The following is a 143,720-nucleotide window of genomic DNA, read 5'->3' on the forward strand; positions in this document are numbered from 1 at the left end:
ATCACTGGGGATGTACAATGGGTGACCCTCGTGGCTGCCTTGTAGGCAACTGCCCAAAGTTGGAAATAGGATGGACTTTCCATGGTGTGGTAGAAGTGATTTTTTCTCTCTCTTTCTCAGTAGGTAACCCACTGAAATTGATGGTCAATAGATTCTAGACAACTGAAATGCTTTATTTCTCTCCACACATTAAATACGTGCTCAACATCGACTTGGCTGGTAGGAAAACCATTGATGGCCCCTGGCATACCTGTCATGGACTGGGGCTCAGAGAAAACCATGGAGGAGGAGAGGCCCAGCAACCCACACCCCCATTTCACACAGTATCTACTTTTCAAGAAAGTTCAGAGACAATAAATATATTTTATTTCTTTATTTTTGTTTATGCAATATTTTGAAGCACAAGGTGGTCCCATAGTGGAGGAAGAAGGAAGAAAAGGAAGGCCCTCCTCTGGGTGCTTACTCCAAGGGAAGCTCGGAGGGTGGCAACAAGGGAGAGGGCCTTCTCAGTGGTGGCCCCCAAATGATGGAATGATCTCCCTGACGAGGTACGCCTGGCCCCAATACTGTTATATTTTCGGCGCCAGGTCAAGACTTTCCTCTTCTCCCAGGCATTTTAGCATGTGTTTTAAATAGTTTTACATTGTTTTAAATTTTTAAATTGTGTTTTAAATTGTTTTTAAAATATGTGTTTTAAATTGTATATTTGTTTTAATGTTTTTGATTGCTGTAAACCGCCCAGAGAGCTTCAGCTATGGGGTGGTATACAAGTGCAATAAATAAACAAATAAATAAATAAATAAATAAAGCCTACCCATCTAATTCTACACAATCATCATGTCTCCTTTGCTTCCTAAAACTTCTTAAAAAAAAAACTTCTTTCAAAGAGATTAAAAGGAAGAAAAGAATCAGAACATTATCATAAGAGACAGGCACAAAGCTTTAAGGTTTTCAGCTTAGCGAAGTGGAGAACAGAGGGTGAGCCGACAGGTCTTCAAAGGGATGTTGATGGTGTTGATGTTGTTCCAGATGTTGGACAGGCCATGTTGCTGTTTCTGGCTGAGTTGAATGCCCAAAGTGTCAGCAGCAACCACAGCAGGATCTCTTCCGTTGTGAAGACCTGATGCAATAGCAGCAAGGGGTACAGCAGCAGCAAGCGGAGCAGCACGAGTTGCAACCGCTGCCACAGGGGATGTAGATGATGGTTGGTCAACGGTTTGAACAGCCACAACAGTCACACCCCATCTTTGCAAATGGAAGGTAGGCTGAAACAGATGAAAGATGCATTGCCTTTGTGAAGGTGTATGTTATACAGGAGGAATGGCATTCAGAACATGGTGGTGCCATGCTAGCCTGATCACAGCTGTCCACACATTGGGAACCTCAGCCTTGTATCTGGTCCAAAATTTGCAGCTCATGCCGAATGCACCAGACAGATTGTTCACAGAAGCAACATGTTTTTCCTCTGCTGAGAGAGCTGCACTTGTTGACAATTAGTTACTGGGGTAGGTTCAAGGTTCTTGTATTCATTCACATAGCACTAAACAATGTAGGCTCAATGTACCTTAAGGATGTTTTAGTTCCTTACTGAGATATTCTGATGTGGAACACTTTGCCAATAGAGGTTTAGTAGGAATGATTCCTGCCTTCTTTTGACATCTCCTAAAAACTGTATTACTCAGACAAGTCTTTGCAATGTGAATAACTTTAAAAAATCCACAGTATTTATTGATGTTTTTACTAGGGTTTTTATTTATGCTTTCATTCATCTTATTATAATTTTGCATGCCATAAACCAACTTGCTGTATTTTTGATGGCTTTAAGATTAGACAAATTCATGGAGGCGGTCAATGGCTACTAGCCTTATGACTATGTTTTGTAACTACGGCACTGAATCTGCTCCAGGCTTCAGTCCATACTTTCAAGGAAATCTCCAAGGTTCTGAACCCTATTCCCAAAACAGGCTGAACAGTTTGTATCGAATGGTGGCAGTGGCGGATTGGAGGAAAGTGTATCCAGTCCCACAGAGAAATTCAGGGCTGTATGCTTCAGAGTCAAGGGGCTGCAGGGGGGGTTACAAATTACCTATACCCATTGACACAAGGTATTGGAATAGCCAGGCAGAGACTAGGCACAGTCTATTGGCTAAAAGGGTTACAGAGTGTCGGGTGGTGCTGTGATGTTCCTATATATTAGTGTATATATGGTAAGTGCTGGTTGTTTAGAGTATACATGGTAAGTAGTGAAAGAGGCGGGGGAGTGAATGGGCAATAGAATGCTTGATGATTGGCTGAACGTTTAAAATGGCTGACAGTATAAATGAAAGGATGACAGGTAAATCTGGGGGAATGAGAGGTGGTGAATTGTGGAATCTGGGGGGAGAAGAGAAAGAGTGGGTTGCTTGGTGGGGTTTAGAGAGTTGTTTACCAGGAGGGAGGTGGAGTTCGGATTAGTATTGAGTAAAACCATATGCTTATGTGCCTTAAGAAGAAATCTTGTTAATCTTGTTAGCTTTGTTATCTGTAATAAATACTTAATTTGGTTTACCAAAGGCCTGATCCTTGGCTGGGGTTTCACAGACCAGAAGGGAGGGTAAGGTAATGACCAAGGCTGAAGGGGAACTGTAACAAATGGTGGCAGCAGTGAAGAGAATAACAATACCAGTATTCAGAGTCTCTGGGAATACTAGTATTGGGACGTTACTGGTGGTTGCCTAGCAGGGGGATCTGTTGAGATCTGTGCTAGAGCGGATAGGTAAACCATAAGAGAGTGTGGTCCGGACTGGTGGAGTCCCTGGTGGTGCCTAGAGACAGGCAGTAACCACGAGCAGGTAGGAACCTGACAGGGAGAGCCAGGGAAGGACGAATCACATGTGGTGTCAGTAGCGGTGGGATACGAACAACAGAGAATCCAGATACGAACCAAAGAGAGTCCCAAAGACACGTGGTGACAAAGGAGACTACGTCACAGGTGACGTAGCTGTAGCAGTGAGATACGAATACTAGACAATCCCTAATAGTTGTGTGGCAAACAGAAATAACAAAACAAGATTTCTTGTGAGAGTGACTGGCAAAGAGTGTGTGGCAAAGAGTGAGTGAACTCAAACACCATGGCTGAATACATAAAAATGAAAAGAGAGGAGCTGGTGGAGAAGTGCATAACATTCAATTTACCTCATGAGGGTAAAGGGGTAGATGAATTGAGGGTAGCACTTATAGGATTTGCAACTGCCCAGCAAAAACAACCTGTCAGAGAAGAGACCCCAGAAGGATATTTAAGCAATCCCGCTTATATAGAGTACTTGAGAGAGAAGTTGAGGATGGAAGGTGCAGAGAAGGAAAAACAGAGGGAGTTGGATATTGAGATAATGAGATTGGGGTTTGAGGAGAGGGAGAAGCAATGAGCATTGGATGCTGAATTACAAGTAGAAAAGTTAAAATTTGATAGAGAGAAATTTCACTCTGAGGAGACAAGGAAAGAGAGAGACGGAGCAAAAATAAAAATTACTCCAAAGGACTATGCTGTCTATGAGTCTGGTCAAGATCCTCAAATTTACCTCAGCACCTTTGAAAAAGCAGCTCAGTTGTGGGGGCTACCTGAAGATAAATACATGCAGTATTTATCAAACCTGATTAAAGGGGAATTGGCTGAGGTATACCAATATTTCCCCTCAGACAGGCCCGTCACCTATGCTGAATTCAAAGAAGCAGTGTTTAAAAGATTCAAACTGGGGCCTGATTATTTTAGAAAGCTTTTCAGAAACTGCCAGATACAGACAGGGAGGTCTTTCGTGGAGCTGGGGGCAAAACTGATGGACATATTTGGGAAATGGCTGACAAGTGCAAAAGCTCAGTCAGTGGAAGAGGTGAAAAGCCTCATGATACTGGATCAATTATACCATCAGTTACCACCAGAAAGAAGGCTCCTGGTCAAAGACCGTTCCCCTACATCTGTGCAGGAGGCCGCAGAGATGGTGGATCACTTCGCCTCTAATAGAACTGGCTGGGTGGGGAAAACATCAAGAGAGTTTAAACCCAGACCATATAGTGCTGGCAGAAGGGATGTGGTACCACAGCGAGTGAGTCCTCCAGTAAAATCTGAAGGGCACAGGACACCCCAGAGTGGATCTGTGTACCCTAAAAGTGAGGAGGAATTATGCTACAAATGTGGTAGACCAGGGCACCTACGTTTTCAATGTGAGGTTGCCAACCCCATTAGTAATCCTGCTCAGACAAGGGCAGTGAAAACAGAGCCCAAGGCTTTAGAAACAGCGAAAAAGGTTCAGTTTTGCCAGATAGTAACAGACCTTGATTCAAGTCTGAGAGAGGAAGTGAGAGTACAGGGGGCAAATTATTGGGCATTGCTTGATACTGGTGCCGCTCAGACGTTACTGAGGCCAGATTTAATAAAATCTGAAGAAATATTACCTCAGGAAACAGTGACTATCCAAGGAGTGAGGGGTCAACCAGAAAGTTTGCCTGTGGCCCTGGTGGAAATGACTTGGAGAGGCCGAGAGGGCCGATATAAAGTAGGCATTAATGCCCAGCAACAAGAACCAGTAATACTGGGAAAGGATGTAATGGGCGCCCAAGGAAAGATCTATGTAGTGACCAGACAGCAAATTGGCAGAGAAAAAGAAGCCATATTAAGGGGGGCTGAAACAAACAGGGTGGAATCTGTTAACCAGCCTCAGGTCACCATAGCAACCACTAGCAGGCCTGGTGAAGGAGACAAACTGTATCAAGTGGTCTCTGGGGAAGAAGCAGATCAATTCAGGGAAGAGCTGCATAAAGATATAAGTCTGAAGCAGATAAAGGAACAAGCGCTGACCCAACAGATTCCTTTCAATGACAAACTGAGGAGTCAAGTTGTGTGTGAGAATGGGATTTTATGTGGACTGTGGATGCCTGCTGAGAGAGGGGGTGAATGTGAACCAGTGAAACAAATGATGGAAGTGGTGAAAGAGAATTTGAGTCAAGCTCAGCAGAAGCAAAGTTACTGGTATGACAGAACAGCCAGAGAACGTGTGTATAATGTGGGAGATATGGTTATGGCGTTCATACCCAGGAAACATGACAAATTACAGGCTAATTGGAAGGACCATATACCATCAGAGAAAGGCTTGACACAGTGACATATGTAATCACCACAGACCAATTAAACAAAAGCAAAGTGGTTCATGTAAATATGTTAAAGCCTTACCATACCAGGGATGCAAAGGTGTTGCAAGTTACCTTATTCCCTGAGGGAAGTGGGCCTGAACTTCCAGATTTGGTACAGGAAAGCAAGGACAAAGGAGGGGTAGATCAAGTGGAATGGTCAGAGGAGGTAGAGGAGGAAGTAAAAGAAGAGATTCTGAGAGTTTTGAAAACCTATAGGAATCTCTTTAGCAACAAACCTGGCCGAACCAGTATAGTTATACATTCCATTGATACTGGAGATCATGCCCCAATCAGATCTGTTCCGTACCGTGTGAATGGGAAAGTTTTGAATGAGATCAAAAAGGAGGTGGAAGATATGCTGGAATTAGGAGTGATCAGGGAATCCATCAGTCCCTGGGCCTCAGGTATTGTCCTGGTTCCGAAAAAAGATGGAACGACAAGGTTTTGCATTGATTATCGGCTAATCAATAAAATTACTGTCCCAGATGCGTATCCTATGCCTAGGGTAGACGCTATGTTAGAGTTATTGGGGGCAGCAACCATTATCTCTACACTAGATCTCTGTAAAGGATTTTGGCAAATGGAACTAGACGAGCAATCCAGAGCCAAAACTGCCTTCAGTGCACCAGATGGGTTATATGAGTTTGTGACCTTACCCATGGGACTAAGGAACTCACCAAGTTCATTTCAGAGGCTAATCAATACTGTGTTGCGAGGCATGTCAGATTTTGCAGTGGCCTATATCGATGACGTGGCCATTTTTAGCAAGTCGGTGCCTGAGCATGTCCAACACCTGACAACAGTATTGGAGGCCTTAAGAAAAGCAGGCCTCACAATAAAAGCTAAGAAATGCCAGTTTGGACTAAAGGAAGTAATCTATTTAGGACATAAGGTGGGGAGTGGGAAAATCACCCCCTTACGGAGCAAGGTGGAGGCAATACAAGCGTGGCCGATCCCCTTAACCAAAAAACAAGTAAGGGCATTTCTGGGTGTGGCTGGTTTTTATAGGAAGTTTGTGAGAAATTTTGGGGAAATAGCAACCCCCTTGCATGAATTGACCAAGAAGAAGTGTTCTGAGCGTGTGGTATGGACGGATGAATGTCAGAAGGCTTTTGATCTGCTGAAGCAAGCCTTGTGCCAAGGACCCATATTAATAGCACCAGACTATGAGCAACCATTCATCGTGGCTACAGATGCGTCAGACCTCGCGCTGGGAGTCATCTTGCTGCAGGAGAGAGAAGGCACCAGACATCCAGTGGCGTATCTGAGTCACAAGCTGACGCCGAGGGAGAAAAATTATTCATCGTTCCAGAAGGAGTGCCTAGCGGTCGTGTGGGGACTGAACAAGTTGCGCCCATACGTGTGGGGACGAAGATTCACAGTGACTACGGATCATCGGGCCTTGTTATGGTTGCAGACTATGAAAAACCATAACACTATGCTGCAGAGGTGGTCCTGGGCCCTACAGGACTATCAAGTGGACTTCCAGTTCATCAAAGGCAAGGACAATGTACTGGCCGATGGACTTTCCAGGCAAGTGGCTGGGACTGCAGTGACGTGACCAGACAGAGGAACAAAGAAAGACATTTTCCCCATAGAGACTTTTATTTGTTAACGCGACGTATAAATCCTGGAACAGGAATAATACTCTGCCGTTGTTTAAGGGGGGGGAAATGTGATGTTCCTATATATTAGTGTATATATGGTAAGTGCTGGTTGTTTAGAGTATACATGGTAAGTAGTGAAAGAGGCGGGGGAGTGAATGGGCAATAGAATGCTTGATGATTGGCTGAATGTTTAAAATGGCTGACAGTATAAATGAAAGGATGACAGGTAAATCTGGGTGAATGTGAGGTGGTGAATTGTGGAATCTGGGGGGAGAAGAGAAAGAGTGGATTGCTTGGTGGGGTTTAGAGAGTTGTTTGCCAGGAGAGCGTGGAGAAGGAGGGAGGTGGAGTTCGGATTAGTATTGAGTAAAACCATATGCTTATGTGCCTTAAGAAGAAATCTTGTTAATCTTGTTAGCTTTGTTATCTGTAATAAATACTTAATTTGGTTTACCAAAGGCCTGATCCTTGGCTGGGGTTTCACAGACCAGAAGGGAGGGTAAGGTAATGAGCAAGGCTGAAGGGGAACTGTAACAAATGGTGGCAGCGGAGAAGAGAATAACAATACCAGTATTCAGAGTCTCTGGGAATACTAGTATTGGGACGTTACTTGTGGTTGCCTAGCAGGGGGATCTGTTGAGATCTGTGCTAGAGCGGGGAGAGAAATCATAAGAGAGAGCGGTCCGGACTGGTGGAGTCCCTGGTGGTGCCTAGAGACAGGCAGTAACCACGAGCAGGTAGGAACCTGACAGGGAGAGCCAGGGAAGGACGCCTCACAGGTGCTGCCTAGCAGTGGGATCTTTTGAGATCGGTGCTAGTGCTGTAAAGGGTAAGAAGAAAACCTGACATTCCTGTCTGCTGGCAGCCACAAGTGAGAGCTTCACAGGTGGTGCCAGGGAAGGACGTCACACACGCCCCCCAGAAAAACACCTGTATTCTGTTGTTTCTGTACTTTTCCATGGCTTATAGTTATACCTACTTCCTATATGTTTCTCTGCATCTATAGATAGGTAGATAGAATTTATTGCGGTCATAGACCAAAAGCATATCATATTCCAGCATACAAATATTAATTTTGATAAAAATTTAAAAACATTTTAAACCATCTTAAAAAGTTAAAATTTTGTTGTAATTATCGTATTCACATAGACAAAGTTTTCCTACGTTGAATGGCTATTGCACAAATTTAGCAGTTTTCTCCGTTACAGCAGTAAATTGATCGGCCAATAGGAATTCCACATAAAATATATCACTTCTACCGGGTAGTGAATCTAAAATAGGAGTAATTAGCTGGTATCTAAAATCAGAATAAAAGGGACAATGTAATAAAACATGTGTAACTGTTTCCACCTCGTCATTACCACATGGGCATTTTTCTATCATTGTATGGCACTTTTTTAAATCTTCCCTCTAATATCGCCGATGGAAGGGCATCAAATCTTGCCAGAGTGAATGCTGTGCGCCATTTGGGTAAAGTAAGATCCGATAGGTATGTCATAGGGGCCAAGGGTTTAGTGTTATACCTATGCTTCCTAACTAACATCAGTTGTTGTTGGTAATCAATATCTCTAACTCTCTGTAGGATATTTACCTTGGCCTTTGTATAGCCCATGTCTAAAACTGTTGGAATAGAGAAGCCTATGGATGCATCTATGGACTTTGCAAGAAGCGAGAGTGACTTAAATGTGGCCTTCAGAGCATGGAATAACTATTGATTTTTATTTGTTTGTTTGTTAAAGCACAATAGAGAAGGATTGTCTTTTAAAAAATCTGTTACAACATTTTATTTTTTAAAAAAATCCTGCATTGCCCTGCTTCAACAAAACAACAACAACAGAGCACTTCACAATTCCACAGACAGTGTTCTAGACAGCCTCACATTGTCACATTGTTAGGCCTTCAGGAATCTTGTAAGGTTTATGACAGGGCACTACCATGCAAAGGGAATACCAGTGTGCAACTGTGATGTTTTAAAACTATATGCAAGCAACCTCTTAATTATATTAAGTCACGAAAAAGAAAGAGACAAACCTCCACCCCTCCCCATGAGGGATGATGGAGGAAAAAGAATCCCTTTTCCTTTCCCCCCCACACACACAAAGGAAATACCTATTTGTCTGTAATTTGGCGGGCTGAATCCACCTGTGCTTTGTAAAATTTGTCCACTCTGGCCAAAGGGGGGAAAGGGCATAGGCACTTTTCAGCTTTCCCATTACAGTGAAAGGAGAATGCAGAGTTTTGTTGTATACAAAGCAACTTGGAATGCAAGAGAGAGATTTATGTGGAAAAAGCACAGAGTGATTCAGAAACACACACCGGAAGCATCCCAATCACTGGAGACATACCAAGGGGGGACACTTGTTGCCTTCATGCCTTACTTGTGTCTTTCATGGAGGCAACTGTCTAGCCACAGATGGAAACAGGATGGGCCTTGCATGGTGTGGATGAAGTGTATTCTTCCCCCTCCATCTTTCTCACTCGTGAAACCTATGCGTAGCCCAGTGAAATTGGTGGTCAATAGACTTCAGACAGACAAAAGGAAGCACTTCACATGCAAACCACCATGTAATCAAATTAGAGTTGACTGGTATGGACACCAAAGATTGCCCCAGGTTAAGCTGGTATGGAGAGGAGAGAAACCCATGGAGAAGGAAGAAGAGGACAAGGAGGAGAAGGAAGAGAAGGAAGAGGAAGAGAAGGCTAAAAACCCAAATCACTATTTCATGCAGTGAACAATTCTCAAGACACTTCAGAGACAATACATATATTGTAATATATATTTATTTTTTATAAATAGTTTAAAGACCATTCTGTGGTCCAGGACGAAAGTGAGGTGGGGAGGGAAGACTACCTATCTAATTATGCACATGATGACACAATCATCATGCCTCCTTTGCTTATTATGACATCTATGGGAAAAATGATTAAAGGGAAGAAGAGGTTTGGTGCCTTATTATAAGTGGCAGGTGCAAAGCTTAAGGGTTTATGACATAGCAAAGAGGAGAACAGGAGATCAACCAACAGGTCTTCAAAGGGACGTTGATGGTGCTGAGGTTATTCCAGACATTGCACAGGTCATGTTGTTACTGTGGGCTGAGTTGAATGTCCAAAGTGTTAGCAACTGCCACAGCAGGAGGACCTTCTTCCATTAGAGACCATGTAGATAGAGCAGCCGCCATTGCAGCCGCCACCATTGCAGCCGCCACTGCAGCAGCCGCCACCACTGTAGCCGCCACAGCCGCCACAGCTATAGCACTGGCAAGCACCATAGCTCATGGGGGAAGAGTAGCAAGGAGAACAGCACGAGTTGCCGCCACCGCCGCCACCGCAGGGGATACACATGACATTTGGTCCACGGTCTGCATAGCTACAACAGCCAGAACCCATCTTTGTGAGTGGAAGGTAGGCTGAAACAGATGAAAGATGCATTATGTTTGCGGGTGTGTTTGGCTTTCTGAAGGAATGGCATTCACAATGTGGTGGTTGACTGATGGGAATGACTCTGTAGGACTTATTCCAGGTCTAAGTAAGCCCTAAGGAGGTCACGTTCTGTGGGCCACTTCTGCCATTTGTGGGGCCTGGCACGCTTACCTGGAAATGGGCATCAGTGCTCCATGTTGCACCAAGATTCTAGCTCTAGTCACCATCTTAAATTCCCACAATGCATCCAATGTAATATTGTTTCCGGGCATTGTGGGAAATCAAAATGGCCACCAGATACCAGAGTTGGTAGAAGTAGTAGGCCTATTTGGACCTCAGAACTCTGATCCAGGTTGCCAGATTATCTTGCATATCCTTATTAGAGTAGGCATTTTTGGATGTTAAATATTTTTATAATGCTTTTCAATCCAACTAGTACTTAAATATAGCAAAATAACAGAAACAACACTAAAAGCAACAGATGAAAAGAGCTACATCTCAAGATGTAGAAAGAATAAAGAAGTCTTTGTAAATACTTGAAAGTCAGCAGGATCAGGGACATGCAAGCTTCTCTGTGGGGGGAATATCACAAGCACAACACCCATCCCAAAGGCCGTGTCTCCAGTAAGTGTCCATCTTGCTCCAGATGGTGGAGAGACCTGGAGTAGGGCCTTACATGGTGAATTTAAAATGGGTTGAGTCTGGATTAGCCTTGGAGATCAGATTTGTAACTAAGGTAAGCCTTACTATAAGACAAATAAGATCAGAATTTAGAGGTAAATAACATAATATGCAGAACATTTCAGTTAAAGGGATGTATCCAGTTTGGTTACTGTATATTCACAGTGAAACCCATTGAAATTAAGGCCCAAGGTTGGTCCATACTATTCATTTCAATGAGCCTACTCTGAGTAGAACCAACATGGGCTACAACCCACCAAATTTCATTTATAATTCAGCTTACCTTGTTCAGTGGTGAATGGAGAGTTGTATGGTTGAGGATCCCAGTGTTTGAATGGAGAGGTCTGGGGTGGTGGGCCTTTTATACAGCTCCCTGTTGTGTTTTCAGAGGAAGTGAGGCATCACGGCAAAAATGATAAACTCTTCATTAGCCATCAACGTATCCACCCCTATCTGGACGATGCACCATCTTCTGCTGCATGGTCCTTCACGTGGCTCATATTCATCATTAGCGCTCTATATCTTTAAAAGCATGATTACATCTAATAACAGTGTGACTGTCAGTGTGGCCAGAGGCCACTAAGAGAATTATGCACAAGAGTGTTTATATTTATGAACATTTTTAACAGAATCCATGAAGTCAAGGTTATACTTCTTACACCAAAAAAAAAAAAATCTGATTCATCGTTGTTTGTTCAGTTAATTATTTTTCTTAATTATTTTTCTATTGTATTTTAAGTTCTCGTCGTTCTTCCCAGATGGTAGATGTTTGTTCTGATGAACTTCTGGTCTGAAATTTGAGATGGGGGAAGGCAACAGAAGAAGTAAATGGAAATGGCAGTAGTGCTAAATGTAGGTCTATGTGATGGTTTATTTACATCATAACAGATACTCTGGTGTGCACCAGCCACAAAATTTGGTTAGGAGCTGAATTTGGCACTTTACATAACTGCCTGATGTGGCTCAGCCTGATTTGGAACTTGCCTGATACATCTTGGGGTTTGGAGTAAGAGAGCAATGAATTCTCTCTCTCTCTCCTCTCCCCTTAACTATTAAGAAGTCACAGTTGGCTATAACTCGGCACTTTTGACAAAGGTTGATGCTGTTTGCAGACATAATGGCCCCACAGAGTCTGCCAAAAGACATATGGGGAGGTGCTGTTGTCCCACCATGCGCCCCACCAACCAAAGTAATGCTCTCCTAAATTGCTTTTAATTTCTCCTAAATTGCTTTTAATTTCAGGAAGATAGGGATGAAATTTGGCGGCAAGGTTGCCTCTTCTGAGGGCATAAATTCTGCCAAAAGTCAGATAGTTTTCTTCTTCAAGGACAAACATTAGAGTCTGAAGATCTGTTCCATTCCCCCTTCCCTTTATCTATTCAGAAATGAAAAATGGCTATAACTTTTTATTTCTTTTTTATTGAAATGGATGAAATAGCAGAGTACACATACACACAACATTGAAAAAATGGTAAATTTCTTCATTACTCATTCAAGTCACCATCCCCATATGGATGATGTGCCATTGTCACCTGCATGGGCCTTGACCTGGATCATATTTGTCTTTACCACTTTTAAAATGCATTATTAAGCTAATAACAGTGTGATCCTCAATCTGGTTGTAGGGCACTGATGGGATTATGAAGAAGGCTTATATCCATGAACCTGCTGAACAAAATCCATAAACCCAATATTATGTGATTCATCCTTGCTGGCTCAGTTAACATAAGTTAACTGTGTGTGTGTTATGTGCCTTCAAGTCAATTACGACTGATGGCATCCCTATGAATCAGTGACCTCCAAGAGTATCTGTATTAAACCACCCTGTTCAGATCTTGTAAATTCAGGTCTGTGGTTTCCTTTATGGAATCAATCCATCTCTTCTTTGGTCTTCCTCTTTTTCTAGTCCCTTCTGTTTTTCCCAGCATTATCATCTTTTCTACTGAATCATGTCTTCTCATTATGTGTTCAAAGTATGATAACCTCAGTTTCATTATTTTAGCTTCTAATGATAGTTCTGGGTTAGTCTGTTGTAACACCCATTTATTTGTCTTTTTCGCAGTTCATGATATCCACAAAACTTCCCTCCAACACCACATTTCAAATGAGTTTATTTTCTTATCCACTTTTTTCACTGTCCAACTTTCCACATCCATACAAAGAGATCGGGAATACCATGACCTGAATGATCCTTACCTTGGTGTTTAGTGATATATCTTTGTATTTGAGGACATTTTCTAGTTCTCTCATTTTCTAGACTATCCCAAGTCCCAGCCTTCTTTTAATTTCTTGACTATTGTCTCCATTTTGGTTAATGACTGTGCCAAGGTACTGATAATCCTTGACAAGTCCAATGTCCTCATTGTCAACTTTAAAGTTACTTAAATATTCTGTTGTTATTACTTCAGTATTTTTTAACATTCAGCTGCAGTTCTGCTTTTGTGCTTTCCTCTTAACTTTCATCAGCATTTGTTTCAAATCTTTACTGGTTTCTGCTAGTAAAAGGTAAAGGTGTCCCCGCACTTATAGTGTGACTCGTTTCCGACTCTTAGGGTGACGTCTTGCGACGTTTACTAGGCAGACCATATATATGGGGTGGGCTTGCCAGTTCCTTCCCCGGCCTTTCTTTCCCCCCAGCATACGTCGGGTACTCATTTTACTGACCACGGATGGATGGAAGGCTGAGTGGACCTCGACCCCTTTTACCGGATATTCGACTTCCTCCTTCCGTTGGAATCGAACTCTGGCTGTGAGCAGAGCTTCGGCTGTGTTACCGCCGCTTACCACTCTGCACCACAGATGGTCCTTTCTGCTACTAGGATGGTATTGTTACAATGAGTTAAAATTAAAATGTTATACTGAAATGAAATCAAATAATGCAAAATGAAACATATGCTTGTTTTCCTTGCTTTGTGAAAAGTATGGGAGTTTTCCACTTATCTGCTTCGTTAGCAATTAAAGATGTTATTCCCAGCTTGTAGCATCAAAGGTCAAGGATAAAGGAAGTCTGAAGATGAGAACAGAGAAGTGGACCAGAATAGACAGATGCTGAGAAATTAAACAATGATGTATTCTTAATGAGCTATGCATTTCTGATACTATGTATGTGACGCATCTATAGCCTATAAATATGATGACTGTCAGCTATTCGGGAGAGCCACTTGATTGGGGCCCTCCCTTTGCAAAGGTTTTAATAAAGGCAAGACTTTTTACTGATCTGGTCTCGTCTCCATTCCTTATTGGCATCTCAAGGAATTGAGAGCCTCTATCAGTCGGGCTTTCATCCAGGCCTGGCTCCTTTTGTAACAGTATCATCTGCATATGTTAAATTATTGATATTTCTCCCTCCAATTTTCATACCTCCTTCATCTTGGTCCAATCCAATTTTGCGTATGATATGTTCTGCATAGAGATTAAACAAATAGGGTGATAAAATACACCCCGTCTCACACCCTTTCCGATGGGGAACCAATTGGTTTCTCCATATTCTCTCCATTCAGTAGCGTCTTGTCCAGAGTATAGATTGCACATCAGAGCAATCAGATGCTGTGGCACCCCCATTTCTTTTATAAATCATTCCATAGTTTTTCATGATCTACACAATCAAAGGCTTTGATGTAATCTATAAAGCACAGGGTGATTTTCTTCTGAACATCCTTAGTCCATTCCATTATCCAACCTATGTTTGCCATATGATCTATGGTACCTCTTCCCTTTCTAAATTCACCTTGGACATCTGGCATTTCTTTCTCTTTATATGGTAAGAGCCTTTGTTGTAGAATCTTGAGCATTACTTTACTTGCATGGGATATTAAGGCAATAGTTTGATAATTACCGCATTCCCTGGGATCCACTTTCTTTGGAATTGGGATGTATATTGAATGCTTCCAGTCTGTGAGCCATTGTTCCCTTTTCCATATTTGTTGACAATTTTTTGTCAAAATTTGGATAGATTCTGTCACAGTAACTTGTATCAACTCTATTGGTATGCCATCTATTACTGGTGATTTGTTTCTTCCACATATTTTGCGAGCAGCTTCTACCTCACATTCTAAAACTTCTGGTTCTTCATCATATAATTCCTATGTGAATGAGTCTGTCATCCTTGCATCTCTTTTATTTATTTATTTATATTTATTTATTTATTTATTACATTTATATACCGCCCCATAGCCGAAGCTCTCTGGGTGGTTTACAGCAATTAAATATAATTAATTAATTAATAATAATTAAATATAATTTTTCAGTGTATTGCTTCCATCTTCCTTTTATTTTATATTGGTCAGTCAGTGTGTCCCCCTGTTGATTATTCCACATCTCTACTCTTAGTTTAAATTTCCCTTTAATTTCTCTAATCTTTTTGGGATAAGGCTCTTGTTCTATGTTTTTTATTATCCTATTTCTATAGAATAACTGTTGTAGTTCTCTTTGTCCCTACATACTAGTTGCTGTATTGTTGCATTTAGGGTTTTAACCATGTTTCTATCTCCTTTTGCTTTTGCTTTCCTTCTCTCTTTAACCATTTTAACAGTTTTGTCAGTCATCCATTGAGGTTTTTCTCTCTTTTTAGCTAGAGGTATTGTCTTCTTACATTCTACCCTGATAATGTCTCTGACTTCAATCCATAGTTCTTCTGGTTTCTCTCAACTAAGTTTAAAGCCTTAAATCAGTTCCTTGTTTGATCTTTATATTCTTCTGGGATGTTATTTAAATTGTATTTTAGCATTATGATTGTTCTTCTTCTTTAGCTTTACTCTAAAATACTCATATCTATGTATGATAAAAATGGAACTGGATACCACAGATGTACAAATGGTCACCAGCCTGATAATAGGAGCAAGGTTATATATTGCACAAATTTGGAGAGAAAGCAGAACTCTGATATTAACAAGTGGTTACAGAAAATAAGGGAAATTATCCTCTTAACAAAACGGATGTATCAAAAATAATATTAACTAATCAACAACACAACAGGTTTGCAGAGAGATGTTCACTTTTTATTAATTTTTGGAATAATAAGATCAATGACAATGTGATTCCATATAATCTCTTTACTGTACACCTTCCCCTGCCCTTTTTCTTTTTCCTCCATCTCTGGTCTCATTGGTCTAAAGGTAATGGGCAGAAAAATGGAACACAAAGGACCCTGGTGGGGTGTGTGTGGAGGACGACCGGGCAGGAAGTTCCATTTGGTGTTGGGGAGCCGCTGGGCCAGCTGAACCCCAGTTCCATTGAGAGCTGTGCATGAGGATGGGAAGATAAAAGGTGACTCCAACGAATATCCCTCCCAGAGAGTAAGCACTCCTCATGGAGCACCATATCTAATTATTTTACAATGCTGACCGTTTGCCAGCAGAACTTTTGCCTGGAAAGGGACCTGTGACAGCCCTCTGAAGGGGAGCTGGATATCACAGAAGTCCCCCCTCATCTCCTCTTCTGCCATGCCCCCCAAACACCCCATTTTGGGGTCTTCTGCTGGCTTCCACTGCCTCTCTGTTCACCATGCTAGGTGTCCCCAGTGGCCCCAAGCTGCATCAGCAATGTCCTGGCAGCACCGCAACTGAGTCTGGATGAAGGGCTTCAGCTGGTGGAGTCACCGTGGCATTGAGACCTTGCCAACACAGCCAGAGGGGCTGCTATATCCAACTCAACCCATCCCAGTGTAAACTCGAGTTGGATTGCTCCCAAAATAAGGAATAAGAGATTATGATGGAATACATTTTTCTTTTCTTTTTTAAAAATCTTTATCTTTATCTGTTTCACATTGTCTGTCTGTTTATATTAACATAACATTAACAATATTTGGAAGTCTGAATTTATAGTAACTATGTCCATGTAGTTTCATTAAATTAGTTTTTGTGGGTTTTTCTTTTTCTCTCCCTCTCTCCTTTTCTTCTTTTAAAAATGGAACATGTTATAATATATGAATTGATATGAAGTGTTACATGTTCTCTTCTTGATTCCATTTCCTTTTGAATTCATGATATTGGTCTATCTAAAAAACAAGGCAGTGATGAGACAATAAATTATTTTGAAGCCCATGATGATACAATAGCATCTTCTGAGCTTTATTTTTTTTAAAAAAAAAAAACCCTATCTTTCTACCCCTTCTCAAGGTGTTCAGTGCCTTCCTTTTATTTGCCTCTTCTTTCTCACTTGATGTATTAATTTAGTGTATTTTCACCAAAATACAAGATCTACACTTCTCCAAATTTTGCAGTCCATTTCTCCAGGTACTTAATGTGTACAATATATATATAATGTTTATATTGTTGAAAATAATATTCAAGTACATCTTATGTTAGGGGACATGGCTTTGCAAAAATATGAATATAAGGTGAAATTGCACACAAGTATATGTACAGCAGGAGACATTTGCACTAAAAGGCTGAGGAACTTTCACGAGGCTTTTTCTTAAAAAAACACAACACCTTCAAACTGATGGGGGAAAGTGGCAAACTGAACTTAAGCGTCTTCTTCTTTTTGCCTTAATTTCATCAAGAGGTTCTCTGAGTGTGCGTACATGTGTGTGAGAGAGTGAGTGTGTATTAAAATCTTTGCAGTTCACACTGGTATTTGCAGCACTTTCTTGTATCGTCTGAAAGGCATTATAGGATTTCTACAGGCCTTAAAATCTAAGGCTGTCTAAAATGCTGCCTGTGGAGGTTCAAAGGGCTCTGTTGTGGTTGTGGTTGTTTGTAAAAGCAGGGTAATGAAGGTTTTTTTTTTAAAAAAAGTAATATATAAATGTAACACAACTGTGGTTGGCCACAGTTGGAAGCAGGATGGACTTTGCTTGGTGTGGTGTAAATAATCTCTCTCTCATGTATGGGGAGCCCAATGAAATAGATGATAAGCAGATTCCAGACAGAGCAGAGGGGATCATTTCACACACACACATACACACAACATCATCATCATCAACTGATAATTGGTAGGAATCTTGGAAAGGCCCCTGACTTAGCTGGCAGAGGGAGGAGATGAGAGAAACCCTTGGAGGAACAGAGCAACACAAACCTCTATTTTGTGCAGTGCACAATTTTCAAGAAGCCTCAGAGACAATAAAAACATTATAATCATTTTATTATTATTATTATTTGTGCAACAGTGTGAAGGACAAGACAATTCCATAGCCTAGAAAGAAGGGGAAGAAGGGAAAGCCTAATCATCCAAGTCTATGCAATAGTCATGCCTCCTTTGCTTTATTAGGACATGGTGGCAGAAAAAAAAGCTCTTTCAAAGAGAAGATAATAAGAGCATTATTATAAGTGGCAGGGGCAAAGCTTAAGGGTTTATGACATAGCAAAGAGGAGAACAGGAGATCAACCAACAGGTCTTCAAAGGGACGTTGATGGTGCTGAGGTTATTCCAGACATCGCACAGGTCATGTTGTTACTGTGGGCTGAGTTGAATGTCCAAAGTGTCAGCAACCACCACAGCAGGAGGACCTTCTTCCATTAGAGACCATGTAGATAGAGCAGCCGCCATTGCAGCCGCCACCATTGCAGCCGCCACTGTAGCAGCCACAGCCGCCAGAGCTATAGCACTGGCAAGCACCATAGCTCATGGGGGAAGAGTAGCTCATGGGAGAACAGCACGAGTTGCAGCCACCGCCACCGCCGCCGCCGCAGGGGACACAAATGACGTTTGGTCCACGGTCTGCAGAGCTACAACAGCCAGCACCCATCTTTGCGACTGGAAGGTAACCTGAAACAGATGAAATATGCATTATGTTTGCGAGTGTGTTTGGCTTACTGAAGGAATGGCATTCACAGTGTGGTGGTTGACTGCTAGGGACTGCCTCTGTAGGACTTATTCCAGGTTTAAGGAAGTCCTAAGGATGTTATTCTCTGTGGACCACTTCTGCCATTTGTGGGGCCTGGCAAGCTTACCTGGGAATGGGCATCAGTGTTCCAAGCTGCACCAAGATTCTGGGTTTAGTCACCATCTTAAATTCCCACAATGCATCCAATGTAACAATGTTTCAGGGCATTGTGGGAAATCAAAATGGCCACCAGATCCAGCCACTCGGTACTGATCAGAGCTCTAGGTTTTAACAGGGGGGGGCAGAGTTGGTATAAGTGGTAGGCCTATTTGGACCTCAGAACTCTGATCCAGCTTGCCAGAATGTCTTGCATATCCTTATTAGGGTAGGTATTTTTGGATGTTAAACATTTTTTATAATGCTTTTCAATCCGTCTGGTAGTTAAATATAGCAAAATAACAGAAAGAAATAATACTAAACACAAGAGATGAAAAGGGCTAGAACTCAAGACGTAGAAAGAATAAAGAAGTCTTTGTAAGTACTTGGAAGTAAGCAGGATCAGGGACATGCAAACTTCTCTGGTGGGAATATCACAAGTAGAACACCCACCCCAAAAGCCCTCTCTCCAGTCAGTGTCCATCTCACTTCAGATGGTGGAGCCACCTGGAGTAGGACCTTATGTGGTGATTTTAATACAGGTTGAGTTGGGATTATCCTTGGAGATTAGATTTGTAACTAAGGTATACAAGGTCAGAACTTAGAGGTAAATAACATAATATACAAAACATTTCAGTTAAAGAGATGTATCCAATTAGGTTACTGTATATTCAAAGTGAAACCCACTGAAATTAAGGCCCTAGGTTGGTCCATACTATTCATTTCAATGAGTCTACTCTGAGTAGAAACAACATGGGGTACGACCCACCAAATTTCATTTAGTAATTCAGCTTACCTTGTTCAGTGGTGAATGGAGAGTTGTGGATCCCAGTGTTTGAATGCAGAGGTCTGGGGTGGTGGGCCTTTTATACAGCTCCCTGTTGTGTTTCCACAGGAAGTGAGGCATCACTGCAAAAAAGGTAAACTCTTCATTAGCCATCAACGTATCCATCCCCGTCCGGATGATGTGCCATCTTTTGCAGTATGGTCCTTCACGTGGCTCATATTCATCGTTAACACTCTGTATCTTTAAAAGCATGATTAAACTTAATCACTGTTTAATCCTAAATCTGGCCAGAGGACACTGAAGGAATTATGGACAAGAATGTTTATATTTAGGAACCTGTTTAATAGAATCCATGAAGTCAAGGTATACTTCTTACACACACATAAACGGAATTCATCATTGTTTGTCCAGTTAATTATTTGTCTTAATTATTATTCTATTGCATCTTCAGTTTGCATGGTTCTTCCCAAAGGATGGGATGAACATTTGGTCTGAAATCTGAGGGGGGGAAAGGAAATGGAAGAAGTGGATGGCAATGGTGGCACAAAATGTAGTGATATCTGCAGGTTTATTTTATATGACAACAGATACTCTGTTGTGTACCAACCAGAAGATTTGGTTAGCACCCCAATTTGGCACTTTCCAAAACGGCCTGATGTGGCTCAGCCTGATTTGGAAGCTGTCTGATTCATTTTGAAGATTTGAGTATGGCTCCACTTAATTCTCTCTTTCCCCAGCCCCCTGAACTATAAAGAAGTCACAAGTGTCTATAACTCAGCCCTTTTGGGAAACGTTGATGCCGTTTGCAGACATAATGGCCCCATAGAGTCTGCCAAAGGACAAATAGGTGCAGATGCCGTTGTCCCACCATCCGCCGCACCAACCAAAGTAATGATCTCCTACATTGCTTTTAATTTCAGGCAGATAGGGATGAAATCTGGAGTCCAGGCTGCATCTTCTGAGGACATAATTCCTGCCAAATGTCAGATAGTTTTCTTCTTCACTTACAAACAGAGTTTGGGGATTTATTTCATCCTCCCTTCCTTTCACTATTCAGAAATGAACAATGGCTACAACCCTTTTTTCACATAAGTGAATTAAATTTGCAGACAGAGTACACACACACACATGCAGATATCATTGAAAAAATGGTAAATTCTTCATTACTCATTCAAGTCACCATCCCCATCTGAATGATGCACCATCATCAGTTGCACGGGCCTTGACCTGGTTCATATTTGTCATTACCACTCTGTCTTAGAAAGAATTATTAACCCTAATAACAGTGTGATCCTCAATGTGGCTGTAGGGCACTGATGGGATTATGGAAATTTATATCCATGGACCTGCTTAACAGAATCCATGAACGCATAACTATCTGATTCATCATTGCTGGCTCAGTTAACATGAGTGAACTGTGTGTGTGTTATGAGCCTCCAGGTTGATTACGACTTATGGCAACCCTATGAATCAGCAACCTCCAATAGCATCTGTCCTGAACCACCCTGTTCAGATCTTGTAAGTTCAGGTCTGTGGCTTCCTTGATGGAATCAATCCATCACTTGTTCGGCCTTCCTCTTTTTCTACTCTCTTCTGTTTTTCATAGAATTATTGTCTTTTCTAGCGAATCATGTCTTATGTGTCCAAAGTATGATAACCTCAATTTCATCATTTTACCTTCTAGTGATAGTTCTGCTTTAATTTCTTTTAACACCCATTTTTTTGTCTTTTTCAAAGTGCATGGTATTCACAAAGTTCTCCTCCACCACACTTCAAATGTTGATTTTTCTCTTATCCACTTTTTTCACTGTCAGCTTTCACATCCATACATAGAGATCAGGTATACCATGGTCTGAATGATCTTGATTTTAGTGGTCAGTGATACATGTTTGCATTTGAGGACCTTTTCTAGTTCTCTCATAGCTTCCTTCCCCAGTCCTAGCCTTCTTCTGATTTCTTGAGTATTATCTCCATTTTGGTTAATGACTGTGCCATGATACTGATAATCCTTGACAAGTTCAATGTCCTCGTTGTCCACTTTAAAGTTACATAAAACTTCTGTTGTCATTATTTTAGTCTTCTTGATGTTCAGCTGTAGTCCTGCTTTTGTGCTTTCCTCTTAAATTTCATTAGCATTCATTTTAAATCATTACTGGTTTCTGCTTGTAGTATGGTATCGTCTGCATATCTTAAATTATTGATATTTCTCCCTCCAATGTTCACATCTCCTTCATTTTGGTCCAATCCCACTTTCCGTATGATATGTTCTGTGTATAGATTAAACAAATAGAATGATAAAATACACCCCTGTCTCACACCCTTTCCGATGGGGAACCAATCGGTTTCTCCATATTTTGTCCTAACAGTAGCCTCTTGTGCAGAGTATAGGTTGCGCATCAGGGCAATCAGATGCTGTGGCACCCCCATTTCTTTTAATGCATTCCATAGGTTTTTTGTGATCTACACAATCAAAGGCTTTGATGTAATCTATAAAGCACAGAATGATTTCTTTCTGAAATTCCTTAGTCTGTTCCATTATCCAACGTGTGTTTGTGATAGGATCTCTGGTACCTCTTCAATTTCAAATCCAGCTTGGACATCTGGCATTTCTCACTCTATATATGGTAAGAGCCTTTGTTGTAGAATCTTGAGCATTACTTTACTTGCTTGGGATAGTAAAGCAATAGTTTGATAATTAGTACATTCCCTGGGATCCACTGTCTTTTGAATTGGGATGTATATTGAATGTGTCCAGTCTGTGAGCCACTCTTTTATTTTCCATATTTGTTGACAATTTTTTGTCAAAATTTAGATAGATTCTGCTGCAGTAACTTGTGGCTACTCTATTGGCATGCCATCTATTCCTGGTGTCTTGTTTCTTCCAAGTATTTTAAGAGAAGCTTCCACCTCACATTCTAAAATTTATAGTTCCTCATTATACATTTTCTCCATGAATAAATGTGTCATCCTTGCATGTCCTTGATATAGTTCTTCAATGTATTGCTTCCATCTTCCTTTTATTTTGTATCTGCCAGTCAGTGTGTTCCTCTGTTGATTATTCAACATCCCTACTCTTTAAAGTCTCAAATCTGTTCCTTATTTGATGTTTATATTCTTCTGGGATATTTAAATTGTATTTTGGCATTATGATTGCCTTGCTGTTCTTTAGCTTTACTCTGATTTTCAATAGTACCAGTTCATGATCTGTACTGCAGTCTGCTCCTGGCCTTGTCTTCATAGCAAGTATGGAACTTCTCCATCTCTTGCTACCAATTACATAATCAATTTGATTCCTATATTGGCCATTTGGTGATGTCCACATGAACAGTCGGTTTTTTGGTTGCTCATAAAATGCATTTGCAAGAAGCAGATTATTGGCTTTGCAGAATTCAATAAGTCTTTCAACAGCTTAATTTCTATCTCCTAAGCCAAATTATCTCCACAGTTCCTAGTTCTTATCTGTTCCCTACTTTTTTAATTCAGTTCCCCATGATTATCAGAACATCTTGTTTTGGTGTTTGATCAATTTCTTCCTGTGAAAATGGAAATGGACTGCCTTCATGTCAATTCCGACTTATGGTGACCCTACGAATAGGGTTTTCTTGGTAAGTGGTATTCAGAGGTGGTTTTCCATTGCCTTCGTCTGAGGCTGAGAGGCAGTGACTGGCCCAAGGGCACCCAGTGAGCTTCATTTCTGTGTGGGGAATTGAACCCTGATCTCCAGTACCTTAACCACTACCCCACGCTGGCTCTTCTTCCTCTACTTCTGTGTAAAATCTCTCAAATTCCTCTTCTGTGTCTACCATTGGAGCATAGATCTGGATAATGGTTATGTTAGTAGGTTTTCCATTAAATCTCATAGATATCACTTAATCAGACCTTGCATTATAGTTCCTAATTGCTTTTGCTACATTACTTCTCACTATTAAAGCAATGCCATTTCCTCTTAATTTATCATTTCCTGCATAAAAATATGTTATAGTTGTCTGATTAAAAATGTCCCATTCCCTTTCATTTTAATTCACTCACACCAAGTATTGTAATGTTGATACGTTCCATTTCTTATTTGACAATTTCTAACTTTCCCTGGTTCATGCTTCTCACAGTCCATGTTCCTATTGTGTATGTCATACAACTCTGGACTCTTTTTTCATATCTGCACATCAGCCTCTGGGCTTCCTTTCGGCTTTGACCCAGCTGCGTCATTGGTCACAGTGCTACTCATACTTGTCTGTTTTTCTTCCCCGGTAGCTCGCTGAGTGCCATCTGACCTGGAGGTCTCATCTTCTAGCACTATCTCATGATGCATTTAGGATATTATATTCATAGGGTTTTCATGGTAAGAAGGATTCAGAGGTGGTTTACCTTTGCCTTCCTCTGAGTATGGATGCATCTTAGTCTGGTGTCTCAGCTTGGACCATTCCACCCTGTGTGACCCTGCTAGGAGTCTAGCCTCTTGGTCTAGACTCCTGATGGCAATAGAGTTAACTATTGTATGGTGTTTTGCATCTGGTTTTTGCATCCTGAAGAATCACATTTACACTGTAGAGGCCTTGTGCCAATTACAGTGTTACTAAGAATGACAAGCTACCCTTGGCAAGGAAGTTGTAGTCTAAAAAACAAACATGGGCACACTGGTTGATATATAGTAACAATCATGATGTTCAGGCTGTAACGTCAAACACTGATTTTTCTAATATAGGAATCCTTCAGAAATTATCTTTGTCCCAGATTTTACAGCTCATAAAATAGTCTTCTTTCTAAAGTAATGCATTAAATACCCTCTTTCAATACTTTAAAAGAAAGATCCAATTTTTAAATGTACATAAAAGCATAGCCTTTGGATTTTTGAAGATATGCATGATAAAAATGGAAGTGGATAACTCAGATTTACAAATGTTCACCAGCCTGATAACAGGAGCAAGCTTATGTATTGCGCAAATTTGGAGATAGAAAAGTACTCTGATGTTAAAAGAATGGTTACAGAAAATAAGGGAAATTATCCTCTCAACAAAATTGACTTATCAAAAAAGAATGTTAACTAATCAACAGCACAACAGGTTTGCAGAGAGATGGTCACTTTTTATTAATTTTTGGAATAATAAGATCAATGACAATATAATTACATACAATATTTTCCACTCATGTGATCCCCTCTTTACTATAGACTTCCCTGCCCCCTTTCTTTTTCCTGTGTTTCTACTCTCCCTGGTCTAAAGGAAATGGGCAGAGCAATCCAACTCACAGGAAGCCAGTGGGAGGGGCTGGAGGAGGAGCCCAAGGAAGCTCCACAGCATCCACTTGGTGTTCGGGCGCTGCCGGGCTGGCTAAACGCCAGGTCAGTTGGGAGCTGGAAAGGAGGACAGGAAGATGCATGGCATTGAGAAAGTGGATAGAGAAAAGTTTTCTCCCTCTCTCATAATACTAGAACTTGTGGACATTCAAAGAAGCTGAATGTTGGAAGATTCAGGACAGACAAAAGGAAGTACTTCTTTACTCAGCGCATAGTTAAACTATGGAATTTGCTCCCACAAGATGCAGTAATGGCCACCAGCTTGGACGGCTTTAAAAGAAGATTAGACAAATTCATGGAGGACAGGGCTATCAATGACTACTAGCCGTGATGGCTGTGCTCTGCCACCCTAGTCAGAGGCAGCATGCTTCTGAAAACCAGTTGCCGGAAGCCTCAGGAGGGGAGAGTGTTCTTGCACTCGGGTCCTGCTTGCAGGCTTCCCCCAGGCACCTGGTTGGCCACTGTGAGAACAGGATGCTGGACTAGATGGGCCACTGGCCTGATCCAGTAGGCTCTTCTTATGTTCTTATGTTCTTAAGATAAATGCTGACTCCAACGAATATCCCTACCGGAGAGTTAGTGCTCCTCATGGAGCACCATTTGTAATTGTTTTACAATGCTGACCTTTTGCCGGCAAAACTTTTGCTTGGAAAGGGACCTATGACAACCCTCTGAAGGGGAGTTGGCTATCACCGAAGTCCCCCCTCGGCTTCTCCTTGCCATGCTCCCAGAATGCCCCATTTTGGGGTCTTCTGGCTGGCTTCCACTGCCTCTGTTTTCTCCAGGCTGGGCTTCCCCAGCAGCCCCCAGCTGCATCGGAGGGGGGTCCTTGCAGTGCCATGACTGAGCCGGGATGGATTCTGCTGGTAGACCCCGGTGGAACACAATGGCATCGAGTCCTTGCCAATGCAGCCAGGGGTCTGCTATATCCAACTCAACCCTTCCGGGAGTAAATTCGAGTTGGATGGCTATAAGGAAAAAGGGATTATGATGAAATATGTTTCTTTTCCTTCTTTCTTTTTTAAATCTTTATGTTCCTCTTTTTATTTGTTTCACATTGTCTGTTTTTTATATTAACAGAACATTAACAATACTTGGAAATCTGAGTTTATAGTAACTATGTCCATGTATGTTCATTAAATTAAATTTGTAGGTTTTTTCTTTTTTCCTTCCTCTCTCCTTTTCTTCCTTTAAAAATTATAGTCTGCTATAAAGTATGTGCAGAGTGGTAAGCGGCAGTAACACAGCCGAAGCTCTACTCACAGCCAGAGTTCGATTCCAACAGAAGGAGGAAGTCGAATCTCTGGTAAAAGGGGTCGAGGTCCACTCAGCCTTCCATCCATCCGTGGTTGGTAAAATGAGTACCCGATGTATGCTGGGGGGTAAAGAAAGGCCGGGGAAGGAACTGGCAATCCCACCCCATATATACGGTCTGCCAAGTAAATGGCGCAAGATGTCACCCTAATAGTCGGAAACGACTCGCACTACAAGTGCAGGGATACCTTTAACTTTATAAAGTATGAATTGATATGAATTGTTTCATCATGTTCTCTTCTGGATTCCATTTCCTTTTGAATTAATGATATAGGTATATATATATTTTTAAAAAGCAATAATGAAACAACACTAAACTGTTTTGAAACCCATGATGATCAGTACAATAGCATCTTCTGAGCTTTAAAAAAATTAAAAACCCATTTTTTCTTCCTTTTCTCAAGGTGTTCAGTGCCTTCCATTTATTTTCCTCTTCTTTGTCACTTGGTGTATTCATTTAGTGTATTCTCACCAAAATTCAGCCATCCTTTAAGATCCGCACTTCTCCAAATGTTGCAAATCAGTTCTCCAGGCAATGAAGGTGTACAAAAATATATATAATAATGTAAAGGGTGAATAAAAAGTTTATATTATTGAAAATAAAATTCAGGTACACCTTATATTAGGAGACATGGCTTTGCAAAAAAAAATATTTAAGGTGAACTTGTATAAAAATATATGTGTAGCAGGAGAAATTTGCACTAAAAGGCTGAGGGATTTTCATGAGGCTTTTACTTAAAAAAAAACCCACCTCAAACTGATGGGGAAAAGTGGCAAACTGAACTTAAGCTCTCTCTTTTTGCCTTAATTTCATCAAGAGGTTCTCTGAGTGTGTGTATATGTGTGTGTGAAAGAGTGAGGGTGTGTGTGTGTATTAAAACCTTTGCAGTTCACCCTGGAATTTCCAGTGCTTTCTTGTGTCCTCTGAAAGACCTTACGGGGTTTCTACAGGCCTTAAAATCTAGGGCTGTCAAGAATGCTGCCTATGGAGGTTCAAAGGGCTCTGTTGTGGTTGTGGTGGTTGTTGTGGCTTCTAAAAGCAGGGCAATGAAGAGTTTCTTTTTTTAAAAAAAGAGACATATAAATGAAAAACAACTGTGGTTGCCCACAGTTGGAAGCAGGATGGACTTTGCTTGGTGTGGTATGTGATATCCTTCTCCCGCCCCCTAGAATGTATGGGGAGCCCAATGAAATAGATGACAAGCAGATTTCAGACATTTCACACACACACACACATCATCATCATCATCATCATCATCAACAACAACTGAGAATTGGTAGGAATATTGGAGAGGTCCCCTGGCTTAGCGGGCATAGGGAGGGGATGAGACAAACCCTTGGAGGAGCAAAGCAAAACAAACCTCTATTTCATGCAGTGCATGATTTTCAGGAAGCTTCAGACACAATAAATATATTATAATCATTTTTATTATGTTTATTATTCACGCAACAGTGTGAAGGACAAGACAATCCCATAGCTCAGAAAGATGGGGAACAAAGGAAACCATACCCATCCAAGTCTATGCAATGGCCATGCCTCCTTTGCTTAGGACTTGTTGGGGAAAAATCTCTTACAAAGAGAAGAAGATAAAGGGCATTATTATTAGAAGCAGGTGGAAAACTTAACTATTCTTGAGCAAGCAAAGAGGACAACGGGAGGTCAACCAACAGGTCTTCAAAGGAACGTTGAAGGTGTTGAGGTTATTCCAGAAGTTGGACAGGTCCTGTTGTTGCTATGGGCTGAGTTGAATGTCCAAAGTATCACATGCCACAGCAGGAGGACCTTCTTCCATTAGAGATTACGTAGACAGAGCAGCCACCATTGCAGCCGCCACCATTGCAGCCGCCACAGCCGCCACAGCCATAGCACTGGCAACCACCATAGCTCATGGAGGAAGAGTAGGTCATGGGAGAACAGCACGAGTTGCAACCGTTGTTGCCACCACCGCAGGGGATGCAAATGACGTCTGGTCCTTCGTCTGAATAGCCACCGCACGCATTGCAATTACCCATCTTTGCGAGTGGAAGGTAGCCTGAAACAGATGAAAGATGCATGTTTGTGAGTGTGATGGGCATACTGGAGGAATGGCATTCACAGCATGGTGGTCGACTGCTAGGGACTGCCTCTATAGGACTTATTCCAGGTTTAAGGAAGCCCTAAGGAGATCACTCTCTGTGGGTCACTTCTGACATTGGTGCGGCCTGGCAAGCTTACCTGGGAATGGACATCAGTGTTCCAACCTGCACCAAGATTCTGTCTCTAGTCACCATCTTAATTTCCCACAATGCATCCAATGTAATATTGTTTCAGGGCATTGCGGGAAATCTAAATGGCCACCACACCCTGATCAGAGTGCCAGAAAAGTTTTAACCAGGGATGTGGGTGGCAGGCTTGGTTTAGGTAGGCCTATTCAGACCTCAGAACTCTGAATCGCTTTACCAGACTATCTTGCATATGCTTAACAAGGAAGGTATTTTTGGATGTTAAACATTTTTATAATACTTTCCCATCCATCTGGTAGTTAAATGTAGCAAAATAACTAAACAGAAAGAAAGAACACTAAAAGCAACAGATGAAAAGAGCTAGAACTCAAAAGTGAGAAAGAATAAAGACTTTTTTAAGTATTTGAAAGACAGCAGGATCAGGAACATGCAAGTTTCTCTGTGGAGGGAACATCACAACCAGAACACCAACCCCAATGGTCCTGTCTCCTGTACATGTCCATCTCGTTTCAAATGGTGGAGGTACCTAGAGTAGGGCCTTAAGTGGTGATTTTAATATAGGTTGAATATGGATTAGCCTTGGTGATCAGTTTTGTACCTAAGCCAAGCCTTGCTATAAGACATATAAGGTCAGAACTTGGAGGTAATAACAGTGTTATTATACGTAACATAGAACGTTTCAATTCAAGAGATGTATCCAACTTAGTTATATAAACCCTTTGAAATTAATGGAACAGTTAGTCCAGCCTATTTATTTCAATGGGTCTACTCTGAGTAAAACAAACAGTGGATACAACCCAACAAAAATACATTTAGTAATTCAGCTTACCTTGTTCAGTGATGAAAGAGTTGTGTGGTTGAAGAACCCAGTGTTTGAATGGAGAGGTCTGGGGTGGTGGACCTTTTATACAGCTCCCTGTTGTGTTTCCAGAGGAAGTGAGGCATCACTGCAAAAAAGGTAAACTCTTCATTAGCCATTAAACTATCCATCCGCATCCGGATGATGCACGATCTTCTCCTGCATGGTCCTTGATGTGACTTATAATCATCATTACTGCTTAAAAACATGATTAAACCTAATAACAGTGTGATCCTCAGTCTGGCCAGAGGCCACTGAGGGAATTATGGACAAGAATGTTTCTATGGACATGTTTAACAGAATCCATGAGGTCACAGTTTCAGTTCTCATAGCCCCCTCCAAAATATCTTATCCATCTTTCTTTGTTCAGTGAATTATTTGTTTAATATTTGTCTATTGCATATTCGGTTCACATTTTGTTTCCTAGAGGATAGGTCTTTCTTCTGATGAACTTTTGATCCAATATTTGAGGTGGGAGAAGGCAATGGAAGAAGTGGATAGCAATGGTGCTACTAAAAGGATGGATATATGATGGCTTATTTTACAGATGCATTGGAGTGCACCAATCACAAGAGTTGGTTAGTACCCCAATGTGGCACTTTCTAAAACTGATGTGGCTCAGCCTGATTTTGAAGTTGCCTGATTCATCTTGGGGATTTGAGTATGAGATCAATTAATTTTCTCCCTCCCTTTAGCAATTAGGAACTCATAGGTGGCTATAACTTGGCACTTTTGACAAAGCTTGATGAAGTTTGCAGGCATCTGGCCGCTGCATTTTGCACAAGCTGCAGTTTCTGAACCGTCTTCAAAGGCAGTCCCACGTAGAGTGCATTGCTGTAATTGATTGCTATTGATGTCGTCATTTGCATTTCTGTAAGCCACTTTGAGCATATTTGTATGGAAAAGTGGCATATAAATTCAAGTAATAATAAATAATAATAGCTGTGGTTCTAATTTTACATTTCAAAAGGATAGGTAAATGATTACTATCCTGCCGTGGGTCAACTATAAGAAAGATCGAACTGCCCAGCAGGTTACATGAGGTCAGAACATAATTGACTGTGCTGGCACCACGTTCTGACCAGTAAGTAAATTCTCCATGGGAATAACCATAAGATGCTCCATTGAGAATAAATAGATCAAGCATAGATGAAGTTGGGCTAGATGAAACCCCCTCCAATTTAGGTTGCTATCTTTAGAGTGGCAGGGGAAATATGAAGATCCTGTCTCATGTATAGGGAGTATTGCATTAAAGTGGGAATATAAGACATCATCAGAAGAGCCTATTCTAGCATTGAAATCACCTGCCACTACTACTAGAGTATTAGGAAACATGAGAGGAAGGTTAGATAAATATTTTTCAAAGGTAGACCAGTCTTCTCATAAAACTTATAAGTTGAGCTCATAAATGATTAAAAGACTACAATGACTGAATTTTACAATGCACATCAAGGCCCATCGATCACATGGGTCTAATTTAGTTACTGTGGCCTGGAGATTGTGTGTAACAAACCTGTCCATCTCCCTGTGCATGGGGACGGGAAGATGAAAGCTGGTTCCGTAAGTGCTCCCCATTGAGCGCCGTAATTATTTTACTACGCCCACCTTTTTGCTGGCTGAATTTTTGCCCGGATTGGGACCCGTGGGAGCCCTTGGAAGGGGGGTTAGATATCACAGAGGGCCCCCCTCGGCTCCTCTTCCACCATGCCCCCCAAGCACCCCATGGTTGGGCCTTCTCATGGCTTCCAATGCCTCTCTGTTCACCAGGCTGGGCTTCCCCGGTTGGCCCCCAGCTGCATTGACAGGGACCTGGTAGTGCTGTGAATGAGCTGGGACGATGGGCTCGAGATGGCAGAACCCAGTGGAAGATGGCGGTGCTGAGACCTTGCCAACACAGCCATGGGTCTGCTATATCCAACTCCCTTCATTCCAGCTTAAATTTGAATTGGATTGCTTGCGAAATAAGGAATAAGAGGTTATGATGAAATACATTTTTCTTTCCTCTCTCTTTTTTAAAAAAAGTCTTTATCTTCCTTGTTTTATTTGTTCCACACTGTCTGTTTGTTTATATTAGCATAACCTCAACAATATTTGGAAGTTTGAGTTTATAGTAATTATGTTCAGGTATATTCATTAAATTAATTTCTGCTGGTTTTTCTTTTTCTCCCCCTCTCTACTTTTCTTCTTTTAAAATTATAATCTGTTATGATATATGAATTTTTAATGTTTCATCACTTTCTCCTCTTGATTCCATTCACTTTTCAATTAATGATGTAGGTATATCTAAACACAAAGCAATGATGAGACAACCCTAAACTGTTTTGAAACCCATGATGATACAACAGCATCTTCCCAGCTTTAAAAAATAATAATAACCCAATTTTTGTACCCTTCACAAGGTGTCCAATGCCTTCCTTTTATTGCCCTTTTCTTTCTCACTTGGTGTATTAATTTGGTGTATTATCACCATTCTACAGCCATTCCTCAAGATTTGCACTTCTTGAAATTTTGCAAAAGAGCTCTCCAGGCAATTAGTGTGTGTGTGTGTGTGTGTGTGTGTGTGTGTGTGTGTGTGTGTGTGTGTGTGTGTGTGTGTGTGTGTGTGTGTGTAATAGGGTAAAGGGTAGAATGTTTAAATTATTGAAGATAAAATTCAAAACCACCTCATGATAGGAGACATGGTTTTGCAAAAATGTGAATAAAAGGCAAAATCACATACAAAAATGTGTGTAGCAGGAGAAATTTGCGCTACAAAACTGAGGAAATTTCATGAGGCCTTTCTTAAAAAACAAACCTCAAAATTGAATTGAATTGAAACTTTATTTTTACCCCGCCCTTTTTCCAAACTGGAACTCAGGGCGGCTTACAAACAGAACTACATGTAGTTAAAAACATAGAAAAACATACAATTAAAATACAATTAAACTATGCACAACCTTAAAACCGTAAAAGGTACTTAAAAATCTAAAAACAATTTAAAATAATACAAATAATAATATAAAACAATAAAACAAGCCTTGTAAAGCCCAATCCTAAACACCTTCTATCCCAAAAGTCTTTACTTGCTGATGGAAGGAGGCAAGGAGGGGGCCATTCGTGCCTCCCTAGGAAGGGAGTTCCAGAACCTAGGAGCAGCCACCAAGAAGACCCTATCTCGCGTTCCCACCAATCACACTTGTGAAGGTGTTGGGACTGAGAGAAGGGCCTCTCCTGAAGATCTCAGGGCCCAGGCAGGCTCGTATAGGGAGATACAGTCTGACAGATAGCCTGGACCTGGGCCGTATAGGGCTTTAAAAGTCAAAACCAGCACTTTGAATTGTGACCGGAAACAAACTGGCAGCCAGTGGAGCTGTTGTAACAAGGGAGTTGTATGGTCCCTGTAACCAGCCCCTGTTAATACTCTGGCTGCAGCTCTTTGTACCAGTTTAAGTTTCCGAACAGTCTTCAAAGGCAGCCCCACGTAGAGAGCGTTACAGTAGTCTAAATGGGATGTAACTAAGGCATGAATCACCATAGTCAAATCAGGCATTTCCAGGAACGGGCACAGCTGGCACACTAGTCTTAAATGGGCAAAGGCACTCCTGGCCACGGCCAAGACCTGGGTCTCCAAGTTCAGAGCTGAGTCCAGGAGCACACCCAAACTGTGAACCTGTGTCTTCAGGGGGAGTGTAACTCCATCCAGCACATGCTGAATCCCTATTCCCTGATCTGCCCTTCGACTGACCAGGAGCACCTCTGTCTTGTCTGGATTTAGTTTCAGTTTGTTTGCCCTCATCCAGTCCATCACTGATGCCAGACACTGGTTCAGGACCAGGACAGCTTCCTTGGCTTTAGGTGGAAGGGAGAAATAGAGTTGGGTGTCATCCGCATACTGATGGCACCGAACCCCAAACCCCCGGACAACCTCTCCCAGTGGTTTCATATAGATGTTAAATAACATGGGGGACAAAACTGAACCCTGAGGGACCCCATAGGTCAACAGCCAAGGAGTCGAACAGGAGTCGAGGAAAAGTGGAGAACTGAAGGTCTTTCTGCCTTAACCTCATCAAGAGGTTCCATGAGTGTGTGTATGTGTGTGAGAGAGTGTGTATGTTAAACCTTTGCCTTTCACCCTGGTATTTCCAGTGCTATCTTGTGTCCTCTGAAAGACCTTACAGGGTTTCTACAGGCCTTACAATCTCTCTAGAATGCCTCCTTTCAAGGTTCAAAGTGCTTTCTTGTAGTTGTTGTGGTTGTCGTTGGTTATTAAAGTAGGGCAAGGAAGGAATTTTTTTAAAAAAACAACAACATATAAATGAAACACAGTTGGAAGCAAGATGGACTTTGCTAGGTGTGGTATTAAGTGATCTATCTCCCCTAGAACTTAAGGGGAGCCCAACGAAATAAATGATAAGCAGATTACAGACAAACAAAATGGAATCATTTCACACACACACACACACACACATATTATAACCAACTTAGAATATTGGAGAGGGGCCCTGGCTTAGCTGGCATGGAGAGGAGAAGAGGCAAACCCATGTTCGAACAGAACAACACAAACCTCTATTTCATGCAATGCACAATTTTTTAAAAAAATTCAGAGACAATAAATATATTGGATTCATTTTATTATTATTATTATTATCCATGCAACAGTACAAAGTACAAGACAATCCCATAGCCCAGAAAGACGGGGTGAAAGGAAACCCTTCCCATCCAAGTCTATGCAATGGTCATGCCTCCTTTGCTTATTAGGACTTGTTGGGGAAAAATCTCTTACAAAGAGAAGAAGATAAAGGGCATTATTATTAGAGGCAGGTGGAAAACTTAACTATTTTTGAGCAAGCAAAGAGGAGAATGGGAGGTCAACCAACAGGTCTTCAAAGGGACGTTGATGGTGTTGTGGTTATTCCAGCGTTGGGCAGGTCCTGTTGTTGCTATGGGCTGAGTTGAATGTCCAAAGTGTCACATACAGCCACAGCAGGACCTTCTTCTATTAGAGATTACGTAGATAGAGCAGCCACCACTGCAGCCGCCACCATTGCAGCCGCCACAGCCGCCACAGCTATAGCACTGGCAACCACCATAGCTCATGGGGGAAGAGTAGGTCATGGGAGAACAGCACGAGTTGCAACCGTTGTTGCCACCACCGCAGGGGATGCAAATGATGTTTGGTCCTTCGTCTGAATAACCACAGCACCCATTGCAAGCACCCATCTTTGTGAGTGGAAGGTAGCCTGAAACAGATGAGAGATGCATTATGTTTGCGAGTGTGTTTGGCTTACTGAAGGAATGGCATTCACAGCATGGTGGTTGACTGATGGGGACTGCATCTGTAGGACATAATCTAGGTTTAAGGAAGCCCTAAGGAGATCACTCTCTGTGGGTCACTTCTGACATTAATGCGACCTGGCAGTAGTGCAACCTGGAAATGGGCATCAGTGTTCGAAGCTGCACCAAGATTCTGTCCCTAGTCACCATCTTAATTTCCCACAATGCATCCAATGTAACCTTGTTTCAGGGCATTGCGGGAAATCTAAATGGCCACCAGATCCTGATCAGAGTACCAGAAAAGTTTTTAACCGGGGATGTGGGTGGCAGGGTTGGTTTAGGTAGGCCTATTTAGACCTCACAACTCTGAAAGTAAGATAAACCTTGCTATAAGACATATAAGGTCAGAACTTGGAGGTAATAACAGTGTTATTATACGTAACATAGAACGTTGCAATTAAAGAGATGTATCCAACTTAGTTATATTCAAAGTTAAACCCTTTGAAATTAATGGAACAGTTAGTCCAGGCTATTTATTTCAATGGGTCTACTCTGAGTAAAACAAACAGTGGATACAACCCAACAAAAATACATTTAGTAATTCAGCTTACCTTGTTCAGTGATGAAAGGAGAGTTGTGTGGTTGAAGAACCCAGTGTTTGAATGGAGAGGTCTGGGGTGGTGGACCTTTTATACAGCTCCCTGTTGTGTTTCCAGAGGAAGTGAGGCATCACTGTGAAAAAGGTAAACTCTTCATTAGCCATTAAACTATCCATCCGCATCCGGATGATGCACGATCTTCTCCTGCATGGTCCTTGATGTGACTTATAATCATCATTACTGCTTAAAAACATGATTAAACCTAATAACAGTGTGATCCTCAGTCTGGCCAGAGGCCACTGAGGGAATTATGGACAAGAATGTTTCTATGGACATGTTTAACAGAATCCATGAGGTCACGGTTTCAGTTCTCATAGCCCCCTCCAAAATTAATTTTCTCCCTCCCTTTAGCAATTAGGAACTCATAGGTGGCTGTAACTTGACACTTTTGACAAAGCTTGATGAAGTTTGCAGGCATCTGGCCGCTGCATTTTGCACAAGCTGCAGTTTCTAAACCACCTTCAAAGGCAGCCCTATGTAGAGAGCATTGCAGTAATTGATTGCTATTGATGTCGTCATTTGCATTTCTGTAAGCCACTTTGAGCATATTTGTATGGAAAAGTGGCATATAAATTCAAGTAATAATAAATAATAATAGGTGTGGTTTTGATTTTAAATTTCAAAAGGATAGGTAAATGATCACTATCCTGCCGTGGCTCAACTATAAATAAGATCAAACTGCCCAGCAGGTTACATGAGGTCAGAACATAATTGATTGTGCTGGCACCACGTTCTGACCAGTAAGTAAATTCTCCATGGGAATAAACATAAGATGCTCCATTGAGAATAAATAGATCAAGCATAGATGAAGTTGGGCTAGATGAAACCTACAGCCATCCTTCAAGATTTGCACTTCTTGAAATTTTGCAAAAGAGTTCTCCAGGCAATTAAGGTGTACATATATATATTCGTATTTTTGCAAAGCCTTGTCTCCTAACATGAGGTGGTTTTGAATTTTACCTTCAATAATTTAAACATTTCACCCTTTACCCTATTATATATATGAATAAAAGGCAAAATCGCATACAAAATTTGTGCTACAAAATGAGGACATTTCATGAGGCCTTTCTTAAAAAAGAAACCTCAAAATGATGGGAAAAGCGGAGAACAGAAGCTCTTTCTGCCTTAACTTTATCAAGAGGTTCCATGAATGTGTGTATCTGTGTGCGAGTGTGTGTGTTAAACCTTTGTCGTTCACCTCGGTATTTCCAGTGCTATGTTGTCTCCTCTGAACGACCTCACAGGGTTTCTACAGGCCTTACAATCTAAGGCTCTCTAGAGTGCCTCCTGTGGAGGTTCAAAGTGCTTTCTTGTAGTTGTTGTTGTTGTTGTTGATTATTAGAGCAGGGCAAGGAAGGATTTTTTTAAAAACAACAACAACATATAAATGCAACACAACTGTGGTTAGCCACAGTTCGAAGCAGGATGGACTTTGCTTGGTGTGGTATAAGTGATCTCTCTCTATCTCCACTAGAACGTAAGGGGAGCCCAATGAAATAGATGAGAAGCAGATTTGAGACAAACAAAAGGGAATCATTTCACACACACACACACACACATTATAATCAACTTAGAATATTGGCTTAGCTGGCATGGAGAAGAGAAGGGGCAAACCCATGGAAGACCAGAGCGAAACTCTATCTCCTGCAGTGCAAAAGTTTCAAAAAAACCAGAGACAATCAATATCTTAGATTCATTTTATTATTATCATTATTATTATCATTATCCATGCAACACTACAAACTACAAGACAATTCCATAGCCCAGAAAGACGGGGTGAAAGGAACTCCTACCCATCTAATTCTACGCAATAGTCATGCCTGCTTTGCTTATGAGGATTTGTTCAGGAAAGAGAACTCTTCCAAAGAGAAGAAGATAATGAGAGCATTATTAAAAGAGGCAGGTGAAAAGCTTAACAGTTTTTGAGTTAGCGAAGAGGAGAATGTGGGGTCAACCGACAGGTCTTCAAAGGGATGTTGATAGTGTTGAGGTTATTCTAGAGTTGGACAGGTCCTGTTGTTGCTATGGGCTGAGCTGAATGTCCAAAGTATCACATGCCACAGCAGGAGGACCTTCTTCCATTAGAGATTATGCAGATAGAGCCACCGCCATTGCTGCCGCCACCATTGGAACAGCCACAACAGGGGGCGCAACAGCAGCAGGGAGCACAGCAACAGCAAGGAGCACAGCCACAGCAGGGGGCGCAGCCACAGCAGGGGGCACAGCCGCAGCAGGGGGCGCAGCCGCAGCAGGGGGCGCAGCCACAGCAGGGGGCGCAGCAGGGGGCACAGCCGCAGCAGGGGGCACAGCCACAGCAGGGGGCACAGCAGCAGGAAGGCGAACAGGATGAGTTGCAACCATTGTTGCCGCCACCGCAGGGGATGCAAATGACTTTTGGTCCACGGTCGGAATAGCCACCACAGCAACCCATCTTTGTGAGTGGAAGAGAGACTGCAACAGAAGAAAGACGCATTATGTTTGGGAGTCTGATGGACATACTGGAGGAATGGCATTCACAGTATTGTGGTTGACTGCTAGGGACTGCCTCTGTAGGACTTATTCCAGGTTTAAGGAAACCCGAAGGAGGTCACTCTCTGTGGGTCACTTCTGCCTTGGTGGAGCCTGGAATGGGCATCAGTGTTCCAAGCTGCACCAAGATTCTGGGTCTAGCCACCATCTTAAATTTCCATAACACACCTAATGTAGCCTTGTTTCTCTGCATTGCGGGAAATCAAAATGGCCACCAGATCCTGATCAGAACCCCAGAAAGGATTTAACAGGGGTGGCAGTCACAGGGCTGGTATAAGTAGGCCTATTTGGCTCTAAGAATTATGAATTGATTTACCTTGCATATGCTTAAAGAGGAAGGTATTTTTGGATATTAGATATGTTTACTATGCTTTTCAATCCATCAGGTGGTTACATATAACAAAATAACTTAAAAGAAAGAAACAACACTAAAAGTAACATGAAAAGGACTAGAACTCTAAAGTTAGAACGAATAAAGATGTCTGTGTAAGTATTTGAAAGTCAGCGAGATCAGGAACATGCAAGATTCTGTGTGGAGGGAATATCACAAGCAGACTACACACCCCAAACACCCTCTCTCATCAGTGTCCATCTCATTTCAGATGGTGAAGGCACCTGGAGAAGGGCCTAAAGTGGTGATTTAGCCTTGGTGATCAGATTTGTAACAAAGGTAAGCCATGCTATGGGGCAAACGAGAACTTAAGAGGTAAACAACATAATATGCAGAACATTTCAGTTACAGACATGTATCCAACTTATTCTATTCAAAGAGAACCCCAATGACATTAATTGGTCTAAATTAGTCCACACTATTGTTTTCAGTGGGTCTAGTCTGAGTAGAACCAACACTGGATACAACCCACCAACATTGCATTTAGTAATTCAACTTACCTTGTTCAGTGGTGAATGGAGACTTGTGTGGTTGAAGAACCCAGCGATTGAATGGAGAGGTCTGGGGTGGTGGGCCTTTTATACAGCTCCCTGTTGTGTTTCCAGAGGAAGTGAGGCATCACTGCGAAAAAGGTAAACTCTTCATTAGCCATCAAAGCATCCATCCCCATCCGGACGATGCACCATCTTCAGCTGCATGGTCCTTGACGTGGCTCAAACTCATCATTACTGCTCTATGTCTTAAAAAGCATGATTAAAATTAATAACAGTGTGGTCCTTAGTCTGGCCATATAGGCCACTGAGAGGATTATGGACAAGGATGTTTCTGTCTATGGACATGTTTAACAGAATCCATGAAATCAAGGTTACATCCTTATAACCCCTCCAAAATAAATCTGATCCATCTGTTTTTGTTCAGTGAATTATTTGTCTTAATCATTTGTCTGTTTCGCGTTTTCTAAAACTGCCCAGTGTGGCTCAGCCTGATTTGGGAGTTGCATGATTCATCTTGGGGTTTGGAGTATGAGAGCAATGGATTCTCTCTCTCCTCTCCCCTTGTGTACTAAGAAGTCACAGGTGGCTATCTTGGCACTTTTGACAAAGGTTGGTGAAATTTGCAGCCATAATGGCCCCAGAGAGTCTGCCAATAAACAAATAGGTTCAGGTGCTGTTGTCGCCCCATCCCACCAAAAAGGTAATGGCCTCCTGAATTTATTTTAATTTTCAGGGATATGAATAAAGTCTGGAGTCAGGTTGTACCTTCTGAGGGCATTAATCCTGCGAAAGGTCAGATATTTTTCTTCTTTGCAGAAAGGCATTAGAGTTTCAGGATCTGCTTCATTCCCCCTCCATTTTCACTATTCAGAAATTGAAAGGGGCTATAACTTTTTTTCTTTTTCAACGATGTGGAAGAAAAATGTGCAGACAAAATAGACACTTGCACACTAGGGATGGATGATAATTTTGATTCAGTTCACTTTCCAAGCCGACTCATTCATATTTGCGCTTTCTGAAGCAATATGAGAAGAGACACACAGCCACCCTTAGAAATTCACACATTCAAATGTGTTGATGCAGTTCACTAATCAAACCATTTTTACAAAAATGTGTATACTAAGGGAATGGATGCATAAAAAGGAATACATGTGAAAAAAAATGCAAAAATGCATCAGATGACAAAGAATAGCTAGCAAAAAATGTGTACATTAGTTAAAACTACCTACCAAAATATGTTTATTTGGATAAATTCACACTAAAATACTGGAGAATTTTCATGAGCATTTTTTTAAAAAAACAGCAAAATGATGCAGAAATGTGAACTGAATTTTAGATTGGAAAAATGAAAAACTGGGAGAACTAAAATTGATAGATCTTTCCATCCCTCACACATCCAAACACAGAGACACATGCACACATCATTGCACAAAATGGTAAACTCTTCATTAGTCATTCAAGTCACCATCCCCATCTGGATGATGCGCCATCGTCAGGTACACGGGCCTTGACCTGGATCATATTTGTCTTTACCACTCTTAAAAAGCATTATTAACTCTAATAACAGTGTGATTCTCAATCTGGCTGTAGGGCACTGCTGGGATTATGGTGAAGGTTTCTACCCATGGACCTGCTGAACAGAATCCATGAACCCAAGGCCACACTTCTTACACTAAAATTATTTGATTAATCACTGCTTGCTCAGTTAACATGACTACCATTGTATGGTATTTGCATCTATTTTCTGCTTCCTGAAAAACCACATTTACACTATAGGCATCTTGTACAAATTACATTGTTGTTAAGGAAGACAAGCTACCCTTGACAAGGAAGTTCTTGTCTACCCAGCCAACATGGAATCACTGGCAGGCGTAGAGTAACAATCATGACGGTCAGGCTGTAATGTCAAATACTGATATGTCTAATATAAGAATCCTTCTGAAATTCTATTTGCCCCAGATTTTACAGCTCATAAATTACACTGTCTTCTTTCTAAAGTGGAACCACTGCCCTCAAGTCGATTCCGACTTATGGCGACTCTACAAATAGGGTTTTCATGGTAAGCGGTATTCAGAGATGGCCTACCATTGCCTTCCCCTTTACCATTGCCTTTCTTGTAATATAGGAATCCCTCTGAAATTCTCTTTGCCCCAGATTATGCAGTTTATAATTTACATGGTCTTCTTCCGAAAGTGGAACCAATACATTAAGTATGCTCTTTTGATACTTTAGAAGAAAGATCCAATTTTTAAATGTACATAAAAGTATAGTCTTTGGACTCTGGGAGGTATGCATGATAAAATGGAAGTGGATAGCTCAGATTTAGAAATGTTCACCTGCCTAATAATAGGAGCAAGATTATGTAATGTGCAAATTTGGAGAGAGAAAAAGACTCTGATATTAAAAGAATGGTTACAGAAAAGTAGGGAAATTGCCCTCTTAACAAAACTGACTTATCATAAAAGAATGTTAACCATTCAACAACACGACAGGTTTCCAGACAGATGGTCACTTTTTATTAGTTTTTTGAATAATAAGATCAATGACAATATAATTCAATATAATCCTTTTCCATTCACATGATCTTCTCTTTACTGTTGACTTTCCTTTCCCTCCTCTGTTTCCTTCTTGTGTTCCCCACACCTTTGCAAGCACATATGATGCGGACACGAGGTAGGGCCTTTTCGGTGGCCGCCCCTAGGCTGTGGAACTCCCTTCCGAGTGAGGTGCGATCAGCTCCCTCCTTGCCTTCTTTCCGGCGACAAGTAAAGACTGTTTTATTTCAACGGGCATTTGGGATAGAGAACGACCAGGATTAAGTGTCATAGGTTTGGTGATTACATTATATGATTTTATTATTTTAAATTGTCCGCTGTTTTTAACCTATGTTTTATGGTTTTAATTTTTCTCATAGTTTAATTCTTTTTTAATAATATACTCTGTATGTTTTAATGGTGTTGTTTTTAGTTGTAAGCCGCTCTGAGTCCTATTGGAAAAAGGCCGGGGTAGAAATAAAGTTTATTATTATTATTATTATTATTATTGTTATTATTATTATTATTATTATTATGTAGTCTCCCTGGGCCAAAGGTAATGGGCAGAGCAATCCAACTCACAGGAAACTGGTGGGATGAGTGCATGTGTAGGAGGAGCTGGTAGAGAGCTCCACAGCATCCACTTGGTGTTTGGGAGCTGCCGGACTGGCTGAATGACAGCTCTGTTGGGACCTGTGCATGGGGACCAGAAGATAAAAGCCGGCTCTAATGAATACCCCTACCGGGGTGTAAGTGCTCCCATTGAGTGCCATTGTAATTATTTCACTATGCTGACTTGTGAGCTGGATGGAACTTTTGCTTGGGTTGGGCTCATTAGAGCACACTGAGGGAGAATTGGATATCACTGAAGTCCACTCCCCTCTCTTCTCCTGCACACCCAGAATGCTCCATTTTCAGGCCTTCCACTAGCTTCCAATGGTTCTCTGTCAACCAGGTTGGGCTTCCCAGTGAACCCCCAGCTGCGCTGGCAAGGTCCTGGCACTGCGGTGACTGAGCCGGGATGAGGGGCTTAACCTGGCAGAGCCCAGTGGAACATGGTGGTGCCGAGACCTTGTCTACATAGCTGGGGGTCTGCTGTATCCAACTCCCCCCAGCCCAGCATAAATACAAGTTGGATGGCTCCCGAAATAAGGAATAAGAGATAGTGATGAAATATTTTGCTTTCCTTTCTTCTTTTAAAACATCTTTACCTTCCTCTTTTTATTTCTTTCACATAGGCTGTTTGTCTATATTAGCATAACATTAAGAATATTTGGAAATTTCAGTTTTTGGTAACTTTGCCCACGTATTTTCATAAATTACATTTTTGCTATTTTTCTTTTTGTCTTGCTCTCTCTTTTTCTTTTAAAATTATAAACTGTTACGAAATATGAATTAATACGAAGTGTTTCATGACTTTCCCTTTTTGATTCTCTTTATTTTTGAATTAATGATATAGGTATATTTAAATGCAAAGCAATAATGAGGCAACAGTAAACTCTTCTGAAGCACAGCGTCTTCTGAGCTTTTTTAAAAAAATTAAAAACTCAATTTTTGTATCCCTGCTCAAGGTGTTCAGTGCCTTCCTTTTATTTCCTTCTTCTTTCTCACTGTGGTACCAAGATACATAATCAAATACTGAAGGGGTGTGTGTGTGTGCGGAATCAATCATGATGGAATTTCTGTCTGGTTGTGTCAACATTCGTTAGGTACATTTCCATGTCTGTGATATCATGTATCCATACCAGTAGAAACACTGCTAAAAAAAAAATCAATGTAATGATGTGCATAATTATTTTAATTATTTTCTCTTGCATCCCCAGTATGCATGCCACGTGCTAGAGTGCAAGCCAATAGTCCTTTATTCTGAGGAATTTACAATCTAAAATCTGACAACTGGACGAGATCGAAGAAAGAGACTTCCTCAAGAGTTTCTGTGTGTTTGTGCGTGTGTGAGTGCACACATGCGTGAATGTGTGTGTGTGTGAGAGAGAGTGAATGTGTGTGTGTGTGTATTAAAACCTTTGCAGTTCACACTGGTATTGCCAGTGCTTTCTTGTGTCCTCTGAAAGACTTTACAGGGCTTCTATTGGCCTTACAACCTAAGGCTGTCTAGAATGCTGCCTGTGGAGATTCAAAGTGTTCTGCTTTGGTTGTTGTGGTTGTTGTTGTTTGTTAAAGCAGGCACTGAATGACTTTTTAAAAATACAACAACATATAAAAATAGCCCAACTGTGGTTGGCAGTAGTTGGAAACCTTGCTAGTGTGGTATAATGATATCCTTCTGTCTCTCTCCCCCCCATAGAACTTACGGGGAGCCCAATGAAATTGATGGTAAACAGATTCCAGACAGAAAAAAATGGAATCATTTCACACACTCACACACACACATCATTTAATCAACTTAGAACGGGATGGTAGGCATATCAGAGGTGGTCCCGGCTTAGTGGGTGTGGAGAGGGGATGAGACAAAACCCATAGAGGAGTTGGAGGCGAGCAATAAAAACAACCTGTTTCATGCAGTGCACAATTTTCAAGAAGCTTCAGAGACAATGAATAAATTATAATCAAGCATTTATTATAAACAAACTTTTCTGCCTGTGATGACAGGCACTATCCCACTTGAATAAGAAAGCCAACACAGCACCTAAATTTGGAGAGATAAAATGGGTTTATATGCAGTGGGAAGGAGTATAGTGTAATGAATCGGTGTTTTTATGACTGTGATTGTTTGAGTATGCCTTTAATGCATTGTTCTGCCAGTGATTATTTAGGGCTGCCTGGAAAACACGTTCAGGCATGCCACCCGTGGGTTTTTCTTCATGTTATTTTCTTCTTGTTCTACAATATTCAGTAAAAGTAAAAGCTGGCAGCACAAAACCCTGACTCTTGTGTCTCTTTGGGTAAAGGGCAGCAGGAGGACTTAAGAGTAGGCATATCAGAGGTGGCCCCTGGCTTAGCTGACATGGAAAGGGGATGAGACCAACCCATGGAGGAAGAGGAAGCAAGCACCAAAAAAAGTTTCATGTAGTGCACAATTTTGAAGAAGCTTCAGAGACAATAAATATACGATAATCATTTATTATTATTATTATTATTATTATTAATGCAACAGTATGAAGGACAAGACAATTCCATAGCCCAGAAAGACAGGGTGAAAGGAACGCCTACCCATCTAATTCTACGCAATAGTCATGCCTCCTTTGCTTATGAGGATTTGTTCAGGAAAGAAAACTCTTCCAAAGAGAAGAAGATAATGAGAGCATTATCAGAAGAGGCAGGTGAAAAGCTTAATTAATAAAATGTTTATATTGTTGAACATAAAACTGAAGTACACCTTATGTTAGGGGACATGGCTTTGCAAATATGTGAATATAAAGCAAAATTGCATACAAATTAATTCAACACCATTAGTACCATGTTATCTCAGGCTCCTGCCCTTGTTTCCTTCTCTGCATAATATTGATATGTTTTATTGTTTTACTGTTTTTACATTTTATAATGCTGGTCATTGACCGTAATAAATGATTGATTGATTGCATACAAATATGTGTATAGCAGGAGAAATTTGCGCTAAAAGGCTGGAGAATTTTCATGAGGCCTTTTCTTTAAAAAACAAACCTCAAACTGATAGGAAAATGTGGAGCATTGAACTTATTGAGGTTTTTTTTTTGCCTTAACTTCATCAAGATGTTCTCTCTGTCTGTGTATGTGTGTGTGAAAGAGTGAGGGTGTGTGTGTGTGTATTAAAGCCTTTGCAGTTCACCCTGGAATTTCCAGTGCTTTCTTGTGTCCTCTGAAAGACTTATGGGGTTTCTACAGGCTTTACCATCTAAGGCTGTCTAGAATGCTGCCTATGAAGGTTCAAAGTGCTCTGTTGTGGTTATTGTGGTTGCTGTTGCTGGTAAACACAGGGCAATGAAGGATTGTTTAAAAGAGAAACATATAAATGCAACACAACTGTGGTTGGCCACAGTTGGAAGCAGGATGGACTTGCTTGGTGTGGTATATGTGATCTCTCTCTCTCTCGTTCTATCTTTCTCTTCGAACATTTGGAGCCCAATGAAATAGATGATAAGCAGATTCCAGACAGACAAAAGTGAATCATTTCATACACACACACACACACACACACACACACACGCACACCACCACCACCACCATCATCAATTGAGAATTGGTAGGAATTTTGGAGAGGTCCCATGGCTTAGTGGGCATAGAGAGGGGATGAGACAAACCCTTGGAGGAGCAAAGCAAAACAAACCTCTATTTCATGCAGTGCATGATTTTCAGGAAGCTTCAGACACAATAAATATATTATAATCATTTTTATTATTGTTGTTATTCATGCAACAATATGAAGTACAAGACAATGCCATAGCCCAGAAAGAAGGGGGGGAGGAAAGCCTACCCATCTACTTCTACACGATAGTCATGCCACCTTTCCTTATTAGGGATCGTTGGGGGGGAAACTCTTCCAAAGAGAAAAAGATAATCAGAGCAGATAATCAAATAATTAGAGGCAGGTGAAAACCATAACTACTTTTGATTAGCACAGAGGAGAACAGGAAGTCAACCGACAGGTCTTCAAAGGAACATTGATGGTGTTGAGGTTATTCCAGCATGTTGGACAGGTCCTGTTGTTGCTATGGGCTGAGCTGAATGTCCAAAGTATCACATGCCACAGCAGGAGGACCTTTTTCCATTAGAGATTATGCAGATAGAGCAGCCGCCACTGGAGCCGCCACCATTGCAACTGCCACCATTGGAGCAGCCACAGCATGGGACACAGCAGCAGCAAGGGCAGCAGCAACAGCAGGGGGCGCAGCCGCAGCAGGGGGCGCAGCCACAGCAGGGGGCGCAGCCGCAGCAGGGGGCACAGCCGCAGCAGGGGGCACAGCCACAGCAGGGGGCACAGCCGCAGCAGGGGGCACAGCAGCAGCAGGGCGGACATGACGAGTTGCAACCATTGTCGCCGCCATTGCAGGGGATGCAAATGACTTTTGGTCCACGGTTTGAATAGCCACCACAGCAACCCATCTTTGTGAGCGGAACGAAGGCTGCAACAGAGGAAAGATGCATTATGAGTGTGATGGACATACTGGAGGAATGGCATTCACAGCATGGTGGTTGACTGCTAGGGACTGCCTCTGTAGGACTTATTCCAGGTTAAAGGAAGCCCCAAAGAGGTCACTCTCTGTGGGTCACTTCTGTCATTGGTGGAGCCTGGCAAGCTTAGTTGGGAATGGGCATCAGTGCTTAACGAGGAAGGTATTTTTGTATACTAAATACATTTATAATGCTTTTCTATCCATCTGATAGTTACATATAGCAAAATAACTTAAAAGAAACAAACACTAAAAGTAACATGAAAAGGACTAGAACTCAAAAATTAGGAAGAATAAAGATGTGTAAGCATTTGAATGTCAGCAAGATCAGGGACATGCAAGCTTCTGTGTGGAGGGTATATCACAAGCAGACTACGCACGCCAAACACCCTCTGTCCAGTCAGTGTCCATCTCATTACAGATGGTGAAGGCACCTGGAGTAGGGCCTAAAGTGGTGATTTAGCCTTGATGATCAGATTTGGAACAAAGGTAAGCCATGCTATGGGGCAAACGAGAACTTAAGAGGTAAACAACATAACATGCAGAACATTTCAGTTAAAGACATGTATCCAACTTATTACATTCAAAGTGAAACCCATTGAAATTAATGAGCCTAAATCAATCCAAACTAGTCATTTCAATGGGTCTACTCTGAGCAGAACCAACACTGGATACAACCCACCAAAAATGCATTTAGTAATTCAACTTACCTTGTTCAATGGTGAATGGAGACTTGTGTGGTTGAGGAACCCAGTGTTTGAATGGAGAGGTCTGGGGTGGTGGGCCTTTTATACAGCTCCCTGTTGTGTTTCCAGAGGAAATGAGGCATCGCTGCAAATATGGTACACTCTTCATTAGCCATCAAAGCATCCATCCCCATCTGGACGATGCACCATCTTCAGCTGCATGGTCCTTGACATGGCTCATACTCGTCATTACTGCTCTATGTCTTTAAAAGCATGATTAAACCTAATAACAGTGTGATCCTCAGTCTGGCCAGAAGCCACTGAGAAAATTATGGACAAGGATGTTTCTGTCTATGGACATGTTTAACAGAATCCATGAAGTCAAGGTTTCATTTCTTATACCCCTCTCCAAAAAAATCGAATCCATCTTTTTTTGTTCAGTGAATTATTTGTCTTGATTATTGTCTATTGCATCTTCAGTTCATATAGTTCTTCCTAGAGGATGGGGGTTTGTTTTGAAGTAATATTGGAGGGGGTGAAAGGCAACAGAAGAAGTGGATGGTAATGGTGCTACTAATATATGAAGGCTTATGTTACATTATTTCATATACTGTGGTGTGCAGCAATTACAAAATTTGGTTAGGACCCCAATGTGGCACATTCTGGAACTGCCCAGCGTGGCTCAGCCTGATTTGGAAGTTTCTTGATTCATCTTGAGCTTTGGAGTATGAGAGAAATGAATTCTCTCTCTCCCCCCTTAACTACTAAGAAGTCACAGGTGGCTGTAACTCGGCACGTTTGACAAAGGTAGATGAGGTTTGCAAGTATAATGGCCCCATAGAGTCTGCCAAAAGACAAATGGGGCAGGAGCTTTTGTCCCTCCAGTCTGCCAAAAATGTAATGGCCTCCCAAATTTATTTTGATTTTCAAGGATATGGCAGAAATCTGGAGTCAGGTTGCACCTTCTGAGGGCATTAATCCTGCCAAAGGTCAGATATTTTTCTTCTTTGCAGACAGACATCAGAGTCTGAGAATCTGCGTCATTCCCCCTCCACTTTCACTATTCAGAAATTTAAAAGGGCTCTAACTTTTTTCTTTTTCAAAGTGGAAGAAAACTGTGGAGACAAAATATATACATGCACACACGAGATGGGTGAGAATTTTGATTCAGTTCACTTTCCAAGTGAAATCTATCTAATATGAGAACAGACCCACAGACATCCTTCAAAATTCACACTTATTCAAATGTTTTGATGCAGTTCACTGATCAAAACATTTTTACAAAAATGTGTATACTAAGGGAATGGATGCATAAAAAGGAATGCATGAGTGAAAAAAACATGCAAAAATGCATCAGATGACAAGACATGGCTACCAAAAAATGTGTACATTAGTTAAAACTACCTACCAAAATGTGTTTATTTGGATAAATTCACACTAAAATGCTGGAGAAATTAGCAACGTGTTGCAGAAATGGGGAGAACTGAATTTTAGATTGGAAAAATGAAAAACTGGGAGAACTAAAATTGATAGATCTTTCCATCCCTCACACATCCAAACACAGAGACACATGCAGACATCATTGCACAAAATGGTAAACTCTTCATTAGTCATTCAAGTCACCATCCCCATCTGGATGATGCGCCATCGTCAGGTACACGGGCCTTGACCTGGCTCATATTTGTCTTTACCACTCTTAAAAAGCATTATTAACCCTAATAACAGTGTGATTCTCAATCTGGCTGTAGGGCACTGCTGGGATTATGGTGGAGGTTTCTACCCATGGACCTGCTGAACAGAATCCATGAACCCAAGGCCACACTTCTTACACCAAAATTATTTGATTCATCATTTCTTGCTTAGTTAACGTGACTTCCATTGTATGGTATTTTGCATCTATTTTCTGCATCCCATCTACACTATAGCAGGAGAAATTTGCACTACAAGACTGAGGAATTTTCATGACGCCTTTCTTAAAAAACAAACCTCAAGATGATGGGACAAGTAGAGAACTGAAAAGTTTTCTTTTGCCTAAACTTTATCAAGAGGTTCCATGTGTGTATCTATGTGTGTGAGAGAGAGAGATTGTGTGTGTGTTAAACCTTTGCCGTTCACCCTGGTATTTCCAGTGCTATGTTGTGTCCTCTGAATGACCTTACAGGGTTTCTACAGGCCTTAAAATCTAGGGCTGTCAAGAATGCTGCCTATGGAGGTTCAAAGTGCTTTCTTGTAGTTGTTGTGGTTGTTTTTGCTTGTTAAAGCAGGGCAAGGAACACATAAATGAAACACAACTGTGATTAACAAGATGGACTTTGCTTGGTGTGGTATAAGTGATCTCTCTCTATCTCCACTAGAATGTAAGGGGAGCCCAATGGAGTAGATGAGAAGCAGATTCCAGACAAACAAAAGGGAATCATTTCACACACACACACACACATATATACACTATAATCAACTTAGAACTTAGAAATTAGAGAAGTCCCTTCTTACCTGGCATGGAGAGACAAAGAGACAAACCCATGATGGAACAGTGCAACAGAAACCTCCATTTCATGCAGTGCACAATTTTCAAGAAGCTTCAGAGACAATAAATATATTAGATCCATTTTTATTATCATTATCCATGCAACACTACAAACTACAAGACAATTCCATAGCCCAGAAAGACGGGGTGAAAGGAACGCCTACCCATCAAATTCTACGCAATAGTCATGCCTCCTTTGCTTATGAGGATTTGTTCAGGGAAGAAAACTCCTCCAAAGAGAAGAAGATAATGAGAGCATTATCAGAAGAGGCAGGTGGAAAGCTTAACAGGTTTTTAAGTTAGCAAAGAGGAGAACGGGAGTCAGCCAAAGGTCTTCAAAGGGATGTTGATGGTGTTTAGGTTATTTCGGCATGTTGGACAGGTCCTGTTGGTGCTATGGGCTGAGTTGAATCTCCAAAGTATCACATGCCACAGCAGGAGGACCTTCTTCCATTAGAGATTAGGTAGAGAGAGCAGCCCCCACTGGAGCCACCACCATTGGAGCAGCCACAGCAGGGGGCGCAGCAGCAGCAGGGGGCACAGCAGCAGCAGGGGGCGCAGCCACAGCAGGGGGCGCAGCCACAGCAGGGGGCGCAGCCGCAGCAGGGGGCGCAGCCGCAGTAGGGGGCGCAGCCACAGCAGGGGACGCAGCCACAGCAGGGGGCGCAGCAGCAGCAAGGTGAACAGCTTGAGTTGCAACCATTGTCGCCGCCACCACAGGGGATGCAAATGACTTTTGGTCCACGGTCGGAATAGCCACCACAGCAACCCATCTTTGTGAGTGGAAGGGAGACTGCAACAGATGAAAGATGCATTATGTTTGGGAGTGTGATGGACATACTGGAGGAATGGCATTCACAGCATGGTGGTTGACTGCTAGGGACTGCCTCTGTAGGACTTATTCCAGGTTTAAGGAAGCCCTAAGGAGGTCACTGTCTGTGGGTCACTTCTGCCTTGGTGGAGCCTGGAATGGGCATCAGTGTTCCAAGCTGCACCAAGACTCTGGGTCTAGCCACCATCTTAAATTTCCATAACACAACCCATGTAGCCTGGTTTCAGTGCATTGTGGGAAATCAAAATGGCCACCAGTCCCTGATCAGAACCCCAGAAAGGTTTTAACAGGGGTGGCGGTCACAGGGCTGGTATAAGTAGGCCTATATGGCTCTAAGAATTGTGAATTGATTTACCAGACTATCTTGCATATGCTTAAAGAGGAAGGTATTTTTGGATATTAGATATGTTTACAATGCTTTTCAATCCATCAGGTAGTTACATATAACAAAATAACTTAAAAGAAACAACACTAAAAGTAACTGATGAAAAGAGCTAGAACTCAAAAGTTATAAAGTATAAAAATGTCTTTGTAAGTATTTGAAAGTCAGGAGGAACAGTGACAAAGAAGCTTCTGTGTGGAGGGAATATCACAAGCAGACTACACACGCCAAACACCCTCTGTCCAGTCAGTGTCCATCTCATTACACATGGTGAAGGCACCTGGAGTAGGGCCTAAAGTGGTGATTTAGCCTTGGTGATCAGATTTGTAACAAAGGTAAGCCATGCTATGGGGCAAACGAGAACTTAAGAGGTAAACAACATAATATGCAGAACATTTCAGTTACAGACATGTATCCAACTTACTATATTCAAAGTGAACCCCATTGAAATTAATGGGCCTAAATCAGTCCAAACTATTCATTTCAATGGGTCTAGACTAAAGTAGAACCAACACTGGATACAACCCACCAACATTGAATTTAGTAATTCAACTTACCTTGTTCAGTGGTGAATGGAGACTTGTGTGGTTGACGAACCCAGCAATTGAATGGCGAGGTCTGGGGTGGTGGGCCTTTTATACAGCTCCCTGTTTTGTTTCCAGAGGAAATGAGGCATCACTGCGAAAAAGGTAAACTCTTCATTAGCCATCAAAGCATCCATCCCCATCCGGACGATGCACCATATTCAGCTGCATGGTCCTTGACGTGGCTCAAACTCATCATTACTGCTCTATGTCTTAAAAAGCATGATTAAAACTAATAACAGTGTGATCCTCAGTCTGGCCATATAGGCCACTGAGAAAATTATGGACAAGCATATTTCTGTCTATGGACATGTTTAACAGAATCCATGAAGTCAGGTTACATTTTTTATACTCCCCTCCAAAAAAATCTGATCCATCTGTTTTTGTTCAGTAAATTATTTGTCTTACCATATATTCCGGCGTATAAGACGACTTTTTAACCCCGGAAAATCTTCTCCAAAGTCGGGTGTCGTCTTATACGCCGGGTGTCGTCTTATACGCCGGAATATACGGGTACTTCGCCAACTGAGGCATTGCTGTCTTCTACAAGAAACAAAAGTGGGCGGGCCGAGGAAGGGCTCCCAAACTGACCCCGGAGACGCTTGGCAGGCACGTGAGTCTAAAACATTAAGTCTACGGCTGCAAATGCCGCCGGAGTATCGCCGCGCCTTACACCCTACGGGTGGTGCAGTGGTCCAAACACAACTCAGGGAGGAAGAAGCCAGCCAAGGAAGGAAGGAAAGGAAGGAGCGGAAGTGGTTCGCGCGCCTGCGCATAGGAGGCGGGGGGGCAGCTTGCGGCTGCCTGTGGTAGGGAGTTAAAATAAAAACCAACCACAAACCGGCTCGCCGCTGTGAGGAAAAAAGCACCGGGTGCCTTGGGCGGCGGTGGCGGAGCCTTCTCCTCCTCCTCCTCCCCGCTTCGGCCATGAGCGTCGCAGCGCTGGTTTCTCCCGCGCTGCCGCCGCCCCCCGCCGCTGCCGCCGCTGCCGCTGCCGCCGCCGCCTCCACTGCCGCCGCCACCTCCGCTGCGCTGCCCGCCAGCATGGGCCCCACCGCCGCCGCCGAGAGCTTCGAGGAGGAGGAGCTGGGCAGCCCTGCCGATGAAGAGGATGGAGAGCGTAGCGGCCGCGCATGGGATTCCGACGAAGGTGAGGCTTTCTCCTTGTTTCTTTCCCGCCGATGACCGGTGGCCCCGATCCAGTGTCGCGCCGGCCTTCTCGGGCCAAGTTCTACCGGGCTTGCTGCCCGAGTCAGTGTGCCTGCGGGGGTGCCGTTCGGCCCTGCTTCGTCCTGACTCGAGAGTAGCCCCATGGAAACTAGTAGAGGTAGCTGGCTTAGTTGCACCAATTTCAGTGGGTCTCTTCTGAGTAGCGTCGGATGCAGCCCTAAGCACCGCCCGGTACCATTGGGTTTACTCTTGAGTCAGTGCGCACATAGGATTTTATCCAGTGTTAGTTCTACCCAGAGTAGACCTACTGAAACCAATGGGGCCTGTCTAACTGAGGCCCTTCAGTTGGTTTATGCCAAGTAAGGGCCGAACCCAGGAAAGTCTTCTCAAAAGTTGGGGGTCGTCTTAAACGCCCAGTCGTCTTATACGCCGGAATATACGGTAATTATTTGTGTATTGCATCTTCCGTTTGCACAGTTCTTCCTAGAGGGTAGGTCTTTGTTCTGAAGAACTTTTGATCCTTCTGAAATTCTCTTTGCCCCATATTTTGCAGCTCATAAATTAGACAGTCTTCTTTTGATACTTTTTAAATGTACATAAAAATATAGCTTTTGGAATTTGGGAGATATGCATGATAAAAATGGAAGTGGATAACTCAGATTTAGTAATAGTTGGCAGCTTAATAATAGAAGCATGTTATGTAATGTGCAAATTTGTAGAGAAAAATGAACTCTGATATTTAAAGAACGGTTATGGAAAATTAGGGAAATAATCTTCTTAACAAAATTAACTTATCAAAACAGAGTGTTAACTAATCAATAACTTACAGGCTTGCAGAGAGATGGTCACATTTTATTAATTCTTGGAATAATAACATCAATGATCATATAATTCCATATAATCCTGTATTAGACATATCAGTACCCACACTAGTAGAAACACTTCTAAAAGAAAATTCAATGTAATGTCTATGATTATTATATTTATTTTCTGTTGCATCCTCAGTGTGCATGTCACATGCTAGAGTGCAAGTGAATAGTCCTCCTGTCATCGGGAGGCAATAGAAGAGAGAGAGATGGAGATGGTGGTAGGACTTAGGAATGGGGTTGAAATTCAGTTCAATTCCCATGTATAGGCGAACCTACCAAACTGCACACTTTCCAACATAGTACATGAACCAAAATACAGTCATCCTTCAAAATTTGCACTTCTCCAAATTTTGCAAATCAGTTCTACAGACGATTAAGACGTACAAATATATATATAACAGGGTAAAGGGTGAATAAAAGTGTATATTAGTGAAAACTAAATTCAAAAACACCTTATATTAAGGGATGTGGCTTTGTAAAAATGTGACTATATGGCAAAATTGCACGCAATAATGTGTATCGCAGGAGACATGTGTACTAAAAGGCTGAGGAATTTTCATGAGGCCTTTTCTTAAAAAAACAAACCTCAAACTTATGGGAAAATGTGGAAACTGACCATTAGCTTTTCTTGCCTTAAATTCATGAAGAGGTTCTCCCTCTCCCTCTCCACTCTCCCCTCTCCCCTCTCCCCTCTCCCTCTCCCTTCCTCTGCAGATACCATCTTATCAGAAGTTTCATTCCGCACAACATAGGAAACAGACCTTTAGTGTGGCAGCATCTACCCTGTGGAATTCCCTCCCTTTGAATATTAGGCAGGCACCATCTCTGCTACCTTTTCAGAGCCTTTTGAAGACTTTCCTCTTTCAACAAGCCTTTTAGGTTGAGACCTATCCCAGTCTGTGTCTGTGTTAGAATTGCTTAATATGTTTTAATAATGTTTTTAACCCTTTTAAAAAGTTGTTTTTTTAAAAAAAAATGTTTTTAACACTGTTTTGTTTTAATGTATTTTAAGATCTGTTTTTATGATGTTTTAAAGTGTTTTTAGCCCTTTGTTTGTTGCCCTGAGCTCCTGCTGGGAGGAAGGGTGGGATACAAATTAAATAATAAATAAATAAACAAATAATATTAAAGCTCTAGGCCTAACGTCATCTCTGGGGGAGAGAGAGAAAGAGATTTGGTCACAGTGAGTAAACAAAAGAGAGAGAGAAAAAACCAAGGCCACAACAGGATGGCTAGCTGTATTGGAAAGACTGATATATTTGATTGTGCAACAGACAATTGGACACTATACACAGAGAGGATTGTACAGTATTTTGAAGCAAATGAGATTGCTGCTGAAAAGAGTGCCAGCTTCACTGAGCTTTTTGGAGGCAAAGCATACAGTTTACTGAGTGGTTTGAATGGTCCACAAAAACCTTCACTATGCAGCTTTGCAGAATTAGTGAAAACAATGTAGGGACATTTGGCACCAAAACCATCACTGATTGCAGAGCGTTTCAGATTCCATAAATGATAGCAGAAAGAGGGAGAGTCCATTGCAACCTATGTAGCTGAACTGAACTGATTATTTCTTTAAACTCTTCATTAGTCATTCAAGTCACCATCCCCATCTGGATGATGTGCCATTATCAGCTGCATGGGCCTTGACCTGGTTCGCATTTGTCTTTAAGGAAGACAAGCTACCCTTGACAAGGAAGATCACCATTGCAAAAATAGTACCTGCACCTTCATTTACTCTCCTTTCTTCAAAAGTGTTCTTGCTGCAGTACTATTCATAGCACATCATTAGGATGGGGATGGTTATTTTAGTGAGTAAGGAAGCATTTACTATTTTTGCAATGGTGATCTTCCTTGTCAAGAGTAGCTTGTCTTCCTTAATAACAGTATAATTTACACAAGGTCCCTACGGTGTAAATGTGATGTTTCAGGATGCAGGAAATAGAAGCAAAATACCATACAATGGAAGTCACGTTAACTGAGCAAGCAATGATGAATCAAATACATTTGGTATAAGAAGTGTGGCCTTGGGTTCATGGATACTGTTAAGCAGGTCCATGGGTATAAACCTCCATAATCCCAGCAGTGCCCTCCAGCCAGGTTGAGGATCACACTGTTATTAGGGTTAATAATGCTTTTTACGAGTGGTAAAGACAAATATGAACCAGGTCAAGGCCCATGCAGCTGACGATGGTGGATCACACTTCCCATCATTTAGTGCTACCATTGTCATCCATTTCTTCAGTTGCCTTCCCCCACCTCAGATTTTAGGCCAAATGTTCTTGAGAACAAAGAAGGATCCTCTGGGAAGCATCCTCTGAAGATGTAATAGACAAATAATTAAGACAAGTAATTAACTGAACAAAAAATGATGGATCATATTTTTTGGTATAAGAAATGTAAACTTGACTTCATGGATTCTGTTAAGCAGGTCCACAGACAGAAACATCCTTGTCCATAATTTTCTTAGTGGCCTCTGGACACACTGAGGATCACACTGTTATTAGTTTTAATCATGCTTTTTAAGACATAGAGCAGTAATGATGAGTTTGAGCCACGTCAAGGACCATGCAGCTGAATATGGTGCATCGTCCGGATGGGGATGGATGCTTTGATGGCTAATGAAGAGTTTACCTTTTTTGCAGTGATGCCTCATTTCCTCTGGAAACACAACAGGGAGCTGTATAAAAGGCCCACCACCCCAGACCTCTCCATTCAATCGCTGGGTTCCTCAACCACACAAGTCTCCATTCACCACTGAACAAGGTAAGTTGAATTACTAAATGCATTTTTGGTAGGTTGTATTGACTGGTTGTTTCATTCAAAGTAGACCTATTGAAATGAACTAATGTAAGCCCATTGATGGGTTTAACTGCAAATATAACTAAGTTGGATGCATCTCTTTAATAGAAATGTTCTGCATACTGTCTTGCTAACTCTAAATTCTGATCTTATTTGTCTTATAGCTTCCCTTACCTTAGTTACAAATCTGATCTCCAAGGCTAATTCCAACTCAATTCACCATGTAAGGCTCTACTCCAGGTGCCTCCACCATCTGGAGCAAGATGGCCACTTACTGGAGACACAGCCTTTGGGATGGGTGTTGTGCTTGTGATATTCCCCCCACAGAGAAGCTTGCATGTCCCTGTTCCTGCTGACTTTCAAATACTTACACAGTCTCCTTTGTTCTTGCAAGGTTTGGAGCTCTAGATCTTTTCATCTGTTGCTTTTAGTGTTCTTTCTTTCTCTTTAGTTATTTTGCTACATTTAACTACCAGATGGATTGAAAAGCATTATAAAAATGTTTAACATCCAAAAATACCTTCCTTGTTAAGCATATGCAAGATAGTCTGGTAAAGCGATTCAGAGTTCTGAGGTCTGAATAGGCCTACCTAAACCAACCCTGCCACCCACATCCCTGGTTAAAACCTTTCTGGTGCTCTGATCAGGGTGTGGTGGCCATTTAGATTTCCCGCAATGCCCTGAAACAATATTACATTGGATGCATTGTGGGAAATTAAGATGGTGACTAGAGACAGAATCTTGGTGCAGGTTGGAACACTGATGGCCATTCCCAGGTAAGCTTGCCAGGCCACACCAATGTCAGAAGTGACCCACAGAGAGTGATCTCCTTAGGGCAGCCTTTCCCAACCAGTGTGCCTCCAGATGTTGTTGGACCACAACTCCCATCAGCCTCAGCCAGCATTGCCAATGGTCAGGAAAGATGGGAATTGTGGTCCAACAACATCTGGAGGCACACTGGTTGGGAAAGCCTGCCTTAGGGCTTCCTTAAACCTGGAATAAGTCCTACAGAGGCAGTCCCTAGCAGTCAACCACCATGCTGTGAATGCCATTCCTCCAGTACGCCCATCACACTCACAAACATGCATCTTTCATCTGTTTCAGGCTACCTTCCACTCGCAAAGATGGGTAATTGCAATGCGTGCGGTGGCTATTCAGACGAAGGACCAGACGTCATTTGCATCCCCTGCGGTGGTGGCAACAACGGTTGCAACTCGTGCTGTTCTCCCATGACCTACTCTTCCTCCATGAGCTATGGTGGTTGCCAGTGCTATGGCTGTGGCGGCTGTGGCGGCTGCAATGGTGGCGGCTGCAATGGCGGCTGCTCTGTCTACGTAATCTCTAATGGAAGAAGGTCCTCCTGCTGTGGCATGTGATACTTTGGACATTCAACTCAGCCCATAGCAACAACAGGACCTGTCCAACTTCTGGAATAACCTCAACACCTTCAACGTTCCTTTGAAGACCTGTTGGTTGACCTCCCGTTGTCCTCTTTGCTTGCTCAAAAATAGTTAAGTTTTCCACCTGCTTCTAATAATAATGCCCTTTATCTTCTTCTCTTTGTAAGAGATTTTTCCCCAACAAGTCCTAAGCAAAGGAGGCATGGCCATTGCATAGACTTGGATGGGTATGGTTTCCTTTGTTCCCCATCTTTCTGAGCTATGGGATTGTCTTGTCCTTCACACTGTTGCATGAATAATAAACATAATAAAAATTGGTTGGTTGACCTCCCATTCTCCTCTTTGCTAACTCAAAACCTGTTAAGCTTTCCACCTGCCTCTTCTGATAATGCTCTCATTATCTTCTTCTCTTTGGAGGAGTTTTCTTCCCTGAACAAATCCTCATAAGCAAAGGAGGCATGACTATTGCGTAGAATTTGATGGGTAGGCGTTCCTTTCACCCCGTCTTTCTGGGCTATGGAATTGTCTTGTAGTTTGTACTGCTGCATGGATAATAATAATAAAAATGGATCTAATATATTTATTGTCTCTGAATCTTCTTGAAAATTGTGCACAGCATGAAATGGAGGTTTCTGTTGCTCTGCTCCACCATGGGTTTGCCTCTTCTCTTCTCCATGCCAGCTAAGCCAGCGGCCACGTCTGATGTGCCTACTACCTAAGTCCATTAAATGGTCTGTGTGTGTGTGTGTGTGTGAAATGTTTCCCTTGTATCTGTCTGAAATCTGTTTACCACCTGTTTCATTGGGCTATCCATGAGGTCTAGGCAAGAGGGAGAGATCACTTATCCCATTCCAAACAAGGCCCATCCAGCTTTCCAGCTGTGGACAACCACAGCTGTCTTTCATTTATGTGTTCTTTTAAAAACAACCTTCCTTGCCCTGCTTAAAAATCAACAGAGCCCTTCCTATCTCCACAGGCAGTATTCTAGGAAGCCTCAGATGGTAAGCCCAATAGGAGCCCTGTAAGATCTTTCAGAGGACACACAAACACACACACATGGTACCATTTGTTGAGGTTAAGGCAAGGAAAGCAACAGGCAGTCCTTTACTCCTCCCTATAAAGGATGTGGAGGAAAGTGAATCTCTTTCTTTCTCAACAAAAAGGGGAAAGACCCATTTGTCTGTAATTTGTCTGGCTTAATCCCCTCTGAAGGGGCTCATGTACCTCTAAATTTCATCCACTTTGACAAAAAGGGGGGAAAGTCAAAGCCATTTTTAATATTCTATAGCAAATGGGGACTACGGAGCTTTACGCCTGCCATGTTACAGACAAATAGGTCTTTCCCGTTTTTGCTTGGAAAGAAAAATATATCTTTCCTCCACATCTCTTATGGGCAGAAGTGGAGGGATTTGTGTCTGTGTGTGTATATATTTGCAGCTTCACACTGATATTTGCAGTGTTTATGTCCTCTGAAAACCTTTACAGGGCTCCTATTGGCCTTACAATCAGAGGCTGTCTATAATGCTGCCTGTGAAGATTTGAAGGACTTTTTAATGTTGTTTGTTAAAACAGGGCAATGACGGATTTTTTAAAAAAACAAAACATAAGTGACACACAATTGTGTCTCTCTCCCCCAATACTAGAATTTATGGGTAGCTCCATAAATTGATGGTAAGTTTCTCTCTTGCTTTTGTCACCTTAACCTCATCATTCATTTATTTATTTATGAGATTTGTTAGACGCCCATCTGGCAGAGGTTTATCTGCCACTCTGGGCGACTTACAACCAAACACAAGTACATTCTATATAGACATAATCAAAATCCTAAAAATTAGAGATTAAAAATTAAAAGCGTAAACATTTAAACCCTCCAAGATCTGCAATCTGCCAGCCTAAATTTGAATTTAACCCCCCCCAAGAACTGCAATCATTATATTCTTGTTGTGTGTGGAAGGCTTGAGCTTGTGACTGAGTGCATGTAAGAAAAGAAAGAAACGGATCTAATTCTCTTAGTTAAGATGAGATCTTTTACTTTTCAATCTCAATAGGCTACACAGACAGTTACAAAACAGTTTCTGTTTCAGCTCTCACTTTCATTCCTACCACCTCTCACTCCCACTCCCACAACTCTGCTTCAGCATCAAGGATTATTTATGGCTTCTCTGCCAGCAGCTAGGACCTTGACATTTACAGCCGCATTAACCCCTTTGTAGTCTTTCTGGAAACTTTACTCATTCTATGTACAACAGCTCCCACCTTTCCAGTAAGACTTACAAACATTTTACATACATATCTCATTTGTTGTTATACATGTTTTCACAGTTTTACAGTTCAGTTACACTTCATGAACATTTCCCTCATTTAATACATTCCAGATACAAAATGTCATCATGAAACGTTTTTATTTATTTATTTATTTTATTTGTTTCATTTTTAAACCACCCATAGCGAAAAGCTCTCTGGACGGTGTACAAAAGGATTAAAATACAAAATATCATAATAAAAACAGCCGAACAATAATAAACACAAACAGAAATCACAGAAATATAAAAGTAAACACATTAAAATGCCTGGGAGCATAGCCAGGTCTTAACCTGGCGCCGAAAAGATAGCAGCGTAGGCGCCAGGCGTATTTCTTCGGGGAGGCTATTCCACAATTCAGGGGCCACTACAGAAAAGGCCCTAGATCGAGTAACTGTCCTCCGGGCTTCCTGATGTGTTAGTACCCGGAGGAGGGCCTTAGCTGCTGAGCGAAGTGACCGGGTAGGTTCATAGTGGGAGAGGCGTTCCACAAGATATTGCGGTCCCACGCTGTGTAAGGCTTTATAGGTCATGACCAGCACCTTGAATCTGGCTCAGAAACAGATGGGTAGCCAGTGCAAATGGGCTAGAACAGGTGTTATATGTGCTGACCGGCTAGTCCTTGTCAGCAGTCTGGCTGCTGCATTTTGCACCAGCTGAAGTTTCTGAACTGTCTTCAGGGGCAGCCCAACGTAGAGCGCACTACAGTAATCCAACCTAGAAGTTACCAGAGCATGAACAACTGAGGCGAGGTCATCCCTGTCAAGATAGGGGCGTAGCTGGGCTACCAACCGAAGGTGGTAGAACGCATTCCTTGCCACTGAGGCCACTTGCGCCTCAAGAGACAAGGAAGGATCGAAAAGCACCCCCAGACTACGAACCTGTTCCTTCAAGGGGAGTGTAACCCCATCTAGAACAGGGTAAACATCCACCATCTGAACAGGGAAGGCATTCACCAACAGTGTCTCGGTCTTGTCTGGATTGAGTCTCAGTTTATTAGCTCTCATCCAGTCCATTATCGTGGTCAGGCAGTGGTTCAGCACATCCACAGACTCACCTGTAGAGGATGAAAAGGAGAAATAGAGCTGTGTGTCATCAGCGTACTGGTGGCAACGCACTCCAAAACTCCTGATGACGGCACCCAGAGGCTGCATGTAGATGTTAAAAAGCATGGGGGACAAAACCGACCCCTGAGGGACTCCACAATGGAGAGTCCAAGGTGTCGAGCAATGTTCCCCAAGTACTACCTTCTGGTGACGATCCGCCAAGTAGGAGCGGAACCACTGCCAAGCAGTGCTTCCAACTCCCAACTCCGCGAGTCTCCCCAGAAGGATACCATGGTCGATGGTATCAAACGCCGCTGAGAGATCAAGGAGAATTGTACTCAGTATGCTCTCATCTCCTGCATTTGCATTTATGTGACTTATCTGAAAACGATCAGGAGGCTTTCCAATGTTTATTCTTTCTGACCTTCTGGGTATCACCTGTGCTTCACTGTCTTCATGTTTTACAAGAACTGGTGCTGTTTCCTCCTGTTTTATTTCTTGGTCTACTGTTTCGTTTCTTTTATTTGTGTTTTCTAAATCTACTAGCACTTTTGTTTCCCATTCTGGTTCTTGAGCTTGTACACTTCTGCTAAGAATTACTGTCCTTTGATTTGGCATCCATACCCTGTAATACGCATTCTGAAAACCCAGCATGTACCCCATTTGTGCTCTAGGTGCTAGTTTGCCTCTCCTTTTCCCCTTTGGTATGTGTACCCAACATTTAGCTCCAAATTGTTTTATGTGCTGTAGCCTAGGCTTCCTTTTGTACAGCTTTTCATAAGGAGACATATTCAACGCTCTGTGCAGGATTCTGTTTTGTATATACGTCGCATATAGAACACACTCACTCCAAAACATTGGTGATAAATTAGAGTCCTGTATCATTGCCCTTGTCGCACTTTGAAGTGTCCTGTTTTTCCTCTCCACCACCCCGTTTTGATGCGGTGAAAATGGGGCAGTTTTAGTATGTTCTATGCCCTTATCCAACAAATATTTCTCCAGAGTGTTACTGGTAAACTCTCCGCCCTGATCTGAGCGTATTTGCTTCACTTTGGTGTCATGTTGCACTTCTACTGTTTTCAAAAACTGCTTAAGCTTCCCTTCAGCTTCCCTTTTGTTTTTCAACAGAAACACTTTACAATATCTAGAGTAATCATCAACTATGACAAAAACATATTTAGCTCCTCCATGTGACTTTTGATATGGCCCTGCTAAATCTATGTGAATTGTCTGAAACGGTCTGCTAGCACTGCTTGTGGTTTCTTTATTTATTGGTGCCACAGTTGCTTTGGTTTATTTACAAACCTTGCACTCCACATGCTTCTTGAATTCCTTAAGTGTTAAATCCTCACTATGCAAAGGTGTTTTACCAATTGTCTCATAATTCACATGCCCCAACTTTCTGTGCCAAACATGCGCACAGTCTTTATGTTCGTTTTCATTTGTTATTGTAGCTGTTTTTCCCAGCGCACCCAGGTTTACATAGAACAATGAATCCTTCAGGCTTCCGGTTATACACAATTTGTCTCCCTGTCGTATCTCACAGATCCCTTTGTCAAATTTTACCACATATCCCATTCTGTTTAATTTAACTACTGACAGAATGTTATTATCCAGTTCTGGAACACATAACACGTCTGTAATTATTGTCTTTAACCAATGAACATACACAGTACCCCGTGCCACCACTTGCCTTAAAGTGCCATCAGCCAGCACCACTGACTCCTTTGTGGGACACATAGTTTTGTATAAGTTTACATTTGTGATCATACAATGGGTTGCTCCCGAATCTGTAATCCATTCATTCTCTTCTTTATCTTTCTTCTGCTCATCACCTTGCACTTTTATGACTTGCACATACGACTGTCTCTGTCCATTTCTTCTCTTCTCACAGTCTCTTTGCAAATGTTGTCTGGATCCACATCTATAGCACGCTTTAAGCCCATATAGTCTGGTTTCTTTGTCACTTCTTTCAGGTTTTCTCTCATGTTTTCCATTTGTCTCTGCATGTCTCTCCCATTCTTGCAACAATTTGCCCTCTACATACTGAATTGACATTTGATCATCAGGCATAGCTTCAAGTGAACTTATCAGAGGGTCCCAGGTGGAGTCCAGAGACGACAGCAAAATGTACACCTGCTGTATAGGAGAATGGATGACTTCTCTCTCTCTTAACTCAGCAAACAAACATTTCATTTCAAGTAAAAGGTTAGACATAGTCACTCCTTCAGTTAATCTCATTTGATGTAATTTGCATGCCAGTGATATTTTGCTACTCGCAGTCTTCCGAATATGTACGTCTCTCAACATTTCCCACATCTCCTTAGTTGTATGTTTGTACTGGATGTGCAGTAGCTGTGAGTCGTCAATGGCCAGTATCAGAAACGACCTCACTTTCTCCTCCATTCTCACCCAAGGTGCCGGTGGTGGGACGGCCGGTGGATCGTTTTCTACGACCTGCCATACGTCTTCTTTTGTCAAATACGCTTCCATATGCATTCTCCAGCAGGAATAATTCCGGTCAGTGAGGCGTTCCAATGGCATTCCAGCAGATAAATTAACAGCCATGTCTGCTTATCACTTCTCCTTGCCTTTCCAGTTTCGTCTGTGCTTTCGTCGTTCGTCAGCTCAGCTCAGCTGCCTTTCTTGCTTCACTGCACTCTGCTCATGCTCTATTCCTTGCCTGTTTCTGGGCCCATAACCCTTGTTGTGTGTGCATGTGTGGAAGGCTTGAGCTTGTGACTGAGTGTGTGTAAGAAAAGAAAGAAACAGATCCAATTCTCTTAGTTAAGATGAGATCTTTTACTTTTCAATCTCAATAGGCTACACAGACAGTTACAAAACAGTTTCTGTTTCAGCTCTCACTTTCATTCCTACCACCTCTCACTCCCACTCCCACAACTCTGCTTCAGCATCAAGGATTATTTATGGCTTCTCTGCCAGCAGCTAGGACCTTGACATTTACAGCCGCATTAACCCCTTTGTAGTCTTTCTGGAAACTTTACTCATTCTATGTACAACAATCTCTTGTGTGTGTTTGCAGCTTCATACAGGTATTTCCAGTGCTTGTTTGTGTCCTCTGAAAGACTTTACAGGGCTCTTATTGGTCGAATGGTCTTACAAACTAAGGCTGTCTAGAATGCTGCCTGTGGAGGTTTGAAGTTCTCTGTTGATGTTGTTCATTAAAGCAGGGCAATGCAGGTTTTTTTAAAAACAACAACAAATAACTGAAACACGACTGTGGCTGACCATAGTTGGAAATTGGATGGACCTTGCTTGGTGTGGTATAAGTGATCTCTCCACCTTCCCCTCAATACTAGAATTTTTGGGTATCCCAATGAAATGTATGGTAAGCAGATTCCAGACAGACAAAAAGGAAGCATTTCTCTCTCACTCACACACAGAGACAGACACACACACACACACACACACACACACACACACCATTTATTCAACTTAGAATTGGATTGTGGGCATATCAGAGATGGCTCCTGGCATAGAAAGGAGATGAGACAAACCCATGGAGGAGGAGGAGGTGACAAACACAAAACTCCATTTCATGCTGTGCACAATTTTCAAGAAGCTTCAGAGACAATAAATATATTATAATCATTGTTATTATTATTATTCATGCTGCAGTACGAAGTTCAAGACAATTCCATAGCCCAGAAAGAAGGGGGGGAAGCCTACCTGTCTAATTCTATGCAATAGTTATCCCTCCTTTGCTTATTAGGAGGGGGGAACTCTTCCAAAGAGAAGAAGATAATCAGAACATTATTATAAGAGGCAGGTAAAAGGCTTAACAGTTTTTGAGTTAGCAAAGAGGAGAACGGGAGGTCAACCAACAGGTCTTCAAAGGAACTTTGATGGTGTTGAGGTTATTCCAGAAGTTGGACAGGTCCTGTTGTTGCTATGGGCTCTGAATGTCCAAAGTGTCACATACAGCCACAGCAGGAGGGCCTTCTTCCATTAGAGATGCAGTAGACAGAGGTGGAACAGCTGCCAGAGGAGCAGCAGCAGCAAGGGGAACAGCAACAGCACTGGCAACCACAGCTACAGGGGTAACAGCAGCAAGGGGAACAGCACGAGTTGCAACCGCCACCGCAGGGGTCTATGGTCTGAAAAGCCACAACAATCACAACCCATTTTTTGTGAATGGAAGGTAGGGTGGAACAAATGAGTGATACATTATTTTTATGAGTGTGTTTGGAGTAGTAGAGGAATCAGAGCTTGGAAAAGTTACTTTTTTGAACTACAAGTCCCATCAGCCCAATCCAGTGGACATGCTGGCTGGGGCTGATGGGACTTGTAGTTAAAAAAAAAGTAACTTTTCCAAGCTCTGGAAGGAATAGCTTTCACAACAGGGCATTTGACATAGTGACTCCCAGTAGCTGACCTCTTTAGGTTTTATTCCAGAGTTAAGGAAGTCCTATGGAGGTCACTGTCTAAGGGTTCCTCTGCCCTTGGTCATGGCAATGGACATGGACAAGTGGCACCAAGATTCTGAGTCTAGCCATCATCTTAAGTTTCCACAGTGTACCCGATGGAGTGTTGTTCTGCCATGGATGGAAGGGAGGGAGCTTCCAGGCCACCCGCCCATTCCCTCGCTTGACCTACCTTTCTAGCTTGTCTGTTGTGGCTGCACATTCTGTGTGTGCAGGGCTACCATTAACTAAGATGGCTGCTGAGGTTTCCCTAAGGGGCTGATGCCCCTGCTACCATCTTGGTTGATGGCAGGGATGCACGCACCCCTGAATCATCCTGCTGTACTCCATGCTGCACCCAGTGGTCATCCTGTTGCACCCCATGCAGCACTTCCAAATCATCCTGCTGCAAACCATGCTGCACTCACCAGTCTTCATCATGCTGTTCTCCCAGCCAGTCATGCTGTGCTCCTGGGAAAGCAAGCTGTTCTACTGATACATGTCGTGTCAAGACAAAGAAATGTTAGGGGCACTTGGACACCCAGCAGTCGGGTCTTCAATAACACTGACTTTAACACAGGAGCTAGCAGGGGTAGGTGAGGAAACCTTGGACCTGTGTGATGCTGCCCTGTGTGGTGAGCTGCAGAGCACTTCACTGCCTGGGAATGCAATGTCAAGGCACTGTCTGGTGTTGTGTAGTGCACTCAGCCTCCAAGGGCGACCATCAATGCTCCCTGTCCTGGAAGGATAGTGATGACTTCCAAACCAGGCTGGGACTTTGACCGGGCAACATTGGTGACTGCTGTGACTGGCTACTGACTTGTGACTCCTGGCTTCTGATTCCTAGCTTCTGACTCATTGTGCATGGTGTCTGGCTTTCTAACTCCTGGCTCATGGGTGATTGCTTGTTTTTCCTGGCTTACTAATTGGTAGCTTTCTGATTTGGGGCTTCTAAAGTGTGGCTCACAATCCCTGGCTCATACTTCCTGGCTGGTGATTCCTGACTCCTTGACTCTTCTTATGTTTCCTGGCTTCTTGTCCCTCACTCCTGATTTCTACATCCAAACTCCATCTCCATGGCTGCCTACTTACTGCCTAGCACTCACAACCGATCCCCCAAATTAAGGATGGAAGCAGACACTTATAATGAAGATGGCTCTTCTGTTGAAAGGGGTTTCCTGTAAGGCATGGAAGGGGGCCCTGAAGCAACAAAGCTCTGGCAGTTTAGCATCTTTGCCAGCAGCACTCTAATCTCTCAGCCTGCCATATAAATGTGACCAGCCTTCTCCAACCTGGTGCCCTCCAGATATTTTGGACCACAACTCTCATCAGTGTCAACATGCATGGCCCATGGATAGGAATTATGATAATGATGGAAGTTGTCATCCCAAACATCTGGAGGACACCAGGCTAGGGAAGGCTCTGTGCATTGATGGTCCCTTCTAGATAGCAGGAAGGACTTGGGTCCTGTTAGCTAATGCTGTAGCCTGAGGGCAGTTGGTTGGCCTCATAACCCATGCCTGATAAAAACACTCCAGCCATGCTGGTTCCTCATTCTGAGCAACTCATCACATCAAACAGCAGTATAGATTCTCTGGCCTCACTGGGATCTGAGCTGCGGTTTGTCTATGACAATGTCTTCTGTCTCTGGCTCCTGGTTCCTGATTGACTGATCCAGAGCCTGACTTCCAGACTATCCATGACCATGTGTCCTGCCTCTGGCCCATTTGACCACCACCTGCTTCTGCCAGACTCAGAGCCCTCTGCAATCTGTCACAAAACTGGGCCCTAGACCTAACACCAAACCTAACACCATTGAAATGAATGAACCTAAGTGAGTCATGTCTATTAACTCCAGTAGGTCTACTCTGAATAGGACCAGCATTGAATACCACCCATAGTAGTCAGGAGAATCTCTACTGCTATCACAGACATCTGCAAAACTGTTAAAGAACTGGGGGGTGGGGTGGGTTGGAGGTGGGGGCAGAACCAGAACAGGTCCCAGGTCATGGTCTGAAGTAGGGATGGGTGATAAATGCAATTCAGTCTGTATTTCAAGCCAAATCTATCAAATTTGCATTTTCAGAAACAATATGAGAACCGAAACACACTTATTCAAATTTACACTTACTCAAATTTTGCACTGCGGTTTGCCAACCTGACAATATTTTAAAAAATGGAAAGTATGCATGAAAATATTATATGACTGAAAATATAGAAAAACACATTCTGTGATGAGAAATGGCTTGCAAGAAATGTGTACGTTAGTTAAAAAGATGTTACCAAAATATATTCATTAGGAGAAATTTGCACTAAAATGCTGGATAACTTTCATGAGGATTTTTTTTTAAAATGCAAATTGCTGCAGAAATGTGGAGAACTGAATTTAAGGTTGGAAAAATGAGAAGGAGAGAACCAAAATTGACAGATCTTTCCAACCCTAGTCTGAAGGCACATGAGGACCCCACCTTGCTGAAGCAAAGCAGCTGTGGGTCTGGTCAGTGCCTTGATGGGTCACTGTCTCCGAATCACATGTATGCCGCCATTGGGTTCCATGGCAGAAGAAAGGTGGGATATAAATGTCAGCTGACATGGTGCCTTTCAGATGTTTTGGACTACAGCTGCCATCATTCCTGACCATGAACCATGCTGGCTGAAGCTGATGACAGCTGAAGTCCAGCAGCACCCGGAGGGCCACAGGGTCCTTATCCCTGATCATACGCAAGGGCCATAACTCAGTGGCAGAAGTTGTATTTTGCATGCAAAAGGTCCCCGGTTCAATCCCCAGCATATTCAGGTAGGACTGGGAGGGATCCCTGCCTGAATCCATGGAGAGCCACTGCCAGTCAGTGTAGACAGTACTGAGCCAGGTGGAGCAATAGGTCTGTCTCTTGGTATAAGGCAGCTTCATACTTCTGTGTGCCTAAAATGGGCAACATTTGGTTGAAGACTTCATCCCAGGGAGGAAGCCATAAAATGCACTTGAACGTCTGTAATCTTACCTGTGAAATGGGGCTAAGCATGCCTCCTGGGGTAATTCCCAGTCTTCGCTGACTGGGCATAACTCTCCAAAGGTGTTCTTAGCTCTGTGATGGAGACATTATTACCTGTAGACTACCATGTCATTAAGCTGGGGAGAAGGGATTAGTAGTCAATTACTGAAATACTCCTTTTCTTAATAAAAGGGGAGATATACCAGACAGAGTCAACACAGACACCAAAACAGAGGGTGGAAGGTGGAACAGCAAATAAAACCACTCTTTGCCAGCAAATCATACCACTTTGGCATACTTCTGTGATGTCTCATTTCCTGGGTCTGGGATCAGGAGAGATTTTTAAGGCTTCCCCCATGTTGGAGAACCTTCATTTGGCCATTTTGCTTGCCTCCTCTTCTGCCTCCATGAGCTGCTGCTATTGAAAAGGGTAAGTTGGTTTTTTTCTTTAAAAAAAACAAAACTAAGGCTGCAATCCAATACATGTCTACCGAGAGGCAAGCTCCATTGGGTTTAGTGGGACTTACTCCCAGGTAAGTGTGTATTGGATCGCAAGCTAAGGCTGCAATCCTAAAACCACCTACTCCGCAGTAAGCCCCACTGAATTCAATAGGATTTACTCCTGAGTAGACATGGTTAGGATTATGCTGTAAGTTGCCTGACAAAAGTTAAAGGATGGAATTTAGTCCCCACTAAAGGCTGTGATGGCCACCAACTTGGATGGCTTTAAAAGAGGATCAGACAAGCTCATGGAGGAATAGGCTCTCCATGGCTGCAAGCCATGGCAGCTATGTTCTTCCTCCACAGTAGGTGGCAGTATATTTCTGAATAGCAGTAGCTAGAAACCACAGAAAGAGAGAGAGTTGCTGTTGCACTCAGGTCCTGCTTGTGGGCTTCCTATTGGGGCATCTGGTTGGCCACTGTGAGAAGAGATTGCTGGCCTAGATGGGCCACTGGCCTGATCCAGCAGGCTCTTCTTATGTTCTTATTCTGTACATCATTTGGATATTTTGTTCACAAAAAGGACTTGCTTTCCCCATGGTAAGATTGTGTTGTTGTTGATGATGATGATGTTGTTACTAAAGTTGTGGTAGTTGTGGTCCTTAGTGTGATTGCTGCTATTAATACCATTTGTTCTAAAGCATCATTGCTGTATATATTTATGGAGGAACAACCCAATCAAGACCCTTTCACGAAGCACTAACAATCTAAACTGAGGATCACACCAGGATTCAAATTGGCCCTGCCTTTTGACCTGGAAATAGCTATGGGCATGTGATTGTTCAGTACTGGAGAGAAAGCACTCTGCACTTCCTCAGAGTACTATATTTTTGGCTTGTCAAGTAGAATAATAACATATTCTAGAAGAAGAGGACCAGGATTCTGAAGATTATGCAAATAATTGAAAATGTGGATATGCCTAGACATCAGGGATGGGGAACTTATAGCCCTCCAGATATTGGTGGACTCCAACTCCAATCACCCCTGATAATTGTTGATCCTGTTGGCTGGGATTGATGGAAGTTGTAGTCCAGTAACATTTGGATGGGCTCATGCTCAGCCCTATAATCATATTTTCTCTGGCCTGAGCCATGGGGGCTGTCAGCTGCCATCCAGATGCACCTTGAATGATCCTATGTCATAACATGGCTTCTATGGGGAACCTATGGTCCACCAGATGTTGCTGGACTACAGTTCCATTCATACCTGAACATTGACCAGGTTGGCTGGGGCTGATGGGAGTTAGAGTTCAACAACATGTGGAGGCCCACAGAGGTCCCTGCTTTATACTTCTGTAAGTGCATTTGATATGTGATCTCTGATTGGTTGGGACATGTTTCTAAGTCAGAGGTGAGGAACCTGTGGCCCTCCAAATGTTGCCAGAATACAATTTCCATCATTCCTGACCATTGGGTATGATGGCTGGGGCTGATGGGAGCAGGAGCCCAACAACTGCTGGAGGGCCACAGGTCATCCACCCATTTTAGGGGCACTCAGAAAGGATGGTTGCCAGCCAGTGGCTGCAATGAGAGCTCCATCATCGCCACAAATGCAGGAGGTGACAAAAATTCAATTCAAAGTCTTTAAAGAGAGAGATAAACAACTACCAGTTTCTGCCGACAGTAACCTTTCAAAAATGCCCCCTCCAAACTGTTTTTGGAACTCCAAAATCCATCTAACAAAACTGAGTCAAATGTTTAAAACCTTTGGCTCAAATTTGAACCCTGGGACAAATTCATCCCTAAGATTGCATCTAACTAAGTTCTACTCAGAGTAGACCCATTAAAAGTAAAGAATCTAAAAATCAATAATGTCTATTGATTCCAATGGATCTACTTTGATTAGGACTAGCATTCAACACAACCCGTAGGCATTAATCTGTTTACAAAGTACCTTCAGATGATTCACATGCTTCAGCTCCAGAATCTAGTTGTGTATCCTCCTTTCAGGAAAATGGTTATTTGTGTCTTACAGATTTAACCTTAGCATTTGGCAAAGATGAACAACAATGCCTGCCCATGTCATGGAAATAGATGCTTTGCAACAATGCATCTAGTCTGTGTTCCAGGACTGCCAGCTGAAGGAACCGTAAACCCTGCTGGTGTCGAAGGACAACCTTCAGTGGAGAAGGCTGAAGGAACCGTAAACCCTGTTGGTGTCGAAGGACAACCTTCAGTGGAGAAGGCTGAAGGAACCGTAAACCCTGCTGGTGTCAAAGGACAACCTTCAGTGGAGAAGGCTGAAGGAACCGTAAACCCTGTTGGTGTCGAAGGACAACCTTCAGTGGAGAAGGCTGAAGGAACCGTAAACCCTGTTGGTGTCGAAGAGCAACCTTCAGTGGAGAAGGCTGAAGGAACCGTAAACCCTGTTGGTGTCAAAGGACAACCTTCAGTGGAGAAGGCTGACGGAACCGTAAACCCTGTTGGTGTCAAAGGACAACCTTCAGTGGAGAAGGCTGAAGGAACTGTAACCCCTGCTGGTGTCAAAGGACAACCTTCAGTGGAGAAGGCTGAAGGAACCATAAACCCTGTTGGTGTCGAAGGACAACCTTCAGTGGAGAAGACTGACGGAAATGTAAACCCTGCTGGTGTCGAAGAGCAACCTTCAGTGGAGAAGGCTGAAGGAACCATAAACCCTGTTGGTGTCGAAGGGCAACCTTCAGTGGAGAAGGCTGAAGGAACCGTAAACCCTGCTGGTGTCAAAGGACAACCTTCAGTGGAGAAGGCTGAAGGAACTGTAACCCCTGTTGGTGTCAAAGGACAACCTTCAGTGGAGAAGGCTGACGGAACCGTAAACCCTGTTGGTGTTGAAGGGCAACCTTCAGTGGAGAAGGCTGAAGGAACCGTAAACCCTGTTGGTGTCGAAGGACAACCTTCAGTGGAGAAGGCTGAAGGAACCGTAAACCCTGTTGGTGTCGAAGGACAACCTTCAGTGGAGAAGGCTGAAGGAAATGTAACCCCTGCTGGTGTCGAAGAGCAACCTTCAGTGGAGAAGGCTGATGGAAATGTAAATCCTGTTGGTGTCAAAGGACAACCTTCAGTGGAGAAGGCTGAAGGAACCGTAAACCCTACTGGTGTCAAAGGACAACCTTCAGTGGAGAAGGCTGAAGGAACCGTAAACCCTGTTGGTGTTGAAGGACAACCTTCAGTGGAGAAGGCTGAAGGAACCGTAAACCCTGTTGGTGTCGAAGAGCAACCTTCAGTGGAGAAGGCTGAAGGAACCGTAAACCCTGCTGGTGTCAAAGGACAACCTTCAGTGGAGAAGGCTGAAGGAACCGTAAACCCTGCTGGTGTCAAAGGACAACCTTCAGTGGAGAAGGCTGAAGGAACCATAAACCCTGTTGGTGTCGAAGAGCAACCTTCAGTGGAGAAGGCTGAAGGAACCGTAAACCCTGCTGGTGTCAAAGGACAACCTTCAGTGGAGAAGGCTGAAGGAACCGTAAACCCTGCTGGTGTCAAAGGACAACCTTCAGTGGAGAAGGCTGAAGGAACCATAAACCCTGTTGGTGTCGAAGAGCAACCTTCAGTGGAGAAGGCTGAAGGAACCGTAAACCCTGTTGGTGTCGAAGAGCAACCTTCAGTGGAGAAGGCTGAAGGAACCGTAAACCCTGTTGGTGTCGAAGAGCAACCTTCAGTGGAGAAGGCTGAAGGAACCGTAAACCCTGTTGGTGTCAAAGGACAACCTTCAGTGGAGAAGGCTGAAGGAACCGTAAACCCTGTTGGTGTTGAAGGGCAACCTTCAGTGGAGAAGGCTGAAGGAACCGTAAACCCTGCTGGTGTCAAAGGACAACCTTCAGTGGAGAAGGCTGAAGGAACCGTAAACCCTGTTGGTGTCAAAGGACAACCTTCAGTGGAGAAGGCTGACGGAACCGTAAACCCTGTTGGTGTTGAAGGGCAACCTTCAGTGGAGAAGGCTGAAGGAACCGTAAACCCTGTTGGTGTCGAAGGACAACCTTCAGTGGAGAAGGCTGAAGGAACCGTAAACCCTGTTGGTGTCGAAGGACAACCTTCAGTGGAGAAGGCTGAAGGAAATGTAACCCCTGCTGGTGTTGAAGAGCAACCTTCAGTGGAGAAGGCTGATGGAAATGTAAATCCTGTTGGTGTCAAAGGACAACCTTCAGTGGAGAAGGCTGAAGGAACCGTAAACCCTACTGGTGTCAAAGGACAACCTTCAGTGGAGAAGGCTGAAGGAACCGTAAACCCTGTTGGTGTTGAAGGACAACCTTCAGTGGAGAAGGCTGAAGGAACCGTAAACCCTGTTGGTGTCGAAGAGCAACCTTTAGTGGAGAAGGCTGAAGGAACCGTAAACCCTGCTGGTGTCAAAGGACAACCTTCAGTGGAGAAGGCTGAAGGAAATGTAAACCCTGCTGGTGTCAAAGGACAACCTTCAGTGGAGAAGGCTGAAGGAACCATAAACCCTGTTGGTGTCGAAGAGCAACCTTCAGTGGAGAAGGCTGAAGGAACCGTAAACCCTGCTGGTGTCAAAGGACAACCTTCAGTGGAGAAGGCTGAAGGAACCGTAAACCCTGCTGGTGTCAAAGGACAACCTTCAGTGGAGAAGGCTGAAGGAACCATAAACCCTGTTGGTGTCGAAGAGCAACCTTCAGTGGAGAAGGCTGAAGGAACCGTAAACCCTGTTGGTGTCGAAGAGCAACCTTCAGTGGAGAAGGCTGAAGGAACCGTAAACCCTGTTGGTGTCAAAGGACAACCTTCAGTGGAGAAGGCTGAAGGAAATGTAACCCCTGCTGGTGTCAAAGGACAACCTTCAGTGGAGAAGGCTGAAGGAACCGTAAACCCTGCTGGTGTCAAAGGACAACCTTCAGTGGAGAAGGCTGAAGGAACCGTAAACCCTGCTGGTGTCAAAGGACAACCTTCAGTGGAGAAGGCTGAAGGAACCATAAACCCTGTTGGTGTCGAAGAGCAACCTTCAGTGGAGAAGGCTGAAGGAACCGTAAACCCTGCTGGTGTCAAAGGACAACCTTCAGTGGAGAAGGCTGAAGGAACCGTAAACCCTGCTGGTGTCAAAGGACAACCTTCAGTGGAGAAGGCTGAAGGAACCATAAACCCTGTTGGTGTCGAAGAGCAACCTTCAGTGGAGAAGGCTGAAGGAACCGTAAACCCTGTTGGTGTCGAAGAGCAACCTTCAGTGGAGAAGGCTGAAGGAACCGTAAACCCTGTTGGTGTCAAAGGACAACCTTCAGTGGAGAAGGCTGAAGGAAATGTAACCCCTGCTGGTGTCAAAGGACAACCTTCAGTGGAGAAGGCTGAAGGAACCGTAAACCCTGCTGGTGTCAAAGGACAACCTTCAGTGGAGAAGGCTGAAGGAACTGTAACCCCTGCTGGTGTCAAAGGACAACCTTCAGTGGAGAAGGCTGAAGGAACCGTAAACCCTGCTGGTGTCAAAGGACAACCTTCAGTGGAGAAGGCTGAAGGAAATGTAACCCCTGCTGGTGTCAAAGGACAACCTTCAGTGGAGAAGGCTGAAGGAACCGTAAACCCTGCTGGTGTCAAAGGACAACCTTCAGTGGAGAAGGCTGAAGGAAATGTAACCCCTGCTGGTGTCAAAGGACAACCTTCAGTGGAGAAGGCTGAAGGAACTGTAACCCCTGCTGGTGTCAAAGGACAACCTTCAGTGGAGAAGGCTGAAGGAACCGTAAACCCTGCTGGTGTCAAAGGACAACCTTCAGTGGAGAAGGCTGAAGGAAATGTAACCCCTGCTGGTGTCAAAGGACAACCTTCAGTGGAGAAGGCTGAAGGAACCGTAAACCCTGCTGGTGTCAAAGGACAACCTTCAGTGGAGAAGGCTGACGGAAATGTAAATCCTGTTGGTGTCAAAAAACAACCTACAGTGGAGAAGGCTGACGGAAATGTAAATCCTGTTGGTGTCAAAGGACAACCTTCAGTGGAGAAGGCTGACGGAAATGTAAATCCTGTTGGTGTCAAAGGACAACCTTCAGTGGAGAAGACTGACGGAAATGTAAAACCTGTTGGTGTCAAAGGACAACCTTCAGTGGAGAAGGCTGAAGGAAATGTAAACCCTGCTGGTGTCAAAGGACAACCTTCAGTGGAGAAGGCTGAAGGAACCGTAAACCCTGCTGGTGTCAAAGGACAGCCTTCAGTGGAGAAGGCTGAAGGAACCGTAAACCCTGCTGGTGTCAAAGGACAACCTTCAGTGGAGAAGGCTGAAGGAACCGTAAACCCTGCTGGTGTCAAAGGACAACCTTCAGTGGAGAAGGCTGAAGGAACCGTAAATCCTGCTGGTGTCAAAGGACAACCTTCAGTGGAGAAGGCTGATGGAAATGTAAATCCTGTTGGTGTCAAAGGACAACCTTCAGTGGAGAAGGCTGAAGGAAATGTAAACCCTGCTGGTGTCAAAGGACAACCTTCAGTGGAGAAGGCTGAAGGAACCGTAAACCCTGCTGGTGTCAAAGGACAGCCTTCAGTGGAGAAGGCTGAAGGAAATGTAAATCCTGTTGGTGTCAAAGGACAACCTTCAGTGGAGAAGGCTGAAGGAACCGTAAACCCTGTTGGTGTCAAAGGACAACCTTCAGTGGAGAAGGCTGAAGGAACCGTAAACCCTGTTGGTGTCAAAGGACAACCTTCAGTGGAGAAGGCTGAAGGAAAAGTAAACCCTGCTGGTGTCAAAGGACAACCTTCAGTGGAGAAGGCTGAAGGAACCGTAACCCCTGCTGGTGTCAAAGGACAACCTTCAGTGGAGAAGGCTGAAGGAACCGTAAACCCTGTTGGTGTCAAAGGACAACCTTCAGTGGAGAAGGCTGAAGGAACCGTAAACCCTGCTGGTGTCAAAGGACAGCCTTCAGTGGAGAAGGCTGAAGGAACCGTAAATCCTGTTGGTGTCAAAGGACAACCTTCAGTGGAGAAGGCTGAAGGAACTGTAACCCCTGCTGGTGTCAAAGGACAACCTTCAGTGGAGAAGGCTGAAGGAACTGTAACCCCTGCTGGTGTCAAAGGACAACCTTCAGTGGAGAAGGCTGAAGGAACTGTAACCCCTGCTGGTGTCAAAGGACAACCTTCAGTGGAGAAGGCTGAAGGAACCGTAAACCCTGCTGGTGTCAAAGGACAACCTTCAGTGGAGAAGGCTGAAGGAAATGTAAACCCTGCTGGTGTCAAAGGACAACCTTCAGTGGAGAAGGCTGAAGGAACCGTAAACCCTGCTGGTGTCAAAGGACAACCTTCAGTGGAGAAGGCTGAAGGAACCATAAATCCTGCTGGTGTCAAAGGACAACCTTCAGTGGAGAAGGCTGAAGGAACCGTAAACCCTACTGGTGTCAAAGGACAACCCTCAGTGGAGAAGGCTGAAGGAAATGTAACCCCTGCTGGTGTCAAAGGACAACCTTCAGTGGAGAAGGCTGAAGGAAATGTAACCCCTGCTGGTGTCAAAGGACAACCTTCAGTGGAGAAGGCTGAAGGAACTGTAACCCCTGCTGGTGTCAAAGGACAACCTTCAGTGGAGAAGGCTGAAGGAACCGTAAACCCTGCTGCTGTCAAAGGACAACCCTCAGTGGAGAAGGCTGAAGGAAATGTAACCCCTGCTGGTGTCGAAGGGCAACCTTCAGTGGAGAAGGCTGAAGGAACCGTAAATCCTGTTGGTGTCAAAGGACAACCTTCAGTGGAGAAGGCTGAAGGAACCGTAAACCCTGCTGGTGTCAAAGGACAACCTTCAGTGGAGAAGGCTGAAGGAACCGTAAACCCTGCTGGTGTCAAAGGACAACCTTCAGTGGAGAAGGCTGAAGGAACCGTAACCCCTGCTGGTGTCAAAGGACAACCTTCAGTGGAGAAGGCTGAAGGAACCGTAACCCCTGCTGGTGTCAAAGGACAACCTTCAGTGGAGAAGGCTGAAGGAACCGTAACCCCTGCTGGTGTCAAAGGACAACCTTCAGTGGAGAAGGCTGAAGGAACTGTAACCCCTGCTGGTGTCAAAGGACAACTTTCAGTGGAGAAGGCTGAAGGAAATGTAACCCCTGCTGGTGTCGAAGGACAACCTTCAAGGAAGGTGGCTGAAGGAACTGTAAAGACTGCGGGCACTGAAGGGCAACCTTCAGGGGAGCTTGCTTATGCCAATCACAATGATTTCTCCTGTGGAAATGAAAGCCACGGAAGTGGGCCAATCGTTCCCAATCAAGGGGAAGGTTCAGGTGAAGCAGGTTTTGATCATGACACCTCTCTGTACTCTGGAGAGGAAAGAACTGGGGACAGCTTTGGAACCCCCGCTGGCTGCAGGGAAAATGGGATGCCACCCCACTGCAATGAGTCAGCAGCAAATGTCTACAATGAATTGATGAGCTGTGCCAACAGCTCACCCACCCCCAACAAACTCACAGTGATGCACCCTGTTCTGCACTCCTGCACAGTGGAGTATCACTGGTCACCCATGCTGAAGTACTGCAAGCCTAAAGTAGTGGTCTGTGGACTTGTATGCTTGCACTAATGCCAAACTGTGTGCCGAACCGAAATGTCATCCACATGCAAAACCTTTCATGGCTAAAAGCCTGAAACAAGTCCCCAAAGAGTCAGCATACAATGAGGATGGTATCCAACTAAGCTCTAGAGTAGAACTATTGAAATTTACAGGCTTAAGCTAGTCGTATCCACTAACTTCAATGAGTAGGATTACCCTTGGGCACAGCCCTTAGTTTCCATGACCGTAACTGTGGCACAATGGGTGATGTAACCTATAAATATCCTTCAGAATTGTTGGGGAACATCATTTGGCATTACCCGGTTTAAATAAATTGCAGATGTGTGACTATCCAAAATCTCTCCCTTTATTTAACAGCAGGAGGGGGAAAATTTTGGCCCAGCAGGCCAGATTTTTATCTCTTCCCACCTCCACTGGCCAACTTTGACATTTTGGCAGGGCCAATGTCATGATGACATCAGATGAATGATAGGTGGGCTGTCCAGCCCACCTGTCAAAATTGACCTATGAGGGTAGGGTGCAGGGTCTGTTTTCCCAGTGCATTATCCACAAGGAACAGATTGGCAAAGCAGAACCCAGCAGAATTGAACTCTTTGCTCTCCAGCTAATAGGCAGAGGCTTCAATCCTGCTAGCTTCAGGGGTCTGCTTCAGCAGTGTGTGCCCAGCAGGGAATATGGTGTTGAATTAGCCCCCAGTATGATTTAAACCTGCCCACCGATGTCATCCAGTGATGTCAGCTGATGGACAGGTGGGTGTGGTTTGAGGGAAATGGCCTTGCAGCCCAACTTCAACCCCCTGATGGGCCAAGACTGACCCATGGGCCAAAGGTTCTTTACCCCTGATTTACAGAGATTCGTTTCCCTTCCTTCATGCTGACTTTGCATACTCTGTGCATTCACAGGCACTGATAATTTGTGTAATCTATTTAAAAAACTGTTTTGAGATCTGTTTTAAAGGCAGTGAAAGGATGTCCATGTGCCTGCTGATTTAAAGCTGGAGTGGGGAAACTCATCCCTCCCCAGGGGGGGGTCAAAATGTCGCTCTCCACAGCCCTCTATCTGGTGCTTGGGACTCTCCCCAGGCCATACACTCCTCTCCCTGGCAACCCTGCTCAGCAGTCCTACTTTACTCCCTCTGCAAAACACATCTGTGGCTTTTGCATTACAATCTGCCAGCTGCTCATATTTTGCCTCTCGCTTCTTTCATAGCCTTCCTGACATTCCACCTCTCCCTTGAAGATGAACCCTTAATTTTCTTCCTCCAAGATGAAACTAAGTTTGAATAGTTGCTCACAACAGCCCCTTATTATTCTGGCTTCTCCTTGTCCCCCCACCCCACCCCAGTTTCCCTTCTTTGGGCATGTGATCATGTAGAGCTCCGTCTATAGTGCTAGAGTAGTCATAGAGTTGTGCTTAATGTTGATAGCAGTTATTTCAATAGACTGTGCACAAGGTACAATTTTCTCCCCGTTGTTCATGATTTGTGTTCTTCAGATCCAGAAACGTACAAGCTGTTAAAGTCTGCCTGTCACTTTCTTTTGTCTCCAAGACAATAAAATATGAATATACTAACATTCTTTGGTATTCCTTCTTTCTTTCCACCCCCATGCTCTACCAGTATTTTTACTGATATCCTGGACCAGGGCAGAACATTGGTGCTGTGAGATATTTTTCATGAACTCATCCTTCTAACCTTTCTCTAAATCCTTCCTACTCAGCCTTTAAAGGCAGCCCATCTCCTCACATCTCACAGTTTTATGCTAAAAAGAAAAAAAAATTGGTGACAAAAGATAGGACTGCCTTCAACTCAATCCCGACTTATAGCTACCATATGAATAGAGATTTCACAGTAAGCAGTACAGTAGGGCCCCACTCATACAGCGGGTTACTTTCCAGACCCCCGCTGGAAAACAAAAACTGTTGAAAAGCAGATCTCATTGAATAGAATGATGTGCGACGCCCCCAAACTGCCTAAAAGCGGAACAAGCACTGTATGAGTGGGGCTGTAGTCTAATTGGATCTAATTGAGACCGCTGCATTAGCGAAGCCCAGGGCTGCACAGGGCACGTAACCCCAGAGCCACTCCCTGTGGGGTGATCTTTAGCTGACCCTTGACCCCCAAGAGACACGAGTGGGGATTTGAACTCACAGACTCTGGACTCCCAGCCAGGCTCTCCTCCCCACTGTGCTACACCAGCTGTGACAAAAGATTAGTTATGTTTTATTTTAGACCAAACAGTACTTTAAGTAGGCCTCCAAAAAGCCAGGGCCCTTTGGTGGAGCCCTTAGGCAGTACCCCTTAGTGTAAGCATTGGAAATGGAAAATCTTATGAACCCTTTCTAGTGATATGTGAGCACTTAGGGGTTTGCACTTAAGAAGGACCTTCCTGGTTGTATGGATACCATCTCAGAAAAGTCCCAACAGCTGCTGCTTAGGGGGGAAAGCTGTACCTTAGTGGCAGAGCACCTGCTTTTGAATGCCAAAGTCCTCAGCTTCCATCCCTGGCATCTCCAGGTATGGATGGGGGAAATGCCTGTCTGAAACCCTGGAGCGTTTCTGCCAGTCAGTGTATGTCAGTTCTGCACCGAGACAGCAGTGCAGGCGGGGCCTGGAAATTCCTGGGTATTTACCAGGGCGGGAAAGTCCTTAGCTGGCAGCCTGGTCGTAAATCTGCCAGGCTAACAAGGATGAAGCGTGATAAGGGCAAGGCCCTTTCCAGGCTTACGTGCCAAGCCAGAAGTCCAGAAGCAAGGTCAGTAGAGGTCCGGGTTCAAGTGCCAAGGGGTCAGTCCTAGATAAGGTTCAGGGAATCTGGAAACACACGAAGCCACGCCTGACGTTGTAGTCAGCAACAAGCTGAGGCCAAGGTTTGTCTTTGAAGGAGCAGGTTTGTCAGCAGGTGTGAGCCCTCAGCGTTTTGGTCTTAAGTGGACAGGCCTGCCCCTCTTCTGCCTGACCTTCTGTTGTCTACGTTCTGCAGGTGAGGGGGGAGTATCCTGTTCACTGTCTGCGTCTGGCTGAAGGGCTTCAGCTGTGTCTGGGGTGCTCTGCAGCTGAGGGGGAGTTTCCTCCGTTTCTCCTTCTGGGTCTGCTGCTTCTGGGTCTGCTGCTGTTACTCCCGAGTCATCCCCGTCTGATGAGTCCTCCGATGGGGCCATGACAGTGTAGATAATACTGATTTAGTATTCAGGACTGAATATAAGACAGTTTGGTATAACACAGCTTCCACTAGCTCTGTCATACAGCATTTCCCTATGGTGTGGCTTTTGATGTTCAGCGTCTCCTATGGTTTGTTCCACCTTTGCCACGTTGTACCTTTTTGGTTTTGTTTGCTTTTGAAATGTTTTATTGTGTAACATGAGCGCTCTGGTCGTCTGGGACACACAAAGTCAGAATAAAATGTATACAATATGTCAAAGATGGAAAACCTTTGGCCTTCCAGTTGTTGTTGCTGCTGTTGCTGCTGCTGTTGCTGCTGCCGCCATTGTTGTTACTGCTTTTTCCCCCCTGATTCCTGTCTTTCTTGACCATTGGCCATTGGAACTGATGGGAGTTAAAAGTCCAACTACAGATGGAGGAATCTGTCCAATTTGGCTGCAGTTTCTTATTCTTCCAGTCTTCTGTTCCATTCGCCGCATTTGTGTGACAGTTTGCGCACTGATGCCTGCGGTTTTGCTGAATATCCCAACCAATCTCTCCTAATAAAATGCATCTGTGCATGCTATCTTCACAAATACATGTTGTTGTTTTTAATGTAAGCTTCCCCTTAACATCTTTGTACACACACTCTTTTGGTTAGGGAACTGCACCACAAAATTTGGAGTGTGGATTTTGATGCGTAACTGCTGTACATTTTTAATATTGTTTCCAGAAGTGCCAGTTTGGTAGGTTCACATTTAAATGTGAACCGATCTGCAGATCTCTCCCCATCCCTAACTCCAACAGCATCTGGCTCCCAAGGGTCCCATCTCTGATATAAATGGATAATATATATCAGTCGGCAATTTTGACAAAAAAAGTGGAGCAACCAGTTGCAAAGCATTTTAACATCGAGGGTCACAGCCTGCTGGACTTTTCCATTACAGCGATAGAGATGCCAGCAGATCCAACAGCATTGACCAAAAGGGAGAACTTTTGGATTTACTCTCTGGACACATTGGCACCACATGGCCTGAACCTGGAGGTCAGTACCACCACTACTTAGCTTCTGCAAAGGAAGCCCCTCTGAGCATTCCATCCTCAAAGCTCTATAACTGCCACCTTGGTAACAGCATTTGTACGTTAGCAGCTGATGAAGGCGGAAGCTGAAACGTTTTATTAATACAATAAAAACCTCTGTTTGGTTAATCACAATTACGTTCATATATTTGCTGTCAGAAACACCTTCTGTAAACAACCCATCTGTCCTCCTTCCCCGGAAACAAGGCATCTTATAATTACCAGGAAAACTCATATATTCCTTTTGTACAAAATACCTGGCTGTTGTTCTTAATTCTCAGTTTTCCCTCCCTCTTAAAGAGTAGGTTTCTGTGTCTGATTGGTTTTTTTTTCATACAACAACACTGTAATTTCCAGGAGGGCCTAGGAGGCATCTTTTGACCTATTTTAGCACATCAGAGCACTTCCAGGCACAAGTGCGTTAATCAGTTTGCCTGTAGCACTGCAGTATTTATGAAGGGAATTTAGGAAGGAGGACCACTCCCTCCCCAATTTAGGATTATGCCTTTGAACCTGCTGTGTCTGGCAGCCTCTTGAGTTCTCTTCATTGTAATTGCTAAATCATCAGAAATGCAGGTATAGGGTGAAAATGCTGGAGGCATGTTGCTGGAAGGTGCAGACTAGGGCCAAATTTGCACTTCAGAGCAAGGCACCAGATGCTGAGGCCAAACAATGTTGAGTCCTTTGTTGGGAAAGTGGGTTGCCATCAGGAGTCACCAGAGGTAAAAGTAGGAACTGCCCGCTCTTGCAGGTGCCACTGCCCCATGCGAACAGCTACTAGAACTGCAATTCTGAGCATCCTTCTAGGCCAGTGGTGAGGAGCCTTCTTCAGCCGGAGGGCTGTGTTTCCTTCTGAGCAATTTTCTGTGGCCCACATGCCAGTGGGTGATCAAGGCAGAGTCCAAAGTGGGTGGAGCTAGGGATGTAAATGTGGCCTTTTTAGAGGCTGCTTTCTACACATGCACCCACCCACCTCTCTGTTCAGGGAAGAAAGGAGCTTTCTCAGAGTTCCAACCAGACAAAGCATTCCAGTCAGACCCGGAGGGAAAGGGTAGGGCTGCGGAGAAGGTGTTTCCCAGGGAGGGTCCTAAGGGCCAGGTATAGATGCTTGGAGGACTGCATTTGGTCCTCCAGGCCTGAGGTTCCCCACCTGTGTTCTAAGCAGTGAAGTGTTCAAGCTCAGAATTGGCCTCTGCCACCCATTGGTCCATCTAGCTCACTATTGCCTACACTGACTGGCAGAGGCTTTCGCGTCCTACCTAGAGAGGCCAGGGATTGAACCTGGGACCTTTTGCATGCAAGGCAGATGCTCTCCTAATAAGCTGCATCCCTTGCCCTGTGAACAGGCAGTTAAGTCAATTGAAAGACAAGGGTCATTGGGCAACTTTAGACTCCTGACATTGGGGTGGGTGGAGCTGTTTAGAATCATTAGCATTGGTGATATTCATCATTACCATCTTTAGATGGTGATGTGTATTCAGTCAGTCGCTTCCAAATGTAGCAAGCTGGCACTGTTGCATTGTGTGGGTGTGTGGTCCCTCCTGTTCATTCAGGCGAGTGGGGCGTGGATGTCTGTCTCCAAAGTCCTACTTGGATGGCACCACTACAAGCACCGTCCTTTATCAATTAAGGGAGGGAGAGTTATTGCACAAGTAGACAGCTGCAGAATACAACAGAGTGGATGGAACCTGTTGCAATGAGTAATGCAACAGAGGGAAAGACAAAAAGAATCTCCAGCAGTGACCTGTGCTAAGGTGACAGGCGTCTTCAAAGATCATTTTCCTGTTTCTGTCTGTAGAATGTTAGATGTGGTTCCTTCCGTCCCAGACTCCATAACTGACTTGTAGAAGCAGGGATTCAGTAGCATTTTGTTTTTGAGATTGTGACTCTGATGGCACAGACCCTCTTAGAGATGAATTCTGTAAGCCGTCTTGAGATGGGGAAGAAATTAAATTCAGTTTGCATTTAAAGGCCAATCTACCTAATTCACCCTTTTTGAAGCAAGGCAGAAACCAAAGCACCGCCATCTTTCAAAATTCCCCCTTCTCTGAATTTTGCAATGTAGCTCTCTAGCCAAGTGATGTGTTCAGAAATGCAGGTGCTCAGGGCAAGTGTGCATAAATGCACATTCATTGGTGAAAATAGCATGTGTTATAATTGGGGAAATTGCTTTTCAAAAATGTGGGTATTCGGCAAAATTGCTTACAACAATACAGAGAAATTTGCACTAAGATGCTGATGAATTTTCATGAAGACTTTTTTTAAAAAAGAAATCATAAACTGAGGTGGAAATCTGGAGAACTAAACTTAAGATTCAACAAATGAGAAACTGAGAGAAACTTATGTTGACACATTTGCCCATCCCTGCTCTTGAGACCTAGGTAAAAGGTAAAGGTGTCCCCGCACTTATAGTGCGAGTCGTTTCTGACTCTTAGGGTGACGTCTTGCGACGTTTACTAGGCAGACCGTATATATGGGGTGGGATTGCCAGTTCCTTCCCCGGCCTTTCTTTACCCCCCAGCATATGCCGGGTACTCATTTTACCAACCATGGATGGATGGAAAGCTGAGTGGACCTCGACCCCTTTTACTGGAGTTTTGACTTCCTCCTCGAGACCTAGGGAAATATTCAAATAAAATGTTGCACTAGCGTAAGGATTAGCACTAACACAATGGGATGCCTCCCTTCCCCCACCTGCACGTCCCACACTGTCCCCAGATCTGCTCTGGAAGGCTGGAAGAACCCCCAGAAGAGATGCAGGCATTGCCAGCAGAGAGGAGAGGGGAAGATCATTCCGTTGCGCAAGAGCCTGTGGTGGAGTAGCGGTCAGCGTGTCTGACTAGAACCTGGGAGACCAGGGCTCATAATCCTCACTCGGCCATGACGCTTGCTGGGTGACCTTGGGACAGTCACTATCTATCAGCCTAGCCTACCTAACAGGGTTGTTGTGAGAATAAAAGGAGGAGAGGGAGAAGAACCATGTAGGCCGCCTTGAGCTCCTTGGAGAAAAGGTTGGTCATAAATGTAAGAAATAAAAAAAGAAGGGATAACACTCATGGAATCATCTTCTTAACACTATGTTGCATACAGTCCCCTGTGGGGCTAAAGGGAGAAGTAAAAATGCTGTAAGAAAATAAGCACAACTCACACGTTGAACAACTGAGTCACAGAACAGAGATTCATGCTTTTCAAGGTTTATTGTCCCCAAAACGAACACTGGGCAAAGGCTTGGTGTGATAGAGAAATCAGTTAAAGAACGAGATCTGATCTTACATCCGCAGAAGGAGATCAGCTGCAAAGGGAAGTATGTGGGAAGGACATCCCAACACCATGTGGCGAGGAAGAAGCTTTCTTTTCTTTTTCTGTTGCTACACAGAGCATAATCTCTGGGTGGCAGGGTGAAGGCAAGTCACAGAGCTGTGCAGAAAGACAGAGGAGCAAGTGAGCATTTAATAGCAAACCCATCAGGGTGAGAACCAGGCATGAACTGACTGAGAGACCTTCAGCCCCTGGGCTTGGCCATTTCTGGGTCTGTCTAACAACACTGGTTCTTAGGCATGCAACAGTTCTGGCTATATTGGACTGGCATACAGCAACAATACTGCATGGGCCGGACGTAGATGACCTTGCAGGACTGTCCAGATGATCCACAGCAACCGCAGCAGGACCCACAGCAGGACCCACAGCTAGAGCCACAGCCAGAGCCACAGCAAGAGGATCCAGAGGAATAGTAGCTCTGCGTGGGCACACAAATGAACTGCTGGTTTGATTGGTTGCCTCCGCAGCATGTACAGCACTCAGAGCCCATCTTAGTGTGGAGGTAAAAAAACTGAAAAGGAAAATAAAGAGATGGCTTTAAAAAAATAATAACGAATGGTGAAAATTCCTCATGCATTTCCCCCCCGCCTGACTGTTCATCAAATGAATGAGAAAAGAAATTGCATTTGGAAATTATGAGTTTCCGATTGTGAGTTATGACAAATTATGAGTTAGGCCCATCTAACTCAATGGGCTTCCGTTAGTCATGTCTATTGATTGCAAAGCTTCTGCTCTGCTCTGAACAGGAATTAGTTGGATACAATGGGTGATAGCCAACTAAGTTCAACTCAGAGTAGGCCTAAATTCATTATGTTGATTAATTCCAATGGGTCTACTCTAACACTGGATGCCCCTTTTCCACAATATGGTATTTATTTATTTATTACATGCAAAATATTTTATCTACTTAATTTTGTAGAAGGTCATTCTTCAGACTCTGGGTAGTAAATGATTTATCAATAACTGGGCCAAGTCCAAGGTTCTAGCTTTGGTGTACAAAGCCCTATACAGCTCGGGACCAGGATACCTGAAAGACCGTCTTACCCCTTATATACCCAGTAGATCTCTGCGCTCTGCAGGTGAGGGCCTCCTGCAGATACCATCTTATCAGGAGGTCCGTTCTGCACAACATAGGGAACGGACCTTTAGTATGGCGAACCCTACCCTGTGGAACTCCCTACCCTTAAATATTAGACAGGGGCCATCTCTGTCATCTGTTTGGTGCCTATTGAAGACCTTCATCTTTCAACAAGCCTTTTAAGTTATCCCATTCTGCTTCTGTGTTGGAATTGCTTTTTAATATGCTTTTAAACCTTTTTTTAAAAAAACACTGTTTTTAAATCTTTTTTTTTTAAAAAATCTTCAAATCTTTAAAAAAATGTATTTAAAGTTGTTTTGTTTTAACGTATTTCAATGTCTGTTTTTATGATGTTTTAAAGTGGTTTTAGTGGTTTTTGTTTGCTGCCCTGGTCTCCTGCTGGGATATAAATCAAATAATCAAATAAATAAATATATATATCAGTACACAGGGGGAAAAACTAGCACACTGGGGAGCATTTTTCAGACTACACATGGGAATTCCTGTAACTGAAGTAGTTGCAATAAGCAGCGTAGTCTTTTATCAATATTGGACTCAGCCAATTTATGCCAAAGGCGCTCTCCATCTATTAGATCGAATGCTCATAATGTTTCTTTCTTTTTTCATTGTAAATATCCCTCCATATACATAACTAGCACATCCAGATGCATACTAGAACACTAGAAATGTCATCCCTGCTATGCTAGATTTCTATCATCATCATCACCATCATCATCATCATCATTAATACTACTATTACTACTACTGACAGCCCTTCACCCAAAGGTTCCAGGGCGGGTCACAACAGTTGCCAAATACATCATTAAAAACAGTTAAAACCACATCACAAAAAATAGGGTGAGTCCTAAAGTTATACATCTCAACTGTCAACGGCCAGGGTAAAGAGGTGTACCTTTATGTGTGTATAGATTCATCTTTGAAATGTCTTTTTATTTGTCTAGGCAAAATAAACTACTCACACCAAAATGTTTTTTTTTTAAACCCACTAAGAAATCTTAATATTGAATCAAGGGGAGAAAGACTGCGCATGATGTATTATCATCCTGAAATCGATTATTTGAAAAATGAGACAAACACTGACGGTTTCTGTTTGTATTTTGCATGGAATGTGGACGGGTGAGAATTTTGATTCAGTTTACATTTCGAGCATAATTATCAAATTCTCCCTTTCTGAAACTATATGAGAACCGAAACACAACCATCCTTTGAGATTCAAATTTTGCGATGCAGTTTGCAATCCAAACAATGTTTACAAAAATGCATATTTTGGGGGGAAGTGTGCATTAAAATGAATATATCAGTGAAAATATCATGCAAAAATGTGTTATATGATGAGAAAAGGCTGGCAAAAATGTGTACATTAACGAAAACATGCTTATTAGGAGACACATGCATTAAATGCTGGAGAACTTTCATGAGGATTTTTTTTAAAAAAAATGCAAATTGCTGCAGAAATGTGGAGAACTGAATTTAAGATTGGAAAAAAATGAGAAATATATATAAAACAGCAGTAGGTAAAACCACACCCTTATAAGAGGCAACACAGATTTCTTCCAATAATACATCAAGGACATTTTGCTGCCACGGCTACTGATCAGTTGATTACCACATCAACTCCTTCAGTCTGAGCACATTGCGCACACATTTTAATAAGCTGCATATAAAATCTTCCAGAAACAAGTCTACATGACATCGCATGCACAGATATACAAATTATTAAGCATTTCACAGTGACAAATTCAAAGGGTGATATTTGGTTACATCATATAGACCCACTGAAATCAATGGGTTCTGCTCATGGTAGATCCATTGAAATTAATGGATATGACTCACTTCAGATAGATAGGGCTATATCCAGTGCTAGACCTACTCAGAGTAGATTCATTGAAATGAAGGAAGATGGCTAACTTACACCTATCAATTCCAATGGGTCTACTGTGAGTAGAACTTAGTTGGGCACCACCAGAGTAGACCCATCTAAAGTCAATGGACTTCCATGAGCAATGGCAGTTCTACTTAGAGTTGTTGTTGTTGTTATGTGCCTTCAAGTCGATTACGACTTATGGCGACCCTATGAATCAGTGACCTCCAAGAGCATCTGTCGTGAACCACCCTGTTCAGATCTTGTAAGTTCATAGCTGTGGCTTCCTTTATGGAATCAATCCATCTCTTGTTTGGTTTTCCTCTTCTTCTACTCCCTTCTGTTTTCCCTAGCTTCAGAGTAGTTCTATTTTAATTATTTGAATCATCCCACCCATTTTACAATGAGAAATCATCTTATCTATTATCATATTTATATCCTCCAAGGAGCTCAAGGTGGCGTGCATGGTCCTCCCCTTCTCCATTTTAACCTCACAACCACCCTGTGAGGCAGGTTAGGCTAAGAGGCAGTGACTGGCCCAAGGTCACCCAGTAAGCTTCATGGCCAAGTGGGGACTTGAACCCTGGTCTCCCAGGTCCTAGGTCCAACACTCTAACCACTATGACACCACTGGCTTGCTTCCTCTTAACATCTATAGCTTCAGCACATAAATACCAGAAAGGAAAGACTTACCCTGTTCACAAATTGAAGAGGTAGCAAAAAGCAGCGAAGTCAAATGAATGAAGAACTCTGGGCCAGGGATGGACTTTTTATACAGCTCCAGACAAACTAAGCTCAGGAAGTGAGACACGGATGGAGAATGGAGAATTCTTGCTTTGCCAACGAAGTGTTTGCCTTCTTCCGGTTGGGCCTCCTTGATTCAGTCCTGAGATCCACATTTTTGTATAGATACGCAGCCAAGCCCTGAGTTGATGAGAGCGATTTGGTAAATAATGATCCAGAAGAGCTTGTATCAGGGCTGGGAGGCAGAAGCCAGGAGGCAATTTTTGGAAGATATGCATGAGGATGAGGACATTCAAAGGACATTGCTCACAGTGCATCCAGCTTAAGGGTAATGATAAGGATCTAGGATCCATAACACCTTCTGTCCCGATATAATTGGCCTGCCAGTTGAAGCCGCCTCCAAATCCTCGTAATTTCTCTCTATAAAAACAATGTAATGAACAGCAATTGTTCATAAAAACATAATTGAAGCTCAAGCCAAGGTAGGTAGGCCATGACAAGACACATGGATAGTCGGGTTCGGTTAAAGGCATGAAGTGATGGGATACTGAGATAAAGGAAGGAACAACTTCTAGTTCACTGTTGGTGGTGGGAGGGCATCACTGTACCTTCAACTTACCATGTCACATATGTTACTTTATGATCACAAGAAGCAATTTTATTTATGGCATCCAATGAAGCAGAATGCTGGAAGGTTTGGGACAGACAAAAGGATTCACTTCTTTCTGCAGTGTATAGTTAACCTACAGAATCTGCTCCCACAGGAGGCCACCAACTTGGTGATGGCCACCAATTTGGATGGCTTTAAAACAAGATTAGACAGAGTCATGGAGAATGAATCTATTAATGTCCACTAGCCATCATGGCTATCCTCTGCCTCCACTGCTAGTGCCTTGTTTGCCGCCCTGGGCTCCTGCTGGGAGGAAGGGTGGGATAAATAAATAAATAATAAGTATGGCTTTAAATATCAGTTGTTGGAAACTGCAGGAAGGGAGAGTGCTCTTGAATTCAGGTCCTGCTTGAGGGCTTCTCATAAACAGCATTACAACACTCTCCCCACTTAGCATTCCTAGCAATAGGCATTGAGGAGAATACTTTCCCAACAGCGAAGGTAGAATAATCATGCCTAACTAAAATCCATTCATTTCAATGGGTCTGTGTGGAATAGGACTAACGATGGATGTAAGCCCCTTGTGTCATGAAGCCAACACGTGAGATTAGGGGAGTTAGTGGTTCCATGAATTAAAGCAAACATCTCCACAACTGATGCAGGTCTGAGCAACCTGGGGCATGTAGGTGTGTGAGAATCTCCAGCATGTTAAATGCTCTGCGCATAATTTTCTACAGTTTAATGATCATAATAAAACATACCTGTTTGGTGGTAGTGTGTGTGTGTATTTTTCCTACCTCCTCCAGTTGTTAGTGAGGAATGGTGACTTGTTTCTCGAGCTTTGTTTGCAAAAGGGCTTCCCTACAGGGCAAAATCTGTCACTGTGGCACACCCAGGAAAGCCATGAAGTAGACAATCCTAAAAACCATCGACATTCTTTGAAAGGCCATCTCATTTCCGGGGAATTTTGTATGTACTGCCTTCAAGTATAAAAGGTCTTTCCTTTGCTTGTGTTCTTATCCTGATCTTGACTTTGGATTGGGCAAGTCCACATGGATCTTCCTGGGGATTTCTTCCCCTCTCCCTCTCTCATAATGCTAGATGTCAACCCAGCATGAAGCACTGTACAAAAGGCAAATGCCACACTAGGGATCATTAGAGAAGGAACTGAAAACAAAACTGTCCCTATCATAATGCTGTTATACAAATCTGTGGCATAGCCGCACTTGGAATAGTGTACCCAGTTCTGGTTCAGAACAGACAAAAGGAAGGACTTCTTCACTCAGCACATTGTGGAATTCACTCCCACTAGAGACAAGGATGGCTACCAACTTGGACAGCTTCAAAAGAGGATTAGACAAATTCAGGGAGGAGGACAAGGCTATCAAGGGCTACTAGCCAGAGATGGACATGTTCTGCCTCTGCTGTTGGAGGCAAGTATAACTTTGAATACCAGTTGCTGGGCATCCCAAGTAGGGAGAGTTGCTGTCGCGCTCATGTTTCCTTGTGTGGTCTCCATAAGCATCTGGTTGCTCACTGTTAGAACAAGAACACTAGGTGGGTCACTGGCCTGATCCAGTAGGCTCTTCTTAAATTCATATGCTAGAGGTGGAGGAAGAATCAGTCGACTTATACACAGAAATTGGCAATCTTTCGCCTGCTGAGCTTTGCAAAAATCATCCATTGTGGATTTTTTTTTTTAAAAAAAATGTCCAACCAATTATATGCAAAATGAAAAGAAAAATGAAGTGGACTGCCTTCAAGTCGATCCCGACTTATGGTTACCCTATGAATAGGGTGTTCATGGTAAGCGGTATTCAGAGGTGGTTTACCATTGCCTTCCTCTGAGGCTGAGAGGCAGTGACTGGCCCAAGGTCACCCAGTGAGCTTCATGGCTGTGTGAGGATTTGAACCCTGGCCTCCCAGGTCGTAGTCCAACACTCTAACCACTGCAACACATGACAAACCAAGAAGTATACATATTACACTGTACTATATTTCTGCTTTACATTTTTATAAGTTTTGGTACACAATACAGGATAGCAACATAGGACCCATCTTATATTGGGTTAGACCCTTGGCCAGTTCAGCTCAGTACTGCCTATGCTGATAGACATCAGCTCTCCAACATTTCAGGAATTTGAGTCCCTCCCAACCCTGGAGATGCCGTGGATCAACCCTGAGACATTCTATAGGCAACACAGATGCTCTACCACTGAGCTGAAGCTCTTCCATTAAATATAATAGCAAGATTCCAGTCCTCATGGTTCTGAGGAGTTGCCTTAAGTGAAAATGGAGGCAGCTGTCCGCTAGTGAATCAGACCCTTGGTCTATCTGGCTCAATATTATCCACACTGACTGGCAGTGGTTCTCCACAGCTTCAGGAAAGGAGTCTCTCCTCACTCTACCTGGAGATGCTGCTAGGCCTGAACCTGCAACCTATCTCTATGCAAAGCAGGTGCTCCTCCTACTGGGTTCATTGATATGCATTGTTCTAAGTATCTGTTTATGTGCTAGCTACTTTAGGAAACCTGGAGTGGATATCTGTATAATATGTGTAGAACATAATATGTACATAATGTAATAGGGATAATGATGCATATAATAATAGTTGTAATATGTGAAAATTATTTGTATTTTCTTACCTTGCATTTTTAGCAGATCTGGGGGTGAAAACCTCATTGAAATCAAAGAGAGAGACAGAAATTGGGGGGGGACCTCTATATGAATAACCTTGAAATTGAGATTTTCAGCAAATTTTGTCCTGATCACTTTATTCTTTATCCCCAGAGGGGTGATCCTCAGGCATCATGGGAGAATGTGGTTTCTCTAAATGTGGGCTGGATGGAACAACTATCAGGTGGATCCACAGTTGGCTCCAGAATCATACTCAAAGAGTGCTTATCAACGGTTTCTTCTCAAACTGGGCAGAAGTAATGAGTGGGGTACCACAGGGCTCGGTCCTGGGTCCCAGAGTGCAGGACACAGAATAATGAGCTCAAGTTGCAGGAAGATTTCGACTGGACATCTGGAAAAACTTCCTAACTGTTAGAGCCACACGACAATGGAATCAATTACCTAGAGAGGTAGTGGGCTCTCCAACACTGGAGGCATTCAAGAGGCAGCTGGACAGCCATCTGTCGGGAATGCTTTGATTTGGATTGCACAGGGGGTTGGACTTGATGGCCTTATAGGCCCCTTCCAACTCTACTATTCTATGGTTCTATGATTCTTCCTGGCCCACAGGATTCTCCCCAGCCACATCCTCTGTCCCCAGGCCACCCCCCCCTCTCCCCAGGCAATGCCCCTCTCCCCAGGCAACGCCCTCTCCCCAGGCAACACCCCTCACTGTCCCTGATTTGCACTCTCCTTGAGTGTTTTTGCCTGACAAAGGTGTGTCCTTGAATTCTGATCATGCCTCTTGCTTTTCTGGATGGGGGGTGCAGAAGGGTGTGTGAGCACATGTAAAGTAAGTCTACTGTACAAAGGCAAAATTTACATTTGTTGCCCCACCCACACTTGCTTCCGGCCCCGCCCACCACTGCCATGTCACTCCCAGAAGATTGCCCAGACAGGAATGCAGCCCTTCATCTGGAAAAAGTTACCAAAGGGAGGTACAAAAAAATGTTATGAGATGAGATAGAAAATATACAGGGTGACATAAAACTATATTCTTCTTAAGAGTATACTAGGGATGGAAATATCTGTCAATGTTGGTTCTCTCAGTTTCTCAATTTTCCAAACTTAAATTCAGTTCTTATGTCTGCAGAAATTTGCAATTTTGTTTTTTTTGTTTTTAAATCCTCATGAAAATTCTGCAGCATTTTAGAGAGAATTTCTCCTAATAAACACATTTTTTTCTGGGCAATTTTGTCTAATGTATACATTTACGCAAGTGTTCAGTGTACTGCCTTCAAGTCGATTCCGACTTATGGCGACCCTATGCATAGGGTTTTCATGAAGCTGAGAGGCACTGACTGGCCCACAGTCACCCAGTGAGCTTCATGGCTATGTGGGGATTCGAACCCCGGTCTCCCAGGTCATAGTCCAACACCTTAACCACTACACCACACTGGCTCCTAATATAATGCCTTTTTGTATGTAAATTCCACTCATGTATTCATTATTGTGCTCGTTTTCCCCTATGCATTTTCATAAACATTGTTTGGTTGCCGCACTGCATTGCAAAATTTGAGTAAGTGTAACTTTCGAAAGATGGCTGAGTTTCAGTTCTCATATTGTTTCAGAAAGTGTGAATTTGATAGGTTCAGCTTGAAATGCAAACTGAATTAAATTTCTCACCCATCCCTAGAGTACACCCATTGAAACAAACAGACCTAAGTCATCCATGTTGACTAGTTTCAATGGTTTTCCGTTTGACGAGGACTAACATCAGATATAGCCCACAGATTCTGGGACCAAAAAGTCATTGCTATGGTTTCTAGTACAAACTAAGTGTATCTCTGGAGCATGTGATACCTTATGTTGTGTACCATCTGAGGTGGGAAGTTGCCAGGCAGAGTTAGGCAGGGCAAGAGATGCTGTGGGCAAAGTAGTAAGAGAGGGTTATTATGCCCTCCATGACCTGGGTGTGTGTGCTTCCAGTAGATCTCTGGATGACCATTATTGGAAGCGAGATGGTGGGACAGCTGTACCATTGACCTGATCCAGGAAGATGCTGGGGGTTACGCCAGACTCTGTACAAGGTGAGTGATCAGGTGAAATGAATGCTGTTTCATTTGCATTGAATGCTGATTTCAGGTGAACATCAGGAAAAAAAACTTCCTAACTGTCCGATCAGTACAACGATGGAACTCGTGACCTAGGAAGGTGGTGGGCTCTCCAACAGTGGAGGCGTTCAAGATGCAGCTGGACAGCCACCTGTCAGGGATGCTTTAACTTGGATTCCTGCATTGAACAGGGGGTTGGACTAGATGGCCTTACAGACCCCTTCCAATTCTATTATTCTGTGATTCTACCACTGAGCTGTGGCTCTTCCAGATGCTGCTGTCTCTCAAGTCACAGCAGAATGTGTCATTTTAGAGTGCAGGTGCAGGTGGATTAGACCAAACCACTTCAGACAGCAGGCAGGGGTGGGGAAATGCCATTTCAATGGCCATGGATCCCAGAAAGTGATTGTCAACCTCTTTAGTAATTATATATAGAGAAAAATAGGGTTGTGGAGGCCCCCTCCAACTCTACAATTCTAGGATTCTATGGTTCATTCTTTTCTGCTGCTATTGAATTGCCTTTTTCAATTGACTTTCTTTGCTTTATTTGATTATTGGTTAGTTGAATATTTGAGTGATTTAGTGAAGTGAAAATTGAGGGGATGAAGTGATGTGGTTGGCTGTAAGGAGAGTGTAAGTGTTGAATGAATGTGTGTGGGAGGAGGGGAGGTGTCTGCTTAGATCAGCTTTGTGCAATGTGAAGGTCAGCAATTTTGGTGATGTTATTATGATGGTGTGTTTATGTCATGCACTTCCTATGATGATAGACACTAGGTTACATTTTGCTGTCATATCGTAACATATTTTTATATGATTTGCTTGTTGTGGTTCTTAGCTCTTCTACTTATGTACATTGTTCAGAGATTATTTAATGTTCATTTGTGTAATTTAAAATGCAGAATTAGTCATAACAGAAGTACTAGCACTGGTTGGTTTTGAATGTAGATTTGCATTGAATTTCTTACACTGGTTCCTTTTGTTGGGGTATGTGAACTGGTTAGAGATTTCTGTTGAAATATATGTGGATTATTATTATTATTATTATTATTATATTTTAATAAAGATTATGATGTTTGTGTTATAGTGTTTTGCATTCCTCCAGTGCTGCCTAATAAAGACAGATGAGCCCATGTGTCATCTTCTTGCTAAACTATTTAATCAGGCATCGTGTTTGGAATCCCGGGGATTTTTTTCTTTCTCCTCATACAATAAAGCACCCTATAATTAGCCCGATTTCACATGAGTCAGCCTACAATGTCAGCCGGTAAGTCACAACCCTTGAAATCACGCCTCGGAGCTCTCACCTTTACTTCTGCGGTATCCGCTAATCTCTTTCTTTCCTTCTCTCAGTGGCATAGGCATCCTCCCATTTGGCAAACCCACCCTAAACGTCAGGCCGTGCCAGTTCTTCAAACCGCAGTACCCCAGGTGTGGGGAACATTAGGCCCTCTAGATGTTGCTGAGCTCAGTTCCCACTGTACCTGGCCATTAGCCATGTTTGCTGGGGGCGATGGGAGTGGTAGTTCAGAAACATCTAGAGAGCCAGAGGTTCTCCACACCTGCCTCACCCCAATGCACAAATGGCTGAATGTGAGAGTTTACTCTTTTGTCCTGGCTAGCTCTACCATATGGCAGAGTGTGGCAGCTGTCTTAGGCAGCAGATGCTGGGGTGGTGGTGGTGACAACAATTCTCCACTGTTCCTCCTCCCCCCACTCCTGAGTCCTCTAAGTCAGCCTGCTGTTCACCTCCTGAACTAGTCTACTGTTCTCTGGTAGGGTGGGGATGTTGTCCCATCACCATGTTGGTGAGAGATTCAGTTGCCAGTCCAGTTGGCTTCTGCATGCGGAATGGGAGCACCATCTTGTTCTTCGTCTGAGGTGGCCCAGTGTGTTTGGCCAGCCTTCCATGGAGCTCACCCCTTGTTATCTCAGTTTCTCACTCAGTTTCTCCCCATGGTATATGGCTAATTGCTGCTCAAAATTTTCACTTAGATCACATAGATCATCTGGGGAACACACACACACACATAATCCTATTGCTTTTTGCCTATCACTTTTTGCCATTGGATTGCGGTGCTTTCATGTCCCAAGTAATTTTTTTTAATACATTGGAATCATCATCATCTAAAAATTCATATTCATCTCATTTTTCAAAAAAGGAGGTTTTGAAACTGGATATACGTCATAAGACAAAATTAACCACATGTACTCTGGGGAAAGTGTTTTCCCCCCACAATTTATTATTCATTCATATATTTATTTTATTAAACTTATATCCCACCCTTCCTCCCAGTAGGAGACCAGGACATCTTTTTTAAAAAAGCTTTAAAAATATCTTTAAAAGCAATTCCAACACAGACACAGACTGGGATAAAGTCTCTACTTAAAAGACTTGTTGAAAGAGGAAGATCTTCAGTAGGCACCAAAAAGATAACAGAGATGGCGCTTGTCTAATATTTATGGGGAGGGAATTCCAAAGAGTAGGTGGCACCTCACTATAGTTTCACTTCCTATATTGTGTGGAGCAGACCTCCTGATAAGATGGTATCACCTTCTGATTGTGATGGTATCACAATCACCTCCTGTGTAACCCCATTTAATATTGAATCTCAAGATGCTTTTATTACCAAATAAGGTAATAGCATAAAATGGGGTAAACATAATAACTGTGTGGTCATATCATTAAAGACTATGTTATGACCTTCCAACTGGCTTCAAAGTACCACTTTTCATCTAAACTCACACTTCAGCTAAGAGGTCAGACTGTGTCATCTTCCTTGTGTTGGGAGGTGGATGGTTTTTGCCAAGTAAAATCTTACCTGCATCACTGATCCATGATCAAAAGAACATGCCTTGTTGGTTCAGACCAAAGTTCTGCCCATTCCATAGTTTTGCTTCCCATGGTGAGCAGCCAGATTCCTCTAGGAAGCCTCTCAAGCAGTGCAAGGAGACTTCTCAAATTGCCTGCCCACACCAAAAGTGGCATTGGTAGCTTTCATCTGAAGATGGAGGTTCTATATTGCCATTAGGGTTAATAGCCATTAGTAGACCTCCATTTGTGGCTTTCCAGATGTTGTTGGACTCCAGTTTCCCATCATCCCTGACCCTTGGCCATGCTATCTAGGCTGATGAGAGGTGAACTCCAACAGCATCAGGAGAACTACAGGTCCCCCAGCGCTGCTCTAGATATTTGTAGAATAGTAGGACAACTCAGGGGTAGCCAATGTGGATCCAGCAGCATTGACCAAAAGGGAGAACTTTTGGATTTACTCCCTGGACACATTGGCACCACATGGCCTGAACCTGGAGGACAATATCACCACTACTTAGCTTCTGCAAAGGAAGCCCCTCTGAACATTCCATCCTCAAAGCTCTGTAACTGCCACCTTGGTAACAGCAGTTGTATGTTAGCAGCTGATGAAGGTGGAAGCCGAAACTTTTTAATACAATAAAAACCTCTGTTTGGTTAATCACAATTATGTTCATATATATATTTTAGGTGATTAATGGAATCCTTATAGGGTTCCAGAGCAAGCTTGAGTGAAGTTCTGTTTGTTGCTTTCAAAACTGTCTTATATATATATATTCTACAAGTACTATAAGACAGTTTTGAAAGCAACAAACAGAACTTCACTCAAGCCTGCTCTGGATCCCTATAAGGATTCTGTTAATCACTTAATATATATATATAAATATATATATCTATATGCCACCTTGGTAACAGCATTTGTATGTTAGCAGCTGATGAAGGTGGAAGCTGAAACATTTTGTTAATACAGTAAAAACCTCTGTTTGGTTAATTACAATTGTGTTCATATATATATATATATATATATATATATTCTACAAGTACTGGATTTTCCATTAATTCGCTTATTCTCTGGGCAGTGAAAACTCTGCCCTCCATTGATTGAAATGAGTTCTCCCAAGCCAATAGCGTAAATGCTATGGGGTCATGGAATGTTTATCAATATTCAAACTTTTCGGCAGATATACCCTAGGGACAGATGGGGTTGTTGATGTGAAGGAGAAGAAAAAAATGAGGCAGTAGAAAGTTAATGGGGGTTCCTGTTTGTGAAAGAAAGGGTGTACATAAGAAGAGCCCTGTGAAAGGCCCATCTAGTCCAGCATCCTGTTCTCACAGTGGCCAACCAGATGTCTATGAGAAGCCTACAAGGAATACCTGAGACCAACACCAATTCTCCCCACCTGTGATTCCCAACAACTGGTATTCAGAGACATAATACCTCCAACTATATTATTATTATTATTATTATTATTATTATTATTATTAATAATAATAATAATAATAATAATAATAATAATAATACCCCGCCTTTTGGCCAAAGGCACTCAAGGCAGCTTACAAAAACACAAATATAAAAACACAATATAAAATACATCAATAAAACAATACAATTTACAAAATACAATTTACAAAAGTTAAATAACTACCCTTAGGCTAACAATGTAAAATGCACGGCACATGAGGAGAAAGGGACAGGGACAAAGCTATCATGGCTAGTAGCTGTTGCTAGTATTATCCTCCATGAATTTGTCTAATCCTCTTTTAAAGCCATCCAGCTTGATGGCCACCACTGCATGTGGTGGGAGCAAACTCCACAGTTTAACGATGATCTGTGTGAAGAACTCATTCCTTTTGTCTGTCCCAAATCTTCCATCATTGACGGACATCACCAACTTGAAAGTCTCAGAATGGGTGCTGAAAGGCACCATATCTGGGTCCCAAAGACTTGCTATCTGGAATATAGAGTGGTTCTTGAGGTGACAGGAGATGCCCACTGCTGTTGCAGATCTTCTATGTGGTTTGCAATGCAGCATGTGTGCGTGATGATGTCCATGATTAAGTCCCATCATAAGTGGATCTACAATACGTTCTGATCACCATTGGCTGTCATGCTCATACATTTCCCATTGCTCTCCCTCACCATCACGAGGCTGAGAACCAGAAGGTGATTTTTTTTTTCATAATCACATCTCTGCCATAGATGGCACTTTATGCCCTCAGGCAAATCTCTTACATCATCTCTGTTCTTTCTCTCTCTCATTGGTAGCTTCACCCAAAGCAGATGAGAGGACTGCCTAATTGTCTCCAGCTGATTAACTTCCCTGGACATGCAAACAAGGAAGCTGACAAGGCATTAGAGAAGGTGACAAATTGAAAGCATCATCCAGGCAGAAGGGTGATAGGGCAATTGTGAATGTATTTATTGATTGCTTTAGAAGTGACTGTGGAATGTCAAGAATTGTACCGCCCATTCACAGGGGTGACTCCACAACCCTATAAAAGGCCCTCAACCCAGCACTCCTCATAATCTTAGCTGTAGAACTCCTCCACAGACAATTACCAGGCTATCAGGTAAGTCAGATTCAAGTTGCTGTCTTTGGCATCCTTGGACAAATAACTTTAACAATCGCATTGGTTGGTGCCAACCAAGGGCTTACACAGAGTAGACCTGTTGGCATCAATGGGCTTCCATCCGTCATGGTCATCAATTTCAATTGGTCTGCTCTGCCTAAGTTAACTAGATATGAATCTGTGGTTCCCAAACTTTTTTTCCTCACGGACCACTTGAATATTGTTGAAGGCCTTGAAAACTGGAAATGGACTGCCTTCAAGTTGATCCTGACTTATGGCTACCCTATGAATAGGGTTTTCATGGTAAGTGGTATTCAGAGGAGGTTTACCATTGCCTCCCTCTGAGGCTAGTCCTCCCCAGCTGGCTAGGGCCTGCTCAGCTTGCCACAGCTGCACAAGCCAGCCCCTTCCTTGTCTGCAACTGCCAGATCAGGGCTACTGGGCTCCTTGGGACTACGCCGCTAGTGCACGGCTGCACAGGTGGCAGGGCGCACAACCGCTGAGCCACTCACTGTGGGGGTGATCTTCAGCTGGCCTTTGACACCCAGGAGACACAAGCAGGGATTTGAACTCACAGATTCTGGACTCCCAGCCAGGATCTCCTGCCCACTGTGGTAGGCCTTAGTGGACCCCTTAATGATTTTTTTTCTGCCCATTGTTGCCATTGTAATGTGCTGTGCCAGACATTGCATGATTTTTAATTGTATTTTTGTTACTTCTTTTATTTCTTATACTGTATTTTGTCATATTACAGTTTGCATTCCCAAGACTTCAAACTGAAATACAGTATAAGAAAGGAAAGAGACAATATGAATACAATTAAAAGCCAATATGAGTATTTAATGAGGACATGCCATAGACCACCTGAATTAAGCTCACAGACCACTGGTGGCTTTCCAATTCAGAGTTGTTTCTCTCTCCCAGCCCGATTGATAGAGGTACCTTGGGGACATAAGGTTTGTCATCACTGCAGAGGGTAAATGGATATTATCATGGCAGAGCCAATCCACACGCTCAGAAATATAATGTGGCCTGGCTCAGAGCTGTACCACTTTGGAATGGGAGGTGGGGAGGGAACGGTTGACCATTCCATGGATATTTTGAAAAGCTCTGTGCATTTAGCAAAGGAATAAATCAGGGAGATGGCCAGGCTGGGAATCAAACCCAACACCTGTGAATCCAAAATGGTTCCGTCCCATCAAAAGACTATACCACCAGGGTGTATAGTGTGTGTGTTTTGGGTGTGTGGTTCAGCTCTAAGAGGCAAAGAGGGGATTTTCTTCTGGTTTAGATAAATTACAAACATTTACATGATGCTACTGCTGATAGTGATACAGGATAGTATTCCGTGCTAGTTCTACTCAGAGTAGACTCATTAAAATTGATGGAGATGACTAACCTAGATCCATTAATTTTAATAGATGGCATTAGAACTAGTCTTACTCAGAATAAACCCACTGAAATTAACAGACATGACTAACTTAGATAAATTAATTATAATGGATCTACTCTAAATAGGACTTGTCGCATAAACTCAGGAGGGTTGTCTTTATCCATTGTGTATGTAGCATAGTTCTTTGCTAAGGATGCAGGAAAATCTCGTTTCTATTTGCATTAAAAGGCAAACTTAGCTATTTTACACTTTCAAAAACAATATGCGATCCAAAACATACCCAACACAGAGAAATTTGCTCTTTCTCTGAATTTTGCAGTGCAGTTCTCTTGCCAAGTAATATGTACAAAAAAAATGCATATACTAGGGTAACGTGTGCCTACAAATAGCATAAAACAAATGCATTGCATTGTGGGAAAATGCTTTGCAAAAGTGTGTATATTAGGTAAATTGTTGTTGCCATGTGCCTCTAAGTCGACTACGACTTATGGCGACCCTATGAATCATTGACCTCCAAGAGCATCTGTCCTGAGCCACCCTGTTCAGATCTTGTAAGTTCAGGTCTGTGGCTTACTTTATGGAATCATATTAGGCAAAACTGCATGCAAAATATGCATATTAGGAGAAATTTGTAGTAAAATGCTGATGAACAGGAGGGCTTTTTTAAAAAAAATGGAAATGCAGAGAGCTGAACTGAAGATTGGAACTGTGAGAAACCGAGAGAACCCCAAATAGACAAATTTGTCCATCCTTCCTTTCAGCTCGATTGCTTGAACCAGATGGGTACCTTTGGCAGAATACATTCTTTGAAAGTAGATGCTGAGTGCAGCATTCCCTTCAGTCCTCCCTGCTAATTGGTCTTGCTACATTGTAATCACAGACTATGTCCTTACTGTGTTCTATGGGAATGCTACAATTTGTTCAGACACTTCATCGAACACAATACTACACCTATCTGCTTCAGATGGTTTAGATAACAGGGTTCCACAGGCATAGGCAAGGACTCAGGAGCAAAGATATTGCTTGACATCAGGAGTGTGGAAACTCAGGCCGGGGAGGCACGTGTGTGTGTGTGTGTGTGTGTGTGTGTGTGTGTGTGTGTGTGTGTGTGTGTGTAGAAATATCTGACTTGTGTGGAATGTAACCTACTACACAAAGGTAAGGGTTGCATCTATTTCTCCAAGAGCTCCATCAAGAGCTCCATGGAATGGCCCAGGAACCATGTTCCACACACACACCAGTCATTGGGCTTGTCAGGTTCTTTTTTTTTCTTCAAAATGATGTGGATATGTATTCCTAAATCCAGAGAGGCATTCTCTCTGGCTCAATTTTCACGTTCTACTTTCTAAACTCCTTGATGATAGTAAAATTCAACAGTTGCTGCCCCTGTAACAATGCTTGAGGCGGAATCAGTTCTGCATGTTCTTTTTAACTATAGTTACTTTCAAAGGGCTAAAAGATGCTCTAATATGCCCTATCATGCAGTCTTCTCCAGGTTTCCCCTTAGCGTCTCTTTTGGTTATCCTCCTTGAGCTTTCACATACGGCACTTACAGAGTAAGCTACACAATTTTTGAGTGTGGCTGTTTTGAGCAAACCATACCTGATTGTCTGCTGGTGTTATCTATTGTGTTTGGTGTAATAGTAGTATTAATTATACTTTTTATTTTACATATATTCCAACTCTGCAGTTTGTATTTTTGTATTTATGGTCCATTGACTGTAAATGAACTATGATGATGCATTTCTCCACCCACTTTTGCCTTTCGCACCACCCACCATTGGCAAGTGGCCGCTGGAAGGCTGCTGATGCTGAAAAGCGACCCTTGGAGTGAAAAAAGGGTCCCCATCTCTCTTTTACATGGATGGAATGGGTTGTGTCCAGCTAGGTTCTACTCAGAGCAGGCCCACTTAAATTAATGAATCAAATTTGAAATTAATGAACCGAATGCTATGGCCAGACGGGTGATGGGAACATGGCACTGGTGTTGAAAGATTTTTACTAGCTTCCTGCCTGAGGATAGACTAGGTTCACAAGGCCCTTGTACTAGTGTACAAAACCCTGAACAACTTGGGCCCAGGATATCTTAAGGACCACCTAGCTCCCGTATGTCCCAGGTCATTCCTGGAGATCATCTGGGGAAGTACTATTGGTGGTCCCAATGGACCATGTCAATGAGTTGTACCTTCAGCATAGTAACCCCAGCTCTGAAGAGCTCTCTGTTAGTACAAACCAGGCAGGCACCATCCCTGCTGCTAAGCTTCAGATGCCAGCTTAAAACAGTTTTATTTCAGGAGGCTTTTGCACCATGAATGCTGTTCTCATGATCTAGGTTCTGATGTTTTAATCCATGTTTTAAATTTTGTTCATTATATGTTTTATTTACTTTGGTAAGTAGCTTTGAAACATATAGTGAAAATCAGGACATTATTATTATTGTTGTTGTTGTTGTTATTATTATTATTAATAATAATAATAATAATACAATCATTGCCACCAGCACCATCAGCACTGTCTTTTTGATATAGATATAATTGTGCATGTGCGTGCATGTGCATTTGTTGTAAACATCTTTGGTTTTTAAAAAATGAAATTGTGGTGTACGAGTATTTTTATAAATAAATAAACAATAGTGATAATTCTTCCATCTGCCTCTAGGACTAGTCCATGCTCCCTGGAGATGCATACTTCTGGATGTGATGATGGTCAAGGTTCCTACAATAATTATGGAAGATCAGTCTGCTCCGAGCCTTCATGCGGCACGTCTGGAGCATCGTGTGACCCCTGCCACTCTGTGAGGTGGACTGCTGAGGTGGACTGCTGCAGTGTGCCACCACAGCAGTACTGTCCCCCTGTGCAAAAGTATTGCCCGCCACAGCAAAAGTACTGTCCTCCCGTCCAAAAGTACTGCCCTCCAGTTCAGAAGTACTGTCCTCCAGTCAAAAAATGCTACCCTCCCCAGCAAAAATATTGTCCTCCTGTTCAACAGTGCTGTCCTCCAGTCCAAAAGTATCGTCCTCCTGTTGAAAAGTACTGCCCTCCCGTCCAAAAGTACTGCCCTCCAGTCCAGAAGTGCTGCCCACCCAGGCAAAAATATTGTCCTCCTGTTCAACAGTGCTGTCCTCCAGTCCAAAAGTATTGTCCTCCTGTTGAAAAGTACTGCCCTCCCGTCCAAAAGTACTGTCCTCCAGTCCAAAAGTGCTGTCCTCCAGTCCAAAAGTGCTGCCCTCCTGTTCAACAGTGCTGTCCTCCAGTCCAAAAGTGCTGCCCTCCTGTTCAACAGTGCTGTCCTCCAGTCCAAAAGTACTGTCCTCCAGTCCAAAAGTACTGTCCTCCAGTTCAACAGTATTGCCCTCCGGTCACAAAATGCTGCCCTCCAGTTCAACAGTGCTACCCGCCCAAGCAAAAATATTGTCCTCCTGTTCAACAGTACTGTCCCCCAGTCCAGAAGTGCTGCCCTCCACTTCAACAAACCTGCACATCCATTGGAGAGCCTGACATCTGCCAGATCCAGGAAATCTGCCAAGCACCACCACGTCTTCTGAAGAAGTAGCTACTGAGATCAATGAAAGAAAATGTGCAAAGGAGGACGGATTGTATTCATTGCTAGTCCTACTTAAAGTATATCCATTGAAATTAATGGACATGGCTAACTTGGGTCCATTATTTTCCATGGGTCTGGCTTGAGTAGGATTAGAACCAGATACAACCCAACACTTTTAATCTCTCTAGAAATGTTATTTTTTTCCTTCCTTCTTGGGGGCACCAATGATGTCTGTGCCCCATTAGGCAAGAGCATCTTTTATGTTAATTCAATTTGGCTTTTATCCACTGGGATTGAGCCAGTGTGGTGGTATTTATCCAAGGGCACACTGAAGTATGGGCCTCGTTAAGCTATTGCATACACTGAAGCATGGGGTTTGTAGTCTTTAAGCAATGTGCATTATTACCTAGCGAAAAATTTTAACATTTGGCATACTTTGTTGAAGGTAGTATTTATTGGAGGGTTTTTTTTGTTACTATTCTCATCCTTTGAACAAGCATGCATGCAAGAAAATAAAACTGTTGCAAAGATCCATCTCTCTCTGTTCCTCCAATCCATTCCCTAACGCTTCCTGTGTGCATCTGAACATTGCTATGTTCCCTTCGGGACATGTTAGATACACTTGGCTTAAGAATTCCACTATGACCCTCAGGAATATTTCATCACAAATTCCGTTATGCTGAAATCAAAACATAGATTCCTGTAAGGACATTTCAGTCAGAAATATTCCAAAATAATCCACCAAGTTCTGAGTAACATTTCCCACTGATCACTTAATATATGAATGTAGACCCTCACCAGATGCACTTCTGTGGGGAGGGAATTCCACAACTTATGGGCTGCCACAAAGAATGTCCCCTCTTGGACTGCCACCCGACCCCCAAAAAATGTCTGAGTGTGGTGAAACTACCAAGAGGGCCCCCTCTGCTGATCTTAACATCTGGGAGATTCTGTAGGGCAGAAGGCAGTCTTTCAAATATTTAGGGCCTAAGTCATTTAGGATTTTAAACACTCTTGCAAGCACCATGAATTGGGCCCAGAAACAAACTGGCTCAAGGTTGCACTGCCACATGGGGATTATAGTCTTTGAGCCACTGAGCGCAGTACAGAGGGCCAGTTCAAAGAGTTTATGGCCTTGGGGAAACACTATGAAATGTAGTTGATAGCACTGGATTCTGTTCACACACACACACACACACACTCCCTTTGTTTTAAACAAATGTCTGTAGGTTCCTGGCAGAGAATTTCTTCATATTTTCTCACTCAACGTGGAGTTATGGAAGACACCAGATATTAGCTGTGGTATGCTGCCTCAAAGGGTGTCACCTTTTATGCCCTCCATGTGAGTTTCTAGAGCTGCCTTCTCCAACCTGGTACTCCTCCAGATGGACTACAATACCCATCATCCCTGCTTATTGGCCATGCTATCTGGGGATGATGTGTGTTGGGAGTCTACCAACATCTCTGGGGAGCCAGGTTGGATAAGATCAGTCGGAACAGAGTAAAAATGTGGGGCTGCTACTGAGAAAGTCAATTGTCATCAGCCTCCTGACCTCCCTCAGAGGTGGCACACAGGGAAGGGCTTCAGATGATGCTCTCAGGGTCCAGAAAAGTTGATATGGGGAAAGGTGGCTCTTTAGGTTTAGATGTCCTTGGATGATGGAGCTTGCAGTTATACATCCCTGAGTTAAGGCATGACTTGCAGTGTTCAGTGTGAATTGCACTACAGGGCCGTAACAAGCCATCCCCTCACTGTCGCAGCCCCTTCCACCCTGGAATTTGGGGACAATGGTGTTGGAAGTGGGGCAAGAGCAACTCCTATTTGTGTTCTTTTGTTTGCATTCCAAATTGAAGATAGAGTTAGGGTCCTCCAGCTGGCTAGGCTTGCCTACCTTTATCTGTGCTCTTCTCTACCGAACTTCCTTCCATTGTAAACTGATATGCTCAGGGAAGCTGACCTGCCCCTCCTTCCTTTGTCTTCTTCTTTGACCGTCTGAGCAGAGAGGAGACATCTTTGTCTTTGCTCTCTCTCCTGAGCCATGAGGGCAATACCCAAGTCTGGGCATTGCACCTCCAACATAGTTAGTTAGAACTAGGCATGCCTTTCCTATCTACTCTGTATTTCTATAAATAAAGTAGCTTTTCTTATTTTACCAAGTCTTGGGTTAGATTTTATCTTCATTGTTTTTAGATTTTTAATGCCCGCGTATTGTATGCCTATGTTGTACGTCGCCCAGAGTGGCTGGACTGCCAGCCAGATGGGTGACCAATAAATTCAATAAATAATAATAATTAAGTCTCAGTGATCTAAATTCAGGGTAAAAGCCTGTTTCTAAGGCAAATACACACACTGGCACACATGCATCTCATACTGCTGAGGATCTCTGCATATACAAATTTCAGTAACAAATGGGTTGCTCATTGAGTGACCATGGGCCAGTCAGTCTCTCAATCTAACTTATCTCACAGGGTTATTGCGAGGGTAAAATGGGGGAGGGGGGAGAACAATGCATACCATCTTGAGCTCCTTGGAGAAGAGGCAGAATATAAATAAATAAATAAATCTCACATTTGTCAGGATAGATCCATTGATTTCAATGGACAAAACTAATGTCAGTCCATCAATTTCAGAGCATCTACTCTAAGTTGAACTTAGATGCAACACAATGAGTCAAATTTGTTCTGGAATTTGCCATACCTTTCTTTTTAAAGATTTTATATCAGGGATGGGAAACCTTAGGCCCAGGAGGCCAAATGCAGCCCCCCAACCCTCTCTATCCAGCCCATGGAACTCTCCTCAGGCCATACACCTCATCAACCATATTTTCCACCCACCCGGAGAGTTTTCACCCGGCTGAAATGTGTCAAACTCTGATCATGCCTCTTGTTTGTGTCTATCTAGGATACAGAGGGGTGTGTATAGAAAGTAGCCTACTGTAGAAAGGTAAACATTTGCATTTATTGCTCCACCCACCTTTTCCTCTGGCCCCACCTATCACTAGCATTTGGCCCTCGGAAGCTTGCCCAGAAGAGAATGTGACCCTCAGGCTGAAAAAGTTTCCCACCCTGTTTTACGTTAAGAACTGGGTTAGAAAAAGCTGGAAATCTTCTCTTTGCTGCTAAGTATCTCTCTGTAGTCTTGTTCCAGCCACTTCATTCTATTCTCCCCACCCACTCAGTTGTCAGCCTCCCCCCCTTTCAACTACTCAGTATCCTATACCATTGAGTTTATTTATAGAATTGTAGAGGGCCATCAAGTCCAACCCCCTGCTCAATGCAGGAATCCAAATTAAAGCATACCCAACAGATGCCTGTCCATCTCCCTCTTGAATACCTCCAGTGACGGAGAGCCCACCACCTCCCTAGGTCATTGGTTCCATTGTCATACGGCTCTAACAGTTGGGCAATTTCTCCTGATGTTCAGTTGAGAACTGGCTTCCTACAACTTGAGCTGATTATTCCATGTCCTGCACTCTGGGACGATTGAGAAGAGATCCCGGCCCTCCTCTGTGTGGCAACCTTTCATGTACTTGAAGAGTGCTACCATATGAGTTATGCTAACTTGGATTTCCCTATTGATTTCTATGGGGAGTGTCTCAGTGCAAATCAGGAAATGACCTATGAAGTCAATGACTTTCAGACATAAGGAATGTACTAGAATTCCACACAATTTGGATTTGGTACAGAATTTTCCATTAATTCTTTTATTCCCTTATCAATGTGGATCAGATTTTTATGTAGCCATGGCTATTTCAAGATTATTTAAAAAAAAAAAAACACACCTGCCTCTAAAATATTGATATTATGAGTGATTGTTTTATCAATATTTTCTTTCCTTTATCGTATTTCCTTTCAAACTATTGATATCTCCTTTCAAAATATCGATAATAATATCAATATTTTTTCAAGGGGAAAAATGTCTTGTAAAAGCAGCAGGTAGCAGACAAAGAATGAACTTGAATCGGTACTCAAATTGGAACCCTATTTAGGTCGACGGAATGCTTTCTAACCGGCGTTGGCCAACAGATCCCAACCCTGCCAGGCACATTTAAAAAGATATTAATTGGGGAGGGGGCATCATCCCTCTAGGGTGTTTTTTTAAAATGCAGGGTTTTGGCAGGCGGTGGTATTCTGTAAACTTTATGGTTACCCCAGATCTGCCAATATCTTCCTTTTGTGCCTGAATGGTGGAATTGTGGCTACATATAGCCAAGAGTTGGCAAGGATTACTGCAAAACACTGTATGTGGGGCTACCCTTGAGGTTCGTCTGAAGGCTTCAGCTGGTGCAGAATGCAGTGGCTAGATTGCTTGTGGGAGCAAACTACTGCCAGCATAAAACACCTTGCTGGTGGGATTTGCACTGGGTGCCAGTCTGCTACCAGGCCAAGTTCAAGGTGTTGGTAGTAACATATAAGGGTCCTATACATCTCAATACCAGGTTATTTGTGAGGCCACCATATCTCTTTGGTATCCAGTAGATAACTGAGGTCTGTGGGACAATTCCTCCTTCATGTTTCAAAGATTCTGGAAGCCCTCTCCACAATAACTTAGAGCAGGGCTGTCAGAGTGTACACTCTCTGCACTTTCTCGAAACAACCGAAGACAATTTTTGATTTTGTTCCTATAAGTTTTCCCAGAGCTTGGAAAAGTTACTTTTTTGAACTACAACTCCCATCAGCCCAATCCAGTGGCCATGCTGGATTGGGCTGATGGGAGTTGTAGTTCCAAAAAGTAACTTTTCCAAGCTGTGAACTGTTTTCCCAGCTGGATGGATAGGTCTCTGCCATGGGTATCTACTTCCTAATTTTTTTTACAAATTATCTGGTGTTGTTCTCTGTGTTGTCTTTTACCTTTTTTAAAAGCTGTTTTTATTTTATTTTGTACATAGCCTTGGGCAGTGTTTTTGGGGAGGGAGGGTAAAAAGGCTCTCATACCTTGATAAAAGTGCAGCTGGGCGCCAGCACAAGATGGTGAAGGTACTTTATACCTGTGAGTACCATTCAAAAAAAAAAAAAAAAAGCAATGGCCTTGGGACATGTATGTGGAAGGCAATCAATCAATCAATAAGAGCTACGGGAATCTTGAATCAGAAGGATGATAAAATAAAATAAAAATCCATAAAAACATGAAGCTGACAGCAAAATATACAAAGGACGAGTGAGAAAAGTTTCATATCAATTGGTGATGACTATATCAATTTGGTCGGGGGCTGCCTCGCAGGCGCATAGAGAAGCGGCAGCGGCTGCCGCCAGTGTTCGTTGCTTCTATGCCACTATGGCTGGGACTGATAGGCTCCACCCTCCTCCTCTGGATACAGCTGGGTACTGGTGGTGTCACAGTGCTGCTGAGCTCGGGTGGAGACGCCTGCCGCTTCTCTTGCTTTCTCCGTTATTGCTGCTTTGGGCAAGCACTGCCACTCAAGGAGAGGAGTGACACGCCTGCAAAGAGATCCAGCAAAGGCACATGGGGCTGTTCCACACATACATCTCTGGATGACTTGGAGCTGAACATACAAACTAACTCCATTAAGAAGCATTGTGACTGAGACAATATGACATTTGTTATTGTATTGTTATTGAAAGACGTTGCTTTTTGCTTTTTTAACAATATTAATATTTTTATTTAAATTTTTGTAAACTGTATTGTTCTTTTCTGATGTGTTTTTTTTTTATTTGTGTTTATTTTTTGTTAGCCACCTTGAGGGCCTTTTTGGCCAAAAGATGGCATAGAAATAAACTGTAACATAACGTAACATAACATATTGCTCAAGTGATATCTCACTGGAGAACGTCCGTCCTCTAAGTGTGGCTAACAGTGTCCACGTGGTGGATGTTTGCCTCCCAGTATGTAAACTACATGTTTTACTCATATGAGGGTGTCCAATCACTTCTGTCTGCTCCACTAATTGCTTTGATGCATCCTAACAATCCATTGCCCAATCCATATTGGGTAACTATTACATCTTGTACAACTGGTAATTAGAATATTTCTAAGGAGTGGCACACCCTGAGCATGTGCTTATTCAGATGAGTCACATGATAAGCCAACAACAGCCTTGTCTGACCCGTGACCCTCCATACTGAGTGCAACTGGCCATCCACTGTATGGTGGCCCACCAGGTCCTCAATGAACCTCCTGGATTTCCTATCTACCTGGGATACAGTGTGTCAGTGTGGCCTAGTGATTCGAGCAGCAATGGGGAACCAGTAGCCCTCCAGATGTTGCTAGACTCCAACTCCCATCAGCCCCAGTCACCATTGGCCAATAGTCAATAGACCCTCCAAGTTGTGTGCAATTCACTGGGCATCTATGATGGTCCACCAGGACCTTGATGAACCTCCTGGATTTGCTATCCATCTGGAATGTAGTGCACCAGTGCTGCATAGTGATTACAGCAGGGGCAGGGAACCTGTGGCCCTCCAGATGTTGCTAGATTCCAGCTCTCATCAGCCCCAGCTAGTATGGCCAATGGTCAGGCTATGTAGTCTGGCAACATCTGGAGGGCTGCAGGAACACACACACTTCCATAAAACTTGCCCCAACTGATTTCTATATAGAAATGCAAATTTTAAAATGATTACTGTCAGTTAAATAGAAATACTGTACAATATATCTTACCATAGTAGGCATACAAGGAGGGAAGGAAGGGAAATTCTGTTGCTCAAGCAGAAGTCCTTTTGCAAATGGAGCAATTTCCTTTGAATGTAAATCAGGACACTTGAAGCAAGAGATACGTAGATGTAGATATTCTGTGCTTGATTATTTTGCTGGTTGTAACCCAACCTGGAGACTTTTAAAAAAGGGAAAGACATTTATTATTATTGTTGTTGTTGTTGTTGTTACTATTACTATTACTATTACTATTATAGTTGTTATCTGAATAATATCTCATATATTTATATACATTTCCAATTCAATAACAGACTCCTAAGCCATGCATATGGATTCATGTTATTATTCTTCCCTGCTGTGAGAGTATGTCTTTCAAGAAGCACAGAGAGGGATCCGCAGCTATCCGAGAGCCTCTTTTATCCATGGGTTTCCATGGATGAAACATGAACTAAGTGCTAACCAGAAATCTCTATAACAAAGTCAAGCAACAGGTCCACCATGGCAGCTGTAACAACAACCTTACTGTTTTAAAACCTATCTTTAGGTGGGGGTGGGGTTTTTTAGTAGTTTTTTTTAAAAAATTATCTGGTTTATGGTAAGTTTGCAAATTGCCTCAAGCTGTGTGCAAAATGTAATTCATGAATGGACGAAACAGATCATTGTCAGAAGCATCCTTTCCCAAATGGGTGCCCTCCAGAGACTGGGGGACTCCAACTTCCATCACTCCTGACAATTGACCATGCTGGCTGTGGGAATGATGGGAGCTGGAGTCCCACAATATCTGGAGGGTACCAGGTTCACTGGCCCTGATCTAAAGAGCTCCCCCCTCCTGTAACACCATGAAGTCCAGAATCTAAAATTGCCTGCATGCACCACTGCCTACATCAGTACTGTCTACCACCAGAATGGGGACACTGTGGAACGTCTCTCCCACTATGAACCGACCCGGTCACTTTGCTCAGCATCTAAGGCCCTCCTCCGGGTACCAACCCATCAGGAAGCCCGGAGGACAGTTACTCGATCTAGGGCCTTTTCTGTAGTGGCCCCCGAACTGTGGAATAGCCTCCCCGAAGAAGTATGCCTGGCGCCGATGCTTCTATCTTTTCGGCGCCAGGTTAAGACCTGGCTATGCTCCCAGGCATTTTAATGCGTTTAATGTTACAATTTTAAATCTCTTTGTTTACTGTTTATTTATTGTGATATTTTGTATTTTTGTATTTTTAATCTTTTGTACACCGCCCAGAGAGCTACTCGCTATGGGCGGTTTAAAAATGAAACAAATAAATAAATAAATAAAACTGTGGCTCTTCAGATGCTGCTGGGCTCCAACTCCCATCATCCCTGATCATTGGCCGTGTTGGCTGAAGTTCATGGGAGTTGGAGTCCATCAGATTCCCTGATCTAAAGACCTCCCTCTGTCCTATAAAACCATTAAGTCTGGAGTCTAAAATTATTTCAATGCACTACTGTCTACAACAGTACTGTGTGCCCCAGGGGACCCTATGATGGCTGAGGCTGATGAGAGCTGGAATCCAACAACATTTGAAGGGCACCAGGTTGGGGACAGTCAATCTGAAGAATAGAGAGGCCCTCTCAAAATTCATATGTTAGCTATCCTGGAGAATTCCCATTCCTCACATAGATTTAGGACAATTCCCATTCCTCCAACCCCTACTGTCAAATCATCCACATGACCTGTGACGAATCATTCCTTTACCACTCTGCATGGGGCACCACACAGTGGTTGGGTTACAAGCCTGGCACAGGCCTGGCTAACTGATGCTGATGTGGAGACATCGATCTCCCATAGCTTCATCTCTGATTCATCAGGGCTCCCGTCCAATCACTAGCTGTCCGTGTCCTTCGGAATTCCCATAGAGTTCTTTTATCTTCAAAGAAGCCACATGCCTTATCATCTGCATCACGCAACAGGTGTGACTGCTCATTAGATGTGGCTTGATACATTGAATGGTTGTTATTTAATGTGTCAGGGATCAGGTGCCATGAGGTTGCTGTAGTATGCAGCCATGGTCTTCTCAGATCCATGGTTTTGGACTGACCCACCATTCCCAAGCTCCGGTATCATCCATTAGGAGGAGGACTCTTTGGAACCATATAAATAAGCCCTCTCTGTCCAGGACACTTCACTCACACACTGGCCTTTGGCTTTTCACCAGCTGCCTTCTCCACACTTGGTAAGGTAAGTCAGACTCCAGTGATGCTTATGTCTTCATTTCAACCTGCATAAGTTGATAGGCTACAGCCTTTGATGTAAAGTAGCTACCTGTTGTAGACTGTGAGACCCCAACATCACAGAACCCCTTATTCCCCTCACAGAGCTACAGATTCCAGAGTTCCCTAGGAAAAAGGATTGATTGCTACTCCACCCTGGGAACTGTGTGTGTTTGTGTGTGGGTGGGTGTGAGATTAATATTGTTCCCTTCACCTGTATTTTGAGAGGAAAGTCATCCTAAGAGAACCTGCACCTCCGCCCTGATCTTCTTGATATAATTACTTAACAGCTGTCTGCAAAACCATGTTCACAGTTATATCCTGAACTAATTATCATGCTATTTTTGGTTAGTTCAGATGAGTGTTGGCATTGTAGAGCAGCTAAGGAGAGCTTGAAATCTTTGTGGGGTAGGAAACCTGGTGGCCCTCTAGATGTTGTGGGACTACAGCTCCCATTGTCATTGATCATTGGCCATGTTAGGTGGCGCTGATGGGTGCTGGACCAGTGATGGTTGGTGCCCATTGAAACTGGTAGGGTGGAAGGCAGAGAGCCTATATAGTGGGTGGAGTTCAGAGCCAATGACCGGCAGAGCCAACAAATTCTTGCTTTGTCCTCCTCCTCCTCCCTGCAAGGGAGATCTGCAAGGGGTAACACTGAGACTAAGGAGGAGGAAGCTGGTATGCAGTGCCATAAACCTGGACTGGTTGTAAGGAAGGAGGCAGGCAGGTTGGTGTGGCTGGAGGAAGATGGAGGTTGGTGGGACCGTGTCACATTTGCCCAAGTGGACCAGCCTCCACTGATCCAGAGGGCACCAGCTTCCCCACCCCTGATCTAAAGACCTGTCCTTCCCCACTGGAGAAGACTGATGCATTTACTTTCCTCATCACTACATGCACATGCTCAAGAGCAAAGCTAGCTGTTGTATATTTGAAATACCATCCATTCATTATGACTAAAGAATTGTTGGACACAGAAGACACAGGCAGACCCATAATTTGCATGGGAAAAAAGAGAGGAAAGATGTGTTCCTGATCTTGAGTTTTTGTGTTTGTGTGTCTTTCAGATCCATCAACAATGTCAGAAGAAGGAGTAATCTACTCTTCAGGGAGGGAGCCCTACTACAACTTGAACTCAACATGGTATGACCCTGCAGGATCCTGGTTGGACACCCGTCGCAAACCATTCCGTTATGCTGACAACACAGCATGTGTCACCTGTTGCAACCCCAGGTGCGATATACCAAGAAGAGGAGGCCATGATTACAGATGCTACTGCTATTGCTGCTCAACCTGTGAGTCAGGGTGTAACTCTAGAGTTACCTGCTGTGTCCACAATCCTTCAGGAGGGCCCCGGGATTATTGGGGGCGTCCGATAGGCGATGCATGCAATGGGTGCACAGGTGGACATTATTCTAATGAAGACTCATGCTGTGGATCATGTGGTGGAACCTCGGGAGGATGTGGAGCTGGGCAAGGAGGGGCATGTGCTCAGCCATCTGTTTTGGCGGGAGGATGCGGAGGAGGAAGAGGAGTGTGTTCTGAGCCTGGCTGTCGGTCATCCGGAGGATGCGGAGGAGGAAGAGGAGTGTGTTCTGAGCCTGGCTGTCGGTCATCCGGAGGATGCGGAGGAGGAAGAGGAGTGTGTTCTGAGCCTGGATGTCACTCATCAGGAGGATACCCACCACAGGGGACAGGTGTATGTGCTGAGCCACTGAGTTCTTACTCAGGAGGATGTGGCAATGAAGGAAGAGCTTCAGGAGGATGCTGAGGAAGCCATCAGTTGTGTTCCGAATCATCCTATCCCAGCTTCAACCACAATACACAAAATCAAGAACGTTCCAGAAATACTGCATGCCTACCTTTCATTCCAAATGGGTAGAAGTGTCACTGTGGCAGCCAAAGTTTGATTCTATTTATTTATTCTATGTATTCATTTATATTTATGCACTGCTTTGTGGCCAACCTGGCCTTTCAAAGCAGCTTATAATTAAAATACACACAGAGAGACACCAAAACACAAAAGCAGACTTTCTGCTGATCTATAGTTCATAACATCCTAAAAAAGGATATATCATTTCTACATCTATTGATCCATTGGTGAGCCTGAAAACCTGAGAATTGTGCCCACAGTGGAGAAGTGTGACCATTTCTTACAGAACCAAATGTGGACCATCCTTGATGCCTTGGAAGCATCTGCCTGGAAACACTGGTTGAGTCCCTTTCATGTTTTCTTGTTCTTTGCATAAATAAACTTCTGTCGTTTGGCTAAAACTGTATTCTTCTTTTGCTTATTGGGTTTGGCAACAGCCGCCATGCTGGTTCCTGCTGTAGCTTCCAGATATTGTTTGTTACATGCCAACACTCAAAGTTTGATACTGGGCTTCGTAACTCCTGCTTATTATATGATGTGGCAATCTGGGGCAGAAGAGATGAATTTGAGGTAAACTCAAAACAAGACCCTGTAGGAGCTACTTGCAATCACTCATAGCATGCTTGGTGCATTACTTTGGGTTGACACTAAGTTCTACTCAGAGTATACTATACCATAATGGACTGCCTTCAAGTCGATTCGGACTTACGGCGACCGTATGAATAGGGTTTTCATGGTAAGCGGTGTTCAGAGGTGGTTTACCATTGCCTCCCTCTGAGGCTGAGAGGCAGGGACTGGCCCAAGGTCACCCAGGGAGCTTCATGGCTGTGTGGGGATTTGAACCCTGTCTCCCAGGTCGTAGTCCAACACCTTAACCACTACACCAGTGATATTAATGGGATCTATGCTAGTTGTGTCCATTAATTTCAATTACCTTTGAGTACTGGATGCTGGAGGAAACAAAAATAGCAGCAGAGCTCTTTTTGAGCTTCCCAGAGACATGTGCCTAGCCCAACCCTTCCCAGCCTTGTGTTCTTCAGATGTTACTGGACTACATCTGTCATCAGCCCTGACCACTGGATTCATTGGCTGGGGTGGTAGAGAAATGGAGTCCAGCACTATCAACATCATAGTTCCCCTATCCTTGGCCTGGGCTAGGTGTAGGGAAACTTTGGCCTCCATATGTTGTTGAACTACAACTGTCATCAGCCCCACCAAGCATGGCCTAGGCAATCAATGGAACTTAAGCAGGAACCGCAGGTTATTAGTGGGAGATGATCACCACCTAGTGGCCAGACTGCTTATGGCATGGATGATTTTCCATCCTTTGTCAGGTTAGGCCTTGATGCTGGTGTTTGATTGTTATTCAGTAATAGGCAACAAACTGCTTGCAGATTAGGAACATACCTATAGTCAACAGATATTTCTATCAACCTTTAAAAAGTAGGGGAATTGGGCAGCTATAGTGAATGCACCAGGGGAGAAGGGAACCTGACCTCCTCTCTGAGATAGTGTACTGCCCTACAAATGTGTAAAAATGCAAACACAATTTCGGTTGGAAGAATTTGGTAACATGTTCCCCTGGTGCTATGGTATGTGATACAAAGGATGAGTTGCGACATTATTGTTTTTATTTTCACACTGATAGACAGGAAATGAGAATACAAACACACACACACTCAGAGAGAGAGAGGTGGCTCTAGACGCCATCCAGCCTAGAAGACTCTGGGTTAGTCTCATGAATACTGCCACCTGTAGGCAACTCTGGAGAAGAACACACTCACATTTTGCCCTGTGAGTTTCAGTCACTCAAGGCAATGATATGTAGTAGTAATAGTAGCACTAGAAAAGGCAATAATGCTGGGGAAAATAGAAGGGAGTGGAAAAAGAGGAAGGCCAAACAAGAGACGGATTGATTCCATCAAGGAAGTGACAGACCTGAACTTACAAGATCTGAACAGGGTGGTTCATGACAGATGCTATTGGAGTCGCCATAAGTCGAAATCGACTTGAAGGCATAGGACAACCACAAAGAAGTAGTAGTACCTCTAAGGGGTGTGGGTAACCTTTGGCCCTCTAGATGTTGCTAAACTACTGCTCCCATTATCCCTGGCCTTTGCCCATGCTTGCTGGGCTTGATTGGAGCTGTAGTTCAGAAACATTTGGAGAGCCAAATGTCCTCCACTCCTGATCTAAGACGTAGTTCAGGGACAGAGTTTGGCAGGTGTCTGGACTTGTTCACATATTATACGGGGTCTAACCCAGTTCGCTGCTGAGTATGCCTGTACGATGACCCTGTTTGCTACATTCATATGTTACCTTATTAGGTAACATTTGATTAGTAAAATTTGTGATGTGTGAAATGTGCCCTGAGAGAAGAATCATCCATGTCTGCTTTCCAGATAGAACCCTGAACCTTATGTGTTGGGGCAACGGAGCTGAAAGGCGGTGCCTGTCAGATTAGGAGGCGGGTGAGCAGTGTCATGGGGGTGGAGCCTAGCAGCATCTAATTAATGCAGAAGATGGTCCCTGGTGGGTCAGGAGAGGTGATTGGCTGGGTTTAGTGGAGCTTGATAGACATGGGGGCGGAGCTAATAGCCAAAGGTTTTGAACCAAGAAGAAGATAGTCTTCTCCCGCCTTGATTTTACTCCTTCCCCTGGAGACTTTGAGAAGGAGGCCAATAAAATCCTGACACTTCAACTCAAACCTTTGAGGATGAGCAACCCAAACCATAACAGTCCCTAGACAGACATGGAACAATCTCCTTTAAAAAAAAAAAGGTCTTTGCACCTGCTCAAGGACATTTTTTTCTTAAGTGTCCTACATTGGTTGGAAGATTCTTTGCCCCTTGTGGGGAACTCTATGCATGCACAGAGGTAGCCTCAACCCAACCTATTTGTTCTTCAGCTCACCAAGATGTTGGTTCTAAACATTTGTTTGGTGTGTGATACTGAGGTCCAGAATCTCCTCAGATGGTGACTATTGTAGGTCACAAGGAACAATGAAATCTAGATCAAGATTCTGACCTCACACACCCACACACACCAGAAACAGGACCAGCCTGACATGAATAATCTGAGCTGAATCCCCAGATGTATAATGAGCAGATGTCAAGCTTGAACACCTCCCTATACAAATTTCCCTGCTGTTATCTTCCAATCAAGAAGCCTCCAGAGCAAAAGTGAACCAACCAGTGTGGTCTAGTGGTCAGAGCAGGAGTTGCCAGTGTGGGCCCTCCAGGTGTTGCTGGTCTCCTAATAGCATCAGCATCCCTGGCCACTGACCATGCTGGATGGAGCTGGTGGGAATTAACAACATCCAGGATGTGCAATGTTGGCTATCTTTGAGTTAGAGCAGGAGTGGGGACATTTTCTCAGCCTGAGGGCCTCATTCCCTTTGGGGCAACATTCCAAGGGCCACATATGAGTGATGGGCAGGGCTGGTTGCAAAAGTGGCTGAAACAACAAATGTAAATGTCTACCTTTGTACAGTGGGCTAGTTTCGACACTCAGTCACACTCCCCTCTATCCTCCGTCCAGACAACCAAGAGGCATCATCAGAGTCCGAGGACACATTTCAGCTAGCATAAAACACTCATGGAGCGTGTGAAGAAAGGCCAGGGAGGGTTATGGTCTGGGGAGACTCCCGAGGGCCAAATAGAGTGGCCTGAAGGGCTACATTTAGCTCCAGATCCAAGATTCCTTACCTCTAATTTTAATCGCTAAGAGTGTCATACCAGGGGCAGGGGCAGGAGATGAAATCAAAGCCGGCAGAATGACGCCTCGGGCCAGTTGCAATGGCTCAGGTCATCCTGCCTCACAGCATTGTTATGAGGGTAATCTGGGCAGAAGGATGGGATAGCACTTGGACAGACAGACAGACAGACAGATATATTGACTGACTGACTGACTGACTGACTGACTGGTTGGTTGGTTGGTTGTTGTTATATGCCTTCAAGTCGATTACGACTTATGGCGGCCCTATGAATCAGCAACCTCCCATAGCATCTGTTCACTGTCTCGTGTTGCATTCTGGATACTCTGCATAGATTTAATTACAAGAGAATGGTGCCATGTCATTTCACAGAATGATCTGTGTGAGCCAGGACGTTTCCAAATGTGGACTTCCGTGGCAGACTGTCTCGCTGATCTTAGGTGAGGCGAGGCCTCCTGGCCCCCACAGTGCATCCACGTTAAGGGGCTTGATGGTGATTTGAACCTACCTTGCAGGGCCGACTTTACAATCACTAAGAAAAAATGTCGATGAAATCTTATCTAAATGCCAGAGCGGTAGCAATGTGTGTGGCTACCATTAAAGCAATCGGACACGATTCAAGGGATCTCCCTTTTTTCCTCTTACTGAATTAGCTGGTTCTGCACAGTGTGTGATTAATTCCTTATCCAAGCTCTTTATCAGTACACTGTAAAATATAATGCTTCCCTTAGGTAAATCAAGAACTATTTTTTATTCTCTTACAACTGTGAAGAACAAAAAAAACACATCAGTTATGGAATTTGCTGCCACAAGGGGCAGTGATGGACACCAACCTGGATGGCTTTTAAAAAAATATTAGGCAAATTTGTAGAGGAGGGTAAGGCTCTCAGTGGCTACTAGCCATGATGGCTATGATCTACTTCCGCTGTCAGAGGCAGGACGCCTCTGAAGACCAGTTTATTTATTACATTTATATACCACCCCATAGCCGAAGCTCTCTGGGCGGTTTACAGCAATTAAAAACATTAAAGACAAACATACAAATTTTAAAACACACCAAAAAAATGAAAACACATTTTTTTTAAAAAAAAAATTAAAAACCATTAAAAAATTATTCCTAAAATGCCTGGGAGAAGAGGAAAGTCTTGACCTGGCGCCAAAAAGATAACTGTAGGTTATTTGCCTTACATAGTTGAAAGCATAGGTGTAAGGAATGTATTAAAATGAGATTCTGCTCTTATTGTTTGATTTGTGGCATCTCTCTGTCCACAGTCAGGACTCTCCAGCCTGCTACCTAGTTGTAAGCCGCTCTGAGTCCTATTGGAAAAAGGGCGGGGTAGAAATAAAGTTTATTATTATTATTATTATTATTATTATTATTATTATTATTATTATTATTACCTATAGATGGCTGATATGGGAGCTAGATGCTGGAAACCACAGGACTGGAGAGTTGCTGTTGCACTCAGGTCCTGCTCATGGGCTTCCCGTGGGCATCTGGTTGGCCACTGTGAGAACAGGATCCTGGACGAGATGGGCCACTGGCCTGATCCACCAGTCGGGCTCTTCCTATATTCTTATGAAACACAGACACACAATATAATCGGAAGAATGCGGTATTTTTGCATTCTTCTCCTTGATAATTAACTGAGGGCTTCCTCCACACAGCTGTTGAATATCATCCTGTTGATATCAGTCCACGTGTCTGGAGAAATGACCTGTTTATCTTTGCCTCTCCAAGGCATAATTACAACTCACACATCACTTTACAGTCCCTCTGTGTGTATCTCACCTGTTTATTTCAGAAACACACCTTGGATGACCCAGGATGGTCAATTAGCATTTCACAATGGAGCAATCTGTTCCCTGCTTTTAGCTTTTCCTACATTCATGAGATGTTTTGTTAATCTGTGTACATGTATAGGTGTGTTTTAAACCACAAGGAGGGAGAATTGTTGTGGTGGTTATGTCCTGCTTGTGGGTTTGGGGGCATAAGAACATAAGAAGAGTCCTTCTGCTGGATCAGCCCAGTGGCCCATCAAGTCCAGCATCCTGTTCTCAAAGTGACCAACCAGATGCCCATGGGAAGCCCACAGACAGGACCTGAGCAGAAGAGCATTCCCCCCTCCTGTGGTTTCCATCAACTGGTATTCAGAAGTATATTGCCTCCAACTATGAAGGCAGAGCATAGCCATCAGGGCTAGTGGCCACTGATAGCCTTCCCCTCTGTGAACTTTTCTGATCTTCTTTTAAAGCTATCCAAGTTGATGGCCATCACTGCCTCCTGTGGGAGTGAGTTCCATAGTTCAGGACGGCTTTGAATTCTAATGTTATGAGAGGGGAAGAAAAGCTGTTCTCTATTCACTTCCTCCACACCATGTTGAATTTCATACACCTCTATCATATCCCCACTTACTCGCCAACATTCGGCTTCATTGGATGTCCACATCTTCTAGTGTTGTGAGAGAGGGGGGGAAACCTTTCCCTGTCTACGTTTTCCATGCCATGCATAATTTTAAACACTTCCATCACATCACCTCTGACTAACCTTTTTCTCTAAATTAAAAAGCCCCCGATGCTGCAACCTTTCCTCATAGGGGAGTCGCATCTGATTGGCCCCTTTGACAACAAGGTGCTGGACTAGTTGATATTTCAGGAACATAGGTAACTGACTTATATGGTGTCTGACCTATTGATTCATCTAGCTCAGTCTTGTCCACTCTGACTGGCCCCAGCTCTCTTTCAGGCAGGAATCTTTTGCCAGCCCTACCTGGTGATACCAGGCGTTGAACCTGGGACCTTCTGCATGAAAAGCAGTTGCCCTACCCACTGAGCTATGGTCCTTCCTCATCTTTGGCCTGTTTCAGCACATAAGGACAGAGAAGAAATCCTCTTCAGTGTGTTTTTAAATCCAGAATGATCATATCTGCACTTTCTGACAGAACATGAGAAATGAAAGACAGTCATCCTGTGAAATTCTCATTCATCTGGATTTTGTGATACAAGTTGTCCAGCCCAACCAAAACGCATGTTTTAGGGGTAAATGTCCATAAAAATGAATACATCCGTGAAAATTACTGGGGAAGGAGGATGGCCCTTGGGAGACTCCCCAAGGCCAGATGTTGAGGCCTGGAAGACCACATCACACACACAAACACGCAGGACTAAGGTTCTCCACCCTTGTTTCAGGAAAAGGTCTATAGCTCAGTATTACTGGCATATACAAAAGAACCTAGGTTCAATTCCAGCATCTCCTGGTGGGGCTGGGAAAGACCCCTATCTGAAGCCCTGAAGAGAGGGTGCCTGTGAGTGGTTCCCCAACTTTTTTCCACATGGACCCCTTGAAACTTGTTGATAGTGTTGGCAAACCACTTGATGATTTTTTTCCCCTTGCTTGTTGTAGCAATCATCACCTCCTGTGCTAGATGCTGTATGGATTTTTATTCCTTGCTTCTTTTACCCCGTACGTGGTATCCCACAGAAACGGCAATACAATTAAGTTACAACATTAGGAAGAAAAGAAGCCAGGAAAATGCAATTGAAAATCAATATGAGTATTTAATGTGGACATACTGTGGACCACTGCAGACCACAGTTTGGGGACCTCTGGTATAGACAAAACTGGGGTAGATGGACCTGTTGTCTGACACGGTAGAAGGCAGCTTCTTCAGGCCCTTTTAGTTTTGTTTTGTTGTGGGGTTTTTTTTCGTTATTGAGCAGGAATGAAGGTGGCCCACATTCTCCATCATCAGCTTCTCCTGTAAGCCTCCTACATGGATTGAGTTATTCTCCAACCCTCTGGCAAGCCAGTCACCAGGGCCTCACATCTATTTGCTGTTGGGTGGACACCTGCCTTCTTAATCTTGCTGTGTGTGATCTCCTGGTCATCAAGGTGGAATGCTTACTCAAGCCATTCATGCAGCCTCCAAACCCAGCTGGCCTCTTCCTGCCTCTGCTCAGAGAGAGTGACATTCAAGGGGAGATGTCCCGGCAGACTCTCAAGATGCTCGTTTTCACCAGTTTTGCCCAGATTACAAACACAGCCAAAATCCACCCTTATTTATTCCTCCTTCTGCTCCTGGTATGATCAACACCAGCAAATTAACTGGGGCTGGCAGGGAAGAAGATAAAGGAGGTTACATAGAGCACTCCCACGATGGACTGGGAGATATGCATCAGTGGGAGGGGAGAATGTTTCATAGAGATGGATGGCAAATCCCTTAGCAGACAGGTCTTGAGCCCATAGGGCACTGAATCACACTTCAAATATTCAGTATGTCATATAAGAAGAGTTCTGATGGATGTCTAATCCGACATCCTGTTCTCACAGTGGCCAATCAGATTCCTCCATGAAACCCACAGACAGGGCTTGAATGCCCAGCATCTCCAGGTAGGGCTGTGAGAAACCCTGTCTAAACCCTGAAGACCCTCAGCCAGTCAGTGTATACCAGCCTTTCCCAATCGTTGGGTTCCAAGACATTGCTGGACTACAACTCCCATCAGCCCCAGCCAGCATGGCCAATAATAATAATAATAATAATAATAATAATAATAATAATAATAATAATAATAATAATAATAATAATAAATTTAATTTCTTTGTCGCCTATCTGGCCAATGGCCACTCTAGGCGACTTACAACATTGTTAAAATACAATTAATAAAATACAATAATACAATATAAAAACAATACATCTGCAACAACAATATTAAAACTGGGCAGGAGGCATTACAGTTATAACAATTAACCCTCCCCGGATACCCCGAAGGCCTGTTGAAAGAGCCAGGTCTTTAAGGCTTTCCGAAATACATTTAGGGAAGAGGCGTGCCGGAGATCTTGTGGGAGGGAGTTCCAAAGAGTGGGGGCCGCCACTGAGAATGCCCTCTCTCTTGTACCCGCCAATCTGGCTGTTTTTGTTGGTGGGATTGAGAGAAGGCCCTGTGTGGCCGATCTTGTCGGGCGGCATAATTGGTGGCGTTGAAGGCGCTCCGTGAGATAAACTGGGCCGAAACCGTGTAGGGATTTAAAGGTCAATACCAACACCTTGAATTGGGCTCGGAAAACAACTGGAAGCCAGTGTAGGTCGAACAACACTGGTGTGATGTGATCTCGGCGGCGACTATTCATAAGTAGTAGAGCCGCCGCATTTTGTATCAGTTGTAATTTCCGGACCGTTTTCAAGGGTAACCCCACGTAGAGCGCATTACAGTAGTCCAAACGAGAGGTGACCAGGGCGTGTACCACTAGTGGGAGCTGATGAGCAGGAAGGTAGGGTTGCAGCCTTCGTATGAGGTGTAGTTGGTACCAGGCTGCCCGGCTCACTGCCGAAATCTGAGCCTCCATGGACAGCCTGGAATCAAGCACAACCCCAAGGCTGCGGACCTGGTCCTTTAGGGGTAAACTCACCCCATTGAACTTCAGGTCAATGTCGCCCAACCTTCTCTTGTCCCCCACAAGTAGTACCTCGGTCTTATCAGGGTTCAACTTCAGCTTGTTCCTTCCCATCCATCCACTCACGGATTCCAGGCACTTGGACAAGGTCTCCACAGCCAACTCTGGTATTCTCCCCTATCTAATGCCCTCCTCAAATCATCTACCAGAGCGACCAAGGCTGTTTCAGTTCCGTGACCAGTCCTGAAACCCGATTGGTATGGATCCAAATAATCCATTTCATCCAAGTGTGCTGACAACTGGTTGGCCACCACTCGCTCAATGACCTTGCCCAGAAATGGTAAATTCGAAATTGGGCAGAAGTTATCGAACACTTGGGGATCCAAGGAGGGCTTCTTTAAGATGGGCTTTACAATTGCCTCCTTGAAGGCTGATGGTATCACACCCTCTTTCAAGGATGCGTTTACCACCGCTTTGATCCCCTCGCCCAATTTCTCTCTGCAGCTCACAAGGAGGCATGAAGGGCAAGGATCAGTAAGACAAGTGGTTGGCTTCACAGATGAAAGCACCTTGTCCACTTCCTCAGAAGGGAGAAGCCGAAACCGATCCCAATTTACCGGCATGCAACTGGCCAACTCTGGTTCATCCACTGTGTCCACGGCGCACGGGATCGAGCTCCGTAAGTGTTCGATTTTATCAGCGAAGTGTTTTGCTAATAAGTCACAGGAGGCCTTTGACTGTTCCAAGGGTTCCTGAGCAACTGGACCGACCAGGCTTCGGACCACCTGGAACAGCCTCCTGGGACAGCACTCCGCAGACGCAATAGAGGCAGCAAAGAAAGCCTTCTTTCCTACCTTTATTGCCAGTTGGTAGGTATACTGCTGCTCTAACCTGTGTCCGGACATCTTCGGAGCGGGATTTCCGCCACTGGCGCTCTAGTCGTTTCACCTCCTGTCTCAGATTACGCAACCGCGGTGTATACCATGGAGCTAGCTGAGTTCTATTCAGGGGGAGAGGACGTTTCGGAGCCACCCGGTCTAATGCCCTGGTGATCCCCACGTTCCACTCCTTCACCAGGGTTTCAACCGGGCGACCTTCAGCAGGTTCCAATTCCCCAAGCGCAGTCAGGAATCCATCCAGATCCATCAGGCGTCTGGGGCGGACCATTTTAATAGGTCCTTCACCCCTGCGGAGGGGGCATGGCAACGAGAAGTCCATGTTTACCAGGTAGTGGTCTGACCATGACACAGGAGTGGCATGAATCACTCCCAACTTCAGACCACTTCTCTCCTCTCCCAGGACAAATACTAGGTCGAGAGCATGACCGGCTACATGGGTGGGCCCAGTATTACTTAGGTACAGTTCCCAGGAAGTCATGGTTTCCAGGAAATCCCGAGGGGCTCCTATGAGAGCGGCCTCGGCATGCACGTTAAAGTCACCCAGCACTAACAGCTCTGGGGACAATGCCCGTACAGCCGAGACCACCTCTAGCACCTCGGCCAGGGAATCTGCCGTGCAGCAGGGTGGGCGGTACACCAGCAAAATCCCTAAATTGCCCTTCGGGCCCAACCTCCAGTACATACAATCAACAAATTGAGTCCTATGGAGGGGAGGTCTGGCAAAAACCAAGGACTCTCGAAAGATGACTGCCACACCCCCTCCCCGCCTTCCCACCCTCGGCTGCTGTGCATAACGGAAACCTGGCGGACACATGGCCTCAAGAATTGGAGCAGAGGCTTCGTCCAGCCAAGTCTCCGTAATACATGCCAGGTCTGCGCGCCCATCCAAGATCATATCATGGATGAGCGAGGTTTTCTGAGCCACAGACCTGGCATTAAATAACAGCAGTCGAAGGTCGGTAGGAACCTTGCGTCCCCCAGTTTTCATCTGGTTCTGAGCAGACCCGGAACATGGGATGGATATAATGCATCTATCCCGTGTTCCCCTATTCCGGCGTGGTCTGCTAGCAGCACCCTTCCAGCGCCTGCTGCCCAAACTTCCTATAACTTGGCCCCCCACCTCCCTCTCCAGTTTGCACATGCCTCTATCCCTATCTGCTTATCAACAGGCCACCCACCCTAATAAAATTAGTCCGGAGACCCGGTTCCTCTTCTGAACCTTTTCCAACTCTATAATATCCTTTCTGAGATGAGGCGACCAGAACTGTACACAGTATTCCAAATGCGGTCGCACCATAGATTTATACAACGGCATTATGATATCGGCTGTTTTATTTTCAATACCTTTCCTAATTATTGCTAGCATGGAATTTGCCTTTTTCACAGCTGCCGCACACTGGGTCAACATTTTCATCGTGCTGTCCACCACAACCCCAAGGTCTCTCTCCTGGTCGGTCACCGCCAGTTCAGACCCCATGAGCGTATATGTGAAATTCAGATTTTTTGCTCCAATATGCATAATTTTACACTTGTTTATATTGAATTGCATTTGCCATTTTTCCGCCCATTCACTCAGTTTGGAGAGGTCTTTTTGGAGCTCTTTGCCAATCCCTTTTTGTTTTAACAACCCTGAACAATTTAGTGTTGTCAGCAAACTTGGCCACTTCACTGCTCACTCCTAATTCTAGGTCATTAATGAACAAGTTGAAAAGTACAGGTCCCAATACCGATCCTTGAGGGACTCCACTTTCTACAGCCCTCCATTGGGAGAACTGTCCGTTGATTCCTACTCTCTGCTTTCTGCTTCTTAACCAATTCCTTATCCACAAGAGGACCTCTCCTCTTATTCCATGACTGCTAAGCTTCCTCAGAAGCCTTTGGTGAGGTACCTTGTCAAACGCTTTTTGAAAGTCTAAGTACACTATGTCCACTGGATCACCTCTATCTATATGCTTGTTGACACTCTCAAAGAATTCTAATAGGTTACTGAGACAGGACTTTCCCTTGCAGAAGCCATGCTGGCTCTGCTTCAGCAAGGCTTGTTCTTCTATGCGCTTAGTTAATCTAGCTTTAATAATACTTTCTACCAGTTTTCCAGGGACAGAAGTTAAGCTAACTGGCCTGTAATTTCCGGGATCCCCTCTGGATCCCTTTTTGAAGATTGGCGTTACATTTGCCACTTTCCAGTCCTCAGGCACGGAGGAGGACCCGAGGGACAAGTTACATATTTTAGTTAGCAGATCAGCAATTTCACCTTTGAGTTCTTTGAGAACTCTCGGGTGGATGCCATCCGGGCCCCGTGATTTGTCAGTTTTTATATTATCCATTAAGCTTAGAACTTCCTCTCTCGTTACCACTATTTGTCTTAGATCCTCAGAATCCCTTCCTGCAAATGTTAGCTCAGGTTCAGGGATCTGCTCTATATCTTCCACTGTGAAGACAGATGCAAAGAATTCATTTAGCTTCTCTGCAATCTCCTTATCGTTCTTTAGTACACCTTTGACTCCCTTATCATCCAAGGGTCCAATTGTCTCCCTAGATGGTCTCCTGCTTTGAATGTATTTATAGAATTTTTTGTTGTTGGTTTTTATGTTCTTAGCAATGTGCTCCTCAAATTCTTTTTTAGCATCCCTTATTGTCTTCTTGCATTTCTTTTGCCAGAGTTTGTGTTCTTTTTTATTTTCTTCATTTGGACAAGACTTCCATTTTCTGAAGGAAGACTTTTTGCCTCTAAGAGCTTCCTTGACTTTGCTCGTTAACCATGCTGGCATCTTCTTGGCCATGGCGGTTCCTTTTCTGATCTGCGGTATGCACTCCAGTTGAGTTTCTAGTATAGTGTTTTTAAACAACTTCCAAGCATTTTGAGTGATGTGACCCTCTGGACTTGGTTTTTCAGCTTTCTTTTTACCAATCCCCTCATCTTTGTGAAGTTTCCTCTTTTGAAGTCAAATGTGACAGGATGTTCCTGATGTTGATTCCCTACCATTGGCGGGAAATTATTTTTCATTGAAATAAAGGATTTTGGCATATTTTCAGAAGACATGACTTGTAGACAACCAAGTTTTATACCCATTGAAATTAATTAACCCAAGTTAGCCATTCTAATTATCACTGGAAACTGGTGGTTCAAATGGCAGCCCAGGTTTTCATCTGAACCATATCAGCACCTTGGATAGCTCCCTTGAAAGTTCAGACTAAACCCTGGAGGAGATTCACTGTCCCACTGAGCCACCAGTCTACACTGCCTATTAATTTCAGTGGCTCTACTCTGAGTGGGACTAGCACTGAATACAACCCATGACTTCTTAGATGAGGAATGGGAATCTTGTGGCCCTCTAGCTGCTCAGCAACCTCAGGAGCCAGTATGGCCAACAGATCAGGGATGATGGGAGCTGAAGTCCAACAACCACTAGAGGACCACAGGCTCCCTACCTCTCGTTGGGAGTAAATGGAGGCCTTTGGAGCCTCTGCCTTCCAGCTGACCTCTCCCAACCTTCACCTGCTTTTGGAGAACTAGAGGCTCTTGAAGAGACAACCCTCTCTCCTTGCTCACTCCCTGCATCATTGGACTAGTGGAGTAATATGGGAGTCGTTCACTTCCTCAGGCCCAGGGGAAGGCACTCATGAGGGACTTTGCTCTGATTCTATATTCCAGGGACAGCCAATGTGCTGCAGTGGAGATGTTGAAGACAGCTCCCATCAGTCCTAGCCGGCATGGCCAATAGCCAGGGATGATGGTAGTTGTAGTCCAAAACATCGGGAAGGTGCCACGTTGGCTACCCCTGCTGTAAGTTCTGGTGATGTAGGATCTGTTCAGTGGGCTCCTGCCTGCCACTCATGGGCTTATCTCATTTCCTGATCACCAGCATCAGGCTCAAAGCCAGGATTTGTCTCCAATGCTAGTCCTATTCCGAGTAGACCCATTGAAATCAATGGACTAAACTTAGGCATGCTTATTTATTTCAGTGGGTTTGGTAGGACTAACATTGAATACAAGCCCAGGAACCCAATCCAGGTCCTCAGAAAGTCACACTGTAATCTCAAACTTGGTGTTGTGGTCACTGATGGATTTGAGGGTCGTGACAAATGTTTCATCTCCTTGTTTTCACTGTTTCTCAAATAAAGATTCTGTCTGTTCTTACCCCTGGGACATTGTCCATGAAACCCATGCTTAAAGGTTATCAATGCATGCATGTGAATTAGCAAATATGTGGCAAATGTATAGAGATCAATCCAAAACACAAGCACGTGGGTTTGTCAGTGTGCAAGAAGCTTTTAATGACTTTGCAGGAATTTCAGAGCAAGAAAGTCTGAATGTTCCATTTTCCACATTGGGGAAATCTGGATTGTGATACAAGCCAACTTTGGCTTACAAGAAGTGAAGGGATATGCAACAAGGGACAATCTTCATTGGGCATTTGAATCCTCCTTGAAGGCATCTACTTCAGCTTCTGAGGGTAGACCTTCTGTTGTCCACTGCAGCATCCGCCACCGCTGCTACCACAGCATCCGCCACCGCCGCTGCTACCGCCACAACATCCGCCACCGCTGCTTCTGCCACCACAGCATCCCCCACTGCTCTGACTTTGTTGAGAATATCCTCCAACGCGGCTGCCACAGCATCCACCGCTGCCTCCATGGCTCCGGCCGCCACAGCATCCACCGCCACTACCACCACAACACCCGCCACCGCCGCAGCAGCAGCTTCCTGATTGTTGTTGCTGTTGGCTCATCTTTTCTGTGTATTGGGTCACCCTTGAGGAAGAGAGAAAGTGATAGAGACTTTTGAAGGGTGTATACAGCCATCACGATGACTAGTCCTCATTGTCAGATTTTTTTAAAAATGAAAATGAGATCTAGACAAATTCTTTTAAAACAGGAAAACAATGCATTTGTATTTGAATTACCCTGATTCTGTCTTTCTCAGCAGGCATGAACTCCGGCTGGTGTCTATGTATGTTCTGCGTATAATAGACCCATTGAGATAAATGGAGCTAAGTTAGTTATGCCCACTGATTTCTATGACACAGATCACCTTGGAGAGCCACTGCCAGTCAGAGTAGTGGGCTAGATCAGTGCCCGTCAACCTTGGGTCCCCAGATTCTGTCAGACTACAACTCCCACCAACCCAGCCAGCTTAGCCAAAGGTCAAAGATGATGGGAGTTGTAGTCCAACAACATCTGGGGACCCAAGGTTGAAGAACAGTGGGCTAGATGGACCAATGATCTGATCAACTGTAACACGGCTTCCTGGGCTGCCAGAGAGTGGCCATAACACATTGCACGCAGAAAAGCCCTGATGGTTCAGGCCAAGAGCCCATCTTGTCCAGCATTCCATTCTCATGGTGGCCAATCAGATTCCAACTGGAAGACCACAGGCAGGGCATGAAGGCAAGAGCCCTCTCTTACTCATAAGAACATCTGAAGAGCCTTGCTGCTGGTCCAGGTCAATAGCCTATGTAGTCCAGCATCCTGTTCTCACAGTGGCGAACCAGATGTCTCTGGGGAGTCTGCAAGCAGGATCTGAGTTCAAGAACACTTCCACCACTTGGGATTCCAAGCAACTGGAATTATTCAGAGCCATACTACTTCCAACAGAAGAATATAGAGCAGAGCTATAGCTGCTGGTATTCATTGATAGTCTTAACTTGCACAAGTTTGTCTAATCTTCTTTGAAAACCATCCAAGTTGATTGCTATCACTATCTTGTGAAAGCTACTTCCATAATTTAACTATGTACCATGAAGAAGTCCTTCCTTTTATCTATCCCGAATCTTTCCTCCAAATTCAAGTATTATGAGAGAGGGTGAAAAATGCCTAGCATCTCCAGGGTTAAGCTTTGCAGGATGCCTCTACCTATATCTGATAGAACCATTAAGAGCCAGGAGAAGAAAGATCCTCATACTCACCTGTTGATCGTCAAGAAGAAACGGTCAAGTGAAGTATTGTCGAGTGGAATGAGAAATGCATGAAATAAGGGACCTTTTATAGTATAGCTGAATGGCCTGTTTCAGAAGTTGCGGCAGGTTCTGAGAAGGCCCATTGGCTCTTGAGGCATCCAATGCCTGACAACTACACACCATTTGGCTTTAATTAGGTTGACTCATCAGTGCACGAGATGATAATCTCCAGTTACACAGGAGAATGTGTATTTATTGGTGGATTGTTCCTGTCACTCCAGAACAATGTAATTACTGACTTAGCGGATGGAACAAAGTCTGTCCTAAACCTTTTGACACCTGTTCTTTCTTATATCATAAAACCCAGCACTTGTGAAGGAACAGGAAGACCCTTGCCCCATGCCCTTAGTTCAGGTGAAAGTGAGCTCTGGGGAAGAAATGGCAACAGGAGCCTAGGACAGGTGTGGAGAACAGCTTCTGGTTAGTGACCCCAGTCTGAGCCTTTTCGACAGATGGGCAGCGCCTCCCACCTGTCAATCACCTGATGTCACAATAGCATGGATTTAAAAAATCCTCTGTGGTGGCAGCTTGAGCCAGGCTCACAGATCTTTACCATCACAGACATCAATTCCATACTTGCACTTCTAGCAAGTGCCAAAGCTGCATCCCCACCTGCATCAGGTGTGCGGAGGTGGGCATACTTTGGAGAAAATGGTCTCATGGGTCAAACTGGGAATGGTGCTGAGGCTCTATTAGATTGGCAGGCCAGAGGTTCCCGAACCCTGACCTAGGATATACCTCCTTTGTATGACATTTGTCACAGATCAAAACTAGATTCAGTCCCCCATTTAAGAGCTCCTGCTGGTGTAGGACACCTCTTGAATTAAATCCAAAGCAGTGGTAGTCAATGTGGTGCCTTCCAGATGTTGCTGGACAATAGCTCTCATCATCCTTGGTCATTCAGCATGCTGACTGGGACTGAAGGAGTGCAATGACATCTGGAGGACACCATGCTGGCTACCCCCTAGTCCACAGAAGCAGTTTGAGAAGCAAAAAAGATGTAACTGGGTTTGGAGCAGAGCTTGGAAAAGTTACTTTTTGGAACTACAACTCCCATCAGTCCAATCCAGTGGACATGCTGGCTGGGGCTGATGGGAGTTGTAGATCAAAAAAGTAACTTCTCCAAGCTCTGGTTTGGAGGAGTAATGTGTGAGCATGCAGAAGAGATAAAGATGGGAGAAGGGAAGGTGCAGATAAGATGGGCCTGAGATAGGAGAAAGAGAACGGAAACAGATTTGTTGGCAGTCAGAAGATCCTTGGTACAGTCATATGTGGTTTATGAGTAGTATCCAACTAAGATCTATTTAGAGTAAAAAAAAACATTGAAATTACTGCAGAGATCTCTGAATGAGCTACTTGAATGAGCCTCTCTCTGCTGGTGGCTTTGGAGAGCAGAGGTGGTAGTGGACTAGATACTTCAAGGTTCTGAACATCAGAGGAGTCTTGCTGGCCCAGGCCAAAGGCCCATCCAGCCCAACATGCTGTTCTCACAGTGGCCAACCAGATTCCTCCAGGAAGCCCACAGGCAAGGCATGGAGACAAGAGCCTTCCCTCACTCCTAAGAACATCAGAAGAGCCTTGTAGCTGGATCACGCCAATGGCCCGCCTAGTCCAGCTTCCTGTTCCCACACTGGCCAACCGGATTCCCCAATGAGAATTTGGCAAGCAGGACCTCTCCTAGGCTCCTGTTGCCATTTCTTCCCCAGAGCTCACTTTCACCTGAACTAAGAGCACGGGGCAAGGGTCTTCCTGTTCCTTCACAAGTGCTGGGTTTTATGATATAAGAAGAACAGGTGTCAAAAGGTTTAGGACAGACTTTGTTCCATCCGCTAAGTCAGTAATTACATTGTTCTGGAGTGACAGGAACAATCCACCAATAAATACACATTCTCCTGTGTAACTGGAGATTATCATCTCGTGCACTGATGAGTCAACCTAATTAAAGCCAAATGGTGTGTAGTTATCAGGCATTGGATGCCTCAAGAGCCAATGGGCCTTCTCAGAACCTGCCGCAACTTCTGAAACAGGCCATTCAGCTATACTATAAAAGGTCCCTTATTTCATGCATTTCTCATTCCACTCGACAATACTTCACTTGACCGTTTCTTCTTGACGATCAACAGGTGAGTATGAGGATCTTTCTTCTCCTGGCTCTTAATGGTTCTATCAGATATAGGTAGAGGCATCCTGCAAAGCTTAACCCTGGAGATGCTAGGCATTTTTCACCCTCTCTCATAATACTTGAATTTGGAGGAAAGATTCGGTATAGATAAAAGGAAGGACTTCTTCATGGTACATAGTTAAATTATGGAAGTAGCTTTCACAAGATAGTGATGGCAGTCAACTTGGATGGCTTTAAAAGAAGATTTCATAAAATTTTGCAAGTTAAGACTATCAATGAATACCAGCAGCTATAGCTCTGCTCTATATTCTTCTGTTGAAAGTAGTATGGCTCTGAATAATTCCAGTTGCTTGGAATCCCAAGTGGTGGAAGTGTTCTTGAACTCAGATCCTGCTTGCAGACTCCCCAGAGACATCTGGTTCGCCATTGTGAGAACAGGATGCTGGACTACATAGGCTATTGACCTGGACCAGCAGCAAGGCTCTTCAGATGTTCTTATCAGTAAGAGTGGGCTCTTGCCTTCATGCCCTGCCTGCGGTCTTCCAGTTGGAATCTGATTGGCCACCATGAGAATGGAATGCTGGACAAGATGGGCTCTTGGCCTGAACCATCAGGGCTTTTCTGCGTGCAATGTGTTATGGCCACTCTCTGGCAGCCCAGGAAGCTGCGTTACAGTTGATCAGATCATTGGTCCATCTAGCCCACTGTTCTTCAACCTTGGGTCCCCAGATGTTGTTGGACTACAGCTCCCATCATCTTTGACCTTTGGCTAAGCTGGCTGGGTTGGTGAGAGTTGTAGTCTGACAGAATCTGGGGACCCAAGGTTGAAGGGCACTGATCTAGCCCACTACTCTGACTGGCAGTGGCTCTCCAAGGTGATCTGAGTCATAGAAATCAATGGGCATGACTAACTTAGCTCCATTTATCTCAATGGGTCTATTATACGCAGAACATACATAGACACCAGCCAGAGTTCATGCCTGCTGAGAAAGACAGAATCAGGGTAATTCAAATACAAATGCATTGTTTTCCTGTTTTAAAAGAATTTGTCTAGATCTCATTTTCATTTTTTAAAAAATCTGACAATGAGGACTAGTCATCGTGATGGCTGTATACACCCTTCAAAAGTCTCTATCACTTTCTCTCTTCCTCAAGGGTGACCCAATACACAGAAAAGATGAGCCAACAGCAACAACAATCAGGAAGCTGCTGCGGCGGCGGTGGCGGGTGTTGTGGTGGTAGTGGCGGTGGATGCTGTGGCGGCCGGAGCCATGGAGGCAGCGGTGGATGCTGTGGCAGCCGCGTTGGAGGATATTCTCAACAAAGTCAGAGCAGTGGGGGATGCTGTGGTGGCAGAAGCAGCGGTGGCGGATGTTGTGGCGGTAGCAGCGGCGGTGGCGGATGCTGTGGTAGCAGCGGTGGCGGATGCTGCAGTGGACAACAGAAGGTCTACCCTCAGAAGCTGAAGTAGATGCCTTCAAGGAGGATTCAAATGCCCAATGAAGATTGTCCCTTGTTGCATATCCCTTCACTTCTTGTAAGCCAAAATTGGCTTGTATCACAATCCAGATTTCCCCAATGTGGAAAATGGAACATTCAGACTTTCTTGCTCTGAAATTCCTGCAAAGTCATTAAAAGCTTCTTGCACACTGACAAACCCACGTGCTTGTGTTTTGGATTGATCTCTATACATTTGCCACATATTTGCTAATTCACATGCATGCATTGATAACCTTTAAGCATGGGTTTCATGGACAATGTCCCAGGGGTAAGAACAGACATAATCTTTATTTGAGAAACAGTGAAAACAAGGAGATGAAACATTTGTCACGACCCTCAAATCCATCAGTGACCACAACACCAAGTTTGAGATTACAGTGTGACTTTCTGAGGACCTGGATTGGGTTCCTGGGCTTGTATTCAATGTTAGTCCTACCAAACCCACTGAAATGAATAAGCATGCCTAAGTTTAGTCCATTGATTTCAGTGGGTCTACTCGGAATAGGACTAGCATTGGAGACAAATCCTGGCTTTGAGCCTGATGCTGGTGATCAGGAAATGAGATAAGCCCATGAGTGGCAGGCAGGAGCCCACTGAACAGATCCTACATCACCAGAACTTACAGCAGGGGTAGCCAACGTGGCACCTTCCCGATGTTTTGGACTACAACTACCATCATCCCTGGCTATTGGCCATGCTGGCTAGGACTGATGGGAGCTGTCTTCAACATCTCCACTGCAGCACATTGGCTGTCCCTGGAATATAGAATCAGAGCAAAGTCCCTCATGAGTGCCTTCCCCTGGGCCTGAGGAAGTGAACGACTCCCATATTACTCCACTAGTCCAATGATGCATGGAGTGAGCAAGGAGAGAAGGTTGTCTCTTCAAGAGCCTCTAGTTCTCCAAAAGCAGGTGAAGGTTGGGAGAGGTCAGCTGGAAGGCAGAGGCTGCAAAGGCCTCCATTTACTCCCAACGAGAGGTAGGGAGCCTGTGGTCCTCTAGTGGTTGTTGGACTTCAGCTCCCATCATCCCTGATCTATTGGCCATACTGGCTCCTGAGGTTGCTGAGCAGCTAGAGGGCCACAAGATTCCCATTCCTCATCTAAGAAGTCATGAGTTGTATTCAGTGCTAGTCCCACTCAGAGTAGAGCCACTGAAATTAATAGGCAGTGTAGACTGGTGGCTCAGTGGGACAGTGAATCTCCTCCAGGGTTTAGCCTGAACTTTCAAGGGAGCTATCCAAGGTGCTGATATGGTTCAGATGAAAACCTGGGCTGCCATTTGAACCACCAGTTTCCAGTGATAATTAGAATGGCTAACTTGGGTTCATTAATTTCAATGGGTATAAAACTTAGTTGGCTACAACTCATGTCTTCTGAAAATGTGCCAAAATCCTTTATTTCAATGAAAAATAATTTCCCGCCAATGGTAGGGAATCAACATCAGGAACATCTGTACGTAATGTTGTTGTTCATATTTATTTATGATGAAATTTATATCCCACCCTATCTTCAAGAAGGAGCCCAGGGCAGCAAACAAAAACATTAAAAAACACTCTTAAAACATCTTAAAAACAAAATATTTTAAAATATATTAAAACAAAACAGCTTCAAAAACATCTTTTTTTAAAAAATGAAAGAAACAGGTTTAAAAACATCTTTAGAAGCAACTCCTACAGAGATGCAGACTGCGGTAAGGTCCCTGCTTAAAAGGCTTGTTGAAAGAGGCAGGTCCGCAGTAGGTGCCAAAAAGATAATAGAGACGGTGTCTGTCTAATATTGAAGGGAAAGGAATTGCAAAGGGTTGGTGCCACTACACTAAAGGTCCACTTCTTATGTTGTGCGGAACAGACCTGATAAGCTGGTATGTGCAGGAGGCCCTCACCTGCAGAGCACAGTGAGAAACTTGGTATAGTGGTTAAGGTGCTGGACTAGGACCTGGGAGACCAGGGTTTGAATCCCCACACAGCCATGAAGCTCACTGGATGACCTTGGGCCAGTCACTGCCTCTCAGCCTCAGAGGAAGGCAACGGTAAACCACCTCTGAATACCGCTTACCAAGAAAACCCTATTCGTAGGGTCACCATAAGTTGGAATCAACTTGAAGGTATTGCATTTCCATTTTCAAGGGGTAAGACGATCTTTCAGGTATTCTGGTCCCAAGCTGTGTCGGGCTTTGTATATTCTCACATGGGGGGGGGGGAGAGAATGTTGCTTCTAGGGGAAGGTTTGACCCTGTGCCAAACCTGCAAGCCACATATAGCAGTCAATATACTCAACAATTTTTAAAAAAATTTCTATATCTCACCTAAGCTACTAGTCCTCATGATCCTAGAAAAATACATTATTGAAAATGGAAGGCGTGGTTTTCTAGTGGATTTGAAACTATGATGAAGAAGTAAGTTAGCTGTCCCAATTAATTCCCAGCTAATGTGATCACTATGATTAACAAAACTATCGCAAGGCCTCACTCAACTGTCAAATCTCTTCACTACAGTACCACATGGTTCTGTCATCTTCCCAGGGTGCATCTGTATTTTATACCATAGAGAGGATGACTCCTTCCTATCTAGCAAGAAACCCTCTGTTGTACAATTACTTCAAGGATACGGACACAATTTGGTCTGAGCAACTATAACTCCCACCATCCCTGGGCATTGGCCATGCTAGTTCAGGCTGATGGGAACTGGAGTCCAACAACTTCTGCAGGGGCACAGTGCCTGCAGCTCTGCTTTGGTCGAATCATACATGCACAGTCCTAAGCAATACCATAAAACCAGCCCTACATGGAGATGCCAGGGATTGGATCTGTATCCTTCTGCATGCAAAGCATACCTCCAAGCTATGGACCTTCCCTTAAAAATAATTGTAAGATTCCAGTCCTCATGGTTCTGAATAAAAGAATAAATAGAGTTAGGCCTTGGGTCTACCTGCCTCGGGATTGTCCACACTGACTGACAGTGGTTCTCCAGGGTTTCATGCAGGGGATCTCTCCCAGGCCTACCTGGAGATGCCATTGGGGACTGGACCTTCAACCTACTGCATACAGAGCAGATGCTTTGCTATTGAGTTGCAGCCCTTCCCTCCTGCCTCCTCCCTTTGTGATCTATTATTCCCCCTCTCATCTGTCCAAAGATGTCTACTCAGAAGAGAGAATGTCCCATCTACATGCCTTTCACTGGTGTTCTCTAGGGATGGAAGGATCTTGGCACTCTCAGTTTATCGTTTCTCCGTTCTTCAATCCACTTCTCCAGATTTCTGCAGCAATTTGTGATTTTTTAAATAATAAATCCTCATGAAAGTTCTTAAGCATTTTAGTGTGAATTCCTTCTGATAAACACAGGCACGCAATGTTGACACATGTTTACAAGCAATTTCTCCAATGTAATGCATATTACTTTCTCAATTTCTCCAATATAATCCATGTAATTTCCCCTTAAATATTAGACTGACAGCGTTTCTGTTGTCTTTTTGGAACTACTGAAAACCTTCCTCTTTCAACAAGCCTTTTAAATAGAGACCTTATCCCAGTCTGCATCTGTGCTGGAATTGCTTTTTAAGATGTTTTTTAAAGACGTTTTTAAGATGTTTGGTTTTAATATGTTTGAACGTCTTTTGTTTTTAACATGTTTTAAAGTGCTTTTTGTTTGCCACCCTGGGTTCCTTCTGGAAGGAAGGAAGGGATATAAATTTAATAAATAAAATAATAATAACATATATATTCATTTTGTGCACACCTGCTCCTAACATATGCATTTTCATAAACATGGTTTAGTTGGAGAATTGCATTGCAAAAATGTGCTTTGGCTCTCACATTGTTTTGGAAAGTGTGAATTTGACAGATTATCATAAGAATGATATTGCATTCATATCCCACCTTTCCTCCAATGATATTGCATTGTGATTGCATTCGTATCCCACCTTTCCTCCAAGGAGCTCGAGGTGGTGCACCCCTCCTGATTTTATCCTCACAACAACCCCGTAAGGTAGGTTGGGCTGAGAGATATAGTGACTTGCACAAGGTCACCAAGTTAGCTTCATGGCTGAGAGGTGGATTTGAACCCTGGTTTCCCAGGTCCCGGTCCAACACTCTAGCCACTGCATCACACTGGCTGCTGAACTGAATTTCTTCCCCATCCTCAGTGTTCACCCATAAGTCCATTCCATTCTATTTCTACACTCAGCAACATTTTAAGAAAAGAAACCATTCAACAGAAAATTTGTACTCATATTAGATACCTATAAATTAAATCCATCTTCTCTCAAAACGCACATTTCTAAATATATCCACATGTGGAAATAAGCCTCATTGAACAGGACGGGTACATGATTTTGAGTAAACGTGCATAGGACTGCCCTGTAAAATGTTATTTATTTATTTATTAAATGTATATCCCACCCCTCCTCCCAGAAGGAGCCATGGGTGGCAAACAAATGGCAAAACACTCAAAACATCAAAAAAATATCAAAAATGAAACATCCTAAAATGTCTTAAAAACAAAACATCTTAATTTTTTTTTAAAAAAAAACAAGTCTTTAAAAACTTCTTTTTTTTTTTTTCAATAATTTTTATTCAAATTTTCATAAAACATACAAGACGAAATCATAAAACATTCAAAGACAAAAAACAAAATCAAAAATAGTTAAACAAAAAAATAAAAATAAAATAAAAATAAAAATAAAAATAAAAAATAAAGAGTAAAATATTGACTTCCCATTTGTCAAAGATCAGATCAGTTATAAGTCTATAATATATAACAATCCTGTCTCTTAAGTCATATTATAAAATCACTTTCCTCCAATAGTTATCTTACTTAATCATCAAATCTCATAAACATTACTTTATTCTTTCCACAAAAAGTCAAAGAGAGGTTTCAATTCTTTAAGAAATATATCTATCAATTTTTTTTTCCAGATAAGCATATCAATTAATCCATCTCATTACTAATTATGATAATCTTATTGTCATAACCATAGTCAAAATAAACATTTCAATTAATCCATCACATCAGAATCTGTTAGGTTCAGTAATTTCAGTAGCCATTGTTCTATTATCCCTATTAGTTCCATTTTCCATCTTCCATCTTCAGTAGTCTTGTTAAGTCCAGTAATTTCAGTATCCAATCTTCCATTATCAGTATTCCATAATAATCTTGCTGTCAAAGCCATAGTCATATAGTAAGAGTCTGATGGGAATTACCTCTATCCCAAATATTTTCTTGCCATCCATTCTGAATAGGTTGCTGAAATACTGCTGTAAAATCATATCTCTGTTCTTTTTTTCAAAATACACTGGGTCATCTCTTGAAAGTTTTTCCATTGTTACATGGCTGCAGTTAATTCCATAAATTTTCTCTATATTGGGCTCCATCACATCATTCCAGTCCAGAAGATTATCCATGCCATTGATAACTTTATCTCTAGAATCTTCATTAATTTCTTCAGAGATAACATTGAGTTCCAAACAATAAATTTTATTTCTAAAGTCCATAGACTCCAAATCTTTTTCCTGTTCCACGTTTGTTCCAATCTCCGGGGTCTCCTCTCTCACAGGGACCCCTGTTCCAGTCTCCAGGGTCTCCTCTCTCACAGGGACCCCTGTTCCAGTCTCCAGGGTCTCCTCTCTCACAAGGACCCCTATGTCTTTAATCTCCTGTGTCTCCAAACAATAGATTTTATTTCTAAAGTCCATAGACTCCAAATCTTTTTCCTGTTCCACGTTTGTTCCAATCTCCGGGGTCTCCTCTCTCACAGGGACCCCTTCCAGGGTCACCTCTCTCACAGGGACCCCTATATCTTTAATCTCCTGCGTCATTTTACTCAATTCAATTTTCAGCTCCTTACAACCCTGTCGCAGGTTTTGTTTCGTTATCTCAATCTCATCCATTATTTTCTGAAACATAGTTATTTCCAGATTCTCAGCCACTTTCTTAATTGCCATTTTAAAAGAAAAATATAGGAAAACCACTTCTTATTTCAGCAACAATTGGGTTAATACTCCAAACTTGGTAACATCACAGTATAAACAGAGCAGACAGCCTTATCTCTCCATAGTTAAGTAAACAAAATGCAGTTCCCAGGATCGAAACAATTAATGGCAGTCGTCAAGAAACAGATTCGTCAAAATAAAATAGACCAAAAAGAGAGTAGTCTCAGACAGTATAATATTCTTCAAAATAAAAATCTGGAATAGAAATCCCTCTTCTGTGTATATCTTTAGAATGCAAATCCAGGACAGCTTTTTGCAACAAAAACAGAGATAAGCTATTAATTAGTGCGTAGCAGAGAGAAGTTATGGCTCCCCAGTGAGATGTCAAAAACCGATCAATCTGGCAAATCTCTTTTAAACAGCAACAATTTAAGTCAAGTAAAAGAAAAATATAGAAAGAAGGGTGCTTGCCTGTTAGTGCGTTCTCTCTTAGAAGATAAGATGAACGTTCGCTTTAACAGATAGAGCTTGCTGTTGAAAATCCGTCCCACCTTCGTCGGCTGGACCTCGTCCCATAAATTAATGAGATCTGGTCGTCCCAACAAAAATAGGCTTTGAGGTTAATCTCTTCGTTTCTCCCTACCCGGGAGAAGTTTAATCAGTCAAAAAAAAAAGAAAAAACTGACTGATATATCTGAATAAGCTTCTTTTGAGGCAGGAGCCCGTCTCAAAAGCAGGCACAGGCTAAGTCACCCTTCCCGGAAGTCCGTCTTTAAAAACTTCTTGAAAACAATTCCAACATAGATGCAGATAAGGTCTCTACTTAAAAGGCTTGTTGAAAGAGGAAGGTCTTCAATGAGTGCTGAAAAGATAACAGAGATGGCACCTGTCTAATATTTAAGGGGAGGGAATTCCAAAGGGCCGGTGCCACAACACTAGAGGTCTGCTTCCTGTGTTCTGCGGAACAGACCTCCTGATAAGATGGTTTCTGCAGGAGGCCCTCTCCTGCAAAGCGCAGTGATTGATTTGGGTGTGTAAAGGGTGAGGTGATCTTTCAGGTATTTAGATTTCAGAGTGAATGAAAAAGGTGTCTTCAGAAGATGATAAAGCTAGCATTTCCTTAAAAAAAGAAAAATCTGACAGATCTATCCGTAGAGATTGATTCTTTGTTGCAACCTGCAGATGACTCATCCTTTGAATGAAGTTTACTTATCATTGTTTATTTATTTGTCTGTGTGTATATATGCATATATATATTTATAATTTCATCACCAGCCTCAGGGCAGCTTACACAATGGGCATAATAACAGAGCCACTTCAAATCAGTAAAGGAACCAATCCTTCCAATCCACCCAAAAGAGCAACACAAGAGTACAGTAGAAGGAGGGAAATTAACAGCCAACTCAATGCAAAAATGGCAATTTGCCTCATCCATTCTGAGCACATGTCAGAACAATAATACTAATAATCACCATCTTAATTTCTAGAACCTAAGAACAGAGCTGGCCTGTTAATGGGGATGAAGACGGAGAAGGAGTTGGCTTGATCTTCTTGTTGTGGTGGACCAATCCAATGCAAGGCACCCATACCTGCTTGATGGATTGAATCACAACTCCCTCTCAGATTATGCACATGTTGCTGGACTAAAAGTCCCATCATACCCTATCATTGGCCACGCAGATTGGAGCTGATGGCAGCTGTAGTTCAACACCTGCTGGAGGTCTACCTCTGATTTAAACACAGACAGTTTTGTATTGGGCAGGGGGTGAATCTTTCAAAGATGGTGTGTTCTCTGTGTTTTGGGCATTCTTCCAAACCGTCAGCACAAAAACAGGATGTGCCAGACCTATGACTTAATGATAGCAAGACTAATGCAGAACAGAATTAGCTGCTCAGCCCATACCTACCTGGTGATCTTCTAGGAGGGAATTCTGAAGTGAGGGAATCTTCACATTGGAAGGGGGGAGGAGTACTGTTCTTCATCACAATGAGTTGAATATCAGGCAAAGAGAGGGTCTGAAGCAGGGATTCACCCAACTAGAACAGTTGCAGTGAGACACTCATAAGGAAAAATACTGATACTGTCCACAGTGGTCTTTCCATCAAGGCAGAGAACCTGATTGGGTGGCATTACAGATGGAAATATCTGTCAGTTCCAATTCCCATGCTATCTTATTTTCCCAATCTTAAATTTGGTTCTGCAGCAATTTGCCATTTTTTTAAAAAAAAAAATGCTCATGAAAACTCTTCAGCATTTTATTGCTATTTCTCCTAGTAAACCCATTTTTGTATGGAGTTTTTGACAAATGTATACATTTTTGTGAGCCATTTCTTCTAATATAATGCATCATTGCATTACTTTCATTAATATATTCATTTCCCCCCTAATATATGCATTTTTGTCAGCATTGTTTTGTTAGAGAACTGTATCACATAATTTGCATAGGTGCCAGTTTTGAAGGAAAGCTGTGTTCTGGTTCTCGTCTTGATTCAGAAAGTGTGAATTTTATAAATTCAACTTTACATGCAAACTGAATCAAATTTCTCCCCCTAAGTGGAACACGGTAGGGCCCTGCTTGCCAATGCTTCGCTTCCCAGAGTTCCGCTAATGCGGCAGCTTTCATTCCCCGTTTTAAAGCCGATTTTGTGCTTTTGCGGCATTTTGCAGCATTTTCGTGTCATTTTCGCACGACGCACCCCATTATATTCAATGGGGTTCCACTTTACAGCAATTTCCGCTTTACGGCGGGAGTCCGGAACAGAACCTGCCGTATAAGCGGGCCCTGCCTGTATATATTTTCCCCTTTCCCATTCTCCTTCCCTCCCAGTTGGAAGGATATCACCTTTTTCAGCTCTGATGGGTATCTCATTCCAAACTGGTGAGCCATCCATCAGGAGACCATCTCTTATTATCAGCTCCTATAGATGAACCACTAGCCGATCAACCCAGACTTATTAGACACTTATCACTCTAACAAAAAGTATCAAACAGCGGCCACAACAATGCTTATGTTATGGGGATGGACTTTCACCTGGCAATTCTCCGATATTCGAAAATCCCTATCCTCCCAGTTAATGGGTGCTATCTACCTTAGCATAGACCCATTGGGTGGAATTTAATTTAAGTCCTACTCAGAGCAGACCCATTGATGTTAACAGACATGACTTAACTTTGATTCATTAATTTCAATGGGCCTACTCTGAGTAGGGCTGAAATTGGATGCCACCCAGCAGGTCTGTCCCCAGTTAAAATAAAATTTTAAAACGTGACATGAAGGATTATCTCCCTTGCCCTTATCATCAGTCCCTTGCCCTTGTCATCAGTCCTCTAAAAGAAAACATATTTATTTATTTACTTACTTTTGCTACAAAAATCTCTTCCCATGGTAAAGGGCCGGGCTACAGT

At 43.4% G+C, this 143,720-nt stretch overlaps 3 protein-coding genes and 9 long non-coding RNA genes across 23 annotated transcripts; 5 read left to right on the forward strand and 7 right to left on the reverse strand.

Annotated features, from left to right (window-relative positions):
• Positions 1–9,533: 9,533 nt before the first annotated feature.
• On the reverse strand, positions 9,534–11,352 carry LOC133374720 (uncharacterized). Its single transcript, XR_009759947.1, has 2 exons — positions 11,155–11,352; positions 9,534–10,177 (listed from the first exon to the last, which is right to left on the reverse strand). It is a non-coding gene; the product is annotated as an uncharacterized LOC133374720 (long non-coding RNA).
• A 6,585-nt stretch (positions 11,353–17,937) lies between these two features.
• LOC133374842 (uncharacterized) lies at positions 17,938–19,762 on the reverse strand. The gene is made up of 2 exons (XR_009760001.1): positions 19,589–19,762; positions 17,938–18,578 (listed from the first exon to the last, which is right to left on the reverse strand). It is a non-coding gene; the product is annotated as an uncharacterized LOC133374842 (long non-coding RNA).
• A 7,834-nt stretch (positions 19,763–27,596) lies between these two features.
• On the reverse strand, positions 27,597–38,803 carry LOC133374733 (uncharacterized). 3 transcript variants are annotated; one of them, XR_009759951.1, is made up of 2 exons: positions 38,601–38,803; positions 27,597–28,219 (listed from the first exon to the last, which is right to left on the reverse strand). It is a non-coding gene; the product is annotated as an uncharacterized LOC133374733 (long non-coding RNA). The 3 variants fall into 3 exon arrangements; XR_009759952.1 differs by lacking the exon at positions 38,601–38,803 and adding an exon at positions 29,239–29,354; XR_009759953.1 differs by lacking the exon at positions 27,597–28,219 and adding an exon at positions 36,864–37,631.
• On the reverse strand, positions 33,862–35,476 carry LOC133374809 (uncharacterized). The gene is made up of 2 exons (XR_009759987.1): positions 35,133–35,476; positions 33,862–34,487 (listed from the first exon to the last, which is right to left on the reverse strand). It is a non-coding gene; the product is annotated as an uncharacterized LOC133374809 (long non-coding RNA).
• A 6,638-nt stretch (positions 38,804–45,441) lies between the features above and the next one.
• On the reverse strand, positions 45,442–51,326 carry LOC133375038 (uncharacterized). Of its 3 annotated transcripts, none has more exons than XR_009760052.1 (4): positions 51,218–51,326; positions 49,413–50,239; positions 46,947–47,067; positions 45,442–46,188 (listed from the first exon to the last, which is right to left on the reverse strand). It is a non-coding gene; the product is annotated as an uncharacterized LOC133375038 (long non-coding RNA). The 3 variants fall into 3 exon arrangements; XR_009760051.1 differs by having other exon boundaries at positions 46,947–48,037; XR_009760050.1 differs by having other exon boundaries at positions 46,947–50,239.
• Positions 51,327–52,379: 1,053 nt separating this feature from the next.
• Positions 52,380–58,061, forward strand: LOC133374727 (uncharacterized). The gene is made up of 3 exons (XR_009759949.1): positions 52,380–52,394; positions 55,926–56,046; positions 57,187–58,061. It is a non-coding gene; the product is annotated as an uncharacterized LOC133374727 (long non-coding RNA).
• Positions 58,062–68,476: 10,415 nt separating this feature from the next.
• On the forward strand, positions 68,477–78,760 carry LOC133374957 (collagen alpha-2(I) chain-like). Of its 6 annotated transcripts, none has more exons than XM_061606326.1 (4): positions 68,477–68,676; positions 70,722–73,509; positions 73,942–74,103; positions 74,158–78,760. In XM_061606326.1, the coding sequence occupies exons 2-4, from the start codon at positions 70,746–70,748 to the stop codon at positions 77,193–77,195; spliced, it is 5,964 nt and encodes a 1,987-aa protein (XP_061462310.1). In that variant the 5' UTR covers positions 68,477–68,676; positions 70,722–70,745; the 3' UTR covers positions 77,196–78,760. The 6 variants fall into 6 exon arrangements, with proteins under 6 accessions (XP_061462310.1, XP_061462311.1, XP_061462315.1 ...); XM_061606327.1 differs by having other exon boundaries at positions 73,942–73,995; positions 74,050–78,760; XM_061606331.1 differs by having other exon boundaries at positions 70,722–72,915; positions 73,456–73,509; positions 73,942–78,760.
• Positions 78,761–84,583: 5,823 nt separating this feature from the next.
• Positions 84,584–88,540, reverse strand: LOC133374832 (uncharacterized). Its single transcript, XR_009759999.1, has 2 exons — positions 88,377–88,540; positions 84,584–85,234 (listed from the first exon to the last, which is right to left on the reverse strand). It is a non-coding gene; the product is annotated as an uncharacterized LOC133374832 (long non-coding RNA).
• Positions 88,541–99,065: 10,525 nt separating this feature from the next.
• LOC133375020 (uncharacterized) lies at positions 99,066–104,616 on the forward strand. Of its 2 annotated transcripts, none has more exons than XM_061606464.1 (2): positions 99,066–99,147; positions 103,199–104,616. In XM_061606464.1, the coding sequence occupies exon 2, from the start codon at positions 103,221–103,223 to the stop codon at positions 104,091–104,093; it is 873 nt and encodes a 290-aa protein (XP_061462448.1). In that variant the 5' UTR covers positions 99,066–99,147; positions 103,199–103,220; the 3' UTR covers positions 104,094–104,616. The 2 variants fall into 2 exon arrangements, with proteins under 2 accessions (XP_061462448.1, XP_061462449.1); XM_061606465.1 differs by lacking the exon at positions 99,066–99,147 and adding an exon at positions 99,196–99,450.
• Positions 104,617–112,810: 8,194 nt separating this feature from the next.
• LOC133374749 (keratin-associated protein 5-1-like) lies at positions 112,811–115,200 on the forward strand. 2 transcript variants are annotated; one of them, XM_061605945.1, is made up of 2 exons: positions 112,811–112,897; positions 113,994–115,200. In XM_061605945.1, exon 2 carries the CDS (start codon positions 114,005–114,007, stop codon positions 114,695–114,697), a length of 693 nt encoding a protein of 230 aa, XP_061461929.1. In that variant the 5' UTR covers positions 112,811–112,897; positions 113,994–114,004; the 3' UTR covers positions 114,698–115,200. The 2 variants fall into 2 exon arrangements, with proteins under 2 accessions (XP_061461929.1, XP_061461930.1); XM_061605946.1 differs by having other exon boundaries at positions 112,855–112,892.
• A 13,858-nt stretch (positions 115,201–129,058) lies between these two features.
• Positions 129,059–130,893, reverse strand: LOC133374806 (uncharacterized). Its single transcript, XR_009759984.1, has 2 exons — positions 130,715–130,893; positions 129,059–129,560 (listed from the first exon to the last, which is right to left on the reverse strand). It is a non-coding gene; the product is annotated as an uncharacterized LOC133374806 (long non-coding RNA).
• A 1,842-nt stretch (positions 130,894–132,735) lies between these two features.
• Positions 132,736–134,544, forward strand: LOC133374808 (uncharacterized). The gene is made up of 2 exons (XR_009759986.1): positions 132,736–132,888; positions 134,043–134,544. It is a non-coding gene; the product is annotated as an uncharacterized LOC133374808 (long non-coding RNA).
• Positions 134,545–143,720: the final 9,176 nt, after the last annotated feature.

The sequence above is a fragment of the Rhineura floridana genome, chromosome 22, assembly GCF_030035675.1.
Source record: "Rhineura floridana isolate rRhiFlo1 chromosome 22, rRhiFlo1.hap2, whole genome shotgun sequence".
NCBI classification, from domain to species: domain Eukaryota; kingdom Metazoa; phylum Chordata; class Lepidosauria; order Squamata; family Rhineuridae; genus Rhineura; species Rhineura floridana.

Bases quoted from the DNA above. Each gene is read 5' to 3' on its own strand.
- LOC133374957 (XM_061606325.1), top strand. From the start codon at position 70,746: ATGAACAACAATGCCTGCCCATGTCATGGAAATAGATGCTTTGCAACA. The intron at 73,510-73,941 runs CTTCAGTGGAGA...TCAAAGGACAAC, and splicing joins TGCTGGTGTCAAAGGACAAC to CTTCAGTGGAGAAGGCTGAA.
- LOC133375020 (XM_061606464.1), top strand. From the start codon at position 103,221: ATGCATACTTCTGGATGTGATGATGGTCAAGGTTCCTACAATAATTAT.
- LOC133374749 (XM_061605945.1), top strand. From the start codon at position 114,005: ATGTCAGAAGAAGGAGTAATCTACTCTTCAGGGAGGGAGCCCTACTAC.